The sequence below is a fragment of the Rhipicephalus sanguineus genome, chromosome 8, assembly GCF_013339695.2.
Source record: "Rhipicephalus sanguineus isolate Rsan-2018 chromosome 8, BIME_Rsan_1.4, whole genome shotgun sequence".
Lineage (NCBI taxonomy): Eukaryota > Metazoa > Arthropoda > Arachnida > Ixodida > Ixodidae > Rhipicephalus > Rhipicephalus sanguineus.
In genome coordinates, this window is record NC_051183.1 from 92,002,782 (window position 1) to 92,146,960 (window position 144,179).

The window sequence follows — 144,179 nt, forward strand, 5'->3', positions numbered from 1 at the left end:
CTTGTTTTGTTTTTTTTTTGTTTGTGTGCAAGTTACATGTAAAATAAAACTTTCCCTTTTGCATACATTTGTGTGCGCAACTTATTTTCGTTGCTTGTGTTGACCACTGGTATAGAAAGAGCGAGAACTTTAGATGAATTGAACATCCTGCGTAATAAATGTGTCCAAACTTATCTTTATTTCACTATGCATTGCTGCGTATGGCTACTTTTTATTCCACTACAATGTCAACGAACCACTTTCCAGGAGCGACGTAAGAAATATAATTTTTCCTTATTGCAGATGATTACAACTGAAGACAAAGTTAACATTAGTGTTTATATTAGTATCAATATGCATATATCATATTAGTATGATTATGTTGAATTAAAAAGCACGTGAAAACGTAGCGTGATAATTGCGGTTATGGCTTTATGGTGTTTTCAAGAGGCACATTGCGTTGCTTTAGGAAAATATTCTATGTCACGCACTTATAGAAAGCGCGGTTACTGCAATAAAAATTCACCTGCAAGTTGAGCACTCGTCTAGCGTTATTTCTCTTCTCTGCCAGTATGCTTTCGTAGTGATTTTAGCTGAGATAGATAGGGGGGTCTTTATTAGAAAAACGAATATTTTTGCCTGCGTCTACATAACCGCTGGCATGCTACTCTTCATGGGAAAGCGCAATGGGAATAAAAATTTCAGAAGAGAGGGAAAAATAATAGTAAAGAGAAAGATTCTAAACAAATATAAAATGCGCAGGTGAACCTGATGCAAATATTTACAACTAGGAAGTCGGGCAAGTTCAGGCCTTTCTACATGAAATATTCAAACATTAAAGCTTTCGCAGTGGTAATTAAATAGTTAAACTAAAAGTCGTCGTTATTTTGAAGTTAGCTCGTATCCAGCCTCTTCTTTTTTGTGTTTCTCCATGTGCCTGCATTGATTCAGTCATTTTCGTAGCAAACACATGGCTTTTGCTGAAGTATTCACTTTCTTATTGCGTATTCATTTTTCAAACGAAGCTTGCGGAAGCTGACTTATGAAGCTGGCGAGGTTCGCTAAAACCCTCCTCACCCACGATAAAACCCTCTCTTGGCTTCTTTTGACTGCTCTCTTTCGTCCGTGCTTTCACGCCCTGTCTCTTTAACATAAAAAACCCTCTTCGGCCACAGCTGGCTGGGAAGAGCAACGCGCCTGTTGTTGCGGATTGGCTGCTCATTCGAAACAGGCTAAGCAGGCATGTGTGCTGCGTGCTGCGTGGTTCCTTGCAAGCGGCGTAGTTTAGAGCTGCAACTTTCTCGCGAAGTATATAGCTTAATTAAGTAATACGCGCTCGTCGCTAGTCGTCACGTAGTGCCCACGACGCTAGGTTCTATTGAATATCGGAAGAAGCTCTGCACCTAGGTGCGGGTTCTTCTCATCTTCATCTCCTCGTCCATTGGCCCGTAATATCGATGGGCCGCCTTTAATTTCGTCTCTTTGAAGCTGTGGGAAGAAAAAAAACATCGAGTCATTTGTAGCGAATCTTATACCCGAGCCTATAGCAACTGCCAAGCAGTGATATGGACCAAAGCATCACGGCGCAGGAGCGAGCAAGTAGGTTTTCTTTATTCACTTTGAGGGCATCTGCGTAAAACAGCAAAACGCTAATACATAATATATAGAAAGTTACAAGCTGTCTAAACGGAGGCTCTGCAAATGAATCTACAACATTCTAATAGAAAATTTTCGCCTAGCTTTGTTGCTTCAAATGTTGGTCTCAAGCAACTAAGCACAACACAAAAAATATTTTGTGAGCAACATGCATTTGATCGCGTCGTCATTAGGTGCGTCGGTATACTTCTAAACTCTGGCTAAAATTAGCTGAGGCACCTAGCATATCAAATGATCGCTTTCTAGTGTTCATAATTTTACTACTTTAACCATAAATAGAGAAGCAGGAGCAATTCCGGAAGTACAGCGCATGCGCATAAATGTTTTGGGAGTGTAAATTATTGTGCAGCCGGTAAGTTCTGTTACCTAGAGCGAAGTCGCCTGCTACAGTATTATGACAATAACATATATAGAATTTTTTACGTTATTTATTTTCTACGTAAGTTTTCACTTCTACTGCCCGTGGGATCAAATTTACGGAAAGCTTGCACCAACTGCCTGCCTTCCGGTGCCATTGACGTTGTGCAAAATTGTCTGGAAATTAAAAAAATGAACTCGTATTTTCGAAGTGCCTACTAAATCAGAAACTATCTCTATCTTTATATCTAACCCATCCCTTCCCCCTGTGCAGGGTAGTATACCGGTCCTTCTAGACTGGTTAACATTCCTGCCTTTCCCCTCTCTCCTGTTTCTTCCGTCCTTCCTTCGTTTGCCATCCAGGCTCTCACGACGAGATGCAACTTCGCTGTGTCGCGTGTGGTTGGGCGTGGCATTTACGAATGCGTAATCGTGTCTCATTACAATGGCCAGCAGTTCGGCATGCAAAATGTGCGCCCGCGAGGAGACGCTTGAGCACATTCAATGTCACTGCCCATCATACAAGCCTCAACGACCTAGTATGGAAGCAAAACCTCGTCACGTGGTTTCAAGACCACTGAGAGAAAAGAAGAATTTGGGACCTTGGCCTACAGTCTCGCTTATACCCTCTTCTGCTTTTTGAGGACCACCGGACTTTACGAGCGCCTCTGAACTAACAGCGCGAGTTCGTGTTGTGTAGTTTCAAGCTAACTGTTCATCCATCTCTTTCTTAGTCTTCTTCTTTCTTCTTTACCCTTTCCTTTCTATTATTCCCTTTTCCCCCACCCCAAGTGTAGGGTAGCCAACCGAGCCAAAGCTTGGTTAACTTCCCTGCTTTTCCTCTTCGTTTCTGTCTCTCTGTCTTTGATTTCCTACTTAAGATATCTAAAAATTCGCAAATTCACCTGGTTGCGTTCCAGTATGATTTGCTTCATACATCCTTGGAATATCAGTCAAAGCATTGTTTTTGTCTGTACACGTGCCTCAAAACTCGGAAGATGTAACTTTTTCTGGTGTGCACCTCCGGCAGCTTCTGAGCTGCTAAGGAAGAATACAAAAGTAGCGGTTTTTGAGGCGTCTAAATAGGACGGGACAAAAAAAACACATAGAGAACAAATATCTCTTTGTTCTCCCTCTTTTTAGGGGCGTAGCTCCTCTTAGTCTAACCTTGTCACGTCTTCGTTGTCCGGCGTAAACGGATCTCCCGTATGATGCAACAGATGGCGCTGTCTCATAGAAGTACATACAAACTGTAGTTCAGGGACGATATTCTAGATGGCGCTGTACACAATCTGTGTCGTCATCACCATTTCTCGTCTCATTTCCTAGATGGCGTTGGTCCAATAGAATTGTGTGCAATATGGCGCTTGTGTGAATCGACACTAGATGGCACTGGAAGTGCCGCTGCTCTCCGATTGGCTCCTGCGCGGGCTGCGCGGGGATGCGCGGGGAGCGAGCGCCTCTCTCATTCTCCTGGATCGTCGCCGTACGTGTCGGATCGTTGGCGGAGCATGGACGATGCGCAGCGGCGGGCGCTCGCTTGGCGGCAGTGTTTCGCAGCACTCGCTTGACGGTGCGCGCCAAGGACGCCGCTGCGAAACAAGCTCAACGAGAAGCGAATCCCGAGACCATGAGGAGCTTCAGGAGCTGCGCCCAAGCTCTTCCTCATGCACCCGTGGATATGCTGTAATTTTTTTGCTTTTGTGTTCCGCCAAAATACGCACCGAAAAGAAACTATGCGTTTCGGTAAGCAACTAGCCCATTCGGCGTATTCTCTAGACTGCGACCACCGCGCCACGGTGGTCTAGTGGTTATGGCGCTCTACAGCTGACCCGAAGGTAGCGGGATCGAATCCCGGCCGCGGCGGCTGCATTTTCAATGGATGCGAAAATGTTTGAAGCCCCTGTACTTATATTTAGGTGCACGTTAAAGGACCCGAGGGGGTCGAAATTTCCGGAGCCTTCCACTACGGCGTCTCCCATGATCATGTCGTGGTTTTGGGACGTTCAACCCCGGATATTATTACTATTACTATCAAGATTGCGACCAGGAAATGGCTGCTCTAAACATAATATACGCGCCGCTACTCGTACTTATATACTCTCCACAATGCTCTCTTTGTCCATAGGTAGACAAGCGCTGTGTCAGGCTTCACTTACCGTTATTGTCTGGCGCAAAAATCGAAACCTTTTCCAAATGTTCAAAAACACTGGGCTTGTTAAAGGCAAGTTTCTACTTGCGGTCTTGTGACCACCTGAAACATACGAAGATTTCATGGTTGGTAGCTACTGCCGGGAACGGCGTACCTACACCTCAAAAAAAAAAAAAAAACGCAAACACATGCAGCAATCATTCTCTTTAAAGGGACCGACAACTGGCCAGAACGGGTGATCAGATCCTGGTGGAAATGAAAAGGCAGTGAATTATAGTGACAGATTCCAGAATACTTTTCGCGATCTGAGTAGGGTTTATATTTTTAAATCGCGTTTAAAAGTAACAAAAACCGGTATGTCGCGCCGCCTAGCGCGAGCGCCATGAACCAGACGTATGCAGTCTTAAGCACTTTGTTGTACGTAGTCTAATACTTTTACACGCACCAGAACGAGGGCTGAAAATTTGAATATGTATGTTATTGTCAATTCCCGTTTGTTTCTAAGGTAAAAGAAGTAAAGCATGAGATGCGGCGCTGCTTTCGTGGCTTCCAGTGAAACGGAGGCTGCGGCGCACGCGCGCGGCGTCCGGCGGCGTTTCCCGCGTAGCTCGACTCTCGTCGTATCGGACTTTTGAAGAGTAGCACGCGAGTTTGCGCTGCTGCTCGCAAAATGCCATCGACTTACTGTTCTGTGGAGGAGTGCTACCACTTCATGAACAGCACTGCTGGTGTATCCTACCACTTGTTTCGTTTTCGAAGGCTTAGCTTGGCTTGGCTTGACTAAAATGTGATAAAGCGACCTGTGTACCGCCAAAGTACTTCTATAAGAAGCCCCAGAAAAACGCTATAACTATTGTAAAATAATGTAATAGGCTAGAAAGCAGTAGTCGCGGCACCGCAGGCTTTGCAAACGTAACATTGCCTTTTCATACTTAGGGCATAACTTGTCACCACTGCTGGCGTATAATCGCTATCGCGCTCACCTCTCACTGTTTGCAGCATGTGATATTAAGACTGCATAATCGCTGCAGATCGAAAAACTCTGATTACAAATGTTTTACGGCGTTCTCCGCGTTACCACTCCGTGATTAGAAGCTCTGACCGGTAAGCTTCCCATTGCACTCAAGAAAACGGGTACCACAAAAGTTGGTTGTCGGTCCCTTTAATAGAAGCGGCTGGGTGGTACTCTGTGTAACGTGGTTGAAAGGTGGCAAAACTTCGTATCATGCTCACAAAAAAGGGTATTTTCATCCGTTAGCGTCGTACAAATGACCTATGACTGCTATGTTCCACCGTTATCTTTATTTTCAGTGGTTTCCTGTGTCGCATATGTGATGAGTAATACACTACGTGGCAGTAGGGATGCACGATCAAGATAAGCTAGAAGTTGTCTATTTCTCGCCTTCCTTTCTTTTCACTGAGAAGCCTTTAGACTGAATTATGGAAACATGCAGAAGATAAACCACCTCTTTGCTATGAACTACATGATTGTTCTGCAGCGGAATAACAAAGCGATTTTTACTGGATGAAACGGATATTCAAAAAGACAAGGGAAGGCGCGATGCTTCTAGCTGCTGTTCTATAAAAGATTGACGAATATACCCAATTTTCGCCGCAGAACGCAATTGTTAAATGTTTCCATGCCGAGACTAAAGACTTGGCATTGACGAGACGCGCTGCACTTTCAAACAGCGCTAAATGTTCGAACCCCTGGCATTTTTTATCATGGCTATATTATAAATGCCTAACAATAGAGTGCCCTCACGGTACTCTGTGAACTCGCGAAGGCGACATTGCGTGTATAGATATCGATGCGGAACACCCACCGCATCGTAGCCGCACTGGAGCTGAACAGGAAGGCGTTCTCTGGTCACTGGACATTTCTCTTCTTGTGTGCGTGTAATGCGTGTAACTTCTGCCTAAGCAGCACGCTACAGTATGATGCCGCATATTTGTGTTTCTTTATTGCCAACAAACATTTCGGATCTTAACTGCGGAACTAACCAGGTCCTACGAAATCTGCAATTAACTGAAGCAATAATTCGGCCTCATCGCAATGGAAGAGAAACGCTATAGGCCAGTGCGCCTAGGTGCAAGTTAAAGAACACCAGATGCTCAAAATTTCCAGAGCACTCCACTATCACTTCCGGCGTCTCTCACAATCATGCCACGGTTCCGGGACCGAAAAACCCAAAATCTATTATGCAGCGATGATAATGAGATGACGTTGTTAATTGTGGCGTTGGTGGTGGTATTAGTGATGCAAAACTATCGGTAAATTGACAATTGATAGCGTCGATACTATTTTTAACTATCGATACTCTAAAGAAACTATCGCGAGTACTACTATGGATAAACTGTCGACAGTATTATCCTTAGCGAAATCGGTAGTACCACGGGTAATATCGCAACCTATAATCTCAATAGTGCTGTGAATGATTATACTGTTCTTGGCCCGTGTTAGTGCCAAAATATTTGCGATACCTTAACATCAGCAATACTCAGATTGCTTAATGTATAAGCAATTTTTCGCGGGAAGAATTAAATTATGTCGGCTGCGAAAATAACAGAATGTACCGCAATATGTACACCGGTAAACTCATACTCAAAAGTAACGAGTTACACCCTACCATTAACAAACTTATTTATTTCACAGTTTTATTTTGAAATCCCACATTTTAATATAAAATTAAAGCACCACATGTAAAATTTCACCACATGTAATGGCTTTATTTCCGATAAAGTTGTACATGTGGTGCTACTTCTACTCCACCATATACCACGCACTCGGGGAACCAAGCCTCTCCAACAGTTAGTTAGCATGGTTGAATTTTACTATCTATAGTATACCATTTAATTTACGAACAATAGCGCTGTCGACAGTCTTTTTAACCACCGATTGCTCGATGGTGACTCAGCTATCGATAGTATCGATAGTACCATCTGTAGTTGTGCATCACTAGGTGGTATATCATGGCTCGTACCCAACACTACAGTATTATCCAGAAACTCAGTATCTGAACTTATGCACGCTGCACTCCTTTGTTTGGATCGCAACAACCCTATTGAAAATCGTGGGTTGGTGGATGCTCGAATTCTTGATGGACAAGGTGGAAACAATAGTGGATGTGGTGGAAACTGTGGTGGTCATAATGGCTGATGATGGCGAGAGTGGAAAAAATGGTGGCAGATGGTGGTGGTGGTGGCGAGCTTCTTTTGGTGTTAAGTGGAAAATGCTGGCTGATGGTGGTGAGAGTGGAAAAATGGTGGCAGATGGTGGTGGTGGTGGCGAGCTTTTTTTGGTGTTAAGTTGAAAATGCTGGCTGATGGTGGCGAGCAAAACGTGTTTCGGTGGATGGCTTGGTGAACAAGCTGGATGACGGTGGCATGATGGAAGTGCACGTGACATTATGTGAAATCACTGTCACTTCTAATGTTTTGCTGTTCAATGTGTAGAAAAATATGTTTACAGTTCAAAGAAGCCAACACCGATCATTAAGCTTTTCAGCACACTTTTTTTTTTATTCATGCGGCGTAACCGCCTCAAGATTTTTGGAGCACAGCAGCCGTGAATGTTTACATTTTACGCACGTACTTATCAGGGTTACATCACCGATGTGCTGCTCCATTGTGGTGTTTACAAGTCTAGAAGTGTCGTTGTGAACAGCGACAGTATCTGTGTTACATCGGCGCGCAGTTGCCGAGAAGTAAATGAGCCCTTCCAGCGGGTAGACCAGAAAACAGCCGCCGCTTGATACCGTCACGCTAGAAACGCAACTCTGGCAATTCTTGCACACTCACTTACCTCAGCGGCACTTTAAGGTAACAGTGAGAATGCGTGCGAAGCTAAAATGCACAGACTTTTACCTTCGACCTGCGTCGAGGTAAGCCCGACCAAGTATCACTTCCACCATCATATTCTACCACCATGATTGCCACCAAAGGTTAGACATAGCTTACCGACCGAGTCCGTCTACGTGTTATCGGCACTTCTGGGTTTCAGGATACACGATTCCGATGAGTACGAATGACTTTACAGCACAGCTGTGGCATCGGCTAACCTAAATGAAGCATTTTTTTCTTGCGTACGGTGTCCACACAAGAAGCGATCAGCATAGATGCGACGCGCTTCCAGCAAACGCCTCCGCTCACCAACCGCCGCCGGTCGCCCTCGCCGGCGCTTCTCCGACACGTATGCGAGAACATAGACTTGTCAATTCGAACGCCTTACTGAACCAATATGATGGCATATTTTTCCCGCGCACAGCACTTGCGTTTGGCCGAGCTGTTCTGCAGTTGTAGCTAATGATACAGCGTCAGATCAGCGCGCTGGCACGGCTGCGCTGTAGGTTGCGCGAAAAAAGCATCACAATACTCAACAACTGTACGCGCGTATTTATCGAATGAGATTTGAGTCGACATAAAGCCTCTGCACATGTCGCCCTTTGGAAAAAGCGAGAAACGGCAATTAAACTTAGCTGTAACATTCGGTTCACTATACCCGCTCCTCGGTCCACTTGACACTTTTTTTTTGGAGTTACGTTGTGAATTCTACAAGAAAGTTAGCGCTGTTGCCATTATCGACGTGCCATTCGTTACCGGCAGCAGTTTGTTCGCGTTTAATAACTATGCAAATTTTAGTAGGATGTGAAGATCGCGTCTGTGTCCAGTATGAGACATACAAAGCTGAAGCCAAACGGTGTATTCGTATGTTGACTAGTCATTTTGCAGAACCCAAAGCAACTGTCAGCGTGGCGTAGAGGTCCGACGGTCGCACGTTCGACTCCCGGTGGCGGCAGTTTTTTTTTTTTTTTGCATACGGCTTTTTTTTTCTTTTTTGTACTAATGCTTTCTACATCGCCTTCTATACAATTATTTATGTGTAACAGCTAATCACGATGGTCCCGACGCTGTAGAGCCGTTTTACGCTCCGCTATTCCCAGCATCCATCATACGCCAGCATCCAGCATACACCATGTGCTACCATCTTCCAGCACCATAATCCACCATAATGGTGGATGGTGGAATCCACCATCCCACATGGTGGATAAATTTTCAATAGGGAAGAAGTTCCCACAATCCCACTAAATAATGACAATGGTTTGAATGACCCGCCTACAAGAACTCTACGTTGGCGACGCTGATACCTCTTTTTTGCTACGTGACGTCAACAAGGCAGAAAAAGAGTGTTCCACACTCGCCGTCATGGCTACTGGCGGCGCTGACTGACGCTCCCACGTTTAAATGCACACATATACACTATAAAGTGGACGGGGGGATGGCCGCCGCGGTAGCTCAGTTGGTAGAGCATCGGACGCGTTATTCGAAGGTCGCAGGTTCGGTCCCTGCCCGCGGCAAGCTATCTTTTCGTCCACTTTTCTTTCTTCACAATTACCTTACATTTATTACTAAAAACATCCCCTATACTTTCCTTGGCATTATTGTCTGTTAGTTCTCATTAATATTGTGTATAACAAAGAAAACGAGCCCTTGAAATTAACACTTCTTTCCTTCATTCATAGCGAGGGTCTCGTTCTGGCAGACTTGATGCTTTCGGTTGTATGCGAGGGATTATTGGTCAGCTGCCAGCTCGTAATAAGTTCACGTGCTACGTGACGCCAACAAGGCAGAAAAAGAGTGTTCCACACTCGCCGTCATGGCTACTGGCGGCGCTGACTGACGCTCCCACGTTTAAATGCACACATATACACTATAAAGTGGACGGGGGGATGGCCGCCGCGGTAGCTCAGTTGGTAGAGCATCGGACGCGTTATTCGAAGGTCGCAGGTTCGGTCCCTGCCCGCGGCAAGCTATCTTTTCGTCCACTTTTCTTTCTTCACAATTACCTTACATTTATTACTAAAAACATCCCCTATACTTTCCTTGGCATTATTGTCTGTTAGTTCTCATTAATATTGTGTATAACAAAGAAAACGAGCCCTTGAAATTAACACTTCTTTCCTTCATTCATAGCGAGGGTCTCGTTCTGGCAGACTTGATGCTTTCGGTTGTATGCGAGGGATTATTGGTCAGCTGCCAGCTCGTAATAAGTTCACGTGCTACGTGACGCCAACAAGGCAGAAAAAGAGTGTTCCACACTCGCCGTCATGGCTACTGGCGGCGCTGACTGACGCTCCCACGTTTAAATGCACACATATACACTATAAAGTGGACGGGGGGATGGCCGCCGCGGTAGCTCAGTTGGTAGAGCATCGGACGCGTTATTCGAAGGTCGCAGGTTCGGTCCCTGCCCGCGGCAAGCTATCTTTTCGTCCACTTTTCTTTCTTCACAATTACCTTACATTTATTACTAAAAACATCCCCTATACTTTCCTTGGCATTATTGTCTGTTAGTTCTCATTAATATTGTGTATAACAAAGAAAACGAGCCCTTGAAATTAACACTTCTTTCCTTCATTCATAGCGAGGGTCTCGTTCTGGCAGACTTGATGCTTTCGGTTGTATGCGAGGGATTATTGGTCAGCTGCCAGCTCGTAATAAGTTCACGTGCTACGTGACGCCAACAAGGCAGAAAAAGAGTGTTCCACACTCGCCGTCATGGCTACTGGCGGCGCTGACTGACGCTCCCACGTTTAAATGCACACATATACACTATAAAGTGGACGGGGGGATGGCCGCCGCGGTAGCTCAGTTGGTAGAGCATCGGACGCGTTATTCGAAGGTCGCAGGTTCGGTCCCTGCCCGCGGCAAGCTATCTTTTCGTCCACTTTTCTTTCTTCACAATTACCTTACATTTATTACTAAAAACATCCCCTATACTTTCCTTGGCATTATTGTCTGTTAGTTCTCATTAATATTGTGTATAACAAAGAAAACGAGCCCTTGAAATTAACACTTCTTTCCTTTTTTACAGAAGAGTCACTTTTGATTAGCATTGCGTCACGTCCAGACAGTCGCGAATTTGAGTTAACCCGAATCTCCTACATGTTTGTTCTCTACGCCAGCATGTGCCGTTCAGAAGAAGCTAACCTGCCCGCATAGTTGTCAAACATGTGCTGTGGTCGACACTAACTTTCGTGTATATATGACAGCACACCAGGGCTACACCACTGAGTGCGTAGTGCAAGGAGCAATAGACCTCCTAATCTCGTATTTTGTTTCCCGGTACAAGCTGTAACTCAAGGTTCATTATGGCGCCGACACCATGCAGCTTAGGCTAATACTGTCATCAGTAATTGCAAGACCTATCCGATGAGACCATGACATATTTAAAACAAGAAAAGCATGAGGAACATTATCTATTGCTACAAACTGTAGTGTAATCATTACAACGTAAATTGAATGGTATTAAAGTGGACGAGATAGCACCCTCTAACTCAGTGGGAACCGAGCCCACAACCTTTGGCAGCTGTGGGTTCAGATGCCAAAGACGAAAACAGTGTTTTTTTCTGCACTTTCATTTCTTTCCATTTAGGTGATAATATTTAGCACAGCTTAAGACAAGATGCAATTTCCCCTGTGATTTGCTTGGCTTATTTGTCTGTTGGATTCATTGATTGTCTCTAACAAAAAAAAAATAAAACATGCCCTCGAACAAAACGCCTCCTTAAATATGAGGCGTACATTATAAGCAGCCCAGTTGTCAACATGATCATGAATGTCACATAGTCTCAAGCCCAGCATTAACTAATCATTGTCCACGAATGAAATTCATGATATATTTCATCTTTGTGGGCTACCATATATTATAGTCGTTGACATTAAGCTTTCAATCGAAGTACACTTCCACAACTCACCTGTCAAAAGGCTCAGAGCAGTACCCAAGAATATCGTCAGCATAGCGCCGAAAAATGATATCCGTAGAATGATACCAAGTACAGTGGGAACACGTTCGAGCTGCATTTGCAAAAATGCGTGGTGATCAATTACCGAATGTGATTCTGAAGATCTGCATACAAGAGTGCGTCAAAGGCAGATTGTTTCTGAAAGCGATGACGTCGCCTTATCATCATCATCATCAGCGTGTCTACGCCCACTGCAAGGCAAAGGCCTGTCCCATGTTCCGCCAATCAATCCGGTCCTGTGCTTTCTGCTGCCACGTTATACCGACAAACTTCCTAATCTCATCTACCCACCTAATTTTCTGTCTCCCCCTCACGCGTTTGCCATCACTTGGAATCCAGTCAGTTACCCTTAATGACCACCGGTTATCCTGCCGACGTGCTACGTGCCCGGCCCATATCCATTTCTTCTTCTTGATTTCAATTATGATATCCTTAACCCCCGTTTGTTCCCTGACCCACTCTGCTCTCTTCCTGTCTCTTACGGTTACACCTGTCATTTTCCTTTCCATTGCTCGCTGCGTCGTCCTCAATTTAAGTTGAACCCTCTTTGTAAGTCTCCAGGTTTCTGTTCCGTAGGTAAGTACCGGTAAGATGCAGCCGTTATATACCTTCCTCTTGAGGGATAGTGGTAGACTACTGTTCATGATTTGATAATGCTTGCGGAATGAGCCCCGTCCCATCCTTATTATTCTAGTTATTTCACTGTCATGGTTCGGATCCGCGGTTGCTACCTGTCCTAAGTTGACGTACACCTTTACAACGTCCAGTGTCTCTCCACCTATCGCAAAGCGCTGTTCTCTGCCAAGATTGTTCCACATTACTTTAGTTTTATGCATAATAATTTTCAGACCTATTCTTTTACTTTCCGTATCCAGTTCAGTAATCATGAGCTGTAATTCGTCTCCCGCGTTACTCATCAATGCAATGTCATCAGCGTATCTCAGGTTACTGAGATACTCTCCATTAACACTTATCTCTAATTCTTCCCAATCTTGGGCCCTGAAAACCTCCTGTAAACACGCGGTGAATAGCATTGGAGCAATCAGGTGATAGAGAAATGCGAGGAATACAACCAACCCCTATACATAACCTTCATAGATTAGGAGAAGGCATTTGATTCGGTGGAGACATCAGTAGTCACGCAGGCACTGCGGAATGAGGGCATCGACGAGGCCTGTATAAACATAATCGAAGAAATCTACAGCCACTATAGTCCTCCATAAAGAAAGCGACAGAATCCCAATAAGGAAGGCGTACGGCAGGGAGACACGATCTCTCCAACGCCATATCGTACGGCTCGGTTTAGGGCGGGCGTGACAACTTTCTTAAGTCGGCGGCGAAGAGCAGCACTCATAATGGACACATGCGCCCCAGTATCTATTAACGCGCTCACAGGAACATTGTCCACAGTAACGTCCAAAAGATTCCGGTTTGTTGATAACGTTAAACGAGGATTTCTTGCGGAGGTCGTCAATGCAGCTCCACCTCCAGAAGCTGCACTGCCTAGTTTTCCGGTCGGAGGCGCTGCGAATAGGTCGGAGAGGCAGCACGGCGAGATTGTGGGGGCGAGCGAGATTGACGGCAAGCAGGGGATGGTGAGCGGTCGTAGCGAGGTCTGGTCAGAGGTGCGGCAGGAGCAGAGAATGTGGTCGGCATAGAAGAAGCAAGCGCTGAGGACGACTGGTTGACAGAACTGGCCTGGTTTGGAGACCCATGGTGTGCCGGTGGAGCCCAGTGGTTGCGGCAATAGCGAGCGATATGACCAACGCGTCGGCAGTTAAAACAGATGGGCTTGTCGTCAAGGTACGCCATTCGGACGGGTTGCGTTGTCGAGAATAGGTGGAAGCAAGTCGAGGAGCGGACGGCCGACGATAAAAAGGCTCAGCAGAGTACACAGGTGGGGCAGGATTTAGGCCGAAGTTCGATAATTCTTGACGGACGACGGCTTGGATCAAGGAAACCGTTGTCGGGGAAGGGTCAGGCGTTGAGAATGGAATGACCACCGGTTGCGCTGCCTCAACTTCTCGACGAATGATGCGGGTGAGGTTGTCACATCGAGGGGCCTGGCGGAAGACGTCATCACAAGAGGAAGTAGGCGCTGTGTTCGGAAGGCGCGTGATGCTTTGAGGTACGCGGCGGGCTTTAGCCTGTTCTAGACGGCGGCATTCTTTAAGGATCGTGTCGATGCTCGCGATGTTGTTAAAAACCAGCAGATGGAAGGCGTCGTCGGCAATACCTTTCAGGACGTGATTAACTTTCTCGTCTTCCGACATGCGCTGGTCGGCCTTGCTACAAAGAGCGAGGACGTCAAGAATGTAGGAAACGTAGGACTCAGTCGAAGTCTGGGCACGCGTGGCGAGAGCCTGCTTTGCATCGAGCTGACGGCCAGATGAATCGCCGAAAAGATCGCGGATCTTCTCTTTGAAGAGATCCCAGCTCGTTATTTCTTCTTCGTGGGTTTCAGACCATGTCCGCGGAGTGCCGTCGAGGTAGAAAAGAACGTTAGCCAGCATGAGTGTGCGATCCCAGCGGTGCGTAGCACTGACGCGCTCGTACCGGTTCAGCCAGGCGTCAACGTCGGTAGTACCATCTCCGGAGAAAGTGCCTGGATCCCGGGGAGGCGAGCATGTGACGTAGGTTGTGGCTGGGGCTGAAGGGTCGGCGGTGATGAAGCTCCGGGAGGCGAAGTCGGTGAGGGGTCGCCGGTGTTGCGACCGCTGCGCGTTTCCATGGAGGTACGGGAATCGTCCACCTCCACCAATAATGTTACAGGTAGCTCGTTTAATAACTATTCACAATGCACAGCGCAGGGTGGACAAGATGGCGACAGTCCAGCAACAACCAGCAAGCGACGTCGTCTTCCTCTTTCATAGAGCCACGCTGTCTGGTATCAATATATTGTATATATTATATATGTTTGTGTGTGTGTCGATGTATGTATATATGTGAACTTCAAAGCAGCGTTCAATGCGAATAGCGTTTCGTTTTCCTTGTCCTCGTGACCTTCCTATCGGGAGAAATTTCGTTTACAAACTACGGAAATATTCTGAGCTTATTTCATTTATCGGACGCTTTCTTGCTCACTAATATCACACCTTTGTAGAAAGCTAGACTCTTGCACACACTGCCCGACGGTCTGCCTGACATTCTTTTTTTTTCAAACTAAATGCAAACCACTTAACATGCTCAAGAAAAAAATGACGAACCTGTTGTTCGGTGCAGCCCCACATACGTTCAACGCAAAAAACATATGTTTATTTGGAGAAGAACCATCACTTTGTATCTACATTGCTGCGTTTCCTTTCGCTAACTGTTCCTACCTAGCTCCACTGAAAAGGGCAATAAAGGACGTGGTCGTATCGATCTATCAGGGATCTCAAACACGCGGCCCGAGGCTCACACATGACTGTCTTTTCCCGTTTGTTTTATTTTCTTAATAAGTATGTTCATGAGCTCATAAGGCACGACTGGTGTAAAGCATTTTTTGTGAGGCACCTTCAGCGGCCCCCATGTGTTGATACATAACCGTGAAACGAAACCTTCTATTTTCGCATCGGAGTCCAGATTTCTGTCATTTTTGAGATATGTATCGGCATGTTGTTGGAACGCTAGCGCCAGATACCCTTCAAAAATAACCCATATATGAAATATGGAAAAGGTCTTCTTTCAAAGGCCCATGTTAGCTGATATTTTGTACTCCCTATACACACCTTCACTCTCATTTTCGTCACTGACCTCGCCCTTGCGGGATTAAGATTTTGTAGCAAAACAGCCATTTGGGCTAGTTGGTAACGGTTCGTATTTTAAAGCAAAAAGGCGCACTACGGGAACAAGGACATAAGAAGAGAGGAACCGACGACACAAAGCGCACACTCGCAACTGAAGGTTTATTGATAGAGTACACATAAATACGTTACAAAAAAAGGGCACGTGGTGCAATTTTCCTCGCCGAAACAAAACAAAACGAGATGGGTCTTCTTCGAACTTCCTTTTTGTATAGACGCATGCGCCTTCGTGATCTGTTAAGGGGATACCCACCTCGTTTTGTTTTGTTTCGGCGAGGAAAATTGCACCACGTGCCCTTTTTTTGTAACGTATTTATGTGTACTCTTTCAATAAACCTTCAGCTGCGAGTGTGCGCTTTGTGTCGTCGGTTCCTCACTTATGTCCTTGTTGCCATAGTGCGCCTTTTTGCTTTAAGTTAAGATTTTGTGACTGCGGCCCGTGCGCTGAGGGGAGCTTGAGGCCCCTGTGGTATATCGACACTAGCGCCCATATGAGCGTCGGGCGATTTCCGTTCTATAAGAAACCGCTGTTCAAGCAGGACGTGTGCACAGAAACTTTTCAAGAAGATGTACGGAAGAAACAAACCTTGCCACGCCTTCCAAGCCTACTGCAGTTGTTGAGTAATCATTCAAGCCACTGCTATTAGACTGCAGCGGGCATCGCACGACCGATTTGGGTAGGACTGGAAGAGAGGGTACATCAGAAAGTCTCCTGCCCACAGCATGGCACAGAAGGAATATACAGAGTAGCAATGTAGCACAGCCCGCGCCCTGGAACATAATGATGGATTGGTATTATTGCTCATACCTCCGTAGGCGTACCACAGATGTGCCGACCAAAAGAAATGATCTACTTTTGTTAACCTTCATCAAAAGTAACAATAAAAAAGAATCATACGAAATCAACTCATCATGATACCAAGGAAAGCTGAGGTGTCCTAATCTATAGCATCTAGTTAAGTTCAGTATTTATGGAGGCACGCAAAAATACAGTGGGCGACAAACAACGTGCGGTCAATGCTGACTGAGCCGACGTTCTTCGCGTTACACGTTTCAGGCTCCACAAGCTCAGTCATGGCGGTGGTCATTTCCTTATCCACTTTCATTGATTATATTGCGATACCAAATATATGGACACTCCAGATGCATTTTCGCCATCGCCGTCGGCGTCGCCATGATGTCCCGTATAAACTCCAAATCAATAACCTCACCCCTCTCATCGCATGTTCCACGTGCGAGTGAAAGCGCGCTTTCACTCGCGTGTCGGAGGAGGGCTGAGTGGGTCCGGCAGAATATACTTACTTTGACCGGGCGTGGTCGCCCGCAGATCCGTGCGCCGTATCTTTAAACAGGATGAGCAGACGTCGTCTACTTTTGCGCGTCTTGTGTTCTAATCGTAAGGCTTTCGTTGAGGCCCCAACAGCACGAATGTCGCTTCTCTCATTGTAGCGGCCGCCTTTTCTTTACGTCAACGTTTTATGAGTTGCACCTGGTCTTATGCTTTTAATAATATCTGGGGTTTAACGTCCCAAAACCAAGCTATGATTATGAGAGACGCACCTGGTCTTATGCTAAAGGTCTGGGGTGCTATCCTGACCTCGTATGACATTACAATTTGTTTTAATTGCATTCACTGCTTCGTTCTTACGGCGAACGAACTTTGTCTTTTATTATGCAAGTGTTAGACAGCGGCACTCCTATGGCTGTAAATATGGAACATTATTCTTATCTCAGGGCGTGTGACAAAAATAGTGTTCTGTTACAAGCCGGCAGCCGACCGAAAATCCTCGCATACAATTTAAAGAAATCAAACATGCCGAAATAGAAAAGTTCACATGCGCCAAAATGAAGCACGAAAAGACACCACGATGTACCACACATGCTCAAGTTCGCACATGTTCGCGCAAGTCACAAATGTTCCGAAGCACACAGGGACCCAGTAGTTGACGTTGGCTTTTTGTCAAATAAAAGGACATTGAAAATATTACCAACTTTCAGTTATACAACCTCTTGTAACAAGAGGAGCACAGGCCCGGTTAGTGTAAATTCACGATTCCAAAATATTTATAGAAGTATTCTACAGAAGCGTCCCCGTCCGCTATGCTTCAATTTACTGATTTAAATTTACGTAGACAGATGTCCTAATTCATAATACCACCTCTTCTTTTTACTGGGCTCGGACAAACACTGTGTGTACTCCACATTTATTTAAGACTTCATGATGATCTCCAAATTTGAAAAAAAGACATTTTTATTTAAAACATGTTCCGGTATTGGCTCCGGAGGGCGCCAATCCGCCTTCTTCATTTTCTAGTGCGGCCTTCTGCCGTTTTGGTAGGCGGGGGAAGCATTTGCCGGGTGACCAAAGGCAACCGGGATTACCAGAACAAAAGCTTTCGAGATAGGAAGGAATGCGGAGACCTAATTACAGCGTTTCGCGGCTTTCCCGCTAGGGGAAGTTCGCATGTGCCGTGGCACCTTGAAACAGAGCTGATTACAGCCGTACTGCCTTCATGAGTGATGCGAAGTCTCTTTCATTGAACTGTTCGAGGTTTCCTCCTTATCAGTTGATGCTCGAACACCTTCGTAGCCAACACGTGCTTCGTAGTTTCGTGCGTGCGTTGTTTCGCGCAGCATGATAACTTCTAAGACCGGCATGCTTGATGACATCAATTGAGTCTTTCGAGCTAACACGAATTCTTCTGTCAAAATAGCAGCCTCTTCGTTGTATTGTTCTCATAAATAGAGCGAAACCTTGATCAACGTTTTAAAAAAGAGCGTAACATTAAGCACACACCTTTGCGTTGACCCACGGCGACGAAATTGCGAGGAGAAGGAGCCCGAAAAATGGTCCAGACAGCGTAGAATAAAATGACATCAGGAACTTCAAAAAAAAGAAATAAAAAAGAAAAGGAGAACATCACCAAAGTATCACCAACACCACAAAAACTATTGTATTTAATCCGGAACAATACACAATTTCAAGTGATCACATGAAGTGATGTGAAATTGTCGATATATACGTCACCCTGACTCATCTACGTCAGTGCCTCCACCAAGGTGGTACAGCATTTACGGTGCTCGGCTGCTGACCCGAAGGTCGCAAGTTCGATCGCGGCTGCGGCGGTCGCATTTCGATGCAGGTGAAACGCTAGAGGCCCGTGTTTTGTGCAATGTCAGCACACATAAAGAATCCCACATGATCGAAATTTCCGGAGCCCTCCACTGCGGCGTGCCTCATGACGATATCGTGGTTTTGACACGTACAACCGCAGAAATGCTTGTTATTACGTTCGTGAGGGTAATAAAAATCACACCATTTCCCGCTAAAGGGGACCTGAGGCGATGCGAAGCAGCGTTTCGGCATGTAGAGCCCGCATTTCAGAGGGGGAGTGGAGAGGGGAGGGGAGAGAGGCAAAGGTGAGAGGGGAGGTGCAGCAGGGGAGGGGAGAGAGAAATGGGAGAGGGGTAGTGGAGAGTGGAGGGGAATTGGGAGAGGGAGAGAGAGGGAAAGTGGAGAGGGTATGTGCAGAGGGGGAGAAGGAAATGGGAGAGGGGATGAGAGAGAGGGAAAGTGGAGAGGGTGATGGGCGCGTGGAGAGGGCTTGCGCATGCGCAGTAAGGGTGGTCACGCCGCACACCACCACCACCGGATTGAACTCCGCTATAAGATGCTTCACATCTAAAAACAGGTACCTTGTGGAAGCGTGGACTTCATTATCTTCAATGTTCGCTGATATCTCATCGTTTCAAGTGTCATAACGTAGTGCATAACGAGCATATATCTATGGGCAGGAAATCGGGTAAGTTGTCTATGTCCAGCTGATATCAGTTGCGAACGGCCTCAGCGTTTTGGAGGAAGGAAATATCACTTTGTAGTTCAGCTAACGAAAAACCAAACGATGATATTCCAAACTCATAGGAACACCCTACCAAAACGTACCGTACGACAGTCTGTTAACTACTGATAATAATAGTTATTACTGCATCGCCACCATCAGCCTACTACGCCTGATGCATGCCAAGGGCCTTTCACATGCTTCACCAATTAACCAGGCCATGTGCTTGCTGCGTCCACGTTATCCCCGCTATCCTTCCCTTTTCTTGCAATCCAGTCTGCTATACTTAATCACCAGCGGTTATGTTGCCTATGCGCTACGAGCCCTGCCCATGCCTATTTCTTCTTGCTGATTTCGTATAATATTTCGTTTAACACGCCTTTGTTCCCTGACACACTCAGCTCTCTTGTCCCTTATGGCTACACCTATCATTCTTCTTTCCATGGCTCGCTGCGTCGTGCTCAATTTATTACTATATATACCCAGCTCTATGCATTACAGGACTTCATAAATAGTTCTGTACTTGCAAAAGCGTTCTAAAGCATTTGTTGGCACGGTAAAGCACTCCATGACATCTTTTAGTGAATGCACTTTACCAGAATCTGTTCTTTTTCGGAAAAAATTATTTGACTATATTGCAAACCAGTGCAGCGTTAACGGAACGCTTAGAACAATATCAACATTCTGCTTGACTAGGCTTTTACACCCTACGTGGCGGGCAGGAAAATGGCGGAGTGGGGGGGATGGATGTCAACAAAACTAGCAGCTGAAGTGATTAGAGTAATTACTACTCACTACTGGCCTACAACTTAAAATGGACGCGTTACCGATACAAACGATAACTGCAATATTGGCTAATTAAAATTATATCGTTAATGAGGTGAAAATATACTGCTTGTAAGTACGCAAGCCATTGGTCGGCAAACACACTCATGAGTCGACTCTCTCAGACTCAGCTCGAGCCGTGAGGCTGAGTCTGAGTGAGTCTGGATGAGCAATATGTTCGTGAGTTTATATATATATATATATATATATATATATATATATATATACCCAAGTCCAAGTCAAGTCACATATATTTCAACGCACTAGCGTTCATTCGACAGCTCAATGTCTATTGATAATAGGTGTCAATTACAGAAATGGTTGCCTGCACCTCTCCCCGCTATCTCTTTCAAGGAAAGTAATTTATAAAAATATATCGTGTGAGTCATTCCTTGCAAAAAATGCACTTGTGTGCAACCACTGAAAACTCGTATTTGAAGGTAGGAGATCAAAAGGTGTATAGTCTAACACCGATTATGTTGGATATTGGCGTTAAAGAGCATTGGCACCATGATCGAAAAAGCTGCTCACGAGTGGAGTCACTCAGATTAAGATCGAACCGTGAGTCTGAGAAAACCTGGGTGAGCAACATTTTGTTGGGTTTCAGTCCTATTGAGTCCGCATGAGAAAAATTGTAGTCAGTTTGGACCCGAGCGAGTGCGGTTGAGGAAAGTTTTGGTGAGTCGTAGTCCGAGAGAGCCCTAAGCGTAAAATATCTCTCTTGAGTGAGTTTGCGTGAGCTGCATTTTTTTACCGACATACGCGGACTACTACCCCTATTATTTTGCTCCTACAACTTTCCTAAAGATCTTTACTTTACAGCGAAGCTCGCTTAGTGTACCAAATGCCGTCGTCCTCGTAGTAGTACTAGTAGTAGTAGTAGCAGTAGTAGTAGTAGTAGTGGTAGCAGTAGTAGTAGTATCAGTAGTAGTAGTAGTAGTAGTAATAGTAGTGGTAGTAGTAGTAGTAGTAGTAGTAGTAGTAGTAGTAGTAGTAGTAGTAGTAGTAGTAGTAAAGGTAGTATTAGTACGACTAGTGTTTGTAGTCATAATGGTGGTAGTAGTAATTGTTTCAGTAGTTGTTGTAGTCGTAGTTGTAGTAGTATTAGGCGCCATGCAGGTCACTCGAACAGAGAGCTTGCTGCTTGGTTTTCCGACGGTGTTTGCTGCATGGGATTGGCTGATTTCTTTTTTTTAAACTTGGCCAGAGTTAGCTGGGACACTCTGTACATATACAGGCTTGTGTAGAGACAGCGTACTCAGGCATCTCATAGCCAGGTGCGGAGAACATTCGTACTTACCCCAGCTGCGGTGCCGATACAACGCACCGCTAGTGCGCCCAATGTCATAATGGTGCCGCTTGCGAAAGCTGCAACGAAGATTTCGCATCGGTATTTGAGAGGCGAAGACACTGCTTTCACGTCTCGGTTAACGCAAAAGCAGGGCGTGAAAATGTTATGGCGTAGTGACAGGGATGTAGCGCTGCTATGTTGCAACACGCGGGTTGTATTGCCGCATACGTAGGGCGGACGCTTTTTCATTCCAAAAAGACAGGGCGTGCAAGCACGGACACAAGAAAGAAGTCAGGACACCACAAACGCCAACTTACCAACTAGCTCAGCTCTCTGTTATTCTACGCTTTTTCATGGCACCAAGTGCAAGAACACTCGCGTGTTTAGTTTAGATCGTTCAAAAAGCTTCCCGTGGTGGAAATGACTGCACAGTCCCCCACGAGGGCGTGCTTGATAACAATATCGTGGAGCGGCCCACTGCGCGTCGTGTCGCGCACCTCAGGGTTTTTCAATAAAGTGCTGCATCTATCCATGGCATTGGCTGTAAATCCCCATAATATACTTCTTGAAACTATAGCGGGATATGTAAATTACTAATACCAAACGTGTATTCTACGTGCTGCACCTGAAATAATGCATCATGGTTTAACAGATGAAAGAAGAATAGTTGTTCACTTTCATAGTGATCATGACGAGTATTACAGAGAAATGTTACTTTGGTTAATCTTGGTTTCATAGTAACAAATTGTTCCGGAATTGGCTCGCTAAGTGCCTTCAGCAGAATATTTACTAAGAAGTTGCAAAAATGCTAAACAGGGGTTCGCGTTGGGCTCCGCAGAACAGTGCGATTTCCGAGGTTCCAAAATTGGTGGCCAATTATTGACGGCTTAAATATTACAATATTCCTCCGTTAAAAGTATGACTACTCAAGTTTCCTTAATAGGGCGTGGTTTAAGTATGTACCAACTGTCTAGTTGCCTGTGAACCCGCCACGATGCTCTAGTGGTTATAGCCCTACATTGCTAACCCGCAGGCCACCGGATTGAATCTCGGTCGTGGCGGCCGCATTCTCGGTGAAGGCGAAACTGATCGAGGCCCGTGTACTTAGATTTAGGCGCACGTTAAGAAACCTCAGGTGGTTGAAATTTCCGGAGCTCTCCACTACGGCGTCTCTCATAATCATATCATAGTTTCGGGACGCTACACCCCAAGAAATAGAATTTTTAGTTGCCTGTGTTTGGTAAAGAATTGGTGGTTAAAATTTCCACAAAAATGCGATGCAAGCGCTTGTGCTATACCAAAGGCTGTGCACACACGTAGTAGGCGCATTACTACGACGGCCTTCTTCTCACTTAACTTGACGTACGGTGTGACGACATCGATGTAAAATATGGCTGAGTGGGAGTTGACAATCGATGAAACAGTGCTAAAAAAGGAAGTGAAGAAAAAACAAATACTTAATTTAGTACAAAGTTATTCATGCAGTAAAATTACAGCATGGAGAAAAGAGGTCATTATAAGCTTTCTCGAGCACCCTGGGCATATTTCCAACACAACAATTCTTAAAATAAATGTGCCACAAACATTCTAACTTTTATTCTATCAGCCTACCTTTCTGAATCTGCAGGCTCACTAATTTGTTTTCTAAATATCCAACTGTGGCTGGCTCGAAAACAAATCAACTCAGTATGTACACAAGGTCATAAGGTATAACCCTTAAGTTAGTGCCAATTCAGACGCTGGCCTTGGAAACATGGCGTGCCGTACAAAAGCCGACGTGAATTAACTAAATATTAAATAGTAAGAGTTGAGGAAGCTTGGCACTTGTGGTACGAAGCCTGAAGGAAGTGCGGACCTGGGCGGCCTGCCTTGTTTCTCTGTATTTCTGTCTTTCTTTCTTCCTCTCTTTCTTTCTCTTATTCTTTGTTTCTATTTTCTTTTTCTGCCTATTTTTTCTGTTTATTTCTATTTTTTTCTTTTTCTCTCTTTCTTGCTCTTTCTACCGTTCTTTCTCTTCCTTCCCTCTTTCTTACTTCCCTCTTTCTTTCTCTCTCTGTATGTGCGCGTGCCAGTTCATAATGATGATAGTTTTCTGTTCACTCTACAAGGAATACCGGCCGGCTTAAACAGCTCTGCTATTAAAAGTCAGGCTTCCAACTGTAGTGATAGTTAGGATTTCAGTGGTAGTAATGGTGGTGGTTGTAGTAGTAGTAGCAGTAGTAATAGTATTAGTAGTACTAGTAGTATTAGCAGTGGTAGCAGTAGTAGTAGTACTAGTACTAGTAGTAGTTGTGGTAGTGGTAGTAGTAGTAGTAGCAATAGTTGTTCTTGTTGTGGTTGTATCAGTAGTAGTAGCAGTGGTAGAAGCAGCAGTACTTGCTGTTGTAGCGTAGTAGCGTAGTAGTGGTAGCAGTAGTAGTAGTACTAGTAGTAGTAGTTGTAGTAGTAGCAGTAGCAGTAGGAGTAGAAGTAGTAGAAGAAGCAGTAGTAGTACTAGTACTAGCGGCAGTAGTTGTAGTGTTAGTATTAGTAGTTGTAGCAGTAGTAGTGCAATTGGTTGCTGTTGTTTGGTTGTATCAGTAGTAATAGTAGTTGTTCTAGTAGCGGTGGTAGTAGTAGGAGTTGTTGCTGTTGTAGCTTAGTAGTGATAGCAGTAGTAGCAGCAGTAGCAGCAATAGTAGTAATAGTGGTAGGCGTAGTAGTCGCGGCGGCAGCTGTAGTTGTCATCATCATCAGCCTGACTGCTCCCTGCAGGCCAAAGGACTCTCCCACGTTCGCCAATCAACCCGATCTTGTGCATTCTGCTACCACGTTATCCCCGCAAAATTCTTGATCTCGTCATCGGTGGGGACTTTAACGCGGCACACCACATGTGGGGATATACGTGGTATATGAAGAAGGGCGAAGACCTGTGGAACCTAGCGGTAGACTTGGGGTTATGCCTGATTACAGATCCGGCATACCCCACGCGCTGCGGAACGTCCTCTTGCCGAGACACCACGCCCGACCTGACCTTCGTACACAATGCCTCAGAGGCTACGTGGGAAAACTCGGGCATGGACCTGGGTAGCGACCATTACATCGTACGGATAGGAATAGGTGCCCCGAGGGAGAAGACGAGAGTCTTCAAGTACACCGATTGGGACCTTTTCAGAAAGATCAGAGCGGAAAGGACGGATCACGACGAGATGGACGCGAGATCTTACAAGAGTTGGATTGAACAGCTCGGACAAGATCTCAAGAAAGCCACGAAGGAGATCACAGCGAACGAAGAAATAGAAAGCATGGACAGTAAACTAGCACACATGATAGAAGCCAAGCAATCCATCCTCAAAAGATGGAAAACGCAGAGGCTTAACAGAAGGCTAAGAAAGAAGATAGCGGAACTAAACATACAAATCGAAGAACACTCTAAAGCACTAGCAAGACAGCAGTGGGACGAGGTATGTAACATTGCAGAAGGTAAGATCAAACGCGGAGGTAGCTGGAATCTGTTGAGGCATCTTTTAAAAGATAGCGATACCAAATCCGGCAAACGCACGATGATCAGTAAATTGGTACACCAAGAAAGCAAAGATAAACCGCAGGATGAAATCATGAAACGATTGGCAGAGAAGTATTTGCCACTGGCACAAGACGGTGAAAGAGATGACGAAATAAAATACACGGGGGAACTGTGCAAGGAAATGGACAAAGACTTTACGAAGGGAGACGTGAGGTCGGCTTTGCACGACCTCTACAGTAAGTCAGCAGCAGGGCCAGACGGCATAACAAATAAACTTCTCAAGAACTTGGACGAGGAATCCCTTAATTTCCTGACAGATCATTTCAACGAACTGTGGAAGGAAGGGAAATACGCGGACGAGTGGAGGAAGGCCACCACGGTTCTAATACCCAAACCGGGTAAACCGCTGGGGCTCGACAACCTCCGTCCCATCTCTCTTACCTCGTGTCTAGGCAAAACGATGGAACACATGATTCTCAACAGACTCACGAGGCACTTGGAACAAAGCGACAAGTTGCCTTACAATATGATAGGATTCCGTCCTGGGTTGTCAACCCAGGATGCCATGCTTTTAATCAAGCATCAGGTCCTGCAGGTCAGCCCAAAGCACACGAGAGTGATCTTGGGGCTGGACGTCGAGAAAGCCTTTGATAGGGTGGCGCACAAAGCCATACTCGAAGCCTTGTCAGATATGGGACTCGGAGAAAGGCTCTTTAATGTGGTCAAATCCTTCCTGGGAGACAGAAAAGCCAGCCTCAAGCTGGGAGAACTGAGGTCGAAAGACGAACACGAACTGGGGAACAGAGGCACTCCGCAAGGAGCAGTGCTGTCTCCAGTGCTGTTCAATCTGGCCATGACCAGAGTTGCTAAGGAACTAGAAAGGATTGAGGGGGTGGGTTTCGCGATATACGCGGACGACGTAACCATCTGGAGTGCTCAAGGGAGCATGGGAGAAACCGAGACGAGAATGCAGGAATGCGTTCGAGTGGTCGAGGACACCCTAAGCGGAATGGGTCTGAGGTGTTCGGCTGCAAAGTCGGAGTTACTCATCTTAAAGCGAGGTAGGGGTAGAAGACCCAAACGGTACGACCCCGATAACGAATCCAAGATAACACTAACATGCCAAGACGGATCCGCAATAAGGCAAGTCGAGGAGCTCAAAATACTGGGCTATTACATTGACGACAAGGGTTGTAACTCTACTACCATACAGAAAATCTCGGAGAAAACGGCACAGGTCGTGAGACTTTTAAAGCGAATAACCAACAGACACAGAGGCATAGGAGAGGAAAGCGCGCTACGGCTGGTCCATGCCTTCGCCCTTCGCCACTTTAGATATGTGGGAGGTCTAGTAAACTGGACGGTCACGGACCGCAACAAGTTAAATGCTTTACTCAGAAAGCTAACGAAGTCCACCCTCGGGTTGCCCATTAGCACGCCGAACAAGAAACTAGCAGATCTAGGAGTCCATAACACCATGGAGGAGATTGCGGAGGCACAACAGGTAACGCAACTCGCTAGATTAAACAAGACGCGCGCGGGTAGGAAAATACTCGCTGCAATAGGACTAGACCCGAATAGAATGCGTGAGCTGGAGGAGGTCGAGGTGGAGCTTAATTGCGAGCAGAGAGATGCGATCAGAACCACCCCTCTCCCAAGGAACATGCATCCAGTACATAACGTAAACAGGAGAAAGGCGAGGGCGCAAGCCCTTCTTAAAGAAATTGAGAGCGTGGGAACACAGGCGGCGATTGTTGACGCGGCATGGGTCAGAGGTAGAAAAGCATACACGGCAGTAGTCGTAGAGATTAAAGGAGAGGTGCGGGACGCGATAGCCGTGCTCAGTAAGCAATCGTTTGTCGCAGAACAGGCCGCGATAGCCCTGGCGGTCAGGAGTAACAAATGGGCCCACGTATACAGCGACTCAAAAACGGCGGTGAAAAGCTTTGAGAAAGGCCTAGTAGCCAAATGCGTAAGAAAGATCTTAGGAGAAAGAGAAATTCCAGAAACAGCCATCAGATGGTTTCCTGCGCATATGGGACAAGTGGACGAAACCCGAGTGAACCTCAACGACGTCGCCAACGACCGGGCACGAGGACTGACATGCCGTGCCGGTCAAACTCGAGGTGACGTCTATGACCATTCGGGGGACACAAAAGATTCACTGCTGTCGTACAACGAAATTACAAAACACTACTACATGGAGCGTAGGCATTTTCCGTTGCCACACCAAAAATTAAATACACCACAGGCTGTCAGTCTGCGGTTACTGCAGACGGGTACCTATCCGACACCGTACAACGTAAATAAAATTTATCCGGAGCTGGAATTAAGGACAGTGTGCGATGCATGTAATGGCGTCATGGCAATCAGACACGTGATGGCGGGATGCCCCGCCTCTCTTGCCGATCCCGACCGGGAATGGGAGAAGTGGATGCGGCTCATCAAGAGCGACGACCTCGACGATCAACTAAGGGCTGTCCAGAAGGCCCACGACGCCGCCACCCGTCTCGGACTGGTGGTGCCGACGTGGACGCGGCCCGCCTCGGCCTAAAAAACCGAGCTTCAGGACTGTTTATAATAAAGTTATTCAATCAATCAATCAATCTGGCCACCTAACTTTCTGTCTCCCCCTCGCCTGCTTGCCTTCTCTTGGAATCCATTCAGTTACTCTTAATGACTAGCGGTAATCTTGCCTACGCGCTACATGCCCTCTCCATGTCCATTTTTTCTTCTTGATTTCGGCTAAGATGTCCTTAACACCCGTTTGTTCCCTCACCCACTCTGCTCTCTTCTTGTCTCTTAAGGTTACACCTATCATTTTCGTTTCCATTGCTCGCTGCGTCTTCCTCAATTTAAGTAGAACCAGCTTTGTAAGCCTCCAGGTCACTGCTGCGTGGGTGACTACTGGTAAGGTTGAGTGAAAGTGGTAAACTCCTCTCGGGTGATAGTGGTAAACTTCCTCTTGACTGAAAGTGGTAAACTGACATTAATGATTTGAGAGCGCTTGCCGAATGTGCTCCTACCCATCCTTGTCCTCCCAGTTACCTCAGTGTCGTGGTTCGGCGCCGCGGTTACTACCTGCCCTACGTAGACGTATTCCTTTACTAATTCCAGTGCATCGCTACCTATTGCACAACACCTTAGTTTTCTGCATATTAATTCTAAGACCTACCGTTCTGCTTTCCTTGTCCAGTTCAGTAATCATAAGTTAAAATTCGTCACCTGTGTTACTCATCAATGCAATCAACCAAACATAAGTATCTAGGGGGCCTTTTGTCACAGGACCGACGATGGGACGCTCATATTCACTTCATCACATCATCTGCGCTAAAAACTGTTATTTATAAAAAAGGCGAGTACAGCAAGCACCACCACTCACAAAGTTACTGGCCTGTATTACACTTATTCGACCCATCCTAGGTGTACGCAAGCACTGCCTGATTCCCGTATACAAAAAAACTAACCAGTTGTTATGCCAGGGCTCCGAACCCAAACTTCCTTGCTTCGGCAAGGCATTCAAGCTGGTAGAACGTCTGACGCACGTGGTGTCAACATCGATAGACTGTCTGATGCAACCAACGTCAACACTAGCGAGGTGCCTGATGCATACAGGTGCCCCCTAAAGCGGGAGTCTCATGTTACCCCCGGCAACTCATGCGATGCGTCTTACGCAACCGACGGCAATTTCTCACGCAACGTGCGGCAAGCCCTCTCATCCACGGATCTGATTCCAGCCAGCGACCAACGGTGGTTGCTCATTGGAGGCTTTGACCTACTGGCTGATGCAAGGAGTCGGCCAGGGCTATAAAAGAACCAAGCTGCGCGGAGAGGGGGACAGCGAACGAAGAAATCCCGGGTCGTCGTCGCACCTCAGTGCGAGCCCCATAAGCTGTCGGCCCCAGTGCCGAATATATAACGCCTCTGTTTATATGTATATAAATTTGCCTTAACTCACCGTCGCCATGTCCGCTCCATCTATCAGCTCTGCGCAGATGCAGCCGCAAGCTGAGACACCCGATACCCAACACAGCAAGCTCGAAGGTGTTCAACGAAAAGCGCTTAGGGTTATTTTTAACAAATTTAACAGAACAGATTCGCCTACAGAATTGCTTAACAAGGCTGGACTACTAACCATAAAAAACCGGGCGACATTGACAAGTTTAGAGCTAATGTACCAACTGTTACGCAGTCAGCTAAACATAGACAAGTCCCGCTACATAAAGCTATCCGCAGCTAGAACTACCAGCCATAAATACTCTCATACGCTTGCCCCTTACAGATTTCACACAGATGCTTTCAAATTCTCGTTCTTCCCACTTGCGATCAGAGAATGGGATAAGCTGCCCCCCTCCATTGCCAGTAGCATATCCGTAGTCACTTTCTCAAATCTAGTAGAAGGCGACTTGATAGCCTTGAAAACCTGATATGGTGTTACGTGATCTTGTTTCTTCTTATTTAAGTAAAGTGCCAATGTGTTTTACTTAGAAAAATGAGCTTGTATGTTTTCTTTTTTGTGTTAATTTCTTCTTATTATTATTTTTTCTTTTTCTATTGACTGTAGTAAATCACTGTCTTAGATTTTCCACCTGTTATAATCCCTCTGGGATTGACAGTATATATAAATAGAATAAATGGAAATGGCATCCGCGAATTGCAGGTTACTAAGGTATTCTCCATTAACTTTTCCTAATCTAGGACCCTACGAACCTCCTGTAATCACGTGGTGAATAGCATTGGGGAGATCGTGTCTCCCTGCCTTACACCCATCTTTATTGGGATTTTGTCGCTTTCTTTATGGAGGAATATGGTGGCTTTGGAGCCGCTGTACATTTCTTCCAATATGTTTATATATGGTTCGTTGACTCCTGTAGCTGTAGTAGTAATAATAGTAGCAGCTGTAGTAGTGGTAGTAGCAACAGCAGCAGCAGACGTAGCAGCATTATTAATAGTAACATGAATAGTAGCACTAGTACTACTACTACTACTGCTACTACTAGTAGTAGTAGTAGTAATAGTAGCAGACGAAGTAGAAAGTAGTCATAGCAGTGGCAGTAGTAGTAGTAGTAGTAGTAGTAGCAGCAGCAGTAGTATTAGTAGTTTCTGTTCTCGTAGAAACTGTTCGCGGTAACCCTGATCACTAAGCTGCCCGCAGTCTCACGCAAAACGTATCTCCCTACCCAGTCAGCTTATTTCTTCACGTGACATGATCTCAGTCAGGCCATATGCCAGATCCGTCTGTATATATGCAGCACTACAATGCAGGTTGGAAAAACTGAAACGTGTCTGTGTTTTCACTCATCCCAGCGGCACGTTCCTCCATATCTTACCTTGTCGATGCCCCAACAACTCCAGCCAAGAATAAGCCTCTCAGCATGGGCACGTCGGCGAGGTTTTTCATCATGTAGTATGGAACAATCTGAAGGCAGGTATGCACAGTCACTTAGAAAACGAACAGGTTGGAATCAAATCGACTAAACGTTGCGGCAGTACATATCGACACAAACGGCAGATCTTCCGTAATACAAAACGACAGCTGCGTAATCGTGCTTCTACAACGCTTTCAATTTCGACCAAGATGCTGCAAGAGTATTTCGAAGAATTCAAGCACAGAGCGAAGACGCTTTTAATTGAGAAGCATGTTTATGAACCAAAGGCACTTTGGGCGTTTCTCGTCAGGAAGGGACGAGAAACCGTTGAAGAGGCAACGTCGCTGGAGGCAGCGTTTTGAAAAGCGGACTTGTCTTCGTCGAGGAAGTTGTTACCCTGACGAAAACAAGTCCATTTGTCAGAACTATGGCTCCACCGACGTTCTTTCTTCACGGATTTCTCGTGACTGTAAGCCTCCATCTTCCCCTAATCTCCTCTCTTGTCTGGATGTAAGGATATTGCCACGCCCGCTTCTTCTTTTATTTTGATGTATACGGGTTTGACCCGCAAGGACGGTTAGCAACGCTCAACGCTAAACGCCCGCGCCGCAGTGTTCGGGAAGCTTCGCGATTGTAGTAGATTATTTTGTTAAGATTGCGCACACAACTCGAATAGTGAAGATTATTCCAACGCGAATAGTCAAGATTATTCCAGAGCTTGCACGGCCACCATTGATAAGGCTGGAAAGTTCAGTGCATGACGTATCAAAGACGGCTCGTCCCTGAGATCATCAGATTATCGACGGCCGACGCCGCTTTCCCTGTACAGTGTGTATCGCTGTAGTTTAACTTTCCGTTTCCCGGCCACAAGTTCGGTCAAATAAAGAGTTTCTCCTTGGACACGCCAACTGCTGCCTTCGTCCCCGTCACCACCCCCGTGACATCTGGTGGAGCTGCTTTGTCCATGTTCCTGACGCCCCCGCAGAACTGTGATTCATGTCCACGGCGTCAACAAGAAGACCCGAAAGACATCCCGGACCGGCGAGCTAGCCGCAGGCAGCTTAGACTACAACCCGAATTCGGATCAGAACCTGACATTACAAGAGCCAAGACGAGAAAGCAAGTGGCCACGATGACAGCATATGTGCACCCTACGCCACTCCTACTTCAGCAGCCCAGGGAGCCGTCGAAATTCCGTGGGTCATCGAGCGAGGACCCTGAAAGCTCGCTGGAAACATACTACCCGGTCGGCGTCTTCACCCATTGAAGCAATGAAGACAAGCTGCGGCATGTCTACTTCGACTTAGAAGACGCCGCTAGGACATGGTTCGAGAACCAACAGTCCACTCTAACATCATGGGACATTTTCCGAACCATGGGTGCTATGCAGGATGGCCTGAGCTTCTCGGGCACACGAGCTTGCTCCGAGCTTGCATTACGGTGGTCATGACAGGAAGGTAGTGCGGAACACGCGATAGCAGCGTTGATAAAAATGGCTACAAGAACGAGCATGGCGCCACATACGCATGTGCGACATTTGCGGCGGTTTTCGAAGGAACACCGCGTCCGAACGCGACAGCGCCGCCACTTAGTCAGCATTTTGACAGTGCAGCGACGTCAGCGTGATTGTCGCGCTATCTTTTTGCCAACTGATTATTGCGCCTCCCACGGGCGTGTTCGTGGGCGTTTGTCCGCTTTCGGAAAATTCTTTCATTCCACCTGCATCATGAAAATTTCCACTCTCGAAGGCAACTAGGGCGCACACGCAGCACTCTGGTGCAGCTCGCTTCGCTTCTGTGGAATATTACAGATAAATAAATGGACAACTTACTGCTATACTTACATTAGACATCTGAAGATTTTTCTGCAGTAGCGAATCGGTAGAAACAATGTCTCCCCAAACAAGTAAATAATAACATTTCTCGCCGCAAATCCCACCAGGGGCGCTTGCTTCATAGCTGTGAGTGGTACGTCGTGAGAGCGGTTAAATTGAGTGCGAGACATGGTAGCCACGTGCTGATATAACCTTTAGTTTTTCGTGCGTGTGTGCATAGTCTGTGCGATTAAGCTCATAGATGAATCGTGCCGCTCGCTGGCGTTGCGGCGTGAGCACTGCTCCTCGGCAAAAGGAAACGCGGTGGGCGGACCCGCCCCTCGCCGCGGGCGTCTGTCAATCAAATTGATTGACGCGCGAACTCGGGCACAACCTCGTTGATTATGAAACGGCCCCAGTTCAACTCGGGACTGTCATAGTGCCGGTGTGCCTGTCAAGTGCTTCATGCGGTGGACGCTACTCAGCAGCTTCTTTGCATATAAAATAATTTGGTCAGCTTGCAGTACTTGTGCAAGGCTGGGGCCATCGGAGGAGCTTGTGATCACCTAGCTTCTTCCAGCTTTTTACGTGGCTCATCTACTCAGTATGCTTGGTCTGCTTCGGAGTCATGACCGTGTCAGTTCGGCCTCAATATTGATGCTATTGATTAGGAAGGTCTTTACTAACATGATGTTGAATAGCCCTTTCTTAATTGTTAATGTTTTCATTACCACGACAATAATTACCTTGGTTTAATTCGCAAGGTCCTGAATAGGACAGAGGCAATTAGCATAATACTAATTAGCACGACCCTAATTAACACGACCTCGGTGAGTAAGGTCTTGATTATCTTGGTTTTAATTACACACTCCTAATTGGCGTCATGTTAATTATCATGAATTGTTAATGCTTTACTTGCCGCGCCATTAATTACTCAGGTTTAATTCGCAAGGTCCTGAATAGTACAGAGGTAGCTAGCATAATCCTAATGAGTACGATCCGAATTAGCACGCTCGTAATTAGCGTTCGTGTTAAGTGACATTAATTGACAATGCCTTATTTACCGCGGCAATAATTACTCAGGTTTAATTTGCAAGGTGCTGAATAGTACAGAGGTAATTAACATAATCCTAATTAGCACGATCCTGATTAACACGATCTCTGTGAGTAAGGGCTTGATTATCTTTGTTTTATATACACTATCCTAATTAGCGTCGTGTTAATTAACATGATCTTAATTACCTCGTTCTTAGCTTTACACGACTTCATTAGCATGGTCTTAGTAAGACGTGGCTTAGTTAGCTCGGCCTTAGCATGATTTGGCCTAATCAGTTTCGTCATAGCACGTCCTGACTTAGCTAGGTACACCACCCAGCCAATTAGCTAATCAGCCGGGCGCACGTGCTCTGGGAGCGAGCAGACGATGAAGAAGAGAACGACGAGGGCGCGCGCCGGCCGAGCAACGCGCTAGAATGTACAGGCCGACCATGGTGATTATACACGTGGCCTCGGCGATTAGCTCTAGCCGCGGTGTTGTAAGGCGCTCGGTCGGAACTAATCTCAGAGTCACAGTGCTGATTATTCTAAAGGATACTTAGTGCAGACATTAAACGCTTAAAAATGAATTCAAACGGCCCGCGCACACATAAAAAATATAGTTAGTAGAGCTTTCTGCCACTTTTCTTGCATGTGTGCACTTCTGCACTCAGTGGAACGACAAACAAATGAAAGAAGGTGCCTCTAGTTTGACGACACCACCCAACCTTCTCGACCACCCCTGACGTGACGCCGCGTTCCATCGTAACCAATGGAACGGAGCGCGCGCTGAGGGATGGATTTTACCGTCTCGTACTGTTAGCTCGTTCAAAAGGTTGTGTCGCCAGAGCTCGGAAAGATCCCGAGTTTCGCCAAACTCGGGCCATCCTGCATAGCACCCCATGTTCTTGAGCCCATTCACTAGCGTCTTCCGCAAAGATAGGGCCCAAGCTCTGCTTGAAACTCGCGTCCAGCTCCACAACGAAAACGACACGCTCTTCACGCAAGAAATTACCCGTATTTTCCGCCACGCAGACCCCAACATGCCTGAAGAGAAGAAGCTTCGTTTCCTCATGCGAGGTGTAAAGGCGGACTTATGAGGAATCCACCGAATACCGTCCAGGGATTTATCTCGGAGGCAACAATAATAGAGAAGACGCTGGAAATGCGAACCCGCTAGTACAACCGCCACTTGATCCAAGACAGCCCAGCGGTTCAATACGTCGGCTCCGACAATCTGCGCGAGACCATAAGGGCCGTAGTGCGCGAAGACCTTCGTCGAATGTTCCCGTCGTGGAAGCCTCAAGCTGCCTCGATCAGAGACATCGTCCGAGAGGAAATCCAGCAGTCGCTGGGCAACCCCAGTCAGCGCAGCCGCAGCTGCAAGCAATGACCTACGCTGCTGCACCCCGACGCAACGCCCCTGCTACTCGTCCACGTAAAGACGCCGCACCGCCGCAGCAGTTCCGCCTCCAGGCACCACCGCCACCACCACCGACATCATACCGCCCGTCAGCCGGCCAGATATACACGCCGAGGAAGACCGATGTCTGGCGCGCCCCCGACCACCGCCCACTGTGCTACCATTGCGGAGAAGCTGGCCGCACGTACCGCCGCTGCCATTACCGAAAGATGGGACTGCGTGGTTTCGCCATTGACGCGCCGCGTCCACAGTGGGGTGAACAACCACGCGACATCGCCGACTACCTCGCCGGAGCGTAGTGGACACCCTGATAACCTTCCCGTTCGCGTCGCCAGGCCGCTATGTCTCACCGCAGCGCCGCCAGTACACTGGTACACTCTGGGGCTGGTCTCCTAGCCCGTATCCGGAAAACCAAGGGCAGCAACCGTTGGAGGTGCGGTTGCCGTACGACGAAACGTCGAAGATCCTCCGCCGCAGACGACGCCGCGACGCAATCTAAAGAACACGCCGGAACACGAACAGAGCCCTGACTTCGAGATTTCGCGCCCCGAAGAAGACTTCACGACGCAACGTGGAAGCAGCGGAGCAAACCAACGTAGCCGTGATCCGACGCTGCGACCTAACCGGAATGAAGGCGACGGACTAGAGACATCAACGTAGTATTCGATGGCCACAACGTCACCGCTCTCGTCGACACTGGAGCCGACTATTCCGTCGTCAATGGGCCGTTCGCCACAAAACAGAAGAAAGTTAGAACTGCTTGGCAAGCCCGGAAATCAGGACCGCTGGAGGCCATCTAATAACGCCGGCTGGAGTCTGCACTGCAAGAGTCACCATCAGTAACCGGACTTATCTTGCGAGCTTTGTAATCTTACATCATTGCTCCAGGGATGTGATACTTGGGATGGCCTACTAAGTCACCATGGCGCTGTTATCGATCTCAAGTCTAAGTCAATAACTCTAACCTCAGAAAAGGCGCTTATGCCGCACACGATGTCAGGTAACCCTACATTGAACGTGACAGAAGAGCACGTCCCCATTCTGCCTCTCTTCAGTGTCATCATTTCCGTCAGCACTGAAAAAACCGCAGACCTTGAAGGTGTCATCGAGGGCGATCAGCACCTGCTTCTGAACCGTCAGATTTGCGTCGCAAGAGGCATAGCCCAGCTGCGTGATGGCCAAGAAAAGGTAGTGCTCACAAACTTCAGCCGGGATTATAGGCACCTCAATATCGGTACTACGGTCGCCTACATCGACGAGTTCCTGAACGCCAGCAATGCTTTCGACCTCTTTGATGCTACCGAACCTGCTTCGGTGGATCGAGGTCGCCAACCAGATTTCGACGTCAACCCCAGCCTCCCGAAACAAAAGCAACCCCAGCTTACTTTCCTCCTCCTGCATTTCAAGGGCTGTATCTCGTCGTCGTCAACAATTCGACAGACCCCAGTCGCGAAACATCGCATTACGACACAAAAAAGTGCTCGACCAATCCGCCAGAGCCCGTACCGAGTTTCGACGCGAGAACGCGAGGCCGTTAAGAAACAGGTCTACGAAGTGCTATGCAACGACATCATTCAGCCATCCAAGAGTCCGTGGGCGTCACCTGTGGGGTTAGTGAGGAAGAAGGATGGAACCCTACGTTTCTGCGTCGACAATCGTCGCCTGATCAAGGTCATGAAAAAGGACGTGTACCCTGTCCCATGAATAGGCGACTTCCCTAGATCGACTCCACAACGCGAAGACCTTTTCATCGATGGACCTCAAGACCGGCTACTGGCAAATAGAAGCCGACGCCTGAGACCGAGAAAAGACTGCCTTTATAACACCAGACGGCCTGTTCGAGTTCAAGGTCATGCCCCTTGGTCTTTTCTCGGCACCTGCGTCTCTTCAACGCGTTATGGATATAGTACTGCCTAGCTTGAAGTGGCCGAATTGTCTCGTATACTTGGATGGCGGCTTCCACGAACACCTCCGGCGCCTTGAAGGCGTACTTCAAGCAATCAAGACCTCCGGACTCACCTTGAAGCCTGAAAAGTCCTCATCGCGTAGGAGGAGCTCTTGTTTTTGGGTCACGTGATCAGCAGGGATGGTGTTCGCCCAGACCGGCGTAAAACAGCTGCCATCACTGCCTTCCCGCCACCTACCGACAAGAAGACCGTGCACTGATTTCTCGGCTTGTGCGCATACTACAGACGCTTCGCCAAGGATATTTCGCAAATAGCCGAGCCGCTAACGCACCTCTCTAGACTGACGTGCCATTCAAAAGGTAAACGGCACAAATTGAAGCATTTCAAGAAATGAAATGACGCCTTCAGATGCCTCCTATACAAGCACATTTCGATAAATACACCGATACTGAAATCCACACCGACGCAAGCAGCGTAGGACTCGGCGCCATCCTTGTGCAGAAGACTGACGGGCTGGAAAGTGTCATCATATTATGCTAGCCGGTCGCTATCAAAGGCATAAAGCGACTTGCACAACAGAAAAGGAGTGCCTGGTCACCATCTGGGACACATCGAACTTTCGCACCTACCTCTACGGCCGCCCCTTCAAAGTTTTGAGCGACCACCACGCCTTGTTTTGGCTAGTTAACGTGAAGGACCCTTCAAGTCTCTTGGCACGGTGGACCCTGCGACTTCAGGAATTCGACATTACCGTCGTTTACAAGTCTGGAAGAAAACACTCCGACTCTGACTGCCTGTCTCGCACCCCCGAAGACCTGCCGCCACAGGACGACCAGGAAGATGACTGTTTCTTGGGAACCATAACTGCCGACAACTTCGCTGAACGACAGCAAGAGGATCCAGAACTCCGGGACCTTGTGGAATACCTCGAGGGCAGGATCGCCGTTGTTTCAAGGGTATTGAAGTTAGGGCTGCCGTCGTTTTTCTCGCGAAACGGCGTTCTCCTGAAGAAGAACTTCTCGCCCCTTCGAACCAATTACCTTCTTATGGTGCTTTCAGCATTGAGAGCAGAAGTCCTCCAGGCCCTACACGATGACCCGACGGCTGGACGGCTCGGTGTTTCCCGCACGCTCGCAATAATACAGGAAAAGTACTACTGACCGCGCCTCGTCCTCGGTGTCACTCGCTACGTAAGGGCATGTCGAGAGTGCCAGCGACGCAAGAGACCACCGACAAGACCAGCAGGCTTTCTTCATCCGATCGAGCCACCTCTCTGACCATTCTAGCAAATCGGTATGGACCTACTGGGGCCGTTCCCTACGTCGTCGTGCGGAATTAAATGGATCGTCGTCGCTACCGACTACCTCACCCGCTACGCCAAACAAGGGCCTTACCTAGAGGCAGTGCCGCCGAGGTAGCAAACTTCTTCGTTGAAGGCATCGTCCTGCGTCATGGCGACCCGCACGTCCTCATCACCGACAGAAGTACGGCCTTTACTGCGGAGCTAACTGAGGCGATCTTGAGATACAGCGAGACAAGCCACCGCCTGACCACCTCCTACCACCATAAGACCAATGGCCTCACCGTGCGTCTAAACGAGACTATCGCCGACGTGCTGGCCATGTACGTCGACGTCGAGCAAAAGGCGTGGGGTGCCATCCTTCCGTAGGTGACCTTCGCATACAACACGGCAGTACAAGACACGACGCAGCTGTCGCCGTACAAGTTGGTCTACGGAAGGAGCCCGACAACGAAGCTCGACGCAATGCTGCCAGCTACCACCGACGAAGAAAATGTCGACGACGCCACTTATTTGCAACATGCCGAAGAAGCTCGACAGCTCGCCCGTCTGCGTATCAAGAACCAGCAGAGAATCGACAGCCGTCGCTAAAACCTTCGGCGACGCCACATGGAATACCACGCCGGTGACCATGTGTGCGTCTGGACACCAATACGCCGACGTGTACTCAGTGAAAAGCTTCTTCGGCGATACTTCGACCCATACAAGATGCTACGACGTCTCGGTGCAATGGACTACGATGTTGTACCGGACGGCATCACAAACTCTAAGCGCCACAGCGCACGACCTGAAGTCCTTCACGTCGTGCGCCTCAAGCCATTTTATGCGCGTTGAGGAACCTGAGGAATCTGCTTTTGCTAGCTCCATTGTTCTTTCGAGTTACATGCATATTTTATTACTACCATGTTCCGCTTTACGCATCGGGGCGATGTTTTTTTCAGAGGGGGCATTGCCACGCCCGCTTCTTGTTTTATTTTGATGTATTCGGGTTTCACCCGCAAGCACGGTTAGCAAGGCTCGACGCTAACCGTGCCACAGTGTTCGAGAAGCTTCGCTATTGTAGTAGATCACTTTGTTAAGATTGCGCACATGACACGAATAGTCAAGATTATACCAGAGCTGACATGACCATCAGTGATAAGGCTGGAAAGTTCGATGCATGATCTATAAAAGACGGCTCATCCCAGCGATGATCAGATTATCGATGGCCGACGCCGCTATCAGTGTACAGTGTGTGTCGCTGTAGTTTGACTTTCCGTTTCCCGGCCACAAGTTCGGCCAAATAAAGTGTTTCTTCTTGGGTACGCTGACTGCTGCCTTCGTCCCCGTCGCGACCCCCGTGACAATGTAGACGACGCGGCATGCATGTCGCGTATATCCCGATTTGAACGGCGCGACGTGATACACACGTCTCGAATGAATTTGTGATCGTTTCGGCTTGTTATACATCACAATCTGCATGGTATTACATCCGTGAATGTCAATAATGAACACATGTCATGACATGATTCGGGTAAATGACAAGAGGCGGCTGTGGTCGTTTCTTTGGCTAGTTCATCGGGATATGCATGACATGTGCCATATTTACTAGCCTAATACCAGCACAGCCTAATGTTGCTTAACGATTGGCTTGTCCTAGCGAGTCGACTACTGTCTTGTAATGCTTGTTATCCGCACTTCCAGCGATTTATTAAATTATACGTATAGTGCTCTTGCACCACTGCTTCAATACAATCATTCTTTCGCACCCTACGTTGACTCCTCTTCAAAACAAAATGACCAATGACACTTATGATGACGCTTCAAGGAGTGCTTCTTAAAGGAGCAAGGCCGACAAAGCGTACCTGAATCAATACAGTTTACCGTTTACAGAAGATATCTACATTTACTTTATTTGGGATTTGTGTGATAAAATCATCAAACACAAGAAATCACTTATAAGAAAAATACCACGCGATTTTTTTATGCCGATGGGCATCCTGACATCAGTTTCCTGTCCCGCTGCTCCATTCTGCCGGGTTGGAGTAGCAATCCAAGTTCGAGATTTGTTAGACAAAAGCCTGCAAGTTAAAGGGGTACTGACAAATTTTTGCCTCGCGTCTTTTTGCTGCAATATGTTGCTGGGGATCTATTAGTCATAACACGGCACATTGTGTGCAGCAGCGCATAAAACAACAGATAATTAATTACAGGCTGCGAATAACTATCCAGACCCGCGGTTGGTTTCAGAGAGCTCTAAAAACTAAAAGCCGCTGGGTGCAACTATCATACCAAGCGTGCGCAACGCTCGACCTGCGCAACGCTCGAACTGCGGCGTATTTCCGTGCGGTGCGACTCCCCTGCGCGCGTTCTCACGCTTGCTGCACGTGCTGCGCGATGTCATCATCGTCATAGTCCTCGTATTCGTCTTTGTTCTCAACTTTCAACGCGCGTGCCCCGGCAACAGACTCGCGAGCAGCGGCCCTAAAGTAGACCTCTGGCGCAACGGCAAGTGCGGCAAAAGCAAAATGGCGACTATGACGTCGTCATAGCTTGTACCGGCTGAAGCGTAGTGGCGTCGGGGAAGTAGGAGGTCACCCCGGGTCACTTTCAAGGGTGTCACTTCCGCAAGGTGCGACGTATAGCACCCCATCACGCACGCCAACTTCAAAATTGACATAAATTACCTTCCCAGCTATATATGATTTTGATAGTTTGCACATGATATACGCAAGTTCGCGGGAATCGATCCCGCAGGCTGTCTCGGCCGCAAAATTTTGTGTCAGCACCAGTTTAATTACAGACAATGTTTACAGTTAACCGCACCGACAGTCGTGAAGGCGTACATAGCCTCAGTGGGACCATTTTTGGGTTCTAAGTTCGCTTTGAGGAGCAGTATGCTATTTTTCATCAGGTAGTAATCACAAATGTGCAAATATTACCTGGTCATACCTTTTGACGGCGCCACGAAGAACAGGATCACAGTCTCTGAACCAATAAACTAGACACAGGCCAGTAAATACGATCATGGTAAAGAAAACCAGCACAAAAATAGGACCTAGAAAACCAATTCTGCAAAAGAAAAAAATGCATTTACAAGCAGTAATTGGGAGCAACCGGCGAAAAAACGTGTTCGACTCTGCAAGGCCCAAGCCTCTACGGTGAAGTATCTATTCAACTAAGTGTTAATTACCCAACCCATATTCATCGATCCTAATGCATTGAACAACCTAAAGAAACCAAGCGCACTCAATATTTTGTAAAATATAACAAAATATTGCGGAAACATCAAACATCATTGATAAAAATGTATTACATGCAAAACCCTGTTCCGTGAAAAATGCCAAGAATTTGATGTGCGTATCGCCCGGCAGTTAACGCAAATACTTCCCACGTCGACACCGCTTCAGGGGACCAAGATTTTTTACATGATAAGAACATTAACAGATTAATGGAGATGAAAACGATATGTAATGAAGATGGAATGGTGATAATGTCATGACAATGTATATTGGCTACTGAACAATCAATGGCATGGAGAAACTACGAGTGCGAGAAAGGATGGCAATTTCATGAATGTGAAATGATGACACTGCAATAACTGTGGCATGCGAACATAGATGGAATGACGGCAAGAATATAATAACAACGACAAGATCACAAAAGGATGATGAACCACAGGTAAATGCCATGATGTCACAATGTCAGCCTGACAGCAAAGCTCTAACACTGCTGGAATTGTGATAACGCCATGGTAACGACGGCGTAATACCAATGAGAGACCAGAGTTGTAATAATCACGATGGTATGATTTCTACCTATCGAACATACACAATGTCTTAAGGAGGATGTGACGGCAGCGGTTTCTGGATCATTATATGACGATGCTACAACGAAGACTTCGTAGCAACGGCGATTCAATGTCGGCGGCGTAACAACGAAGGCAGGACTGCAATTGAATGAATACAGACATTTTAATTAGCAAGTAATCATGAAGACGACGCAGAACGTGCACTACACAAGCTGTGACGGCGACTCTATGAGGACGCAATGAAGACAGCGAAATGACGACGGCTCGGCAATGACGGCTTAACAACAATGAGGTAACATCAGAATAACGATGGTTGAGTGAATATCGCACAATGGCAGCAACGAAGTAACAATGAAGAGGTGAGTGCAGGGGATTGACGACGATGACAAATAAATTACAGCGATGGCGTGACAACGCCCTCGCGGTAATTTCAATGGTAGAGAGAGACAAAAAAGATGGAGCAGCTTCGCACTAGCAGTTCGAAGACTAGGGAAGCGGCAGAGTTGGTATTGTTGCCATCCACCTTACCCTCACCTTACCCTCCACCTTACCCTTAAACGTGGGGAGGTGCGAAGCACCGGTATTTCCCATAGGGGCACGTCAATAGCGGTGAGAGGACAGCGTCTTCTCAGTACTACAGAGAGCATCGCATACAGCTCCAGCGCCCATCACAGACAGCGTCCATCGCAGAGACCGAGTTTCTAGCGAGCCAACGTGCTGTCTTGTTTGTCACTTGGAGAAGCGCATGTGGCGTTGTCTCTCGAAGGCGAGCGCGCATTCTCGTGAGCTTTTCCTGAGCGAACGCACCGTCTTATTTATCACATGCTCTATATTGTGACGGGCGGACTGGAGACACCGTGATGGGCTACGATGACAGGAGACGTCGATAGCCCGAGCGCAAAAGGTGCTTCGCACCTAAAAGACTTTTATTGTTAAACGGCTGAGTGACCCTCCTCGTTGGGTACAGTCTATTCTAGTACATTACAGGCTCCCCAAGCATCGCTTAGTGGCGCTGCTGCTCTTGACAGGCAGCGCCATCTCTGGCATAAAATTACAAACTGGGTGCAAGCAACGCGCGTTTTCCCTTCTCTCCAACGCGCTGCCGCTCGCTTCCGTGCACGTGCAGAGCTCTCGCGGTGTGCTTGTGGCGCCTCACAATGTACCGCTTGCAGTGCGGCTTCAAAAGGATCTTCAAGCTTAACTGGCACTTCCGTAAAGCGATCTTTATAAAAGGAGAAAGGCTCGTCAATCACGTTTACGGTGAAGAGCAGACGATCGACAACAACGGCGCCCCACTCTAGGCGAAATGCATTTCCCAAGTCGCGATTACACCGTGTAGGGCGTATACCTCGAGGTAAGTCTCATTCTGTCATAATTAAGACAAATAATGGTCCACATGCACTCCGATATGAAGCCGTACACGATATCCATGTTCTGTGGTGTGGACTACGAATCATATGATTGTTGTTTTGATATGGCACGCTTACATAGCAGCCGTGTACTTTCGTGAACAAGCGTTTGCGGCGTGCGAAAAAAAAAATAAGTTATACGGCCATGGCACTGCTTCCTGAGAAGGTTAGGGTTAAGTCCTCCGTGCCGCTGTAGAATCACCCGCCGATACATGCTTTGCAATGGGAAAGCATGTATTAAGTGTCAGTTATATTTAGCGGCTGAAATATATATCACCCCAGTAAAGTGACAAAAACAAAGCAAACCAGTAGAACGATGTCAAAGCTTGCTGAAAATGCATAGACGTCCGTTCCGGCGTGATAAAGCAACCTTCCCGACGCGTGAATTGCAGGCGCCGTACTTCTCACAATGTACCGAGTTCAGTTGAATTCAACCAACCCCGCAACGCTAAAGGTATAACGCGAGTGCGAACGTCCAACAACGACGGGTAGGTCTCACGAACACGGGGAATCAAAACGCAAAGTTGTTTCACCTACAACCGTAACTGGACTTTTACAATGTGAGAAGACAGCGAGTAATCATTACTGTAGTCGCTGCTTGCATGCGCCGCGTTACGTACCGATTCAGGTAGTCGAAACGAACGAAAGCGATGAACTGAGACAGCCAAAATAGGAGGCGAGACAGCGCTGTCAGCTATTCACGCTTGCCGCCTTGATTTCTCGTGCGACATGCCCGAGAACCGTTACAGTTTCACACGTGAATCGCGTGCCTTGGTGTTGTCTGCGCTGTTGTGGCAGGCCACGACGACGCAATACTTCGGACCTTGCTTGCGTTTCCGCGGTGCCGCTTCTGCCAACGCGGAAATGCAGCTTCGCACAGCAAGCCTCTCGGCTCAGCGTGCCAAGCTGTCGGCACGGCGCCCCAGTTTTCCGCACCGACTGTGCAACGCGCGCGCGCGTGCGTGTTCTCGCTGCCGACAACAGGTTGAGTCCGCTGCGCTTGCACCCAGTTGCGCCAGAGCTTCTCTCCAGAGCCGCAGCGCGGCGCTGTCGTCGTGCCGCAAATTTAAGCTTAGGTTCCCTATAGTGCAGACCTTAGTGCAGGGATATATTGGGTCGCACGACTTCACGTGCCCGTCGGGGCAGCCTATGCTGCTCCTTCGAATCTCAGCTGGTCAGCGCAGTCTCCCAGGAGGAACGTTAGGGTGAAGGAATGGGGAGGGGGGGTGATAGCCCGGTGGGTGTGGACATTCCCAGGTGCAGTGATACACTATGGGCTTCGCTCCACTGCAGGGGTAGTGTGAGGGATATTCTGCGAAGTGGAAGAGGTGAACGAGGGAAAGACGGGGAATGAAATAACTAGTTAATTCATTTTTTGCTGCGCAAGAGCAGCTGGGGCTTGCTGCGCCAGGGAATGAATTAATCTTCTGCTGCCGCCAACAGTCTCCTCTCAATTGAGTGGTCTGCGTGGTGGTGGGAAAAACATCCGGCTGTGTCTGTAATGTTGTAGCGTTTCAGCTTAGTTTATTGGGTTCGCTTGGTGCATCGTCTGGGTTGGACAGCTCTTGCGATGGCGCCCAGTTTGTGAGCTCTCGAGCTACCGCATTATTGCGTTCGTTACCACGGAGAGAGATATGCCCACGTGTCCAGGGGATACGCACCTTGTGTAACGATGTGCGGTGTAATAATGTCAGGATACGGTATGTGTAGGGGGTTACCATCCCTTTCGCTTTGTTCCTGCAGGCAATTTATGAATCAGTGAACACGGTGATCGGTCAGTCCGTTTCCGATATTCCTGAAGCGTGTATGATGGTAAGGCCGATCTCTCCCGCCGTGCCGTTGTCCACCGTGTCAAGCGTAGCCGAAACGCTTGTAGAGTCGGTATAGTCCCCTACGACCAGACACATGGCCCATTTTTGTGGATACCTGGCCGCGTCAGTGTATAGGGCTGTCATATTAGATATTCTGTCGCCTAAGACTCGCATTAAAGTTTGAACTCTTGCCCGCATCCGCCGTTTATGTCGGTCAGGGTGCATATTGCGGGGAATAGGAGCTACTTTAATCTTCTTTCGAATGTCAAGTGAAATATATTTCTGTTCTGTTTTAAATGTGGTTCACTCCAGTACTTAGTTTCGCGTAGCGACTATCGGATCTTTTCGACATCGTTTATATGCGATTTACTTCTTCATTTCATGAAGCCACGACGAAGTAAAGTTGACGAAGCAAAATTGATTATCAAAAGTGGAGAAGTGTTTGTAATTGCCCCTTTTTGTTACGAGCCATGTTGTACAAAGTGTGAGGTTCTATTACTGAGAGGGAACGCATACTAACATTTTTGCTTGCCGTAATGTCCTTGCAGCCATGAACCTCTGTACCACTATCTGGTCAAACCCCATCCGGACGAATGCATACGGCAGTGCTCCCGCAATTCCACTCCAGAAATTTTCGTCGTTTGTTATATCCAAGGACATTCTGTGCACAGGAACCATGAAATTTCAATACTATGCATGGCAAAATTCTCAATTTTTTTTAATTCTCATTACAGGCCTCGCATAAAGATTTACGTCGTTAGGTTGCGTTGGATAAAGATTTACGTTGAACTCTTGACTCCGGTTCCTGTATAGTTCAATGTTAACAAGCTAAGGACTGTACACCACAATTTATTTGATTCAGAATGCATTTTATTAGTCGCTTTCAGAATCTGTACAAAGAGAAGCACAAGCCCTGATTAGTTTAGTTCTGAAATTACTTTTTGTCACCATTGTTAGGATATTCTCACGCACAGATGTTATATATATTGTGGTAATTTATTTACTCATTTTTACTCAGCTTTGTAAAATATGGTGTGAAAACAAGGATCTTTTTTTTCTTCTGGAGTATGACAACAGACGTTTAAGGTTCGCAATGCCCGTATCGTGCGCCCAAATATATTCCTCACGTACTAGGTTCATTTAAACACGTTTACCCAGAGTTCATTGCGAACTTTTTAATTCGGTTTGTCGACTACAATGCACATAAGGCAGAAGGCGATGGTTCCTAAGAGTTGGTCTTATGAAATTAGCATCACAAAAGTAACTATTGACAGCATTAGTGTGCGTGAGACCGAACGGCTAAAGCTCGAATGACCACAACAACATAAAAGGTATTCTATTGTCTGTTCGGCACTAACTGCGGTGAGCGATCCTGCAAGTCTAAGATGTGCACCAAAGTCAGGAGCAACAGTTATCATACACGGGTTTAGGCCGAAGCGCATTTTTGCGGTGCTTGAGTGGTGTGCCAGCGTCACCTGTGCGCACTCGACATACGATTCGCCCGCCGCGCGTGAATGATAATCGTTGCCTTGTCATAGCGGTGAAGTAATTGAAGTGACGGGTCCACTCACTGTGGTCAGTTCCTTTTATATATATATGAATTCCCGCTACTCACCGGAACGAAAGGTCCGTGCCGCTCCCATCACTCAAGGGACGCAGTGGTGGAGTCACTCTGTTTGCATCACAGAGAACTTTTACAATGATGACGACGGGCGACAGAATCATCGCGATAGCTTGAGCACAGTCTGCCCACACAACTCCACGAAGACCTCCCTTCGGGGAAAAGACACGCAGAAAATGTAACCAGAGGAACTGTGCACAACAAAAGAGCTGGTGAACCACAACGCAGCTACCGAGACAAGGAATATAAGAAGAAGGTCCTCGTCTGGGTATTTGCACTGCGGTAGACGATGCATCACCAACTCGCCCAAATTTTCGCGTTAAAAAAAGAGCTACCGTCGCAACTACCTTCACCTTCGTTTCAGCAAGTGACGGAGCTTGAAACCACAAGCTGCGAACAGTAATGCTCTGAATATTATGCATCGTTTTTTGTCATTATTGTCTAGATCTACAGCCGTTGTGCACTATTGCTATTGTGCACTTGTCTAGCTCTACATACTATTTTGCGCACGCGTCAGAGCCGTTTCAATGTTGATGGAAGTTCATTGTTGGCTGTGTGGACCCCGTGCCAACTGTGACAAAATTATAATTAGAGGGGCATGCAGACCAATATACAAACCTGCGCTTCATGACGATGTCAATTATATGGACTCTCGAGAGTACTTATGCCGTCGCCGTCATGTTCCGTAGGAAGTCTAAATCGATAACATCACCCCTCCCGTCTTACGTGCTATGTGCGAATGAAAACGTGCGAAGGCTCCCAACGGGGGCGGCTCAAACAGAGATGAAATGCACCGGCCTGCTCCGTCGCGCGCACGCGCACGAGCGGGTGCAGGTGAGGGGGCTGCGTCGCTTGGGCAGGAACTGCGAAGTGAGTTCAAATTGGCCATGCCGCACGTGCTATTTCGACAGAGAGCAGTTACCAGTTATTCATGCATAACATTTGGCGAGCAGGGGATGGGATACGAACCCACGTGTACAAATGTTATGTATGCATAACTGATTTATTACCAGCTGACGTAGCTCGGTACAAGCGTTGCCCAAGTCAGAAGGGGGAAATAATAGTAAGTCAGACTCTAATGTCCGCTCACTCCAAGGGCGGCGCCGCGGGCGCTCATGGTTGCCGACCTTATTCACTGGTGAATACACAACATTCCTTCCCCTTTACGGAATGAAGTCCTGGTAACGCTCAGGGACTTATCTCTCACGTCGCGGGTACCTAGAATCTTCGGCTATTGGATGTTAGCTGCAAGATCTGTGCTACTGTGAACAGCTTCCAGGTACATCAGGACTATCGGGTCGATGGGTGGGACTGCTAGGTGGCCTTGATCTAGGTAAAGTGTCACACACACTTGGCAGTGGTGTGTCCTCGCCAGTGACATTGAGGTAATCACCATCGGCAGATTCCCAAAAAAAATCACTGTCAGCTCCACCGAGGTTTAGTAGGCTGGCCCGGTTGCCGGGCTGCTTTTGATATAAGCTACCGTCGGACACAAGAACTTCGTAAGAAAGGGGTTCGGTGACTGAAGCAATGGACCCGGGGACCCGCTTGGTGTCACCCTGATAGTTCCGTGCATACACAGCGTCGCCAGGATAGAATTACCGAACACGTCGAGAACCATCCATAAGGTAACGCTGATGTGATGATCGAACCATGTGAAAGTCTGGATGCAGGCGGTCAATGGCTGATCGCAGTCGTCTACCCATAGAAAGTACAGCGGGGCTCTTCCCTGTAGCTTTACTAGGCAAGATGTGCCGGCGCAGCAAGAAACGAGACAGCTTTGTGGGCCAAGCTCCCTCCGACAACTTCCACGGGGCCTTTTTCTTGTCTCCTGTACCGTTCTCTCTATCTGAACATTTGATGACGGGTGATAGGGCGCGACTGTAATGTGCCGAATCTGATTTCGGTTTGCAAACTCGGCAAACTCTTCTGACAGGAACGCAGTTTCATTGTCCGACACTAACACTTCGAGAATGTAAAAACGAGCAAACATCGCCCGAAGTTATTGAAGAACTGCTCTGGTCATCATTGATTCCATTAGGAAAACGTCCAGCCACATCGAGTGAGAATCCATTACTAGCAGAAACATTTTTTTCCTTGTAGGGACCGGCAAAGTCTATGTGCAAACGTGATCAAGCGTTCTTAGTGAACTCGCCTGGGTGCGCCAGTGCCTTACTGAGAACTTTGCGAGTTTCTTCGATTACTTGGCAAGCAGCTACCTTGCGCTCTGAACGATTGACCACATTCTCGGGGACGCTCAATGGCAGTATGCCATTGTGTACCTTGATGACATCGTCATCTTCTATCGAACGTTCGAGGAGCAACTACGCCACTCGGAGGATGTCCTCGAGAGGTTGCGTGCCTCCGGGTTGACCTTCAACACGAAGAAGGCTCAAATAGCTGAGGCGCGCATTTGAATATTGGGCTTTACCATCGAGAGCGGTCGCGTTCTGCCGTGCGAGGAGAAGGTACGAGCCATTATGGAGTACCCGACGCCGGCAAACATTCAGGACCTGAGGCACTTTTGGGCATGGTGAACTACTACCGACAGTTCATCCCAAACTGCGCGCACCTCCAAGCGCCCTTGACCGTACTGTTGAAAAAGTCGGCATGATGGAGGTGGGGGCCAGAGCAAGAGAGAGCCTTTAAGACACTATTCGAAGTTGTAGTGTCCAGAGCCGATCTGAAGCTGCCCGACCTCAACAGGGAGATCGTTGTCCAAGCGTGCGCGCGCGACCTGGGTCTCGGAGCGGTACTGCTTCAGGAGCACGACGGCGTCCTTCGGCCATTCGCCTCTGCGAGCCGGTCGCTTAACGCCGCCGAGCGCATCTACAGCGTGACTGAAAGGGAATGTCTCACTATAGTTTTTGCTCTCCGGAAGTTCGACTGCTACGTCGACGGTGTGCCATTCGTGGTGGAGACGGACCACATGGCACTCACCTGGCTTAAGCGCATGCGCGAGCCCTCGGGCCACCTCGCGCGCTGGGCGTTGACATTGCAGCGCTACAACTTTGTTGCGCGCTACCGGAAAGGGAGTTCGAACGCCGTGGCTGACGCCTTGTCGCGTGCCCCCGTTTTGGCGTCTGACACTTGTGTCCGCCACTCCCAAGAGCAGTCGCGCCAAGTAGACTCCGGGGTTTGTGGCTCAAATGGGTCGAAAGGCGCGAACACCAATCGCGAGGTTACTTTCGAGTCGACCGCCTCGGGTGAGGTCGCATACCTGGTAGATCAAGTCACGTCTGCCGGTATCGTCTTCAGCAGAGAAGAAATACTCAAAGCACAGCAGGACGATCCGTTTTGTCAGCAAATTGTTGACGGGCTCAAAGATTTGAACTCCCAAGAGGAGCGTGGTGGTCAAGCCGCCGGGCGCAAACGGACAGCTGGTATTGCTGTCGACGCCGCGTGCCGGGCAAAGACTGGTATTGCTGGAGGCATGTTGGGCTCGTATCTGCTTGGTACTGATGGCGTTGTCCTGCGCTATGTCCCATCTGAAGAAGCTCCCCAGGAGTCTTTCATGGTGGTGATACCCCGCAGTCTAAGAAAAACCACCCTCGGCTATTTCCACGACTCGCGGTTGGCCGAATATACGAGTGGCCTTGAGACTTTTCAAACAGTTGTGCCGCTCTGCTACCTGGCCTGGCGTGAAGCGTGAGCCCTGCACTACGCCCGCTCATGCCGCGTGTGCCAATGTGTGAAGCCTCGTGGGGGCAAGCCGCCCGGGCTCATGCAGCCGATCGACAGGCCAACCCGACTGAGCGAATCAACCGAAACCTCAAGCCCTTGCTGGCAGCCTTTGCGCAGCAACACAGGGATCGGGATGCCTGTATTAACGACGTAGCTTCTTGCGGTCCACGGTGAACCGTTCGACCGGGTAGACGCCCGCTTTTCTCAACTTCGGGAGAGAGCTGCCTAACCCCATTGATCGCGTTCTGCGAAGCGGAAGCGGGGCGTGCGCCACGAAAGCCGGCCCATCTGGCTACGCGGCGGAACTGCACTCACGGATGGACGCAGCCCTCGACCTGGCGCGTTCCAACCTGGCCAAAGCGCGAGCTGGACAGAAGGCTCAATACGACCGGTCGCATCGGCAAGTGCACTACGATGTCTGCTATCTCGTCCTCAGGCGCAATGATGTCTTGAGTGACGCCGCCAAAGGCATCTCTGCCTCCCTGTCGGCCAAGTGGTTGGGCCCATACCGAGTGCAGACCAAAGTGTCGCTTCTGGTGTACAAGCTGGCTGACTCCCAAGGGAGGCAAGTCGGCGGTCTAGTTAGCGTCTCCGACCTCAAACCTTTCGTGGCCCGCAGCAACGACTTGGGAGGGGGTAGGCGGTCACCGAACCGCAGGAAAACCGTGAGAAGGCTGGCCCCAGGTCACGCCACCAGTACAATCTGCGGAAACGCACTTAAGCAAAACTTCTCCCACTAACAACTAGCTGGAATTTACTCCATACCATGATAGTGAATGGAGAATAAGCGCGAAGGTGCGGTGACACACGTCTCGAAGTGTTAGAAGGCCCTCTTGGCCGAAAATATCCTCTGACGTGTTGTCCAAGCCATAACCTGGCAAGCGCCCCTTTTTCGGGCAGCACTGTCAGGCAGGCACCCCTTTTGGCAAGCCGGCTACGCCGGCGGCATTTCTGTCCACTCCTGCATGACCCTGTTGTCTTCCTGCACCTGGCTCTACCATGCCGCCAGCCTGTTGCTGAACCTTTGGCCTGCCGTTCCATGGTCCTCCCTTCTGTGGCCTGGTTCATGCCTTCTGGCCAGCAGCCTCCTCCACCGTGCCTAACAGAGCTGGCAGCTTCGGCGGCCGCCCTCGGCGGCTGGTCCGCCCACTCAAGCTTTGGCCCAGGTCCGAGCGTGGTCGCTCCGGCTTCCGTTCCTGGCTGCCTGCTGTCCGGGCCTGCCGTTCCTGTGAGGCCCCCATCCCAGCGACTTTCGGCGGTTGGCTGCCGCACGCAACTTGCAGCCCCGCCCTGTACGTTACCGGCATTACCGGCGTTACCAGACCGGCGAACTTCAAGCGGGCTGGCTGCCTGCTCTTGTGCAGTCTTCCACGTTCTTCCTGGGCTGCGGACCTTCTCCCTGCAGTGGGCTCTCCCTGGTGGTGCAACTTGTGGTGGGACGTTTGGTGTGACCACGGCCGACTTATGGACTCGTACCTTCTGGAAGACGACACCACCCTTTTGGACATTGCCCCGTTAGCCAGCCCCCTTGCGGCTAAGGTGACCTTGCCACTTGGCCTCGGACAGCCTCTTTCTTTCACAGGCTGGCCTCGGGTTTAGGAGGGGGGAGTGTGGGAATCGAGCGCGCCCTCCCCTTCGGCGCCTCGTTCCCCAGGTAACGAGTGTGCTGGCCCCGCGCGGCTCGAGCGCCGGGAACCACCGTTATTCGGCGACATGGCTGCCGTGGCTACGCCGCCAGGGCTTTTTGCTCGGTGCGAGCCATGCGTTGGTCTTCGCCGCACGAGCCTCGCATCTGGACAAGTCCGGATGCTCGCGCCACCACGCCAGCCTACGTCACAGCGTAACGCCTGTCCTCATTGGCCGCCAGTGAGAACCCCCTTCCCCATGACCTCGCTTCTGCTTGGCTCTGGCTCGCCGCGGCAGATGCTCTCAGGCCTGCACAAGAGGTTGAAGCGCTGCTCTGGCAGGTGACTTATCGTCTGTGTGCTCGACTGCTTCCCTTTGTGTGACAGTCGTAGAGCCATTGGCAAACGTACTCGTTCGGTCTTGCGGAGTTACCCTGACGGCCCGAAAACCCGTGATTGTCGCACTGTGCTGCATCTTGGGTTACTAAACCCGTGTTTGTTGACAACCTGCCTCGAGTGCCTTTTCTACACCGTGACGGAGAGTCGACGAATCCGGCCGTAGCGGCAGTGGAGAACGTCGCGTCCCTTCCCGGTCGCCTCGTAGAGTAAGCTTCGTGCAAAACTTATCTCCACACAATAAAGCAATAACCGGCTTCGCTGGGTGCAGGAGGCCTAGCAATGGCTTATGGTCTGTCAAGATTTCAAACTTCCAACCAAAAATATACTGGTGAAATTTCTGAACTCCGAATAACAAAACCAGACCCTCCCTATCTGTCTGCGCATAGTTGCACTCTATTTTTGATAAGGTCCTCGAGGCGAAGGCCACTGGTCTTTAAACGCCGTCTTCACCCACTTGGCTTAGTACCGCATCAAGCCCTACGGAGACGCATCGCAGGCCAGCCTTATGGGACATGTCACATCACACACTGTGCTAAGACAACTGATGATTCCAACAGGCTGTTGGCACTCTGGTATGCCTTCGCATCCGTCGCTGTCCAACTCTATGCCTTGTCCTAGTTCAGGAGGCGGTAAAGTGATTCCAGCACATGTGACGCTCCTTTCAAGGAACGACGATATATAAAAATTTGAGGCTCCCAAGAACGACTACAGGTCCTTCTTGTTATTCGGTTCTGGAGTTTGCTTGATGGCTTCCACTTTTTTACGCAAAGTACTTACTCCATCCTTGTTGACACGGTACCTCAGGTACGTCACTTCCTTGTCCCTCAATGCACACTTGTCGGCATTCAGACGAAGCCTTCGTCTTGGATACGCTGCAGCACTTTGCGCAGCCGGTCGTCATGCTCAGCCGTTGTTCTTCCACCAATGAAGATATCATCCAAGCAGCAACGAACCGCATTCTAGTCTTTTCAATAGGCTGTCCATATAACGCTGAAAGATGGCTACGGCCACTGTCACACCAAACTGCAATCGCGTCACCTTGAACCGGCCCTTGTGAATTGTCACGGTCTGCAGCATGGCGGTGTCTCCATCGATACAGAGTTGCTGATAAGCTTGATCCAAGTCCAGCTGAGAGAACACAGCTCATCCTCGCAGTTTTGCGAGCAGCTGCTCTGGAGTTCGAAGTAGATACGTCTCCCACTTGACGACGTAATTGAGTGTTCGCTTGTTGCCCGCACAAATAGCGTCGCCCAGTGAGAATCCTTAACGGGACCGTAAATGCCTTGCTCCACCAACTGTTCGATGGCTTCCTCCACCTTGGGCAGTAGCGCAAAAGGTGCTTGATGTGGCTTGTTAAACTTAGGCGTGGCGTGCTCCTCCACTACAATCAGCACCGGAGGACCCACGCTCTTGCCAAGCCGAGGCTTTAACACATCTGGATAGCCCTGCGGCAAAGTTTTCACGCTCGTCACCACGTTGCTCTGGTTGCGTGCAGCTGGTTGGACTTATCGACGGGGACTCTGCAAACTGGAGCTCCGCTCAGCTGGTGTAGCCCTAGTGTTATGTCCAGCGGTCGGAACCAGTCTCTCCCCAGGATGCTGTTTCCAGACCGTTTCGGGACGAGCACAGGTAGTTTGCCCTTTTTACTGTTGTACTTAACAGGAACTTCCACTTCACCCACGACGCGAACAGGCTGCTGCGTGTACGTTCGCACTCCCCAGGAACTTGGGCGGAGCGCCTTCTTCTAGATTCCCAGCTGGCTCAATGTCCTCAAGTTGACAGTGGAACAAACGGAGCCAGAGTCCACTTCCATCCATACCTGGCGTCCGTTCACAATCACGTTTTTCATAAAAGCTGGCAATCCACTAGCAATATGGTAAATCCCGTACGCTACTGATTGACCCGTGTTGCCTGGGCGCTTATTGCCACTATTTGCCGTATTCCTTGCCTCTCGCTTTTGACGGCCGGCACGAACAATGTGACTTTTCCTCTCGCTGAAATGACACACTGCAGAGCGAAACCCACAGCTCGTAGCGTCGTGGTCACCGTTGCCGCGGGAACACTGCCCAATTCTTGACTCCTTGGCACGCTCTTGTTTACCGCCCAGCTTGTCCCCCTTTGGTGCTTGATCCATCCGATGTAACTCGGACGCCGCTGGCAACGGCCCCCTGATGGTTCCCGTTTGCCGCGTCGCATACTCGGCAGCGACGGCCTTTTCGCAAACTTTCTTGAACTCTAACGCAGTCTCAGTCAGGAGACGCCGTTGCAGCCTTTTGTACAGACGATCGCAGAGCATGTCCTCCAGGGTGACGCCAGATTCGCAGTGCTCGGAGAGTCGGCACAAGTCCGCAACAAAATCCGCGATACTTTCACCGGGCTGCTGACAGCGTTTGTGAAATGTGAAACGCTGTAAATTACCGAAGGCCTTGGCGTGAAGTGGTGCGAGAGCTTGGAAACAATGCCCGCATACGGCACTCTGCCGGCGTCGCCGGCGAACACAACGTATGAAAGATGGCGTACGTAGCCGTACCACAAACGCCGCACAGCCCTGACGTTGCTGCTACTGTAGGCATTCGAGGTATGTAGGCCAGGCTGCCGCATTGTCAGGAGGAAACTCTTCCATATGGCCCAGCCGGCGAAAGAACATGTTTGAAACGTTGGGCTTAGCTTCCGAAGCGCTCTCGTTCGAAGTGCTGTCCGAAGCCATATCGCTTTGCGTACTGCCAGCGACGTTCACCCAAGATCACCTTCGTTGCCTTGTGCGGCGTCCAGCTGCTTGCATTTGCTTGGAGCCGCCGCCGCCACTACGTCGGTTCGTTAACTCGTCGCCAAATGCTATTTATGCATAACTGGTTTATTACTAGCTTACTTAGCTGGGTACAAGCCTTGCCCCAGCCAGAAGGAGGAGCGAATAGTGCGACAAACGATATCCACTCATTCCAAGGGCGGCGCCGCGGGCGCTCATGGTTGCCGACCTTATTCACTGGTGAACTCACAACAGGCTTGTTGTGGCGTCATCATGACGTCCCACATCACCGGAATTTGTGATGTCACCATGACGTAATTCTATGACACCATCGCTTCGTCAAAGGTGTGCCGATTATGGAGGTCGTGCAACACAGTAAGGTGCAGAAAGCTTTAAAATAGCGGTAAGGAGCATGCAGTCGACAAAGAACGACAAGACGATTTAATGCGTGTCTCTTACGCTGCGCCTCGTTATGCCTTGCACGAAGCCTGGTCCCCGACTGTATAACTTAACGCAATACACAGCGTGCATCATGCATTCGCCTTCGAGTGTCACATAGCGGGTGGCACGCTGCCGAACGTTTTTTTGCCGCCCTCAAATTGTGTTTTCTTTATGCTATGTGTTTGGTGATTCTAAGCGTGATTCGTAAGAAACATCTGCTATCGCAAAAGCGAGCCTAGTTGAAGCACGCATTAAGGCTGTAGTCGATAACATTGAAAGCATGCTCACCAGTGCAGTGTATATTGTGCCTGCCAGGCCGATCACAATGTTGGAGTATACAAGCGGTACAGGAAACACTGTAAAGTAATGATTGAAATCAGGGGAATAGATTCAGGTTTCCTTACTCCCATCCAACGGATGATGAAGTCAAAGAAAGCATAGGGACTGTTATCTGTAAAATATAATTGCAACGTACAGTTTACGAAATACAGGAAGTTGAAGATGGACGAACAAACAATTTGCAACAGGTGGGGACCGAATCCAATACATTCTCATTACACATGCGACGCCCTATCAACTTAGCCACGGCGGCGGTTCTCTACAGAGGCCAGCTGTAAAACATCACGTGCTACATGTCGTCATCTGGCACAAAAATATGTTCTACATTCGTCATCAAGGCTTGAGTGATGCTGGCTAACATCCCCAATGTTATACATACAGAAATGCCCAATAATGCCGACACGGAAACAACCCGTTCACTGTCTTGTGCCCTATATTGTGCCCCATTTTTTCCAGGACCAAGAAGTTTCAAAATTCGCCATTATCATTATGCATAATCGAATGGAATACTCTTCCACCTAACATCGCCGAAATAACAGATCTTTCCATATTTACCTCGATGCTTCAGGGCTATTTGCATAGTGAGTAACATGGCTGACCTGTGTCTGATCGCCCTCGTTTTGTGTGCTGTTTTTCCTCCCGGTACATATCAGTTTTTTTTTTCGATGTAATTTTCCTAAGTGTTTTTCGTCATTATTAAAAAAATTGTACTAATGAATATCTATTCGATTAATCTTGGTGAACGTATTTGACTTGATGATGTGATTCGATTTACTCACTGTTTTCTTTTTATTGTTTTCTTTTTGGTATTTTTTGTTCTGTTCATGTTGTCTGAAATGTATGTATTCACTTAAATCCCTCCCCCCTATTTAATGCCCAATTGGGCCTTCAGAGTAGTGAAATAAATAAATATGGGGTTCACTTGAAATTAAATGAAGGCGCACATTGGTGTACAGTGAGAACTCTTAAAGCAAGAGGATTATGACGCACTAAACAGTTTAGACTGTCGTGCGGATCATCGAAATATGACGAAACACATTAGTCTTTTTTTTTCAGTAGACCGAATATGACATGATTTCCACATCATTGCTCTATGCACAATAGGAGTGGTTAACACAACAACGATACAAGTTTCTATTGGTGATCCTTTTTAGTTTTACTAACTTGTCCATTTGACTTAAGGAAATGTACGTATGCCAACCGGCACACTGTGTCCTTCATCGCTGATCCACGTAAAATCAAGGCTCGAGCAGGAAGTCAATTCGCGTCAATATAAATGCGCTCCAATGAATGTGACAAAAATAAATCTAGATGTTAGACACAACACATGCAGACTGCAAACACGCCTTCTATAAATCTGGTGAATATAATTATTTGCTGTAAAATCTGTGTACCACTTCACAAAACTCTATCATATATCTAACACTCACGCACGTACTGTATACAGTCAATAAGCAAAGCCTAATTGGGGTGCGCACTTTTCCAACTTGTGCAACTCAGAAGAAGTAGTCTTCTAATATGCAACTGATTGGGCGACTGCAGGGAGCGTGAGCCATGTTCACTGTGGTCACGTAATCAAATGAGTGCATTTGTCGTAAAATAAATTGTTCTCAAACCATAAATATACAAAGCTACTTGTCAAATAATGCGCAGTGTACGTTGAAACGGCCCCATGCGTCTTTTTATACCAAGCCACTCGCTCTTCCAGTACTTACAGCCAGCCGGCAACTGGATTTGTATTTCATTTTAATCTCATAGTGCTTAAGTTTGTTATAATTCGTGGTTTTCTTTTGCTCTAAATGTGCTGTAATTCTGCAGATATTCCTGAAAGGCTGGGCAGAGGTTTTTGAGGAATGGGCCGAGAAAGCGTATAAAGGTTTCGCAGAATTTACTGAAGATTTGCCGACTAGGCCAGCCCTCAGAGACGTGTGTTTCCGGGACACTACATACAACCATTCGGGAATGCACCAGAAAACGAATTCGGGATTCGTGTAAATGAGTCATCGCATCTTAAGCATGAGAATAATGTACGCTTGTCCACGGCCGGTGCTAGATTCCTAGTTGCAGCATTGTATTTTGATCAACCAGCTTGGTGTATGTTTGTGGTGCAGGAGGCATTTCACTGATATTTTACTGCGAGGTTACCTGAAAATATGAGTGGATTTTGAGGAATAATGCAGCGTAATGCAGCGCTTTCTTTTCTTGGATGCTTACTGCTAATATTGGAATCCTCGTTCCCTTTCTTAAAGTGTTTGTACTTACATTTTTTTATGTTTATTTCTTCATTCTGGTCGAACTGCGCAGTGGGACGAGACACGAAGAGAAAGGCAAGACAAACTCTTCGTGTCCCTTCGTGCCTCGTCCCGCTACGCAGTTCGACCAGAATGAAGGCGTACCAACTCGCCCAACGCTCCACGCTTCTTACTTTTTTTATTTAATCGTACATACTGCAGCCTCAGTCAGGCTACCGCAGGAGTGGGACAAACATGCGAATATTTCTAAAAACGTTTGCGTGAATTCTTTCAATGTTAGCGAATGGATGTTCCCCGGAAACAAATTCCAGGTTTCAATTGTTACCGAGAAAAAGCTGCGCTTAAAGAAGGCAGTGCGGGTGAAAAAGGTTGATATATTTATGGCGTGGTAACTCCTCACTGATGGCGGTTTTCGGAAAGTCACATTCTTACCTAGACAATAGAGGAGGATGCCTTCCAGCAAATGTTTAACGTTTATTTTTATTATGCGAGCTGAACATATCAGTATTTCTATTCTTGTTGGCACTAATCATATATCTAATAGTTGCACCACCGCTTTGAACAAGATAATTCAGCATAACTTGATTGCCTCAAATAGCTTCTGTGTGTGCGTGAATAAAGCGCACTAGAAAACACCGACGTCCAACGTTCACGTGCACTTCAACGTGGCGATGGCAATAACTTATCCTGATGGCAACGTAAGCAACAAATCAAATCATTTCTTTGTACGGCGCATACATAGCCAATAACACGCACTTGTGGATACTGCGATAGCAGAGCTGAAGATTGCAACTGCACCGACGGTTTGCTGTAAAAAAGAAAATTAAGAAAACGTGTCAGTCTCTTGATAATGTGAAGACGAGCAGTGCAAATATTCAGAAATTCAGAACTTCTGGCTAGATTAAATAGCAGCTTCGAAGCCAGCTAAATTGTCTGTTTGCAAATGGTGATCTGTGATGACTTTAACCGGCCGCCAAGTGCAATCTTGGGTTTCTTTGCGAATATTGAAAGAGGCTATCATTCAATAGCTTCCGCGGTGGAGCATATAGGGGTAATTCCAGGCCAAGCATCGCAAGCTTGGCGCTTGACCATCTGCGATTTCCTTTAAAAATGAAGACTATCGATTTAAAGCCAGAAGTCCTGCCTCAAAATATGTGATTTTGGTCATTTTGAAACAACGCGGACGACCAAACACACAGTAGAAGACTGATCAGTGAGTGAGTATGAACTTATTGAGGTCATGAGGAGAAAGAAAGCGGTACCGAAGGCCCCGCCAATCAAGCCGGTGGCTCCACCCAGGTCGGGACCGGTAAACAGAGTCCTTAAGCGACGGCCCCGGCCCTCTAGGCCAGTCCTCATTAGACTCAGCACTAAGAAGCACAGAGCTCATCGTTCAGCTCAAGACTGACCAACACGACCGCTGGCTGGCAAATCAGTGCTTTATTCAAACAAAAATGAAAAAGAAGAGCAGTGTTTGTGTTCGGCAGGCTTCGGTGTGTTTCGTCTTTTGCGCTGTTTCAACATGAACCAATACAAATAATTCTCGTTCATTTTAAGCAAAAATTTGCATTAGGTGACTTCGCTGTTAACTTTGATTGTCTAGCTTTCTGTCATTTAGCATAGAGCATTGCACGGGCCGTAATAAATTGACCCACCCGAACGCGGCCCGGTGACTCAAAATGAGACGCAGGCCCGGCCCGAACCCGAGAAAATATTTCGCCTACCCCGCCCGGCCCGGCCCGACCACAGATCAGGCCCGACTGAGGCACGAGACAGTAATCTAGGTGGTGTTGCCCGAACGTGGAATCGACAGCAAGGTGTTTTAAGTAGCAAATGTCTACGCTTTGTTGGCGCATGTTTTGCTAATAATTATACTTTAACATACGGTAATTTCTTTTAAAAAGGGGCTCACGGTGCAAACAGTTGAGCGGACATACTGGATACAATGAATGTTTGCTCGGCAGTAGAATACTGTACTCATTGTATTTCAAATACACTGTGCATCATGAAGGGCGTTTCATAGAAGACATTGTAGCAAGGAAATTGATTTGCAGCACGAGTTCAGTTTCGATAGGGAGAGCAATAACAACAAAGGATGAATTGATAGATGGATAAACTTCATTATGGCCCATGGGAACGCGCTCTAGCATGCTGCGAGCCGCTCCGACATCGGAACAGAAAGACCAAGTCTCTCTGCTGCGTCGCGTGCCCGTTAGGACTGCCCATATACCTGTCCTTCTATCGCAGAGCTGGTAATAGCAGCCTCCCATTTGGACGGCGTGATGACTTCGCCGCCGCGTAACACGGAGCACCGCGAGAGCATGTGGTCTAGATTGGCTTCGCAGAGAACAATACGCTCACTTCACTGTGTTTTTATTGATAGCATGCTCTAACCACATAGCCAATCGTGCACCCTTCTCGATATGTAGCGCCTGTCTTCACCATTGTAGCACCTTGCCACAGCAAGAGAAACAGAGGGAAAAAACAAATTTATGACCGTTGTTGTAAATACACTAATCTAGGGAAAGGTATGGAACCGCGTGCACCACGTGTATGCGTATAAGCAGCCTAAAGGAAGAAAGAAACTATTTGTCATAGCATTATTTTTATATACCACACCACTGCTAGTATATAGAGTCTATACGTTTCCTATAACATAGTTTATTAGTTCACTTCTTCACTTGTTATTTTGTGAAAAATGAAAGTATCAAGAAATTCCTGCTTTAAGCACGCCATGCGCTGTTGCATCACATATCCTGCCACGCTAAGGCTTCTTGCACTGCTAGAGCTGGCCACAAAGGCGCACCACATCTACATTGCCAATTGCGAAGGCATCGGCAGTCGTAGTTCTTAACTTCCACCACTGGAGCAAATCTAGGATGTCTTTGTGGACCTATGCAGAATGACCATAGCTGTCCGGCTCATCCCTTCACTACCCTCGTTCCAGAACGCCATGCCACCCTTCAATGTAATCTATAAACCTCCTCTTTGAGGGCTTCTCCTTGCAGCTTTCAGCAGTGTATGTTATGGATGGTTTGCACCGTGCTCGTTTTTTTTTCATATTATAATGGCTTATGCCTTCCTAGCGATGTTGTACCGGTAGAACGTGGCTATTGGACTACGCGGTTAGGACTGGCAGGAGGTGGAAGAAACGATTTCGATATATTTTCAGGGTTGGTTCGAGTTTGGTAATAAAGGCGCGACTAAGCTTCCCGAAGCTTACTCATAGGATGCATATGGTTCGAGGTAAGGGGACATCACCCGGCGCGGAATCTGTCGGTGTCCTTTGTCAAGCAAGATATTTCGTCAAGCGAACACACTTCACCCCACGCCGTGTTTAATGGACCTCTTGTATTCGTGCACATTCCAACGCTGTTGCGGCAATATCATGTAGCTCTCGCACTATATAGCGCACTATATAGGGCCTGATGATGAAATGAACTTTATTTGGTCCTGGAGAACTCCGGTCAGACAACCCCCGAAGGGGGGTCCGCCGCAGTTGCTGGCCGCGCCCACGCCGGTACTGGAAGACCGTGGCCCTCCGCCCGTTCGCAGGCCTCCTGGACTGCCGACAGCTGGACTGAGAGCTCGTTGCATTTAAGAGCCCTCTCTCAGTCCTCTTCTGTGCTGAACTTTGCGCTAAGTAACGCCGGGCACTGCCAGAGCATATGAGCGAGTGTGCAATTATCCGCCCCACAGCTAGGACATCCTGGATTTATGCCTTCAGCAAAGTGGCTAAACGTGCTGCGAGACGGGAAGGAACCTGCCTGCAGCATCCGGAGAACCGACGAATGCGGCATCTCGCTAGTGGCCCTGCGCGCACATCTGTCTTCATCCCATTTTTTTTTCTTCATACGTATGTTCTTGAGATACACAGGCGTGACGAATCGAAAGCATATTTTTCGTGAGGCACCCCCTGCGGTCACCATGTGTCGATACATAAAGCCCCAACCGCATGCACGCGATTTTCGGGCGACGGCGACGAGCGACAGCGACAAACGGGCTCCGTCGCGATGTCGCGTCGCGACGGGAGCACCCACATGTTCGCGACGAAGTGTCATGGTTGCTAGATTTAAAACTATTGCGTGCACGCAGGTAAATTGCAAAAAAGAATTACAGAGTAGATGAATGGCAGCATGTCAAATTTATTATTGACTTGTGTGAGATAAGGAAGTCACAGCAGCATTACGGGATTTTCTTTTTTTTGCAACGTTTTGTTTAACTGCGACAGTAGTATCTGCTGTGACCTCGAGTGGGCGCACGGAAGCGCACGCTATTAATATTACACGCTATTTATCTACTACGCATCTACGACGTCTACGACGCTACGACGCACTTTAAACTGAGATTGCAGCAAGCTACCATCATTGCAGCAAGCTACCACCGAAACATCAAAACGAGCCGTCGATCAAAATTAACGACAAAATACGGCCGCTGCCTCGCTCTCCACGTGAGATGGGGTTGCAAGAAGGTAGGCTATAACTTGCATTCATTGAAGTACGCGCCGATTGGAAGCATCAAGAGCAAATTGCAACCGAAGCGAGGATCGGTGATGCTGCCATGTTGCCGGAAATCGTCACGCTCACTTCCGGGCGACAAGCGATTTTTTCTAGTTTTCCAGAAAGCTGCGACGCGACAAGCGACGGCGATGGATGGCCCTCCGCGACAGCAAATCATGTCGCTCGTCGCTGTCGCCCGAAAATCGCGTGCATGCGGTTGGGGCTTTAGCGTGATACAAAAGCTACATTTCAGAATCGGCGTCGATTTTAGTCATTATGGGTTATACGAAATGACTGCGTCCGTTTAATGGCGTCCGTTTAATGGCACGTCTGTTTAATGGCAATACTAAAGGCGAACTGTTGCGCCGGTCACGTGCACGTGCCCTCGTTACCCCTCGGTTTCCTCTTCTTCGATAGAGTCTGGCACGTTCCAAGTTGCTCCGTTCCGCACTATTTCACAACAATGGGTATCGATAAGTTGTTGGAATCCTGCCGCCAAATCCCCTTCAGAAATGATCCCGTATATGAGATATGGGAAAGCTCTTCTGTGAAATGACGGTAGTTTTAAAACCTGTTCCTCCCTCCCACGCTCCTACCTTCGTCATTGCCCCAGCCCTTGCGGGAGGAAATGTTCGTGAATGCGGCCCGTTAGCTAAGCTGAGTTTGAGACCCCTGGTATGGCGGAACAAGACTAAAGCTCAGACGTTAACAACGTCGGCGCACAAAGCAGGCTGTGCATGTCCATCTCGCGCCACATGACAACTGGAAGCCGTCACAGAAAAAGAATGTGCCTTTATAGGGATTCTATGTGTCAGGACTCCGTGCAGTCCTTTCGTTTTAGATGGGTGCTCTAACTTTCAACCACGTTTTCCCACTTTGAAGCTCTGTGATAGCTGTTGCGATGACATCTAATACGTATAATTTTATTATATTGCATTTATTACTGCGATTACAGAGTAATATTTGGGATATAAAATGACAACGAAAACAAATAAAGCATGGAATAGCGAGATGTTACATATAAGCATCTAGCTTATATACTTTTAGCTCGCCCGTTTCAGATAAATCAAGTAGCCCCATATGCAAGAAGCAAAAAAATTTCAGTACTTATCCCTCATCAAACTTCTTCAAATAGCTTGCCCCACATAAAAAAGCGTTTTTTCGAGATAAAATATGGGATATATATGTATGCACAGCGTATGCGGAACAAGGTACATTAAAGAGAAAAACTATTTTTCTATTATCACTAAATGACTCTTTTACCGTTCCAAAAGCACCACGCTCGCCGCGACAAGATTCTTGGTAAGAGTGAAAACTCGCAAGAAAATGCAGGTAATGACGCCAACTTGAAATTCACTCAGCAAACGCCGTGATGTCATAGATTTTGACAGCATCTACTGAGCACCTCGTAGCTTATAGTGGGTAGAAATGAAGTACATTGACCTCTGAGGGGGTCATAGACTTAACATACCAAGTTTCTCTAAAGTTCGTTGAACCAATGTCCCCAAAATACGACGACTACTGTTTGAAATCCGCGACGTCACGTGCGATCTCAGCGCGAAACTTAAAATGAAACTTTGGCCTTGATTTTCTTCTTTATTTATAAACTCATTCATGGTGAAATTAATAACGTTCGGGTTCTCACAGTACACTGTGTCTGTCTAAACCGATTCAGTGTTTCACTAGTGACCCTTTAAGAATGGAGCAAAGTCGAAGCCTGGCCCCACCCGAGCCCGCCACCTCAAACCCGGGCCCGGCCCTACGTCCGAAGATTCCGGCCTGAGTCCGGGCTCAGCCCGCCGTGAAAACTACTTAACCCGGCCCGACCCGGCCCACGGGCCGGGTCGGCACTGCACAGGCTCGAGCCTGTGCAGTTCTCTAATTTATTATAGCGACAGCGTACGCGTTATCATTTCTCATCACGGAAAAGCAGAACATGCGAGCTATTTTACTTACACTGAGGAAGAAGTAGACTACGCAGGCAGTGATGCCAACCGCGTTCCCGAACCGCATTCGCAGGTACTGCAGTTGACAGAAAAAAGCCATGGTCATTCGTAGACATAAACCGCATTCATGAGGGCATTTTCTCTCACCATATCCTAAGGGGCCCTAGAGGCGTATCAGATATTGCTGAATCGAAAGCATAGTAATCGAAGAAACTAATAAACGTTGGTAGTTATATCGAACAAGAACACCAGCTAGGCGCAAGAAACAATTTCATGATACTTTCACGATAAGCCAATAGTGACGCGGGTGAACGATGACAAAGTACGTAGTGAAGGAAGCACTCGAATTTTCTTTCTAAGGTGGCGTTTTCCACTTTTCTTGTTACAGCTTCTGCCATTTAGATTGATTCGAAGAGGACAATTACCTCAGAAGCCTTGTAAGGATTTATGAATGAATCTAAAAGGGCTACATGTAAATATATATATATATATATATATATATATATATATATATATATATATATATATATATATATATATATATATATATATATATATATATATGTATATATACGGTAGGGTAAAGTTCAATGGATCCGGTGGAAAATGCAGTAGTAAAAGAGGTCGACAAACTAATATTATCTGGGGTTTGACGTCTCAAAACTACGATATGATTATGAGATACACCGTAGTGGAGGGCTCCGGAAGTTTCGACCACCTGGGGTTCTATAACACTCACCTGAATCTATGTACACGGGCCTCAAACATTTTCGCCTCTACGAAAAATGCTCCCTCCGCGGCCGCGATTCGATCCCGGGACCTCCGGGACAGCAGTCTAGCGCCATAACCACTATACCACCGGGGGAGGTCGACAAACATGCGAAACACCAGTGTTGCTAACGTTTCGGCAGTAGGGCCTGCCTTCGCCAGAGTGAACCATGTTCACTCTGACGAAGGCAGGCCCCCCTGCCGAAACGTTAGTAACACTCGTGTTTCACACGTTTGTCGACCTGTTTTAACGCGATAGCGTTAGAGAACTCGTGTCGCAGAAATTCCGCCGTCGGCGTCGGCACCGTTGGTTGTGAGCGAAAAATTGTCCGTGACCGAAAAATCGAGAAGTAAATAAAATAAAGGATAAAAGTCTTCGGTCCCATTGAGGATCGAACCCAGGCCGTTCGCGTGGCAAGCACGTGTCCTACCACAAAGCCACGATGTTACTTGCAGTTGCCTAGGAGAAAAACACTACATAAATGCCATGTAGTGGAAGGAGTCTGCCAACGCATTTTGTTCGGCAGGTGTCACGACGAAAACGAGCCCATTCGGCGATTTGTAGGCGCACTTGGGAGGCCATCAAACTGCGTTGCAAAAGGCCGGGATAGTGCAGCCATCGCCGCTAAAAACACACACGAACTTTCAAACAAAAATGGACAACTATGTCCAGCTAGCGGAAAACATATCAACCAACGCCGGCTTGCGGAGGCGTTGATCAAGCAAACAGCAAACTCTAGATAATGTGCTGCCATCTGTGAGGCATTGTGAGACTCTTCATGGCCTCCGAGATGGCGAGCGCGCGGCGTATATCTTGGAGGTCATGCGACTCTTGCTATAGATAAAAAAACCTGTACCATTCGCGCGCGCGCGTGTGTCTGTGTGCGTGTGTGTGTAACAATGCACATTAATAAGTATCCACTTAGTGGTTGAAGTGCGCACTAGGGGCCGGATTTTGCTATCGCGTTCAACTCTTAAAGGGGCAGCTTAAGGGTCCCCCAATTTTTCCTACCGTATATATATATATATATGGCAGCTACCTGCTCCAGCCGATGTGGAGTATAGAGAGGAATGGCTTGCTGGACGAGTTGCTTCGGCATCAACGTAGAAATTAGCGCTAAAGGCCGAGACAAAGACAGTACGTGTGGGCCTTTCTTTGTCTCTTGCGCCGATTTATATGTATATTCTTTCGTGTATTTCTTCGTATGAACGTATATGTACACATCAAAAATTTGAAAATTTTACGTAGGATCGAACCCCCAAATCAGCCCCCTACGCGACTGGTACAAAAAAGTGAGTGTCAACTTATACCAAATAAATGTCACATTTTTGTTGCATTACAAAAATGCATATGAGAATAAAACCAGATTATACACGCATTTATTTAACCTGCAGTGCCACATACACTTTCACACTTTCGTGGAATAGCGCGCACTGGTGTCTGCCTGAGAAAATTATCGTGGTCAATTGTTTCTAGCATTTTAATCACGTACAAAATATACGGGCGTGTTGTTTGTCATAGTTATTTCAAAACTGCGACTCAACTTGCGCATCCGTAGCAACCGAGAACAAACAAGAGGGAGAAACAGGTCGGCTCGATATTTACCTCGAACACTGATGCCACTCGCATGTCGTAGAGCAGGGGAACGTAGACCAGTGAAACGGCGGCGGCCGCCAGCGGAATACCGGTCAGTGCCCAAATATGATTAAAGCCGTAAAGGTAGTAGTGCCCCACGAAGGTCACTACGCTGACGGCATTGGCCACAGACGCCAGCACGGACACTGCGAGCGCTGCTCCCGGCAGTGTGCAACCACCCAAGAAGGCCTCGAGAACGACTGATTAGGCACCTCCATCAGACGATGGAGCCTAAATACCAAGAAGAATGGTAGTCACGTGGTGCATAGCTTCTGTATACTTCCAGATAAAGATAGACAGAGATAGCTATTTAGTGACCAACAAAGAATTCCGTCAGTGTATATAAAGGCGCGTACATGCTACTCTCTATAGGGAAGGACAATGGGGACTGAAAGGACATAGCAACAGGACGGCAGGAAAATAAGCGAAAAACATGCGGGAAGTTTCCACTAAGCTGCGCAAAGCTTACAGTGAATTTGCTCGATCCTCTCCTCGTCGCGCTGCAACTGGTATCACAACGCCGGCGGCGATTAGGTCCAGCGTGCTTGGCCGAAGAAATGGCAGCCAAGAGAGGGCGACGGGTGGATCCGGAATACGCGCAAAGTTTGCCGCTCTTAAAGTGTTTAAATAGCTGTCCCTGAGCTAAGGTGTAAGAAATGCCGCGGTTGCCATGGCCACGGCTCGGCGGCGGCTGCTCATCGGCGCGGCCGCAGCTTGGCTATCTTTAGCACAGGTGGCGCGCAGCCGCGGCGGTTTCTATGGTAACAGCGTTGCATGAGTTTTTTATTAGTGGACGTCTTACTGCCAGCTTTAAAATTTCGCTGTTAGAAATCACACGGTCCTTCATGCATGTGCCGAAGACGACTAGAAGTAAAAAGCATTTTTTTTGTATTCTCACTCGATTGTATTGGTACTCCACACCCCCAAAAGTTATCTCCACGGTGGTCGTTTGAGCGCCTCCAGGATCGCCTCACCTCTGACCAAGCGACGATATTTCTTTAATTATACATGATTATATTAAGCAACTTCTAAAGCGACGAAGCCGGGAAAAAATTGCACTGAGAAATCTATACATCGGTTTGCAAAACGCCGGATTAGGCAGCTTCTAACTTTTTATCTATTAAGTATGAGTGTTTTCCTGCTTACTGCAGATGCCCGCGGACGACAAAAATTGCCACGTGTCATGCCCGCTTGTGCGTCATAACGGCAGTACTCCCGAACGATCCTCTCAGTGTTGTATCGATAGTGACTTTTCTGTTGTCCCTGCGCTATACCACAAGTAGACTTGCTATATCCTGGTCATGGGGGCACACGTTCAAAGATTAAGGATGGCGGAAGGGGAGGGGGGAGCGTCAGTACCTCCATACCGGATTCGCCAGTGCCTGCTTCAAACTTAGTAAGGCATTAAGCAACACAATGGATGACCTTAAAGCGAAATAGAAATAGAAATCATACTTCGAAGGCAGTGACTCAAGAAAAGGAGGCTATTTCAAGCCAAGCAACCTTACAAAAAGAACAAAAACAAAGGAGAGGTTCGAGCTGTTCGGATCGTGAGGCGTTTAGTTAAACGTACACATTGTGTCGATGGTCAGCGCCTTCCGAGACCAGTGCAGCGGCCACCAGCCGAACGACGTCTGCCTCTTTCACCCATTCTTCACGCTGATTGCACGGTCTTTCGGCAGCGCATTTATTTTGAGAGCTCTTTACAATATGAAATGCACTACATACGGGCGTAATGAAAATTCCGAGCACTGCGTAATGCATGATAGACGAGTCCTTTTGTATGCACTACTTACCGCAGCGCTTTTTCACGGCCGATTTCACAGTGCTTCTTCACGGCCTATTCCAGAGTATTTCGGCTGTTTAGATTGGAGAGATACGAAGGCCGGACTTTTCATTTCGTAATGAAAGGCAACAGCGTACAATGTTATCAGGAATCTGGATTATCCGAGTCTGCGCAGTCTATCATTTTGATAAAAACGACTCCGTGTTGTTAAGTGGAACGCACAAACGTGCATCATGTGGCGTTTTCCACGTCGAGCACTGCAATCCAAGTGGTGTTGCTACACAGGAATGCCACGTGAATGCAAATGATGTTAAATCGTGTGTTTGGGAGCCAGTGCACTGAGGCGATGTGAAGAATTTCTTAGCTACTGGGCTGCGTTTCTTTTCAGTAACAGTACGGAAACAAAATTTTCTATATTATGTTCCATGTTTGACGCCTTCTCGGCGTTAATATCCCCTTTGACAACTTAACTTTTGCTTCTTGATTTCTAAGTTTTTATCGTGTAATTTCACACGGAAGTGTTTCCTATACAGGCAAATACTAATGTTTCGTAATAATCTGTTTTGTTTCTGGTTTCTCAAGTGCTTGTTGAAAAACTTTTACTCGTAGTTTCTCGTACATCGAAGAATTCCTTTTTTTATTTAGGTCTCCGCTTACTGAATTGCAGTCCGGTTTGCACGAAATTCCGGTTAAGGTCCGCGACAGCAAGGTCTGCCTGCGGTCACGCTGTGTAAACAAAAATCTCACACCCGCCTCCGCACCCCCCCCCCCTTTTCCCTTTTATTTTGCAGATTATGTGGAAAGACACAGCGAAAGCAAACGCAGCTGGGTCATTCCACGCCAGACGTCCCCGTCATTTTGGCGACAACCTCAAATGTACTCGAAAAAAAATCGTGCTGATTTCTTGCACTTTTCATTGTATTACTAGGATATTTTTGGCTGGAAGAAAATTTTTGATCACGTCGGGTGCCTTCCATGTTTCCCAAATTATCGTCTGAGTGTTGTTTGTCGCAAAATTATTCTGAGAGTGTTGTTACTTGGTTGAATACCAAATTTGGTTTAGATACTAAGCAAAGGCGTTTGTCTAAGGTGTTTGAAGGTCAATAATATTACTGAAATTTTTCACTCATATACACCTCCAGTAAACTTGCCAAAATATATTATGTTTGAATTTTTTCGAGGGGCAGTTGCCGATTAAGTTCATAATAATTGTTAAGGTTTAAGGTCCAAAACCACGGTATGATTATGAGAGACGCCGTAGTGGAGGGCTCCGGAAATATTGACCACCTGGGGTTCTTTAACATCCACCTAAAATCTAAGTACACCGGTCTAAAGAATTTTCGCCTCCATCGAAAATGCGGCCGCCGCGGGTGGGGATTCGATCCCGCGACCTTGGGGTCAGCAGTAGAGCACCTTATCTAATAGACCACTACGGCGGGTTGCAGATCAAGTTAACCACAGCTCTACAAGCACTGATAAATATTCTCGAGGAGCGCACTGTAGAGATATGTGAGAGAAAGTGCTGGCCAAGCACTACCGCATCCGTAGCTCGCTCCACAAAAGCATAAAATTACACTTAACCTCCAGAACCAACTCCCTCCAAACGTACTGGCTGAGCTCACTACTTATGGATATCATAATCCCGGTATATTAGTTCACCTGGAATGGACGGCAAGTCACTCTTCTTCCTTGGGCAACTCCCGGACCCACGCTGAGGCCTCAACACCCTGGTGTTCCCATACCTCCCAGGGTTGGCCTGACATTTATCTGCCGACAGTGGACCGCGCAGAACGCCATAAGGAACGAAGGGCCCGCCTGAAATCCCTCCGAATAGCCCGAAGAGAGCTCCCTAGACCGCCCGAGGCTTTTTCGAGAAAAGAAACCGCGGTCTTAAGGCAAGCACAAACATACTCTTTACCGAATGACTTCACACTACATAAAATACAACAAGCCCCGAATACACCTCATTGCCAAGTGTGCGGTTCCATACCGACTCTATCCCACACATACTGGCACTGCCCCAGAGCCAACACGCCACAACGCCATTCACTCTGCTCTAACATACATACATGGGAGGCCTGGGTTGCGAATCTGGTCGAAACCACCTCCTCGTGGGCAACTCTCCTTAACCACATACTAACCATCTTAGGGGAGGTCAGTACAGCCTCACCCTAGAGCCCAGACCCGGACTTGGGTTTCGAAAATAAAAGTTTTTTCTCTCTCTCTCTCTCTTGGCTTGGTGTTGACACAGGAATATCAGCTTGTTTACGGGCTCTACGTTTCAATTAGTTCAACTCAGAAACTGCTTCACTCGCTCTATGAGATGACGTATACTTAATCGATGTAGTTTATGGGACAATGAACAAAAATTTTATTCGGTCACCAATTGTATATGTATTTACAATAACAAAATGTAAGCTTTCCGTCCGTTAAAAGGCGCTTGGTTAACAAGAAAAAATCAGATACAAAGTACACCGCGCCATCTTAGCCGTCCAATGACGGTACAAGGTCGGTGTGACGCCGCAGCATTAGATGAAGTTTGTCAGCGTCTATTTAACGCTATAACGGTAAAGATTTGAGTACAGTGTAGAGCAGACACACATAATGTGGATTACAGTGTCTCACAACTACGAGACTGTTGGTGCGGCTGATTTCTCCGCATGCTATTTGTTACATTCCAAGTCAGATAAAGTATAGGAAATAAGTTATGCACACCGAGTATGACAATTATTGAACGAGCCCTCGACACTTCCTTTATCTTTGAGAGTGAGGAAACTGTATTGCAAAAAAAAAACGCTGCGTGAGCCTTATTCACAGGCTATTTCTTAATCATTTCTAACGCCTATATATTGCCTTAAAGAGACATTAAAGAGAAAAATATTTTGCTCGCATTAGCAAATTACGTTTTCACAATACGAATGCCACACCCCGCTTGTCGTGAAAAGACGCATCCTAGGCGAGAAAACCAACAAAAAAGAAAAAATGCGGTTGGCGACCCCACAATAAATTTCCCGCACCAATCGCCGCGACGTCACAGATCTTGATAACGTCTACCAGTAGCTACGTATTTTCTAAGGGTAAAAATGAAGTACCTTGTCCTCTGAGGAAGCCAAAGAATTGACATACCCAGTTTCAGAAAATTTGGTTGAGCCAATAGCCAAAATACCAGAAAAAGAAACACCCTGAAATTCGTGACGTCACCCACAGAGATTTCGGCACGTAATTTAAAAAGGAATCTTTGAACTTCATTTTCTCTAGTATTATAAACCTGTGATGGCGAAATTAACGACTCCAGAGTATTCAGAGTGTAATTTAGAAGTGATAAACTAGTTCATTACTTTACTTTAGTGTACCTTGGAGTGCATAGCATTTCACTGCGTTCACCCAGAAATGATGTCCAATTGCCACTCAAAACTCAGACGTACCTGACGACATGTGCGACTGAAGGAGAAGTAGAGGCCAACGATGTATCCGGCAGCCGTGAGGACACTGAAGACCACGATGTCTCCAGCGTCGAGGTTGTCCATGGTAGATGCGTTGCCTTCTGCTGATTCAGTCATAGCTATTCGTATTTCATGTAAAATACAATTAAGTCACCAGTATCTTGAAAGGCATACGGACTAGTCCTCCACTGCCACGCCCGCTCAATGTCAGATTGCATTTTTCGAAACTGTCAGTGGAGATCTACTGAATAATTTCTTTTTCAGGCTAAAGAGGCAGCGCACAAACGAATGAAACAGCGCTGGAAAACCAGATCAGAGAACTGATCAGACCTCCCAACTTTCACGTCAGAACCAGCCGTGAAAGAGTTGCCAGGTAGTGAGCATACAATTGTGAGCTTAGAGCGAACTTAAGCCATGCAGAGTTCGGTGCAAAAACGACGTACTCGGAGTGGTAGACTTCTGAAATAACACTGCCCTGACTCTACGACGGTGGCATACTACCCAGCTGCGAAAGCGTTGCCTGAATTCACTACACGGAACCATCGCCCGGTATTCGTCGGGAACGTGTCACCTGTCACATCCCACTCTAGTGAACAATATAGGCGCGTACACGTGGTTAAACAACGGACTCAAATTGCCACAGCGTTAAGCGCAGCTGTGGAGTCTGAAAGTAGGGCGGAATGCGCACTGCCTGCGCACCGGTTATTTTGTATCAAAGGCGAATCTGACAGAAACATGACAGCTGTTTTTAACGCGACAGCGTTAAAGAGTTCGTCTTGGAAAAAATTCCGGGGTTGGCATCGGCTTCGTTGTTTGTGAGCGAAAAATCAGCGTTGTCCGCGAGAGAAAAATCGAGAAAGATCCAAATGAAATAAATAATAAAAATATTTTTTCCGGTGAGAATCGAACGTCGGCGTTCTGCGACGCAAGCAGGTTAAAGCATGTAATAGTGCGTGGCACAAGCGTCGAATCGGGCCAGACGTCCGACAATGTGAATTCCGCAACGAATGGGTGTTTTAAAGGCCCACCCATTAAAAAGCGCTCAGACATACTTAATCGTTATCAGCAGCTCGTCATCTACAAAGTCAGCAGCTGCGTAGGTTGGCGTGCTGCCGGACACGTAGTGGGCCCTTCGCTGATTCTCCAAAGGAAGAAGTATGCCGTAGTGGGCACTTCGCAACTGTATTAGCAGTACGCATTCTAGGATAGTTTGAAACGACAATATTAGGTGTACAGGCATCCGTTTCCTTGAGGGATGGTTGAGGCATCCACTGTTAACCGAAGCAGGCTAGCAGTTAAGAAGACCGCATGGGACCCGATTACGCTATCGCGTTGTAGTCTTGAAGCTGACGCTGAAGCGTCCTCCTGTGCCTCCAAATGTCTTAATTTTGTCGCTCCATGTAACCCTGTGGCGTCCAAGGTCGCACTTACCATAACTTCCGATATTCTAACCGACCATCTATTATGTGTCCTTCTCACCACGCGGGATGTGTCCAGGTCCATTTGTTTGTTCTGTGATGCGCCATGCTGTCTTCCATATCCCGTAGTGTTACCTTCATATAGTTTTTCGGTGGTCCTTAACTTCTGATCGAGCTTTTGTACTTTATTGTTGTTCTTGTTATTCTCCAACTTTTTGCCCCTTATGTTAGCACTGCGCAAATAGAATGGTTCAACAGTCGTCCAGTGGCAAAAACGCATGTGCCACACAAAGTGGGCAAACCCCACTTCACACCACTGGTCCAACAAAAATGAACACACACCAGTTAGGATGTTGCCCGAAACGCAAGGCGCAAGCAGCGAGGCAGCAGAGACGACTCATGTCGTGCGGAAAGACGCATGCTGCTCAAATGGAAAACTTTAAAGGAGCGTACGCCAAATTCATGAAGAAATTACTGAAAAGACGTTTCGCATTTAGATGCAGGGTGTGTCGTTGGCTGCGGTTCGGAAGTGTGTCACACCTCTCTGTCGAGAGCTAAGCAGCTTCGCTGTTCATACATCTTCACCGAGTGGAATGATTTCTGTTTTTTTTTTATTTGGACATCGTGGAATACCTAACAGCGCAACAAGGTTAGAATGTTGACAGTAAGAATAGAAAGGCGCAGCGCTGAACTAACAACTGAGTTTCGTTTTGAAAAATAAAGAACAGATAGAGATAACAATGGGTGCTTCTGTCACGTCTCATTTGGCAGCCCATTGAAGATCATGTGGTTGTGTGCTTTACCTTAAGTAAACCATTATAAAATGAGGACACATTGATCAGCCCACGCGTGAAATAGCCAAAGCCTTTCTTATAACATTCAGAAAAAGTTGTATGAGTCATTTATCAATCACTCTACTCAATGAAGAGTACAGTTATCTTAGACAAGACATGACTCATGTTCTTTAACAAACATGCGCAGAGTTTTGGTGACTCGTTGTTATCTATATGTGTTCCTTCTTCTTCGAAAGTAAATGTGGATGTGAGTTCAGTGCTCTGTCCTTTTCTTCTTACTGTCGGTATTCTTACCTCGTTGCGCTGTTAGTTGTTACAGCGAAAGCTGTTATCAGATCCCAACAAAGGCCGCTTTTGGCACCGCAGTTGTCCGCCGCCGCCGTTGTCCGTAACAGCTATCGCGCAAAATAAGAAAAAAAAAACGAAATAAATTTTCTAGGATGAAACGGGGTTCGAGCCTGGGCCCTCTGCGTTGGAGCCCAGTATTCTCCCTCAGAGCCATGCCGGTGCTTCGAACTGCCTTGCAAAAAGACCCTATACAGGCTTCATGTCGGGAGAGAACCACATTAACATGCGTAATGTAGCCTCGTAGAAGAGTAAAATAAGAGCCAGCCGTCACACAACGCGAATTTTGTAACCAGGCGTCACACAATGCGAATTGCGCAACGAGTGGGTTGCTGAATAATTCCAAGCCATTACAAAGTGATCTGCCATAATTCTTCATCGTCATCAGTACCAACAAAGTGCACATAATGCCTTACAGGTGTTTAGCGGGTACCACGGTTCCCCGCAGAGTGAAGAAAAATCGCATAGTGGCTGCTTCCCTACTTCACAAAAATTATATATAGAGAGAGTCAGAAATGTTTTAATGAAAAGCTGGAGATGTTTGCCTGGCTATTCGCCTGACATGCTACTCCAGGTGCTCCAGGTTGATGATTATGATATATACACTGATAACCACACATACATGCATAGACTACACTGTTTACAAAGTTTCGGTCAGGCTTGTGGCCCGCAAGAAAGTCAGCAGCGCTTTCGTTGCAAAAAATATGATTTATAGCGTAGTGGATTCCTCGCAAGTGGACTTTTATTGCTTGCCAAGGAAGCCCGCAAGGCACCCATGATCCATTTCCTAAGGGTCTCAATGAAGTTCTTGCCCTCTCTTCCTCTCTCTTTCTCACGTTAACGTATGTTATGTAGAGTGGTGAGAGACTGAAATAAAAACCCGGCGTAAAACAATGCGAATTACGTAACAAGTGGGTCGTTCAAAGCTTCCAACCCATTACAAAGGGCTCAGCCATAATTCTTCATCGTCATCAGCCGTCGCGTCAACCAAAAGTGCACATAATGCCTTACAGGTGGTATCTCGATTCTCCTCTGAATGAAAAATAATGGCGTAGTGGGTGCTTGCCCGCTTCACAAAAATTATGATTTTTGGCGTATTGGCTACGTTGCTAGTGTACTTGTATCTAGCCCCCACGAGAGTTTATAACTGGCTCTCGAAATTCCGCTCTTGCTCATTTGTCCGTGAATGTGTGGCGCTTTTCGCGTAGATCTTTAGTTTTTTCAGCGATGAACATTCACCATCTAGCCCAACTCGCGATTCTGATTTCCTGTAGACTCTAAGAAAAAAAGAAAGAGTCCTTTGACTCTTTTACGCGACTTTTTTTCTGTGTTCCGACTCGCCGCTTATATGACTCTCTTTAAAGAGACACGTTAACTCTCTTTGGAGATCATTATACTCTCTTAGGAGAGTCATGGGACCCAAAAGGGAGTTAACGTGTCTCTTTAAAGAGAGTCATATACGTGGCAAGTCAGCATTCACCGAAAGAGTAACCCATCCCGTACATACTCGTGATGGCCGCAGATTTTTTTGTTTTTTACCTCCGCGAGATTTTCCTTGAAACTCGCGGATGCGGCTATTACACGGACAAGGAGCCACAACACTTATTTTTCTTTTCCTAAATATTTTCGGCAGTACATGCCTTTATTGAACTGCAGCACTCGCTTGTACTCGGAGAAGACAAAAGAAAGCAAAAAAACCAAAATAACATGCCGTTTTTATTAATGGCACATCGCTGTATGACGGTCAAGGGGAAAGGTTTTTTTCGCGTCATGAAGCGCCAGATGCATTTATTGCTAGCTGCAAACGCTCTAACCGAAATGCTTTTCTCTCTGGAGATGTCGAGCGCTTTCGCATGCACCATCTCTGTCGAAATTGCGGTGCCGGCTACCGGGCTGCCTTGTTGAAAAAAAGACGCCACGTCCGAAACGAACACTCTTTTTAATGGAGCAGGATGAATAAAATTGGCCGCCGTCCCTCCTTGCAAGCGTGAATATCCAGCGAAGCTGTATCAAACACCACACATTCTGAAGGGGGGGGGGCATGTATGTGTTAAATGCGAAGCATTTTTTAGCGAATCTAGGCAACCTTTTATATATATATATATATATATATATATATATATATATATATATATATATATATATGTATATATATATATATATATATATATATATATATATATATATATATATATATATATACACACACATATATATATATATATATATATATATATATATATATACATATATATATATATATATATCTTCGTTCGTACGGTACGAAGATAAGACGGGCATAGCCCGCCGCCTCGCCCGCCTCCCGCGGCCCTCCTCCTGCCTCTCCTCCCGCTGTTCTTTCCCTCCCTCGTTTTGTCACTATTGCTTCCTTCGGTAGTTCTCTCTTCCTTTTTTTTTTGAAAGTATCGTCTGGCCCCCATACTGGGTGGGCGCCCTTGTGCAGCGGGTTCGGCAATGGCCGTTTCATTTCACTTACATTCTTTGAAGAAGGCTGGTCCTCCAGGCGAAACTGTCAGGGTAAAATAAATACTTGTTTTGTTTCTGATATTGCAGTACGAAGTTTCTCACAGTATATGTATATTGTGAGGACCATGAGCGGAAGCGTAGCTTGGGCCCTCGTGCTTGACCAGCACGAGGAAGAGAAAGACGAGGCAGAATAGAACAGCCGGCCTATTGAACAGGCGTTGTGTCTATGTCTCTTGTTTCTCGGCATCACAATGGCGCAGCCGTCGAACACGGTGCCTTAAGGGAGAAACTTCCTGTGCTCGTCTGTTTTCCGCTTTGCGGAGCCGCCAGTCAAGGAACGCCGTCCACGCTTTCTAGGGCATGGAAACCGCAAGCCTGCCGCCGCAGGAACCACAGTACGGCGGGGACGGCGTCCAAGCTTCCTCGACACCCGCTTACCTGCCGCCGCTACAAGCACCGTCCGGGGAAGGCGTCCAGGCCTCCTCGGCGACACGACGGTATTGTACCGGTGATTGCATTCATCGTGTTTACCACGCTTCCCTGATTGAAGACATCGCCACGCTGATTGCTGCGACGAAAACATATTCCGCGGCCGCAGCCAATGGTTCTCCAGGCGGCTCACCCGACGATGCTACGAGGATCATCCGCGCAGCCACGCGCTTGTCCGAACAGCTTCACAGCTTGGCGCCTTCAAACTGTGGGTTCTCAACCGCCGCCGTGAGTACCGGAGGGCCCGTATTCTCCACGGCCATCTCCCCTGGCACCTCGGGATCCTCGCTCAACCTTCCCACGGACGTCATGCGGCGACATCCTTGCTTGCCCAGGAATTAGACCATTTCGCCGCCAGAGCCTCCAGATCGTTGCAGTCCACACTACCATCAGCGGTTGCATCGGAACTACCGGAGTTCCGAGGATTCCAGGATAATGCCGTTCTGTGGATCAAAGCAGTAATCATCGGAAATGGCTGGTGGCCATAGACCGCCTTCGCGATGCTGCCAAGGCATGGCATGGCTACGAAGGCGTCAAACAACAATCCTGGACTGAATGGTGCGCCAGGTTGACACGTATTTCGCCCGCTTTCACATACCTGTAGCCCCTCCCCTACCGACTCACTGTGTACCACTCATGGCAGCTGTGAGACGCACAACCTCGATGGTGCATCTCGGGCCCCTACTACCCTGCCCTTCCTCGGTGACCGAGATCAAGAGCTCCATCACGATGGTGTAGCTGTGTCCTGCACCAACATCTCCGCTCCTGAACCCCGGCCCGATGGTACAGCTGTGTCCTGCAGCTCCTTCACAGGAAGCTTCGCGGAACGCTCCGCGCCAGACACCGACACAGGCCGCCAGCTGCACTTGGTTGTCGAGAACTCAAACTCATTGTCGCGACCCACCTCACGACCTTCCTTTCTCGTGACCAAGCCTGCCTCCAAGCCACAGAAGTCGATCACGCGAGCGCCAGGCTTATCTTCACCTTGGCACGTGGACAAGCCGGCTCCTCCGTTTTCCAACACACTAACCGTTCCCAAGCTGGACGAGCCCATGCCAGCAATCGATATTAATGTGCTCTCAGACCCACCGGAGCTCAGTACGCAAAGTTCATCGCAGTCATTGGCCGAGTGCGCATATGGTCACCTTGCCCTCAGTAAGATCCAAGCTGCTGGTACAAGAGGCCGGCCAGTACAGCCTAAGTGCGCCGATGGCGTGACTGATGAATTCCGCAGCGATGCTGTCACATCAATGACTCCGCAGTCGGCGTTTCTAGCATATCGCAGACGCGCACGGGAAAGCGCTTGCATGGACGTTCACATCCCGTTCAAGGATGTCTCTCGGATGAAGGACGGAGAGACCACAACGCCTACAGACATCAATGACATGCCACTTCGATCCAAGTGTCGCTCTCTTACGACCAAAGAACACGAAGTTCTGTGGCACGCACAGTATCCACATGTGTGTGGTACTAAAGTAGTGAGAATTGATGACGCGGCAGTGCGGAAGCTTGTCCCGAGGTTGCGAAAAAAGTGCCAACTGCTCGCGTCGTCTTCCGCCGCTCACCACGTTAGGCCACAGCGCGACCGAGGCCTTCTGCGACCCCCCCCCGACACAGCCAGCATCGCCCCCCAGAATGTTCGGCAACTCTGCAAGAAAAGTCGTGGCGTAAGCAAAACCAACCACCGCGGCACAGCCAATGCCGACCGCCAGACGTCATCCGCCAAGCACAAAGGCAAGCCCAGCGGCGTTGTATCGACCGACCACGGCGACACAGTCAACGTCAGCCACCAGGGACGCTGTCGGCGGCTTCGTTCATTCGCAGTCATGGCCGAGTGTGAGGACCATGAGCGGAAGCGTAGCTTGGGCCCTCGTGCTTGACCAGCACGAGGAAGAGAAAGACGAGGCAGAATAGAACAGCCGGCCTATTGAACAGGCGTTGTGTCTATGTCTCTTGTTTCTCGGCATCACAATATATATATATATATATATATATATATATATATATATATATATATATATATATATATATATATATATATATATATATATATACATGTGTGTGTGTGTGTCTGTGTGTGTGTGTGTGTGTGCGTGTGCTATAGAATAATCGTTAAGAGAGGTATTTGCGATGATCACAGTGCAATGAAGCGAACTGTCTCTAGAACTGGACAAATGCTTGTGAATGCTATACAAGTGCATACTATATTATTCCGAATGTATTTTGATGACAATGGCGGACGAGGACCACTGATTTTGAATTCCATGAGCTGCTTGGAATGCGTGAATGCGTGTTTCGAGCATTTATTCAACGTGTCATTCCAATCAAGCAATAAATGAAAATATTTTTGGAAAGAATTTTCAGAAATAACTCAGGATGTGAAGGCTTAAACATATGTGAGCTCAAAATAAGTAACATTAGTTGACTCACTGGATTCAGAACCTCAGGCGCGACAATGCTACATTTTATTTTCACTTGCTACGACTTGCCTAATCATGCAGGCAAAATACATGCGTCTTTGCGATTACAGCAGACTTGTGATGCACAACTAAAAGAATGAAAATTGGGTGGCAAACTAAAGAGACCAAGTGAACCATTACTGATTCGCGAGCAGGTAGCTTCACGCTCACGTGCCTCGTGAAACATGCTGTGCCAAGACGCTCTGTCGAACAGGGTGGTGACCCGTGATTTTAGGAGGCGTTGCCCGTGGTGTTCGGTGTCTCAGTGAATTGCATTCAGCGGTACGACGATACCTGTTTTCTTCTCTTTGCTGACACCCCGTCAACCAAACATTCGCGATTAAATCATTATTCGGAAAATTGCAGAGTATAATATCCCCGCACAAAGCACTACTGCCAAAGAATTCAACTCCAGCACTTGTCAAATGGGTGCCGCAGTGCCACTGTCGGACTGCCGAGAGGAGGCCGGGCCCCTCCTTAAAAATGGAGGGGCGCCGCCCGCCCGCCCGGCCCCTCCTGACTTTAAGCACTGCTCACGCTCCCAGCGCCGGACGTCATCATTAATTCAAGCCCAAACTAACTTTTCCGTCACCAGACTCTGCGTGGCTTAATCCCTGGGTGAGAAAACCCGTACAGAGATTAAAACACGTGACGACGGAGGTTGGAAGGCACAAACGGGCGCGCTTTGCCTGTACTTTTGTCAAAGCAAATTTTTTCTTGGTATCCGGTATCCTGCAGCCACTGCAGCTTCAGGGCCGTATAGTAGCAGTCAACAGGTTCTTTAGCTCGACGTCTTCTCGTTAAACTGATGCCAATGTTGAGAAATCAACTTGCTGCGTGGGCGCAATGGAAGTTTGTCGTGAAGTCATGGATATGAGACCCCGAGTACCAAACTGGCGTTCTGACCCGGTTAAGCGCCAGGTAGTCGCTACATGGCAGCTAGTCTACCGGTGTCTCATATTGGGACCATGTGAAGGGGAGATGCCCAGGCGCTAGACGAGGACCTGATCAGTCCCAACATGTGGTCATATTCTTGCCGGGTGATTTTAAACTTCTCCGGGGACAAGCGGCGGGGCCGCGCGTGCACATGTGGTCCGCTGGTGGAGATGTAATGGCACACCTCGTGCTTGCCAGTTCGGGAAATTCGCGCAGAATGCGGGTGAAACGTTCGTAGCCGGCTGCCCCGAGCAGCGTAGGACTATGAGGAGAGTGTTCTCGGGGTTTGCCTTGCACAGTCGCTTTCGACACGTTATCATCGAGGCGTCTGTTGCGCACGTCCACGAGGAGGCCGAAGTGCCGAAGGAAGTCTGCACCCAGAATGGGAAATTTCACCTCAGCCACGATTAAAATCCGTCTAAATGTTCTTTCCAAGCTTGGGCTGAGCGTTAGCGAGCGCTGTCCGTTGGGGGCCATAGTGTTGTTGTTGACTGCCCGAAGAGGGATTGCTCTGGGGACACGACGCTCGCCCGCCACTGGCGGCGCCACGCTCACCTCAGCACTTGTGTCTACGAGGAACGGCAGGCCGCGGTCACGGTCGGTTCGGCATAACACCCATTGGCGGACGCTCTGGTATTGCCGGAATACATGTCGCCCTCACTATAGGCTGCAGTCGCTTCCCGCGTAGTGGCAGGGAGTATGTATTTGCGGGTTGCGTTGCCGTGCTTCCGGTGATACCAGCAAGTCCTCTGTTGAGGCTGCTCTGCAGTAAGCTGCTGTTCCTCCGCACGTGTGCCGCTCCACTGCATGGCCGATATTGTGTCGGCGAGATAGTAGATATGCTCCCGACGGGAGCACATTTTCCATCTCTCCCACGTACAACGCTTAATCGAGAATGAGGCCGACGTTTGAGGCGTTTGCATTGAAATGCTAATTTCTTGAGCACGTATTACCTAACACTCCACTCACCCAGCCAACTCGTCCAGGAGTTTCAGTTTCATTCGAGATTTCGTGTCTATGAGTTGCTATACAGCAACCTAAAGGTAGCGTACAGTTCGTGGTTAAACTCGACTGTTGGCACTTTCGTAATGCACTATGTCATCGCACAGAATTTTACTAATGTTTAAGACGCGTTTGTCACTTCATAGTATAATACGTTCCTTGTTCGCAGTCCTACCGTTTCTGCTTATCTGCATCGCTAAATCTGTATTCGTATTCACCGTATAGCGTCTATTCACGTGAATACAGTCCGGCAATTAAGTTTTTCTTGCACGTGGAAGTGCCGAACTAAATGCATGCGTCTATGTATGTGAAAGGGGGACTCTTGCCTCAGTAAGATTTGGGAGGGAGGGGGGAGTATATCTTTCTGTTGTTGTCGTTGTGCGTGACGTCATTAAATAAAAGTTGCACGGCAAGCTTGTTGGTTATTCATTGCATCCAAAGCATAGCGCATCTAAGACGGGACAAAGCGAACGACATTTATGAATGAATGAATCAATCAAATAACTTTTTCACAAAAATGTTCACCAAATTTCAATTTTTCACCAAGAACAGAAACATTTACGGTGAAGAAAACGTGGCCGGCAAAAAAATCTCTCCAGTGACAGCTAGACGACCCCAGCCACCCATCGCCCACACACACAGCGCTAACTCTCAACAACACAGTTTATTCACAGGATCAGCAGTACATATACCCTACATCAGGTGTGTAACAGGACACGTACTCAAAGTAAACAGTCATACATCTAATAACCGTCTTCACGGAGCTCTCCAAAATTCTATTTCAAGAAATGATTTATTCTTTCTTATTTCTTTAGTGCCTCACTTACACTTTGAAACTGTCTTCCGAACATTTTTTGCGCCTAAGCATCAGATAGCAAACAAAACGTCTCTGTGACTCTAAATACCCAGAGCATATCATGACCTGAGTTGCGGAAAGCATGCTTTAGCGGCTCTGCTCAAACGAAGGCACGCAAGCGTGCCCAGCGCCGGAAATGCAGAGTAACGGTGATCCCGCGCATTAACGTTGTTTCACAAAACTTGAAGTAAATAGCACGGCGTTGTAAAATACATGTTGTATTCTCGGCGCCGAACAAGCTGAGCAGTCTGTGCCAAAAGCCCATACCAGAACGCGAGGAAAAAGGTGTGTGCGATATGAATCTCCGAAACTGGCTTCTAGCGTGCAACACAGGTATCATGTACGGGACTCAATGAACGTGTGGTGAATGACACGTGTGACAAACCGGTAGATGCATCAACGAGAGGCTAAATGAGCACAGGAACATAGTTGGCAAGGCGAAACCTGATGGGTTCATTGCAATTCTGTGCAAGGAGTGTGCATGCCGAGCTCACTTTAATCAAAAAAGTATTCTTGGAAGGAAGAGTAACGAAATGACGAGGCTAATAGTCGAAGCGCGATTCATTTCCAAGCTTGGTAACACATGCATCTGTAAACCATCAGTCTCATTATAAGGTAAAGAAATGGAATATTCCATAGTTACGTGAAGATGTGGCTTAGATCAATGATTGTTTCTTTCGAGCACGTGTCCTGTTACGATGCTCGTCTGACGGTCAGACGTGATAACAGCAACCAGAAAAGGCAGTGATGCCAATCACGGGCACAGAACGAGGGGGACGGGTACGCCGTTCCGTCCCATAGAACGGATGCAGAACGGTATCCGGACGGCTAAGATTGGATAGAAACGTAAGCGCTCGGGCCGGAGAATCGAATTAGTCTGCCTTCTGTCTGGCTTACTCGAATCCCGCGCCGACAGTTTGCGAAAATCGCAACCATAGTACTCCCACTGAGCGTCTCGTGAGACTGCGACACCACCTAGCGTCTAATCAAGTGATTAACACAAATAAATTCTTAAAGTCATTGTACTTTTCAATTTCAAGCTTTGTAAAACAATGCCCTATAATACTGAGATTCGCTTATGACAATTCTATATTACTTCATGCGTAGGATACATTTCGGAATTCCCCATCACACGATCAAGAACTGGCGTGTTATTCCGGGGCGCTTGCCCGTCGCCTATTGGTTATTTCCTCCCTCTCGCCGTTCCCCCTGCTCCCCCTCTTTCCGTTCTATAACAGAACATGTATAAGATAGTTACCCAGAGCAACCTCGAGATGACAGGGCGCTTATGCCGCTCCTGCGACGCGGTGTGGCGCAGCCAGCTGCCGCGATACATGAGCGAGGGTATCATGTGACCTCGGAGATCCGCAAGGCCCAGTGTTGCTCGCACGCTATTGACCTTGCCCATCGAGCTAGGCTGGGTGGTTATCGTAAACCTGACGAACAAGACAATCTGGTTTTGGGGCGAAGCACGTTAGGGTATCGGCTTCTCGGTGGTGCACCGTCGTCTACTGTCCGCGCGTGCATCGTCTTGAGCCATTTGCTTGCTTGCATCGTCGTGTCCTCTCCATTTGCTTGAGCGCCAGAGAGGACGCCAACAACTCAGCGCTCGCCGTCTGGCGAGTAAGAGCGAAAGGCGCTCGTTGAACATGGAAACGCTCTTTTCGCAATCAACGCTCAACTACCAGCTCGCGAGGAACGAGTACGCGCCCTTGCCTGCAAGAGACAACGCCTACGCTTGTAGTGTCTGCTAGCATGTTTCTTGAAAAAAAAATTGGCCGCGTATCTGCGTGCTTCGCTGCAAATGTCGTGTAAAGACGATAGAAGAGGCGCTGTGTGAGATATGGACGCCATCTGGCAATACGTCGGGAAACATGAGTGCTGTGTTGCGTGCTGGTAGTCCCGGCGCAGCAGCAGGCGAAGACCGGCGGTGACCAACGCGACCGGCGGGGACGCCAGCCAGCCCGAAAACTCGGTTTGGCGCGAAGCGCTGAAGCAGAGAAACGTCCGCACTCAACGAGTACTCTCCACACACTCTTTTATTTACACGTCGCCTGGGTAAAACAGGAACGCCAGAGCGGCGCCAACAACCGGCAGCCTGAAGGCCGCCCACAACGCTGCTTTTTCATTTTTTAAATATTTTTTTTCACCTTCTTGACCTTCTCAAAACTAAAGTTTTTCAACACCAACCCATGGCATTCGTAGAGTGCAATACAGAACCGAAACCGAAACACAACAATGAGCTCGTGCGAAGGGCACGGAGGAAGGCAAATTTCAGCGCAGTCGCATTTTCAGCTTTGTTGAAACAGCGCTCACTAGACGACGACGAAGTAAAAGAAGGCACAGGACAGGCAGCGCCTGTCCTGTGCCTTCTTTTACTTCGTCGTCGTCTAGTGAGCGCTGTTTCAACAAAGATGAACGCATACCAACTCGCTCAAGCTTCCATTCTTATGCATTTTCAGCGCAGCTTAAGAAACTAGGGTCCTTAAAATTACGTATGTATGCTTTTTCTATTAAAGGAACACGCCACCTAATACTTACCTAGTGATGTTGCACCTCAGATATGCATGATATTTACTTTTTGATCGACAACGTTCACAAGTATGAACAGCCGAACCAGTTCAAAACGGCTGGCCCTTGGGCAAGTGGTTCAACTTTGGCCGAGCGGCTGAATCGAGGGACGTGCCGACAAACAGAAAGACAGACAGACAGAAAGACAGACCAAAATTTCTGCGTTTAAGTTCCCCAAGAAAGACTATCGTCTTTAAAAAACCACGGCGCGCGCTACCCAACCGTTCACCGGCCACCCCGTATATATAGGTGTGGGATGACGTGAGGCGTTCACTTTCCCACATATTTTATTGCTGCGTGCTCTCCGATGTACAGCCACAGCCGCTGTCGTTCTTGCGGGCGTCTTCTTCTCACGCGCTAGGTTCGAACGTGCGGAGCAGCTGAAGCGCAACTTCGTCGTCTTCTCTCGCGTTGACGGCTCGCCATAGGGCCCCCCCTCTAGCGAGGTAGCCAGTGCGCGAAGGAGCGATCCTTATGAGTAGCTGGTAGTTGCTACTGTTGCGAAGCGCGTTCGTCTGGTGTTGGAGGATGGCTTGTCGTCTGCGAGGACGGCGTCGGTGTCGAGGAAGGCCGGCTTAATGCGGTCAATGGAGACACTGTCCTCGCGTCCATTAATCAGCAGGACAAAACGCTTGGGGCAACGCTTGATGACTCTAAAGGGTCCGTCGTAAGGCGGTTGTAGTGGTGGTCTGATAGCGTCGTGCCGTACGAAGACGTGTGTGCAATCCCGCAGAGCACGACTGACGAAACTTGGGCGTGAGTGTTCACGTGGTGGGATAGGAGACACGTCTTTCATGGCGTTCCTGAGGCGACTGGTATAATCAGCAACGTCCATTGGTGGTACCGGAGACACGTCGAAAAACTGGCCAGGAAGCCTTAAGGTCGTGCCAAAAACGAGCTCAGCTGAGGAGCAAGAAGCGTCCGTGCGTATCGTGCTGCGAAGGGCGAGGAGGACGAGTGGCAGTCACTCCGTCCAGGGTATCAATGATCGTGTGTCCATGAGCGAGGCTTTGAGTTGGCGGTGAAACCGCTCAACCATGCCATTCGATGCCGTTCGATGTCCGGGTCACCACTTGTGGGATGACGTGAGGCGTTCACTTGCCCACATATTTTATTGCTGCGTGCTCTCCGATATACAGCCACAGCCGCTGTCGTTCTTGCGGGCGTCTTCTTCTCACGCGCTAGGTTCGAACGTGCGGAGCAGCTGAAGCGCAACTTCGTCGTCTTCTCTCGCGTTGACGGCTCGCCATAGGCATTGGATCTTGACCTGCAATGTAGTTCCGCTGGGAGATTTCTCTTGTGCGTAGTTAAACAATAAAGATTCGCAGCGTGCACGTTAACTAAAAGCGGACTGCGGCTCTCTGTGTTGTTGGGTAACAGGTGTCTCAGCTTGCGACTGCTTCTGCGCAGAGCTGATAGACGGAGCGATCAAGGCGACGGTGAGTTAAGGCAAATTTATATACATATATACAGAGGCTTTACATATTCGGCGCTGGGGCCGACAGCTTATTGGGCTCGCACAGCGGTGCGACGACGACCCGCGATTTCTTCGTTCGGTGTCTCGCTGTCTCTCCGCGCAGCTTGGTTCTTTTATAGCCCTGGCCGACCCCTTGCATCAGCCAGTAGTGCGAAGCCTCCAATCAGGAACCGCCGTTGGTCGCTGGCTCGAACCGGATCCGCGGGGAGGAGGGCTTGCCGCACGTAGCGGGAGAGATTTCCGTCGGTTGCGTCAGGCGCAGCGCCGGAGTTGTCGGGGATTGCGTAAGGCTCCCGCCTCGTTGCATCAGCTGGTGTTGACGCTGGTTGCGTCAGCCTCATCGCCGGAGTTGCCGGGGATTGCGTAAGACTCCCGCTTCGTTGCATCAGCTGGTGTTGACGCTGGTCGCGTCAGCCTCATCGCCGGAGTTGCCGGGGATTGCGTAAGACTCCCGCTTCGTTGCATCAGCGGGTGTTGACGCTGGTTGCGTCAGACGTTTTACCAGCTTGAATTCCTTGTCGAAGCAAGGAAGTTTGGGTTGGGAGCCCTGGCATAACAGCACCCCCGCCGCCAGACAATGCGCCGGAAAGACGAGCTGCTTCCACGTGGCTCGGATGCCGGACGCGCTCGTTCGCCAGGTCCATCCAGGTTCACCTCCAGGGCCATGGGGACATTTGGCTCCACGCTTCGTTCCGTGAACAGATCCCAGTCGCCAGGCCGGATCCCGGCTCCAGTGGCTTGTCGCCAAGATGTGTCGACTTGCTTTGCTCGTCTCTTCTGATGATCTTTCGTATCAGCACTTGTTGATCGTTCTGCAACTTGTCAAGAACGGTCCGACAACAGACAACACACGACACAAGCAAGTGCCCTCGGTCACCCGACAGAACACCAGACATAAATAGAATAATATATTCCTAACTACGTTTCTGACGAAATTTTGTTCCCTCTATATCAAGAGGCACATGTGAGACACCAAAACTCTTAAAAACAGAACTCAAAATATTACACGTGTAACAAACGCAATGAAACAGAATTCAAAATAATCTTGGCTCCTTGAGATCACTCAGGACGGAAGCGCTCAGCTGAGGCCGCAATGAGGACAAAATGTTGCCCCAATTTGCCAGCGAAAAACCGAAAGGATAGCCGAAGACGGCACTCATAAGAACGCGCGACTCAGTGCGTCTGCGTTCGCGTTTAGCTTTCCTTTCTTGTAACGAACGTTCAAGTTGTGCTGTTGGAGTATCATGCTCCACCTTAATAACCGGCCGCTTTTGGACGACATGTTATTCAACCAGGTTAGAGGACAGTGGTCCGTTTCGACCACAAACTTGGAACCGGAGACGTAACAGGCCAGCTTTTGAACGGCCCACACGAGGCAGGCACATTCCTTTTCAGAGGTACTATATGCCTCTTCCCTGCAGCTCAGTTTTCGGCTTAAATACAAAACTGGTCTTTCGTGACCAGTGTCATCTTCCTGGCACAATATAGCTCCCATTCCGCGATCACTCGCGTCGCACTGAATGATAAAGCCCTTGGAAAAGTCAGGCGCCATGAGAACGGGTTTTTCGCTTAAGGCTTGTTTAAGCTTGCAAAACGCATTCTCTTTCTCCGAGTCCCATGTCACTTTAACTGGCTCCGACTTTCGAAGTGCGTCAGTTAGAGGGCTGGTAATGGTAGAGTAGTTTTGCACATAATGCTGATAGTATCCCGCTAGTCCTAAGAAAGCCCTTATCTCAGACTTGGCGGTTGGTCGTGGATAGTTCACGACGGCGGCTACCTTGATCTCTGAAGGTCGACGCCGGCCACGCCCCACAACGTGTCCCAGGTAAGACACCTCGCCGCATCCTAGGTGACATTTAGCAGGTTTCGCTGTAAGACCCGCTTCTTTCAACTTGTTCAGCACGACTCGTAAATGTTCGACGTGTTCTTCCCAGGTGTTCGAGGAGATGGCGAGATCGTCGAGATACGGCAGTGCGAACTCGGACAGGCCATTAAGAACGCGGTCCATTAGACCCGAAAAGCAATAAGGCGCATTTTTCAGTCCAACACTCAGCATAAGGGGACGATACGTTCCGAATGGAGAAACGAACGCGGCGTAGCGGCTAGCACGCTCGGTAAGAGGGACCTGCCAATAACCTCGCACGAGGTCTAGCGTGGAAATGTAGTTTGACTTTGACACTGTTTCCACCCTTTCCTCTAGATTTGGTATCGGATAGGTCTGGTCTCGAGCTATGGCGTTAAGGCGCCGATAATTGATGCATGGCCTAGGATCCTTTCCCGGCACTTGAACCAATATTAGAGGAGATGTATAGTCACTCTCACCCGGTACTATGACTCCCAACTCAAGCATTCTATCGATTTCCTCTTTCATGATCTGCTTCTGCACAGGGGAACATCGATATGGCTTACTACGGATTGGTTCCTCATATGCCAGCTCGATGTCGTGCTTAATAACCGTCGTTTTTCCGGGACGGCTGGAAAACACGTCTTTAAACTCAGAAACAATCCTCCTCAAGTCCTCCTTCTGGACTTGCCTTAACCTTGGCTCCAGGTTCAACTGTTCCAACGTCACCTCTGAACCCCTTTCGCTTACATCGCTAGAAGTCAGAATTTCTGCTCCTTCCTCCTCTGAAGCATTCAACAGCAGATTTACGACCGCCTGACGTTGAACGTACGGTTTCATCAAGTTGCTGTGATAAATTCTGTTAGACCGCTTTCCTAATTTCACTTCGTAGTTGGTATCGGAAAACTTCGATATTACTTTAGCGGGCCCCTCCCAATGAACCTCAAGCTTGTTTTTCTTGGAAGGCCGCAGCAACATTACCTGACTTCCCACTTCGAAGGTACGTTTTTTTGCTGATTTGTCGTAGTATTCTTTCGACAATACTTGCGCTGCCTTCATGTGGCTCTCCACAAGATCTTTTGTTTTTCCGAGCCTCTGAAGGAGGTCGAGAACATAAGCAACTACATTCGGGTCCTCATCATATCCCTCCCAGGATTCGCGTAGCATTCGCAAAGGTGTTCTTAAGCTCCGGCCATATACAAGCTCTGCGGGGCTAAAGCCAGTGCTCTCATGAGGAGCAGACCTCAAAGCAAACATAGCGGGAGGAATACATGCTTCCCAGTCGCATTTGTGCTCATAACAAAGAGCTCTCAGTATACGTTTCAGAACTGAATGCATACGCTCTACCGGATTAGATTGTGGGTGATGGATCGAACTGTGCACCACCTTGATTCCACATTTATCCAAAAAGGTAGAGGTAAGGCAACTGGTGAAGACGTTGTCATTGTCACACTGAATTTCAAAAGGAAATCCGACACGCGCGAATATCGAGAGCAGAGCGTCCACGACGTGAGGAGAATTGAGCTCCCTAAGAGGTACCGCTTCTGGAAATTTTGTTGCCACACAGAGGGCAATCAGTATGTATCGACAACCTTGCCTTGACTCCGGCAAAGGCCCAACAATGTCGATAACTAGGCGCCGAAAAGGTTCTGTTATAACTGGCACAAGCTTCATGGGCGCCTTCCACTTGTCCGTGGATTTCCCCACCCTCTGACAAGTGTCGCAAGAGCGCACAAAGTCTTCGGTATCTTTCCAGCATTTCGGCCAGTAAAACTCAAGGGAAATCCTAGCCTTGGTCTTCTTCAAGCCGAGATGCCCTGCCCACGCGTTTTCGTGCGCAAGTTCCAATAGCTAGCGACGATACTTTTGCGATATCAGGAGTTGCTCATACCTGCGACCTTGTACATCTGTGTAGCTACGATACAATAGCCCAGATTTCTCATAAGAAGAAACATTCTTTTTCTTTACTCCCAATTTTACGCTTTCCATTAGCGCTTTTATCGAGATGTCTTCACGCTGCTCTCGAATGAGCGTCGCTCGATCAACCCTCGACAGCTCACACCAACTTTCAGCTACAGGCTTGAGCGTATTGCCCGCCTCGCCCAACGGCGCCACTTCGGTTTCTCCGCCGACGGAGACGACGCTACCCGCTACAGCTGCAGGTGGCTCGAGTAACCCACCCCGAGAGTTTTCTGTCCGAGGCTCGCTCGACTCGCTGCCAAGGTCACGCAGCTCGGCCACTTTTGCCGGTGGTGGCGTACTACATGGAACGAGATCAAGTTCCTGTGAAAGCTTCCGCGCTTGCGATCGCGTGAGGGCCATGTACGCAACGCTGGGAAAGAACGATTTACCCTGCTCTTTGAGAAGCTGCTCCGAGTTGTTCGAAAAAAGATAAGGAAAACAATCTGGGAGAGCGGCAGACACAGCCGCTTCGGTGTGAAGCTTACCGAAAGAGCCTTCAATGATCACCGTAGCGATCGGTAAGCAAGTGCTCTGCTCCTCGGCGACCTGCCTGATCCATGCGCATTCTCCTGTCAAGTCGTTCGGAGACACTAATGAAGGATGGACAACGTCCATAGTTGCAGCTGAGTCTCGAAGTGCTCGACACGTTTTCCCATTGACGCTAATCTCCTGAATATACGGTTCTAACAACCGCATGTTCTTTTCTGATTCACGGATCGTTGCGAAAGCAACCTTTTGTTTACAATTTACCGCGATGTGCCCTTCTTTTTTGCAATTGTAACAGATTAGCGGCTTCCGTGACTCAAACGCCCGTGTAGTCTCAGTGCGCTCTTTGGGAAGCTCACTCGACTTCTGCGCTTCCGTTTGCCCTTCCCTCACAGTCTCTTTCGTAAAAGATGGGTCTTTTCTGAAATTACGGTGCGGAGCAGGTTTCCAGTCATCAGGTTTTTTTGAAAAGCCCTCTTTTCTCTCAGCTTTTTCAACACGCACGGCCCTACTGTGCAAGTTTCTACGAGTGTAGTACTCTTCAGCTAACTCTGCTGCCTTGTTTAGCTGTACTTCTCCAAGCTTATTCTGCAGCCAAAGCTTGACATCATCTTCGATACAGCGGTAGAATTGCTCCAATGCTATGCACTCTACCACTTTATCGCGATCGTCATCGACATCTTCGCCCTTGAGCCATTCAATTAAATCGGCTTTAAGACGAAACGCGAAGTCAACGTGTGACTCATTCCCCCTTTTTGCATACCGGAACCTTTGCCGGAAAGCCTCGGGTGACAATTTATATCTTCTCAACAGGGCCTCCTTAACCTCGTCATAGCTCTCAAACGCCTCCCTCGACAAGCACGTTATCACGTCGGATACTTCCCCGGGGAGAAGAGCTAACAGGTTCTGTGCCCAAAGAGACCGCTCGATGCCATTCGTATCGCAGACGTGTTCGAACTTCACGAGATACTTCGCCATGCCCTCGCCCACTACGAACGGTGGCAGTTGGTCCCGAATTCTATGTCCACTAGCCTGAACCGTCGCAGAAGCTACGCTAGGCGCTTGCGAACACTGACGGAGTGCCAATTCTATTCTTTTCGTCTCGAGGCGCTCTTCGCGTTCCTCGCGCTCGCGGCGTTCTTGCCTTTCGGTTTCCTCGCGCTCACGGAGTTCTCGTCTCTCGGCCTCCTCGCGCTCGCGGCGTCTCAAGGATCGCTTGCTTTCGCTTCGCACGGCCCAGAGTAAGGCCCAGTTCTTCACAAATTTCGATGAGTTCCTTCACTTTAAGGTTCTCCATCGTTCACACTAGCCTCTTGCTATTTGCCCTCGTTAGAATCTACTTGCCGTATCCCCTATAAGTCTACTAGAAAGACACGGAAGCAATTCTCAACCTGCCGTGTTTACGCCCTCCGCATTAACTTTGGTTTCAAAGCGCTCCGACTTGGCTCGAAACAATCAAAGCTCACTCCAATGCTTCACACAACCTTCCCTAAACTACGATAACCTGTGCTAGAGAAGTCTGGTGAACTGAAGGGAAAACATCAGGCACTCACCGCATCGAGGTAGCTGACGCCGGCCGATCCCGCAGCTGCCATCCACTGTTGGGTAACAGGTGTCTCAGCTTGCGACTGCTTCTGCGCAGAGCTGATAGACGGAGCGATCAAGGCGACGGTGAGTTAAGGCAAATTTATATACATATATACAGAGGCTTTACATATTCGGCGCTAGGGCCGACAGCTTATTGGGCTCGCACAGCGGTGCGACGACGACCCGCGATTTCTTCGTTCGGTGTCTCGCTGTCTCTCCGCGCAGCTTGGTTCTTTTATAGCCCTGGCCGACCCCTTGCATCAGCCAGTAGTGCGAAGCCTCCAATCAGGAACCGCCGTTGGTCGCTGGCTCGAACCGGATCCGCGGGGAGGAGGGCTTGCCGCACGTAGCGGGAGAGATTTCCGTCGGTTGCGTCAGGCGCAGCGCCGGAGTTGCCGGGGATTGCGTAAGGCTCCCGCCTCGTTGCATCAGCTGGTGTTGACGCTGGTTGCGTCAGCCTCATCGCCGGAGTTGCCGGGGATTGCGTAAGACTCCCGCTTCGTTGCATCAGCGGGTGTTGACGCTGGTTGCGTCAGACGTTTTACCAGCTTGAATTCCTTGTCGAAGCAAGGAAGTTTGAGTTGGGAGCCCTGGCATAACAGTGTCTAATCCCTCTTTTGTCTCTCATTGCCCATTAGCAGTGGTTTTTCTGTGGGAAACACCGGCGCACACTGCATCTTTCGCCCCTCCACATATTTCACGTTAGTGGAACTGAAACACCGTCCCCTGCATGCTTTTGTGCAAGGAATTACCGCAGGTTGAAGCATACCTGCTATCGAAGCATGAGCCAACAAAACGTATATTGTTGCTGTTTAAAAGGTGTTGATGTCGATTTCTTGCACGGGCAGCACCACCGAAATTTTCATTGTCCTCGTACCTCCTGCCTTTGCAAGAGAGCAGGAGATTACAGGATCTTCATGCAAGGTGGAGTTCCGCAAACGATGGAGAAGGAGCAGTCACAGTTGAAGAGACCGCGGAACTGGAAGAGACGGTCTGTGAGCCCCTCCTCGATGTGCCAAATTCTCGGATCGACATCGGCTCAACAGTAAGGAATCATACAAGTGGAACGACTTGCTGTTAGAGTTAAACCTTACTGAGGTGAGGAGATTCAGGACCGGCAGCGTCGATTACGTTAAGACATTCTTAGACCCGGGGTAGCAGGAAGACGAAGCGATAACGCACCTTTCGCCTCATGGAAGGCAGCTCGATTCGTCAGCACTTTCACTAACAGAGCCCTAGTTTACAATTTCTACGACACGTCAAAAAAAACAAACAGTCAAGCACGAGAAATCAGGCAAGTGCTACATGCACGTCTACTCGTTCATAGGAGACTTGGTGTTCGCCGCGGACCAGGTGTTTCTATCCGCAGTGCGCCTGGACGTGGAACGCATCGTCCTCGCAACCTGACACGCAATCGCGGCTCGCTTCGCAGCGAGGACGACAGCGAACAGAACGATTAGCTGAGTGGTGTTCGAGTGGTTCTCTCTAAAAACCGTCATAGGCATCTTGGAGCAAGCAGCACCTAAGGCCAGCATTCCAGTCAACGTGCTCCTTCCCGATATGAATGAATCCTTCGCGAGAAAGTGGCACGCGGCCTGGAAATACTCATATTCGGGCAGGAGAGAACGCATTGCGCATACGCTGAGGAACTCCGCGAGAGGCTTTCAACTGTACAAATTTCAGGGCGGCGAATTCGTCCTCGTTCCGTAAGTCCTCTCCTTTCCGCTTTTATACCTGCAGCTCGTGGACGCCGTCAAGTTTGGCGCATTCGGTGGAGTCGTGCCCGCGGCATCGGCCCAAGTGGCTCGCCATTTTGTTAACGGTCAACTTCGGAGTTCGTCAAGAAACACCTGATGCACACCAACAAATCCGACATGCAAGATATGTTTGCTACGCTAGAAGATGTTGCAGCTTTGAGTATTCTGGTGGACCTGCACGAAGTTCACAGTTCCCGATACGCCATTGCTTGTGTCAGTGCCTTTACGGCGGAACAACTGCTATTCGTGACGTGCCGCTTCGCGAATTGTCATGGATACGCGTATCCTCCTTCAGGCACGTGCAGTGCGGCTCTTCTGCTCGTGCCGGCTTTTAGCTCGGCTTTCGGATGTGCCTTGGTAGAATCATTGAACACGGTGAAGCAGTGTGTTGTCCTTTAGCTCCAGTGCTTGTTTAGTGCTGAGGATGACAGAGAAACTTGTGCCGTAACTCCGAAAATGTCACAATGTGTATCGTGTCGTTATATGTTTACATTTCGGTATAATCTCGGCTTGCTCTAGTGTTTGAGAACTTTCTGGAACATGTACATCCCACTTTTGATGTAAGTCATTTGTTTCTCATAGAAGTCGTTTTAACATCCCACTTGATAAATCACCTGCCGACTAATCTAATAAATGACTTGAAAGTCCAAGTGACGCCACTTTTTAGCTATTCCAATAAATATATGTTGCACATTAATTTTGAGACTGCACCACTACACAAGGCGTTTGTTGCGAAGTTTCGTTGAGCAGAGCTTTCAGAAGCGTGAAATTAGTAACGATCCATGCTGTCACCAGAAATGTGGTAGAATTGAATCTCGATATAACAAAACTCAATTCAACGAAATTCTCAAAGTAGCGCAATATTTCCATTTCCCAATCTATGCGCCATGGGGGACATGTATCTTGCCGTGATTTAACGAAGTCATTTTACGGTTGAGTCCTAATTGAACGGAGCCCTCGTGCAACGCATGTACATAGAAACTTTCCTGACAGGCAGATGAAAATGAAAACTTTATGCGGGACAAATGGCTATTAGCATGCGCCTTTTAATGCAGAGTTTTGCTGATGGGCTTCAGTTATTAGAACAAAACGTACCGTGGGCCCTCTGTCGTGTGCATATGAAACACGCAGCGGCAGCGCTCCTCTTTTCTTAGCCGGAGCGCCTCGCAAGCTTCAGAGTGCCTCACGCTATGACGTCACGGGTCTCTTTGAGTGGGAAAGCGCCAACCAAGTAAGCTTACGAACAGCGTTCTCCGAGCCCAATTTCTTCGATAACATGGTTGTTTCATCTGATTATGCATAGGCCGGCTTGGCGAGCATAGCTGGTGGTTTGGTGTGGTGCATAAGTTGTGGTTTGCTATTCATTATGAGTCGTGCACCTCGAAAAATAAACGATTTGTGCCTTGCTGTCAAGACAAAAAACAACGGACGTAATGAGCGGAGAAAAGAATGCGGCTTTTGGTGAAAGCTACGGGATTTCATGGAGCTCGCTCTCTACAGTTTTGAAATTCAAAGACAGCATCATGAGTGCCTTCAGCGCAAGTGTCTCAGGCCAACAAAGAAAAGAAAGGTAAAGGAAGCAGGTTACTTCGACGCAGAAGGAGCCTTGTACTCCTGGCCCTCAATATGCTTGCAGAAAACATGCCGTTGAACGGGTCCATTCTTCAGCAAAAGGTCCCTATATTTGTTGATTCCTGGGCGCACCGACCTCATAACGTGCGTAAATGGAACCGTGCGCTTCGGCTATCAGGCCCTACGCTCCATATACACAAACCGACAGCGGGATCTGCTCGTAGCGCTGTTATCTGCGGTGTTTATTAGAGATTTTTCTGATCATGTTGTCAGCAGTGTGCTATACGACAGGAGTGTTGTCACCTACATTTGTAGTGCTGAAACATACGAACCTCAAGCTGACAAAACTCGCGATTTAACGACGTTTTCGGCTGCAAATTAGTCTTCGTTATATCCAGGTTCGACTGTACACAGATGCATGTATGTTGGTAGCGTAAAACATGCACTGGATTTCGTCCGTTTTTTAACTTAACTTGTGGCAGTCGTGCTGTGCGTGGAAGTTTCTTTTTCCTTATGAAACGAACCAGGTGGACACCTGTCTTCTAGAATGGTATCCCTAAAGTTTTCGCTTCAAAGGTATTTCTCGTGCACAGTTGTAGTTTCCCTGTTGCTTTTTCTACTTACCTACTGTTATTCTATGTCATTGACGATGTAGGCTGTTCACTGGACCGTGTTCTCCAGACATGAGCGTAAAATCCTTGCCATCGAATATGCACAAAAATATTTGCGCGAAACTTCAAAGGGACAGCAAAAAAAAGGCACATGAACAGATCCCTCAAGTTTTTCTTGTAAGTTTTGCGCAATTATTGGCCTGCATATAATGAACCAACTAGCCCCTCAAGACGTCCTCATGTTCCTTTCGATTGTTTTCGAACGACATCAAATTTCATTTAACGTTGAGCGAAAACAAGCTGCTAATCTCTTCTGGAGTACTATCTATCTATCTATCTATCTATCTATCTATCTATCTATCTATCTATCTATCTATCTATCTATCTATCTATCTATCTATCTATCTATCTATCTATCTATCTATCTATCTATCTATCTGAAATTAATCAGAAGTTCCCCACTACGGCGCCCCTCATAATCCTGTCTTGTTGTGTTTTCACGTAAAACATCAGAGATTCTTATGCCAATTGAGAAATCAAAGTGCCGAGGGTGACGCAATGTTCTGGACGTGCTTATGAAAATGGAACTGGGTAGTTTGGTGGCATGCCCTCTGATGTAACAATTTCAGGATCTTTCCAGGTATTACACGAATAACTACTGATATACAAATACAAATAAATATCCCCGCATACGGCCTTAACCACACGATGATAGTAATTCCAGACCGCAACAGCAAATTAAAAGGAACTATTGTAGGACGCGGAAGACCTGCGAGCAGCGCACTCTAAGTCAGAAAAGAGCCAGATATCCTTTACCTCTCATGCCGAGTACGTTCCCACTACCCCTCCCCCCCCCCACCCCCGCGTTCCTCTTTTCTCGCCATCTAATATAATAATAATAATAATATCTGGGGTTTAACGTCCCAAAACCACGATATGATTATGAGAGACGCCGTAGTGGAGGGCTCCGGAAATTTTGACCACCTGGGGTTCTTTAACGTGCACCTAAATCTAAGTACACGGGCCTCAGACATTTTCGCCTCCATCGAAAATGCAGCCGCCGCGGCCGGGATTCGATCCCGCTACCTTCGGGTCAGCAGTCGAGCGCCATAACCACTAGACCACCGTGGCGGGGCTTTTCTCGCCATCTCTCCTCTAGATCGCGTACATGTGAAAGTTGCACTCCCAGTCATCCTCTTTGCCGACAACAAAACGGAAAGTCGGGCTAGTAGGCCTTGAATCATAACGTATGGAATTGCAGCACACGGAATACAGGACGAAACACTTCAGGAAGCACACACGGACAGCGCTCTCCGTGTGTGCTTCTTCAAGTGTTTCGTCCTGTATTCTGCGCTGTGCAATTCCATACACTATCAATCTTCTTTGTCACTCCTCTCTAAAAAATCTACGGGCCATTCCACACGTTGAAGGTGGTGACCAGCGGAGCTGATGGGCGCCAAATCTCCTCTGTGAGTTGTCCAAGGGAAGCGAAAGCGCAGAGCTTGATTGTACACTGCGGTCTTTTCGAGAACGCCGTTTTCGAGTGGCATCGGCGTTGCGTCTACGTTCTAGCGTTCGTCGGCATCTTGAGCGGCCCCGCAAAGCGCGCATGGCGAAGCTCATATCTTGCATGAACGAAATAGGGGGCGTTTTCGCAAATTTGGAATTTTTCTTATTTGTTCAATTCTCCGCGTCGACAGTCCTTAGAATAATAATATCTGGAGTTTAACGTCCCAAAACCACGATATGATTATGAGAGACGCCGTAGTGGAGGGCTCCGGAAATTTCAACCACGTGGGGTTCTTTAACGTGCACCTAAATCTAAGTACACGGGCCTCCAACATTTTTGTCTCCATCGAAAATGCAGCCGCCGCTGCCGGGATTCAATACCGCGACCTTCGGGTGAGCAATCTAGCGCCATTACCACTAGACCACCGTGGCGGGGCGCGTCGACAGTCCTATGCTGTCCTGCAAACGACTGTTGTTCCACAAGCAATACTCTACCGCGTAGCAACTGTCAACAGCCGCGACAGGCGTGCCACCGTAGCGGCGAATGGCGAGGCGGCAACCGCTCTTGTTTTCGGTCTATGCGCTCGGTCTGCGCACGCAGCGATCTGCTGAAAACTAGTGTGCAACAGCTACGCAGGAAAAAAAAATTCGGGAGATCCCACTCGTTGTGGGAATCGGTTTCATGCGACGCAGTCAGCGGGTGCTTCTATGCTGTATTTTATGGCTTTGAGCCAAGCGTCACGAGGTGTATCGACGTGTTTTTGTAAGTGTAGTAGCTGTATGCGCACCGTGGGCTTACCAGGCACGTCAACAACGCTGGCGTTTAAAGGGTAATTTATGGGGCGACATAACGTCAGCCTTCACGTTAGAGTACAGGCGTCAGTATTATCGAAACTAAGTGAACTTTATGGTGCAATCGTGTGAATAGCATGCGTGACTTTTGTTAATGTATTCCACAGGGGTCGAGCAATGCTTTAATAATGCTTGCTGAACCATAGGGATAAAAATGTAACGTTTCTTAGACTGCTATAAATGCGGAGCCAACACTGGAACCACAGACGTTAATCTGCTGTGACACCTGTATGGTAGGAGTACATATGTAGTGGTTATTGTTTTCTTGTAAAATTAGATAGCCAGTAGCACAAACACAATCGACGTTGCACAGACATTATGTCTGCGAAGGCTGTTTTTTCAAACCACTTTATAGACCTGGCGTGGCTCTGTGGTGGAATACCTGACAGCCACGCAGAATGCTGGGGTTCGATTCCTCCTGGGATTCCGTTTTTATTCTTTACATTCGTCGGGTAAATGCTGCGGATGTCGGTTTTTCTTAACGCTCTCGAATTTAAATTACGAGCGTCTTTTTTTGCCGTTCCTGAGTAGATATAAACTGTCAAACACTTGTGGCGCATACGCGTACACCGCGGCCCGTGGTAAACGGGTATGTGCCACACCTGTCTGCAGGAAAGGGTTCGACGACGTACTCGACAAGATTTTCACGTTATTCACGTCACGACCCGACAGTCATATTTGTCAAATCCTCTTACCCTCCCTTGCCACTGTTGGTCTACACCAAGTTAAGGAGGCGATCATGAGAGCACACAGACGTAGGCGGCTAGATAGATAGATAGATAGATAGATAGATAGATAGATAGATAGATAGATAGATAGATAGATAGATAGATAGATAGATAGATAGATAGATAGATAGATAGATAGATAGATAGATAGATAGATAGATAGATAGATAGATAGATAGATAGATAGATAGATAGATAGATAGATAGATAGATAGATAGATAGATAGATAGATAGATAGATAGATAGATAGATAGATAGATAGATAGATAGATAGATAGATAGATAGATAGATAGATAGATAGATAGATAGATAGATAGATAGATAGATAGATAGATAGATAGATAGATAGATAGATAGATAGATAGATAGATAGATAGGTACGTAGAGAGAAACGCTCAAAGTGACAAAGGCTCGCCAAGAAATGCTTGGCATTTAAAAAACTGGACTGCGGGAACATTAACCGCATCATGATTTAAGTAGCGCACTGACGGACGAGGACAGAGAAAAAGAAGGTGCACAACACGGGCGCTAACTCGCAACTGATTTTATTCGGAAGAACATGCTAATATAAAGGTGAAGAACAACACAAAAAAAGGAACAGAAAACATATAAACTTTGTAACCATCTGCAGGTTCCGCTTAGGTATTGAAATTCCGCGTCACTTTAACCGCATTTTAGGTAGGAGCCATTCGAATATCCTCACTAATGTTATTTATTTATTTATTTATTTATTTATTTATTTATTTATTTATTTATTTATTTATTTATTTAGTTCTTTACCTATTTATTTATTTTAAGGTACCTTACATTGCGCTATGGAGCATTGAACAGCAGTTCAGTCGAAATATCTAGTTTCCGAACACAAGTGCACCCCATCAGTGACTAATTAAAGAAACTGCACACGCGATTTAAGAAACAGCTCTATACACACAATCGTATCATAGGCGTTACGTAAATCAAATTCCGGGCGTGAAATCATCAGGGCTGCATGGCGACGATAGCTGCAAAGGCAGCAACAATTAATTTGCAACTGAATATCTCGAGCTCTTTCCAACTCGGAAACGAGCGAGTGAGGGCACGTTCCATAGACTCTTTTAATAATAGGTTTCAGTGTCGCAATATTGTGCTGTTAGCTTTTACCTTCTGTATGTTTAACTTAAAGAACAGTCCTACGGTATACATACACTCATGAAACGGTTGAGTTGGGGCATTCGGCGCTTTATAAGCTTCTTAATTTTACGTGTAACCTATAACGTGTATCCATCCGTCGGCTCCCTTCTTGATCTTGGACGAAAATAAGAAGATATTCTTTTAACAGCCCAACATGGCGGCGCCCATGTGTGGGAAACAGAATCGTCAATAGCACCCAAAGGCTGCGTGTAGGCTGCGAAGAGCAATGCGCCTGTGGCGGATTGCCTGATCTTTCTGGATTGCCTTTACTTTTCTTTGTGCTTGAATAAAGCTTTTAGTTGTCAGTCAGCGCTCGTGTTGTGCAGTCTCTTCTTTGTGTCTCGTTTTTTGCGCTGTTCAGTATGATCTTTCTAAACAGGATGAGTTGGCACGCGTGCTGTGTAGTTCTGTACAAGCGGCGTGGTTTATTTCGAGCTGCAACTTGCTTGCAAATTATGGAGCTAAATTAAGTAATGTACGCTCGTCGCTATTTGTCATCACAGCGCCCACGACGCTAGATTGCCTTGCAGATCGGAAGGAGCTCCGCGCCGACGTGCGAGTTTTTCTCATCTTCATCTTGTCGTCCATTGGCCTGCAATATCGATGGGCCTTCTTTAAATTCGTCTCCTTGAAGCTGTGGGAAGAGACAAAGGTCTAGTCATTCCTAGCATTTCTTATAGCCAAGCCTGTAAGCAATCGTCAAGTAATGATAGGGACCAGAGCATCACGGTGCAGGAGCGAGCAAGTCAAGTGCTTTTTTTTTTCGCGGGTATTTGCATAAAGCAGCAAAACACAAATACATATTAGATAGAATATTAGAAACTGTCTAATTGAAGGCTTTGCAAACCGTTCTGTAACTTTCTAACTGAAAATTTTCGCCAAGCGTTGTTACTTCAGAAGTTGGTCTGAGGCAGGTAAGCCGAACACAAAAAATATTGTGTCAGCAACATGTATTTGATCACGTCGTCATATAGTGCGTTGGTGTAATTTTCAACTTTTGCTAAAATGAGCTGAGGCACCTTGCATAATGAAATGACCACTTCCTAGTGTTCATTATTTTAGTGATAAAACTAGAAATAGAGCTGCAGGAACATTTCCGAAAGAACTGCGCATGCGCACAAGCCATTTGGGAGTGGAAATTATTGTTGTGCTGCCAGTAAATTCTGACTCCTGGAGCGAAATCGCCGGCTGTAGTATTATGACAATAACATATATGGAATTTTTGGTGCGGTAATAATTACGTTCTACGTAAACTTTCGCGTCTTAAAGGGACACTAAAGGCAAATAACTATTTATCTCACAATGAAAGCTCAATGTATGACAACGTCTAAAACGGCAATATCATCAACAGGAGCGCCCTACTTACCGAGAAATTAAGCTAAACGTATCTAGAGTCACTGTATGTGCTACCTTTAGGTAGCAGAGTTGCGCATCTGTCTTCCAACGCCGCTAGCAACCATGCATTGCGGAGAAGCTGCCGCTTAGGCCAATTTGTTTATTTCTCGACGCCGCCGCTGCAGCGAACTGAATTAACACTAGCCATCGACAGCCAATGTTTATCGCCCGTCTTCGACACGCCGGACAGGTTAATCGGCGACACGGTAGGCATGTCGCCTGCAAAAACGAAGTGCGACTTCATCGCATAGCTGTGGTTGCTAGCCGGACCTATGCGCAACTCTGCTACCTAAAGGTAGCATATACAGTGACTGTAAACGTATCGTACGACGAGCGCCACGAGCGGCACATTTTGGAAATGATCCCGATGACGTGAGAGAGTTCGACTACCATTAATCATTCGTAATCACACTAGCTGCAATAAAAAAAACCTTCCGTGCATCAAGAGACGTAATAAAATGCTGCATGTGCGTTTGTGTTTGATTCATGGAAAAAAGAACGTCTTTGGCGTTGCCTTGGGGAACGGCGCGCGTGATTCAAAGGTTCCGTGTTCACCAAACTGCGCTTCGCCCGGCCCCCTGCTTTGCTCTCGCGGTCGCGTCTCTGTGGTAGTTTCGGTATCGCGTACTGCCGCGTGTGTTTCGCGCGCTCGTGCCCGAATGGCGCACGCCGCCAGTGCACGCAGCAGCGCAGTAAAGGCGGGCAACGTTGGGCACGGCAGCAGTGACGTGAGAAACACCGCTTTCAGGCGGGTGATTTGAAGTGTGCTAACGCGATGCGGACTACTAAAACGTTATTTTATTTCAAAATAGGCACTTCTTTTGCACAAAAGTAACACTACGAGGTTTCTGGACCGTTATTTCAACAATCAACCTGGTCTTAATATTTGCCTTTAGTGTCCCTTTAATGGCCGCGGGATGAAATTTACTGAGATTTTCCACCAACTGTCGGCCTTTCAGTGCCGTTGACGTTCTGCGAAATTGTCTCGAAATCAAAAATGAACTGGTATTTTCGAAGTGGCTACTTAATAAGAAACTGAAAGCCTCCGATTTCAAACTCAATATTTTCGAAAATTCGCAAATTCATGTCGATTCTTTCCAGTATGGTTTAATTCACACGTTTTGCAATACCCGCCAAACCATTTATTTTGTCTGCAAACATGCCTGAAAACGCGGAAGATATAAATGTTTCTGGGATGCACTTTTGACAGTTTCTGAGCTGCTACCAAAGAATACAAGAATAAAGGTCTTTCAGGTGTGTAATAGGATGGAACAAAGAAACAACACAGATAACAAATACCTCTTTGTTTTCGCTTTTTTATCTGTATTTACTTTTGTGTTCCACCGTAATAGGCACCGGAAAGAAACCGTACTTTCCAGTAGTCATCCAGCCCTTTTAGCTTATTCTCAAGATTGCGACTAAGAAATTGCTGCTCCAAACATAAGATGCGCTCCGCTACACGTACTTATACGTCCACTAGTCAGTGCTCTCATTGTATTTCGGTAGAGAAGCGTCGTACCAGGTTTCACTTACCGTCATTGTCCGGCGCAAAAATTTAAACCTTTTCCAGATGTTCAAGAACACTGGGCTTGTCAAAGGCACATTTCTCCTTGCGGTCTTGTGACCACCTGAAACATACAACGATTTGGTGGTTGGTTGCTGCTTCCGCGAACGGCGTACTTACATCTCAAAAAATAGTGCAAACGCGTGCAGCAATCATTCTTCTTAATATTAGCGGTTGGGTTGTACTTTGTATAACGTTCGTCAATGTTCACAAAACGTTGTCTCATGTTCGCAAAAGAAGACTACTGCCATCCATTGGTGTTCTTACGAATTTCCTCTGACTTCTCTGTGTCGCCGTTTCCCTTAATTTAGGTGGTTTGTGGTGTCGTATGTCATATCAGTAATACACTGAGTGGCAGTAGGGATCACCAGATAAGTTGGAAGTTATCTACTTCCCGTCTTCCATTCTTTTCTCTGAGAAGCCTTTATACTGAAGTGTGGAAACATGCGAAGATAAATCAACTCTTTGTTGTGAACTACATTTTTCTTCTCCAGTGGCATGTTATGGCGATTTTCACTGGATGAAACAAAATTCAAGAAGCTTAGGAAGGGAGCGATGCTTGAAGCTGTCATTCTATAAAAAAATGACGGGAATAGCAGTTTTTGGTCACAGAATGCAATTTAACAACCAATGGGGCTATTGTTAACAGTTCGCGAGCCGAAATTAAGAACCTGGCTATGACGAGACGTGCTTCACTTTCGAACACCTGCTAATGTTCGAGCCCCTGACATTTTTTTTTTCATTTCTGTGAGTATTATATCTGCCCAACAATAGAATCCACTCAGGTTACTCTGTGTACCCGGGAAGGTGACAGTGCCTGTATGGATACGCAAAACTCTCCGAAGCGTGGCCGCACTAGAGATGACGAGACAGACGTTGCGATTCCGGTCACTGGGCAGTCGTCATCCCGTGTAGGTGTAATCATATTTCAGACTTTTGCCTAAGCCCCGCCACGGTTGTCTATTGGTTACAGCGCTCGACCACTGACCCGAAGGTCGCGGGATCGAATCTCGGCGGCTGAATTTTCGATGGAGGCGAAAATGTTTGAGGCCCGTGTACGTAGGTTTTGGTGTACGATAAAGAACCCCAGGTGGTCGAAATTTCCGGAGCCGTCCGCTACGGCGTCTCTCATAATTACATCATGGTTTTGGGGCGTTAAACCCAAGATAATATTCCTTTTGCTTGAGCAGCTGAGCAGCACGCTACAGTACGATGCCGCATAACTGCTTTTATTTATTGCCCTTAAACCTTTGGCATCTCAACGTGGCACTAATAATGTCATACGAAATCTGCAAACAAAAGCGATTCTACGGCCGCATTTCGAAGGAGGTGAAATGCTAGAGGCCCGACCAATTAGATTTAGTAGCACGTTAAAAAATACCAGATGGCCAAAATTTCTGCGGCCCTCCACTACACGGCGTCCCTCGTAATCATGTCGCGATTTTGGGACGTTAAGCCGACACAATTATTAAGCAGCGATTATGATGATTACAATGTGCATTGTGGTGTTCGTGGTGGTATTACTGATGCGAAACTATCAGTAAATTGACTATTGATAGCGTCGATAGTATTTATTAAGCTATCGATAGTGTAAAGAAACCATCGATAGTACTACTATCGATAGTATTATCGATAGCGCAATCGATAGAACCATCGGTAGTATTGCTACCAATAATTTTATAATGGTGCTGTGAATGAATACGCTGTTGTTGGCCGGTGATAGCGCCAAATCATTTGCGATACTTTACTATCAGCAATACTGAGTTCGCTGGATTTTTAAGCGTTTTTTCGTCGAAAGAAATGCATTATTTTCGCTTGGAAATTACCGGAATACACCGCAATATGTATATCAATAAACTTATATTCAAAAGTAACAAGTATTAGCAATGCCCATAGACTGTCGCGCCGCCAAACGGAATTCAGGAGCGTCCTCTCGAGGAGGGTTAGTAGACGACAAAATGGCACCACTATTTAGTCGCTCCCTTGTTCGGCTGGGCTAGCCTCAGTGTTAACGCGTTGGCAAGAAAAGAACACTACGACTTTGCATGTTCCCTGCATCAGGGAACAAACCGGACCCTCCGTGACGCGAGAAATCTGATTCGTTCTTGCGAGACGCGAAGTTTCCGTGAAAACACGTGGTAACTCGCGCTTTCAATGCTAGCCCACAGTGTACACATACTATCAGCTTCGCGAGGCTTTCTGTAGTCTCGTAGGTTAGTTACATATTAGGGGCGAAGCTCCTTAAGGCGGCACCCGTTCGTCCCTCGTAGTCGTAGTGCGTAACCAGTCTTACGCTTTGACCTCCAAGGTGTGCCGGTGGGAGATTTTTCCTGTGCGTTGTTGAACAATACAAAATTCGCAGCGGTAGCTAAAAGCCGACTTCTTCTGTCTCTCATTCCCATTAGCAGCCATTCTTTACCTCCAAGGTAGTGCCTGGTGAGATTTCTCCTGTGCGTGATTAAACAATAAAAATTTTGTTCAAAACGCCGTTGATTGATGAAATAAACCAACGAAAGACGCCAGATGTTTTGTAAAAGCAAAACGGAAGAACGCCAGATGTTTCTAAAGCAAAACGAAAAGACGCCAGCTGCTTAACGAAAGACGCCAGATGTTTTCTAAAGCAATGGTTTTCTAAACAATGAAAATTCACAGCGTACATGTAAAATTAAAGTGAGCTGCAAGTCGTCATAACTCATCGAACCTTTAGTATAAACGCGCCCGATCTCACGTCGGTGGTGATGTACTGGGCAGAATTCACGGAAGATTCACGGTTTACCGATGAACCTCCGCAGCTTCGCCCACTCATCATCATTCACTCCGTGGATATGCTGTGATTTTTTATCGTCTGACATATTCAGTTGAAGCTCACCCTGCTTTACTTGCATATAGCATTGGTCAGCGTTTCTTGTAGTGCATGCATCCCATAACACTGTACGCGGGAGGTCGCGCGTGCTCGCGATGTGCTCTTGTGTAACTGAGCGATCTCAAGTTGGCGATACATTAAAATAGGGCCTCTATCATTTGTCAGCAAAGCGCGGTTACGAATCGTGCGAGCGACGTTTCAATCATTCGAGGACGCGTCTGCTCGACGCCTTTCGTGGAGCGAACGCTTTCCACGCCGTTCTTCGCCAGTGTGTTGGTTTCATAGTCAGCGCTGCGCCGCTTGTTTTTGTACGTTTGTTGATAGGTGGCAGCACACTGCAAGCGGTTCGCGTGCTGACCGGTCTGAGAGCAAAATGTTCTCCGCAAACGTGGTGACGCGAAGTGGTCGAAGTCGTTCGGCGGAGGAAATTCTTCAGATTGCTTTCAGCAGTGATGTTGAAAGAAACCATCTTGACGACGAGGATTTTTCGCTGGACGTAGAAGACTGGGAAAGCACCGAGAGTGACAGCGACGATCAGCTGCTAACTCACGAGGAACGAGTTGGACTTCACGTCCCCTCGTGCGTTAATGTTCTTTCACACTCGTAAGTCACTTTGATTGTATTTAATGTGTAATATCCTTGAGCGAGATCAAAACAAAAGCAAAGTTCCTCCTGTGCGTTGCATGTATAACAGTTATTGTGGATTTTATGGAGCGCCGCATGCCGCCAACACGCTCGAGCTCGACAAGCGAAGCGAGATGGTTAGAGCGATGGAACGTGCAGTCACGGCCACAATCCACGCCTCTCGGCTAACTTCTTCGACGTTGTGAAAAGCATACGTGTGCATTCTTTCCGATATTCATGTTTCGATCGTGCTGATCGAACCTGCAACATGCGAGTGAAGTGAATTGCACACGGCTATAGTCACGGCATGGCTGTGACACAAGCGTTAGTGAATGGGATGTTAAATACTTGTGTTCCGTTCAAGACGTAACTCCGCGTTCCTAACTGCGCAAGTAATAACGACGGCGTATTATGCTTGCAAACCATCACCACGCGCAGCAGCGATGGCGCTGCTCGCTGGCGGCCTACTTACTACTGCGGCAAAGCCGTCAGGCAGGCTCGTTACGTACTACCTCGGAGTGCCGTTCAGCTCATGCGTCAATTCTAGTTCATGCAGTTTTATGTAGCACGCACAGGATTTCGCAAAGCATCGTTATGCACGGTAACGGAGCTGAAATATAACCTTTAACACCGCAGCAAATAATTACGTGGCGAGTACGTAACACTTTCCATGGTTTGGAAAAGTATTTTAGTCTCATATCCATTTCAGCGCAGCTCATGACTTCATCCGGTGAAAGTGGCACGGGCCGTACGTCCGCACGTCCTATCTGTTCCTATGCTAACAAACGGGTTGACCCTCCTCCTGGCGCCATCTTGAAAAGCACGGCGCGCCACCTATAGTTCGTGGGCATTGTGAATACACCTTACAATTAACCAACTTTGGTATTGATATTTTTATTTTGAAATAAAAAAAATACAATATAAATTTGAAGCAGTACAGTTTCACCACATGTAACGACTTTGTTTCCGATAAAGCTGCACAGTTCAACTTAATTCTCTTGCGTCAGCCAAGCATTGTGGTGAAGGGGCAAGAGCATGTCAACATTCTTGCCATTAGCATGGTACTCCTGCTCCACCATATTACACGCACTCGGGGATTCAAGCCTGTGCTACAATTAGGTTGCGTTGTTGATTTTTATTGCGATAGCAATTTTATGGAGACTCTCGGCTGATTTTGGCCGTCGCCGTCATGTCCAGGATAGTTACATGGATGTATATTTATCAAAAAGGCCCCAAGAAAAATAAAGCAGAAGAGAAGACTTCCGAAGCGCCCCACCGGAATTTCCAACCATCAAACCCTCGCTCCCCAGCCCGCTGCATTAGACAACTCCACCATGCCCCATGCATGCGCCGATGAAAAAACGGCGAGCTATTTATATACACCATTTACCACTGGTGGTAAGCAAATCTCGGAGGAGCTTGAGCGTATTCTCTCTCACGCAACGCTCCTATATTTCTTTAAACTTGAAAACTTTCTTTGAGACGCGCACGACAAAGTGGCCCTTTTCTGTACCCACTCGTGACGTGGAAGGAAAAAAAAAACAAAGAACACCGGGCACACCTTACATCGGAAGCCCCCGTGTGGGAAACACAGGGGCTCACTCCACGCGCCGCAGTATAAACGAAAAAGAAATATCTAAGAGCATCTGATTCTCCATTGTCAACACTTGCAGCGCGTTCCTCAAGCACAAAGACGTAACAACTGCGACAGTTGTTAGTTCACGCTAGCCCTGTGCATGCCTGTGCGTTCTTTTCGGGCGTCCTTCTTTGTGCTTCAGCGGCGCGCTGCAAGCATCGAGCTGCTTCTCGTTATTCATGGAACATTCCAATTTCTTGCTGTCGCATTCATTGCTTCGCCCATGCGGCGAAACTGTGACTTTTTTTACTATCCATAATACTATATAATTTACTATCAATAGCACTATCGATAGTTTTTTTTTTACCATCGATAGTTCGATAGTGACTCCGTTATCGATGGCATCGCTATTTTTATCGATAGTTCTACATCACTAGATGGTGTGGCATGACTCGTACAGAATACTAGAGTATTGTCCAGAAATTCAGCATCCGAAGTTATGCACGCTGCACTCCTTTGTTTGCATCGCTACAAGAAGTTCCCAAGATCCCACTAAATATTGACAACGGCTTGGAAGACTCGCCTTCAAGAACTTTACGTTGAGGACAAAGATGATAACTTTGTTTATAGAAGCGTCAATTGTGATAAGCACTGCGCCACGTTTAGTCAATTCCGCATATGAGTTAACGCTATAGGCCATGCTGTCAAACGTGATATTGTGGTCGACACTGGCTTTTCTGTATATGTGACTGCACACCAGGGCTACGCCATTGAGTGCGTAGTGCAAGGAGAAATAGACCTCGTAATCTCGTATTTTGTTTAGCGGCACCAGCTTAGGGTAATGCTATAATTGAACTACAGTATATTCGAGGCTTAACCAATGACACCAACATATAATTAAGCCAAGGAAAGCATGAGGGACTATATTTGTTCTTATAAACTGTAGTGGAATAATATCCAAAAGTGGAGTGCATTAACGTGGACGAGAAAGCACCCTTTCACTCGGTGGGAACCGAGCCCATAACCTTCGAAGGCTGTTGGTTTAGATCCCACAGACGGAAAGCGTCCTTTTTCGAGCACTTTCATTTATTTGCAATTAGGTAGCAATATTTACCACAACTTAAGACAAGAAAAAATTCCCCCTATGCTTTGCTTGGTTTATTTTTTTGCTGAAATCATTGGTCTCTAACAAAAAAATTACACCATCTCCCGCTAAAGGGAATCATGTGTGGATGCGAAGCAGCGGGGAGATGGTTCGCTTGAGCGGGAGATGGTGCAGATTTTTTTAGGAGCTCGCTCGCCAGCTGCTTAAGCCGGGGCGAAGTCCCGTGCTGTAAGCTGCATCTATCCATTCAACGCGCCGTGGAATACGAAGAGGAACGCTACGCGCGTCGTGTCTTCCCTCTAGCCTGGCTGTTAAATCTCACAGGGCGAGCGGGGAACGCGGTTTACAGGCGCGTGAGAGGGGGGGAGCCTAGGAGAGTAGAGAGAGGGGGAGAGGACGCTGACACTGGTGGCGGCGTTGACACTGGCGCTCATCGCGGCGTTGCGCAGCAGAGAATGAGGCGCGCCAGAGGGGGGGAGCGTAGGAGGGCGCTCATCGCAGCGTTTCGCAGAAGAGAATGAGGCGCTAAAGGGGGGCAGCATAGGAGAGGAGAGAGAGGGGGAGGGGACGCGCATACGCAGTGGGGGTGTGGTCGCAGCGGGAACGAAGGACAAACCCCCGCCTTAAGCTGCTTCGCATCTAAAAACGAGCCCCTCGGACAATACGCCTCCTTATATATGAGGCGTGCTTAATAAGAGGCGCAAATGTCAACGTGAACATGAATGTGATAGCGTTTCAAACCCAGCATTAACTAATCATTGTGCGCGAATCATATTGATAAAATATATTCACCTTTGTGGGTTACCATATTATATGTTTGTTAATATTAGTCTTTCAATCGAAGTACACGTCCACAACTCACCTGTCAAAAGGCTCAGAGCAGTTCCCAAGAATATCATCAGCAGAGCGCCGAAAAATGATATCCAGTAGAATGATACCAAGTACAGCGGGAACACGTTGGAGCTGCATTTACAAAAGTTCGTGATGATCAGTTACTCAATGCGAGCTTGAAGACCTGCATAAAAGAGTGCGTCAAAGGCAGATTTGTTTCTGAAAGCGATGGCGGCACCATATAAAGATGAACTTTAAAGTAGCATTCAATGCGAATAGTGTTTCGTTTTCCTTTTCCTCGTGACCTTCATGTCGGAAGAAATCTCGTTTAAAAAGACGGAAATATTCTGAAATTATTTCTTTTATCGAACGCGTTCTTGGTAACTAATATTATCTCTTTGTGGAAAGCGCCCGGAAAGCACACACTGCCCGACCGTCTGCCTGACATTTTCTTCCAGCCGAATGCAAACCACTGCACATGCTAAACAAAAAAATAACAGGGCTGTTATTCCGTATAGCCTCGTATTAGTTAACGCAAATCACTTAGCTTTATTTGAAGGAGATCCACCACTTTGTATCTGTACTGCTGCGTTCTCTTTCGCTTACTCTTCTTACCTAGTTTGACTGAAAAGGCAGTCCAGTACGTTGTCGCATCGATATATCAAGGGTCTCAGACACGTGGCCCTCGGACCTCTCACTAGCGGCCCGCGGGCAACACATGATGGTCTTCGTCCCTTTTGTCTTATTTTAATAATGACTACGTTCATGAGCTAAGCAGGCACGACTGGTCTAGCATTTTTTTCGTGAGGCACCATTTGCGGTCACCATGCATTTATACATAACTCTGCAACAAAAACTAATATGTTAGAATCGGCGCCCAGAATTTAGTCATTTTTAAGACATGTATCGACATGTCGGAATCCTGGCGTTAAATTTCCTTCAGAAATAACCCATACATGAAATATGGGAAAGGTATTTTTTCGAATACCATGTTAGCTGACATTTTTTGCAACCCCCCACACCGCTCCTATTTTCGTCACTGTTCTGGTCCTTGAGGGAGTAAAGTTGTGTGACTGCGGCCCGTTAGCTGAGATGAGCTTGAGACCCCCGCAATGTACCAACACCAGCGCCCATATATGCGCCGTGGGATTTCCGTTTTATAGGGAACCGCTGTTCAAGCACGACGTGTGCAGGGAGATTTTTCAAGAAGATGTACGCGAGAAACAAACCTTGCCATCTCTTCCAAGCCTGCAGTAGCTGTACGGTAATCATTCAAGCCACTGCTATTAGACTGCAGCGGGCATCGATCGACCGATTTGGGTAGGACTGGAGGAGAGGGCACATCAGAAAGTCTCCTTCCCACAGCATGCCACAGAAGGAAGATACAGATTAGTAAGGTAGCACTGCTCGCGCCCTGAAAAATGATGCAGGATCGGTATTAATGTCCACGTTTCCGTAGGCGTGCCACAGAAATGCCGACCAAAAGAAATGATCTCCTGTTCTGAATCTTCATCAAAAGTAACAATAAAAAAGAATCATACAAAGTCAACTCATAATGATATCAAGGAATGCTTAGGTGTCGTAATCTCTAGCACATAATTAATTTCAGTTATTAAGGAAGCACGCAAAAATACAATGGGCGACGCCAGTGTGGAATGAGCCGACAATCTTCGCGTTAAACTTTCCAGGTTCTACCAGCTCAGTTACCGCTGTGGTCATTTCCTTGTCCACTTTCATTCACTATATTGCGATACCACATATATACCCCAGATGCGTTTTCACCATCGCCTCCGCGTCGCCATGCTGTCCCGTATAAAATCTAAATGGATAACCTCACCCCTCTCATCCTATGTTCCACGTGCGAGTGAAAACGCGCGCTTTCACTCGCACGTGGAACACTGCCTACGAACACAGCTCAAGCAGAGACGAAACGAGCTGGCCGTCTCCGTCGCGCTAAATCTGCATAAATATCGGAGCCGAAGGAGGGCTGTTTGGGTCCGACGGGACACAGGTACTTTGACCGGGCGTGGCCGCCCGCGGTCCTGCGCGCCGTATCTTTCAGTGGAATGAGCAGACGTCTTCTACCGTTGCATTTGTTGTGTTCGAACCGCAAGATTTGCGTTGAGGCCATCGACAGCACGAAGGCCCCTTCTCTCATTTTAACGGCCGCGTTTTCTTTACGCCAGCGTTTTATTTGGGTTACATCTGGTCTTATTCTAAAGGACCGAGCTGCTGGCCTGACTTCGTGCAACATTCCAATATGTTGAAGCGGCGAAACTGACTTTTTCTTTGGGCTTTTTCCTGCAACTGTTAGGCAGCGGCTCTCGTATGGCGGTGAATATGGAACATTATTTTAAATGCGAATGCATTTCTTTGTCGGGGTATGTCGGGTGTCTGTCGGTGTCAGCGCGCCGGCAGATGTTATCTCTCCGCTCTCACTCCCTCTCCCATAGCAACAGCTGCGGGCGCGCGCGCTTATGCTCGCCCCTAGCAACCGGAGCATGTGGTGCGGGCGGAGCAGCGGAGAGTGCGTGGAGAGGAGGAGCGGGCTCTGGCGTGGGAGGGCGCTCGCATCGCGGGAGCTCGGCGGAGCTCCCGCGTGTGTGGAGAGAGTGTAGGAGAGGGTAGGCGCAGTGCTTCGCCGCTCCTTTTCGCGCCGTTCGCTCTCTCTCCTCCCTGCACCCCACTCTCCCGTCCGCTCGCTCGCACGTATATATAAATGGAGTGAAGCGATTACTACGACGTGTACTCTCGGCGCAAGAAATGCATTCGCATTTCCTCACGATTGCCTTCGGGGTGGTGGGGGCATCTTTTATCACATGGCGTGCGGCAAAAGTAGTGTTCTGTTACGAGCCTACGTCTGTTACGAGCCCGCAAGGGAAAGCTCGCATGAGCCGTGACACCTTGAAAAAACGCAGGCCTGCGCTGAAACCGCTGCGCAGTCACAGAGAAAGCTGGAAGTGCGGCGTTTCTAGAACCTATTGCAACCTCTCTTGGGGCTACTAATACAAGTACACTAGCAAGGTGCCCACTACGCCATAAATCACAGTTATTGTGAAGCTGGGAAGCACCTGCTAAGCCAATATTCGTTATTCTACGGAGAAGCGAGGCACCAGCAACACGTCTGTAAGGCATTATGTGCACATTGTTGAAGTGACAACTGATGACGATGAAGCAAAAAGTCAGTCACGCGGCTCGTGATGGACGCGCTGCAACTAGCGTGCGTCCATCACTACCCGGCAGCTACTACGTACGTAGGGACTTCACGTACGTAGCGACTTCACGTGCGCAAACGTGAAAAGTACACGTACGTTACGTGCACGACATCTGAAACGCTTTTAGCTACACGTATGCGACGCGCGGTGAGAGCTACCACGTAGCACCATCTGTTAGGAATCATGAATACTGCGGTAGCTTGTTCGAGCTCCCGCGCGAGCAGACAGCGGAAGGGCAAGGTTCTCCTTGCGCAAATACTAGAAGAAGCGAGAGAGCAGGCCGACGCCTTTAAGTGCGCCCGTCGCGCTCCTAGCGCCATCTCGCTGGTATTGAAGAAACGCTTGTAAGCGCCTGCCGTCTCGGAGGACTGCAAACGGTAAAGGGTGTGTATACAACGCTCGCCGTTAGCTACCTGAGGCATCTGCGCTTTGTGGAGTAGTGCTTAGCGCACCGCGCTGCAAAGTGAGAGGTCGCTGGTTCGATTCCGCGATTCGGAAGCATTTTTCTGATTAATTTTTCTTTGGGCATATTGATGTATGTATACATACTTATACATATACGCAGCATGACGGCGGCGACGGCAAAAACCAGCCGAGACTGTCCATATAATTGCTATCGCAATAATTATGGCTCAGTGCTTTGTAATGGGTTGGGAGCTTTTAACGGCCCACTAGTTATGTAATTTGCATTAACCTCTCCCGCCATGCTGTATAACATACGAGAGACAGGGGTGGGGGGCGAAGAACTTTATTGAGACCCCAAGGATATGGATCATGCGCTTATGGGCTTCCTTGGCAACCAATACAAGTGCACTTGCGAGGAACCCCCTACGCTATAAATCATCGTAATTTTTGAGAAGTAGGGAAGCAGGTACTATGCCATTTTTCGTCATACTACAAGAAGCCGTGGTACCTGCTAAACGCATGTAAGGCATTATGCGCGCTTTGTTGATGCTGCGCCTAATGACGATGAAGATTTATGGCGGAGCCCTTTGTAATGGGTTGCAAGAATTCAACAACCTACTCCTTGCGCAATTCGCATTGTGCGACGCTTGGTGCTTATTTTACTCTTCTATTACGCTATATTGCATATGTTAATGTGGTTCTGTCTCGACATGAAGCCTGTATAGGACCTTTTTGCACAGCAGTTTGAAGCACCGGCATGGCTCAGAGGTTGAATACTGGGCTCCCATGCAGAGGGCCCAGGATCGAACCTCGTTCCATCCTGAATTTTTTTCTTATTTGTTTTTTTTAAATCTTATTTCGCGCAGTAGTGGTTACGGACACCGGCGGCGGCGGACAAAAACGGCGCCAAAAACGGCCGCTGAAATGATCTCACAACAGGTTTCGCTGTAAAAGAACAGATTACAGCAGTACTGCCTTCATAAGTACTGCCTTCATAACTGCTTTTATTGAACTGTAAAATGTTTCCTTCACATCTGTTGATGCCCGCACACCTTCGTAGTCAATACGTGCATCGTAGTTTCGCTCGGCCGTTGTTTTGCGCGGCAGGATAATTTCGAAGCCCGGCAAGTTTGATTGCAGCACTCAAATCTTTCGTGCTAACGAACCCTTCTGTTAAAATATCAGCCTCATCGTTATATTGTTCTAGTAAATAGAGGATAAACCTTGACCAACGTTTTACAAGAGGAGCATAAGATTAAGCACTCACCTTTGCGTTTACCCACGGTGACGAAATTGCGAGGAAAAGGAGCCCAAAAAATGGTCCAGACAGGGAAGATTGCCATGACATCAAGAGCTTCAAAAAACGACAGAAATAAAAATGAAAGGCAGAACATCACCAAAGTATTACCACATGTACGTTTGTGTGCTAATTCAGAATACATAAATAGAGATGAAGATATAATTTTGACGAGATGATAAATCGTGGATATATTAGTCATCCTGACACATCTTCGTCGGGGCCTCCACCAAGGTGGTACCGCGTTTACAGCGCTCGGCTTCTGACCCTAAGGTTGCGGTTTCGATCCCGGCCGCCGCGGTTGCATTTCGATGGGGGCGTAATGCTAGAGGCCTGCGTATAGTGCAATATCAGTACACGTAAAGGACACCACATGGTCTAAATTTCCGGAGCCCTCCACTACGGCGTCGGCCATAATCATATTGTGGTTTTCACACGTACAACCAAATCAAGTATTATTATTACGTTTGTCAGGCTGATAATGACGTGTACCTTGTGGAAGCGTGGACTTCAGCCACCTTTCACTGTTCGACGATTTCTTATCATTTCACTTGCTATAACACAGAGCATAACAACCATATACCTATGGGCAGGAAATTGGGTGACTTGGCTATGTCCAAGTGATGTCATTTGCGAAAGTCCTCGCCGATTTAAATGAAGGAAAGACCACTTTCAATTCACCTAACACAAAACCAGCAATGCTACTGCAAATCCATAGGAGAACCCTACCGAAACGTTCTGTACGACAGTCTATTAACCACTGATAATAATCGTTATTACTCTATCATCATCATCAACTTGACCGCACCCAATTCATGGCAAGCGCCTCTGAGATGTTTCGCTAATTAACCCGGTCCTGTGTTTTTGCAACCACGTTATCCCCCGAACTTCTTATGGCTAGGGGTGGCATTTACGAAATCCTATTCCTTTCGAATTGGAATGGCCGACAACGCTCTTTGCGATGCCTGTCCTTGCGAGGAGACGCTACACCACATCCTGTGCGACTGTCCGGCTTATAATGTTCAGTGACGGTCACTGGCGTGAGTTCTAGCGCACCTTGACAGTAGACAAATGTCTCTTGAAACAATTTTTGCATGTCGTCAATAGAACACATCGCATCTGAAGGCGACGAAGGCACTGCTGAAATTTTTAAGAGAGACGAACTTGGACAAGCGGCTGTGAGAGAAATGTCGCGTACCACGCAAGAGTGACCGACTGAGACTGACTCTGTGTGTGCTGCATCGTGTGCTGTCTTTCTCTCTCTTTCCTCTCCATCTTTAAATCCCCCCACCCTGTTCCCATGTGTAGGATAGCAAACCGGTTTTCCTAAACTGGTTAACCTCCCTGCCTTTCCTTCTCTACCATTTCACTCTCTTAATCTCCTCTGCCCAGATAACTTCCTGCATCTCCCTCGCACGCTTGCTTTCTCTTCGAATCTAGTCTGTTACTCTTAATGACCGGCTGTTATGCTGCCTTAGCGCTACATGCGCTGCCCATATGCCGCGTAGGTAAGTGCCGGTAAGTCGCAACTGTTACGTATCTTTCCCTTGAGAGGTACTCTTGTTTATGAAGAGTAGTTCAAACAAATATTCATGATTTTAGAATGCGCTACGCCCCATTCTTATTCGTCTAGTTACTTCAGTCTCATGGTTCGCATCTGCGGTCACTATCTGTCCAAAGTAGACGTATTCCTTTACCACTTCCAGTGTCTCGTTACCAATCGCAAAGCTCTGTTGTCTTCCGAGACTGTAGAACATTGCTTTAGTTTTCTCCTTCATTACTGCTCAAATAAATTATATTCTTTGATGCAGTTTATTGATGTCATTATATACCAAAAATATTTTTCCGTACACATCTACGGCATTATGCATTATACGTCTTGATAAATTGTGCTGTACTTGAAACAGCATTGTATAGGTTTCGTTGTCACGGTCAAGCACTCCATGACATCCTTTCGCCAATGGACCTTTCCATATTGTGCTCTTTTGGAGAAATAAATTATTAGACTGTGTTGCAAGCAATGCGGCGTCAACATAGCGGCTCAGAACAAAATCAATTTTCTGCTCGACAAGGCTCCCCGCTTCAGGTAGGAAAATGGGTGAGGAGGAGGGGGGTGCGCGGAGGTCAACAGAGCTCACAGCTGAAGGCGTATTTACAGGAATTACTACTGACTACTGGCCAACAACTTAAAATTTACACGATGCCTATACACGCGTTAATTAGAATGTTGGGAAATTAAAGTTCTATCATTATTACTCAGTGGTGAAAATAAAGACTACTAGCTAAGCGGCTTCGCGAGCCAGCGGGCCCAGCGGACAAGCGTAGACGCACACTGCGCATGCGCGACAAGCTCGGAGAGCCAGCGTCTTTACGGAACGCGCAGCACCCGCGATCGCATCCCCAGCAGACCAGCGGTCTCGCGAGTCAAGATGGCGGCCGCCAGCACGAACAGCAGCGGCGTGTCTGCGTAGGCTTCAGACGCGGCGTTCGCTCGCCTGCACGAATAAAAGCCTCGAAGCTTTTTCACCGCTGAAGATGGTCTCTGCATCATGAGAGAAATTTCAGCAACAATGTGGACTGCAAGAGGTTTGAGGGGGATGACTGCAATCGGGATCCTGAATTGACTGTTCGGTACCGAGCTGGCGCTTCTTGGTCTAAATGACCGCGTGGACCTCGCAATTACACACAGAAGGCAGCAAGGCTTAAGGATCCTAAACAAGAGAGTATTATTTTTCCTTCTTGTATGCATAGACCACGTTGTAAAGTGTTATACAATATTACGTAACATATATATAATATATAATATATAATATATAATACATAATATATAATATATATAATATTATATAACATTATATAATCACGTGTGATTGTTTATGTTCATGGTCATTCTTTGAGGTGGACCGTTCGATAAGACGTTCGGTATAGCGTCACCAGGGCATAAACGACGCCTTTCAGAAGAACGCGGCTTGTTGTAAGACGCCTGCTGTTGCCTCTTAAGATCGCGAACGTAAGAGCAATGTGCTGAAAAAATGAGCGAATACTGCAGGACCTAACGGATTACGCAAGGTCCGTGAACAACGTTCTGAAATCTTCAAGTGCAGCCAGTACCGTGCGGGGCAGACGCCAGCAACGACTTCCCGGGACCAGTGATACAATAAACACAACAAATGAACAACGCGTACTATCCAACATTCTTCTACTGGCGGTTACAGCTGGCGCTAAAAAGAAAATGAGTGCGTTTGATGGCTGCGACTTAGCCTCAGTATTTTACGGGGGATCTTTTTTCTAACGCGTAGTCGTCAACCATATGTTCTAGCAGGGGTAACATCAAATCTTTTTATCAAAACGGAGATCTTTTTTTTTCTTTGTAGCCCAACGAAAACAAGCTACGTTCAGATTCTAACTCCAACTTTCTTCGTCAGGTGGCAGAGCGAAGCATCTACTCAACCGACGGTCGGTCTGTAGGCGTGCGCTCGCTTCTAGCGCGTGCCTCTAGACCGGTCGTGCTCAACCGATAGTAGATTCAACTTTGTTCAACATATGGCGAAAAGCGCACTTCGCGCGACTGAGCGGAAGAACACTGTCTTACTTTCGTGTTGCGCTCCGCTGACCGCTCCACTCGCCCGCTCGAACCGCTGGCTCCTAAACTGCTTAGCTATTAGTCTCTAAAATAATGGCTGTAAGTACCCATGGCTACTTCTAACATCTTGCTGGTAAAACTTTCCTAGAGTTCTCGGGTTTTTATTTATTTGTCCATGGATTTGTCCACCCTGCGCCGTCGTCGTCGTCGTTGTAGTAGCAGTAGTAGCAGTAGTAGTAGTAGTAGTAGTAGTAGTAGTAGTAGTAGTAGTAGTAGTAGTAGCAGTAGCAGTAGTAGTAGTAGTAGTAGTAGTAGTAGTAGTAGTAGTAGTAGTAGTAGTAGTAGTAGTAGTAATACTAGTAGTAGCAGTCGTAGTAGCAGCAGTGGTAGTAGTAGTAGTAGTAGAAATCAAGAAGAAATGGATATGGGCCAGGCACATAGCACGTCGGCAGGATAACCGGTGGTCATTAAGGGTAACTGACTGGATTCCAAGAGATGGCAAGCGCGTGAGGGGGAGACAGAAAATTAGGTGGGTAGATGAGATTAAAAAGTTTGCAGGTATTACGTGGCAGCAGAAAGCACAGGACCGGGTTGATTGGCGGAACATGGGAGAGGCCTTTGCCCTGCAGTGGGCGTAGACAGGCTGATGATGATGATGAATTCACGTGAAAGAAGGGGGTAGTGAATAAATAAATAGACCGAAATGAATATGACGATGATGACGGTAAAGATTATTATGCTCGATCATATGCACCCGCGCGCGTGTAGCCTCACGGTTTTACGGTTTTTACTGCATGGAACTGGCTCATTTTTTAAACACTTGACTACAGTTAGCTGGGACACCCTGTACCTATACAGGCAGTGTGCAGACGACGTACTCAGGCATCTCATAACCATGTTTCTAGAACATTCGTACTTACCCGTGCTGCGGTGCCGATATAAGGCACGGATATTGCGCCCAGTGTCATAATGGTGCCGCTTGCGAAAGCTGCAACGAGGATTTCGTATTGGTATATGAGAGGTGAAAACGCTGCTTTCACGTCTAGGTTATGGCAAAAGCAGATCGTGAAAATGTGATGCAAAAGCCGCCGTGCTAGCATAGCGAGAGGACTGTTGCGCTTCTATGTTCGAGCACGCGGGTTCGGTTCCCGAACATGTACACCGGCCACAATGTCAACGGGACCAAGTGCAAAAACACTCCCGTATTTAGTTTATGAAGTTGAAAACATTCATATGGTAGAAATTACTACTCAGTCCCCTACAAGGGCGTACCTCGTAATAATATCCTGGCGCGTCCGGCCGCGCGCTGAGTCGCGCACCTCAGGATTTTTCAGTAAAGTTTTGCATGCATCCATTCACTTGCTGTGTGAAACACCATAACATACTTTATGAAATCATAACGTTATATGTAAATTACTCAACGTAAACCTATAGACTCTATGCTGCACCTGAAATAATACAACATGGTTCAAAAGATGAAAGAATAGTTGCTCTCTGTCGTGGTGACAATGAAGAAATATAGCAGAGAAATGTTACTTTGGTTAGTCGTGTTTTCACAGTAAGGAATTATTCAGCAATAGAGTGGCTTAACTTGCTGAAAGGTGTCGAAAAATGAAAAACAAGGGTTCGTGTTGCGTTCTGCATTATATTGCCACAACTGATGTTTTAAAATCGGCTGACAAAAGTTGACGGCTTAATTATTACACTATATCTCAGATAATGTATAATTGCTGAACTTTCCCTGATAGAAGAACTTGGTTTAAATATGTACTGGCTGTTCTAGTTGTCAGTGTAGGGTAACGAAAATGGTTGTCGAAATTTCTGCCAAAATACGTCGCAAGGGCATATCCATTACCAAAGGCTGTGCACAAACCTAGTAGGTGCATTACTACGATGGCCTTCTTCTCACTTAACTTTACGTACGGTGTGACGACATCAATGTAAAATATTGCTGCGTGGGAGTTGACAATCGATGAAACAGTGCTGCAAAGAGAAGTGAAGGAAAAATATTGATTTATTACTCAGTTGTTCATGCAGTAAGTTTATAGCTTGGCGAATAGACGGCGTCATAAGCATTCTAGAACACATTGGCATATTTCTAACAGAGAAATCCTGAAAATAAATGTGCCACAGACATTTTAACTTCTATTCCCTAAGGCTACGTTTCTGATTTTGCATGCTCACATTTTTTTCGAAAATTGCCACTGCAGCTGCCTTGAAAACAAATAAACTCAATATGTACAAAAGATCATAAGGCATAAGCCTTAAACGAGCACTGACACAAAAATTTGCACTGCTCCTCTCTAAGTGAAGAAGTGAATGCTGGGGGAGCGTAATGCACGTCCTGTCGCTGTGTTTCTCTTGTCCTTATGTTTGCTCGCTTAGGTCTGACGGCGGGATTCGCTCTTCGTCGGCACTGCCGTTCTCGGCGACCCCACTCAGCGGCGGCATCCGTGGCCGGAAAGACCCTCCGCCAGCGAGCGCCTTCCTATTGGCTGCTGCGTGGGGTGCCTCTAGCGCCGAAACCCTCAGAAACTTTCGATGACGTGATGATGGCGTCCTCTCGGACTAGCGGCGAAGCTTGGTGGCTCTTTCGTTTGGAACTGCGTGACCACGGATGGACGCCGTTCGCCTTCGGTGTATAAGTGCATTGCACTTAATAATTTACCATACTGTTTTTCTGTCGCAATAGGAGCTAACGACCCGCTTATCACGGCTGGAAAACCCGTTTGCCCGAGTACGCGACATTTGATTATTTGGAGACGGTTTTATAGCGCTCAGTCGCAGTTTCGGTTTCAGATGGCCGAGTGAGGCGGCACTCCGAGTGGTTTTACTGTAAACATAGCTGGCTGTGTGAGCACATAAAACCTCGTGCACATGAGCACCTCTACCCTCTAATATGCTGTAAATACGCGTGACTCCCCCCCCCTCGCCCCCCAAATGCATTGGCGAGGCATTTCTACTCCCGTGCAAGCCCACAAAGGAGGTTGCTAGGAGAGAGTGTGGGTAGGGATCATTACAGCAAACACAAGCTAAGGAATAAGTAGGAGGCTGACGGTTGCTTACGTTAAAACCAAGTTGATGACGATGTTGTGATGTGGCGCGTGTTGCGTGCAGCTGCGCGACACGCACTTTAGAATTGATTTTCAATATGTTCTAAGCTACATTACCGTTGTTATCTTGTAGACGATGATGTGTGTGTCAACACAAATCGACCCCGCAAGTAATCTCGCCTTCAAAATTTTGTGTCAGCACTCCTTTAAATAAGTGCCTCTTCAGACGCTGGCAGTGAAAACACGGCGTGACGTACAAACGCCCCCGTAGCTTCAATAAAAATCAAATAATAAAAAACTAAGGCAGCTTCGCGCTAGGGGTTCCAAGCCTGAAGGAATTGCGGTGCTGGGCGACCTGCCCTGTTTTTCTGTATTTTTCCCTGGCTTTCATACTCTGCTTCTTTCTCTTTCTCTCTGTTTCTTACTATCTGCTTCTCTTTCTCGCTCTTTCTATCTTTCTATCTCTTTCTTCTCTTTCTTCTTCTATCTCTCTATTGCTGGCATCCTCTTTTTCTCTGTCTCCTTCTCTCTCTATTCATTTATCTCTCTTTTTTCGATTTCCTCTGTTTCTTCCTCCCATTTCTTCTCTCTCTTCTTTGTGTCTATTTTGATATCTTTCTGTCTCTGCCTATTTGTTTCTCTGTTTTTCATCGCTTTCTTTCTCCCCATCTCTCTCTTTCTCTCCCTGTATTCGTTCTCTCGCCCATCAGAGTTATTGCACCCCACGGCAGTAGTTGCAGTAGCGATAGCAGCAGCAGTAGTTGTAGTAGCAGCAGCAGCAGTAGTAGTAGTAGTAGTAGTAGTAGTAGTAGTAGTAGTAGTAGTAGTAGTAGTAGTAGTAGTAGTAGTAGTAATAGTAATAGTAGTAGCAGTAGCAGCAGCAGTAGTTGTAGTAGTAGTAGTAGTAGGAGTAGTAGTAGTAATAGTAGTTGTGGTGGTTGTAGCTGTAGTAGTACTAGTTGTTGTAGTAACAGTGCTAGGAGGAGTTGCTGTTGTAGCGTAGTAGTGGTAGCAGTATAGTAGCAGTAGCAGCAGTGTTAGAAGCGGTAGTCGTAGTAGCAGTGGGGGTGGTAGGCGTAGTAGTAGCAGCAGCTGTAGTAGTTGCAGTAGCAGCAGCAGTAGTTGTAGCAGCAGCGGCAGTAGTTGTAGTAGTAGTAGTAGTAGTAGTAGTAGTAGTAGTAGTAGTAGTAGTAGTAGTAGTAGTAGTAGTAGTAGTAGTAGTTGCTGTCGTAGAAGCTGCTCGCATTAAGTCTAATCACTAGACTGCACGCAGTATGTCGCGAATCGTATCTTCCTACCCACTCAGACTATGTCTTTGTTCACGGTGCATGATCTCAGACAGGATGAACGTGCAAATGAGCACTAGGATGCACACTGGACACACTAAAATGTCACTATATGTTCACTCATCCCAGTAGAACACTTCTGCATATCTTACCTTGTTGACGCCCCAACAACTCCAGCCAAGAATAAGCCTCTGAGCATGGGCATGTCAGCGAGGTTTTTCATCATATAGTACGGAACAATCTGAAGGCAGGTAAGCATAGTCACTAAGAAAACGAACAAGTTGGAATCAATTTGACTAAACGTTGTGGTAGTGCATATAGACGCAAACCGTACATCACCCTAATGCAAAGCGAAAGGTGCCAAACCGTGCTTCTTTAAGGCGTTCAATTTCTGTACAGGTATTTTGAAGAATGTATTCGCAGAGGAAAGACGTTTCGAAGGAGAATCATGTTTACTCAATCAAAAAGCACTATGAGCGTTTCTATCTCGCTTCCTACGGCGTGATGCCGTCATAGCCGTTTGATTACCTCTGTCAGTATCTGGGCATGTAACGGAATAAGAACAGCGTGTTATGAATTTATATCGCTAAGTTGAATGACTTCTCAGGACGTGATGAGAAATCGTTCAACAGGAAATGTCGCTGGAGCCAGCGTTTCGAGACGTGGACTCCTCTTCGTCAAGTAAGTTGCTTTCTTGCTACACTTGTCGAAACGATGGCTCCAGTGATATTCCATGTTCAAAATTTCTCATGACTGTAAGACTCCACTTTACCCGTAGCTTCTGTCTTGTCTGGATGCTAGGGTATGGACTACGTAACATGCATGTTGTTAATATGAACAGTGCGACGCAGCGCATAAGTCTTGAAAGCCATCGTGACAGTTTCGGCTTGTTATCCATCACAATCTGCATGGCATCACATCATTGGTTGTCAGTGATGAATGACATGTCATAATATTATTGTTGTACAAGATGCCCCTCTGGTAGTTTCTTCAGCTAGGTCATCAAAATATGTATAACATGTGCCGTATTCACTCCCCTAATAACAACACTGCCTAATGTTGCCTATAGCTTTTGGCTGGTGTTGACTAAATGGTCGCATGTGCTCGCGAGTTTGCTACTGTCTTGAAATGCTTGTTATCTGCACTTATAGGAAAGTATCAAACTATACGTATAATGCTACTGCACCACTGCTTCAGCGCAATAATTTCTTCGCATGGTATGCTATCTCCCCTTAAAGAAAATTACCAATGACACTCGTTAAGACGCTTAAAGGAGTGCTTAAACGAGCAAGGCCGGCAAAGCGTACTTGAATACCTACAGTTTACCGTATACGGAAGTTATCTACATTTGGTTTATTTGCGAATTGTGTCATAATGAATAAAACACAAAATAATCACGTATAAGAAAAGTATCGCTCGATTTTCTGATACAGAAGGGCACCCCGATAAAACAGTGTTCTGTCACGCGGCTTCATTCTGCCGGGTATGAGTAGGTGCGCAGCACTCCAGTAACTTTTAGATTTGGAAGTGTCTAGCGTTACGTCTAGACGTAACCGTAGCAGCCGTTGCAGTTACGACTGGACGTAAGAATAACAAGTCTTAAAAGTTACGTCCAGCGTGACGATACAAATAGAGCCCGTTAGACCAACCGAATCGATTGGCCTCAGTGGCGCAGTGGCTAGCGTGTCGTGCTCGGAACTGCGAGGGCGTTGGTTCGAGCCTCGCTGCTGGTGAAATTTCATTTTTTTTTGTCTCAGGTGTTGCTGAAGTCTGTCGCCAGAGAAGCGCGACGCGGCTCGTGGGTTACGTGCGCCTACGCCTGTCCCGAAGGGGCAGGCGCGCGGGCTAAACAGCGCGTGGCCGCGACGGCGGCCAGTAGCGCGTGACCGTGACCCTGCCAACCGGCCATTGAGCGATAGCGAAATGGCCGCACTCGCGAAGCGAGGGCGAAGCCACGATTCGTTTTCCGCGCCCGAAGGGCGCAGAGGGCCTTCACTGAGCAACAGGAGAATAATGTACTCACGTCTGTGGAAAACCACATCCGAACTAAAGTCCCTAGATTTTTCCCTGCTCTTCAACAGGGAAAAATCTAGGGACTTTAAACTGGACGTAACGATAGCGGTGACTACAGTTACGTCTGGACGTAACCCTAGCAACAGCGTTTAGATTTCTTTGACAAAAACCCGCATGGTAATTACAAAGCACTTATACCGCTAACCGTACCGACATTCGTACATGCGTACATAGCCTCAATGTGACGATTTTTGAATTTCAAATTCAGTGTGAGGTACAGTGTGGTATTTTTCGTCAGATTGTAATCACGAATGTGCAAATATTACCTGGTCATAACTTTTGATGGCGCCACGAAGAACGGGATCACAGTCTCTGAACCAATACGTTATAGACAGGCCAGTCAATGCGCACAAGGTAAAGAAAACCAGCACAAAAATAGGACCTAGAAAACCAATTCTGCAAAAGAAAAAATGCATTTACAAGCAGTAATTGGGAGCAACCGGCGAAAAACGTGTTTCAACTCTGCAAGGGCGAAGTCTCTATGGTGAAGTCTTTATTGAACTGAGTGTTAGTTAAAACGATTTGGATTACCCAACACGTATTCATCGATCGTAATGCATTAAAAACCCCAAAGAAACCAAGCAATCTAAATATTTCGTAGAATGCAACCAAGCATTGTGAAAGCATCAAGCATCGTTGATAAATGTTTAGGACATGCCTTGATCAGTGAAAAATACGAAGAATTTGATGTGCGCATCCCCCGACCGTTAACGCAAATTCTTCCCACGCTGACAGCGCCAAGGGACCCACATCTTTGACATGTGAACAGCATTAATAGATTAATGAAGATGGAAACAATATTTAATGAAGATGGAATGTCGACAATGCCATGACATTCAGAAAGAACTACTGTAGAATCAATATCCTGGAGAAACTACGAGTGCAAGAAGGACCAGGGGCGTAGGCCGAATTTTTTTTCGGAGGGGGCACCTCCTTGATTTGAAGTAGGGTCCCGGCAGGCAGACGTGACCGAGTGTCATTTTCTGCTCTCTATGCCATGGCGAAAAAAAATTTGGGGGGCGGGGGGAGGGTCCTGGTGTGCCCCCCCCCCCCAACCCATTGCTACACCACTGGAAAAACTGTCTGATGGGAATAGCATAACTGTGAAATCATGACACCACACTAGCTGCGGCATGAGGAAATGGATGGACTGACAGCGACATTCTAAACAACTACAAGATCCCAGTAGGTTGATGACCCGCAGTTGAAGGTCACGTTGTCGCAAACACAGTCTCACAACAAAGGTATAACACTGCTGGAAATGTGACAACGGCACGGTACCGACCGCATAACAACGACTCCAAAGTTCTAATTATCACCATGGTATGATTTCTGCATGTGGAACATGTACAATGTCTTGACGCCGATCTGGTGACATCGGCTTGTGGACCATTATAGGACGATGCTGGAACAAAGACTTCGCAGCAACGGCGACTCGGTCACTGCGCCGTCATAACGAAGGTAGCACTGCAATGCAATGAACACACCGATTCGTTAATTATTGCGGCTGAATGAAGACGAGGTCGAAGGTCCGCTACACACGCTATGATGACAACTCTGTGATGACGCAATGAAGACAATGTAATGACGAGGGCTCGGCGATGACGTCTTAACAATAATGACGTAACCTCAAGATATCGATGGTTGAGTGAAGATTGCACAATGGCAGCAACCAAGTAAGAATGAAGATACGAGTGCAGTGAACTGGCGACGATGACGACGAAATTACAAGGATGGCATGACAACGGTGTATTGACGTTGGAGCACACAGCCTTGCTTACGTGTGCTGCCTGGCCCCACTTGCGCCCTCCTCCGACACTGCATTCGGTGCTAGTTTGCATCTATATCCGGGGATAGTGGATTGTGCGATACAGAAGACAGCTTGCAGCGAGAAACTTAAAACTCGGTGGAAGATGCAAAGGTAGCTTTATTTTATATTGTTACTACGAGGACTGAGTGGAAAAAATGCCACGACCTCCCCGAAGGGAATCGTGAGGAAATGCGAATTCATTTCTTGCGCCGAGAGTACACGGCGTAGTAATCGCTTCACTCCATGAATATATACGTGCGAGCGAGCGGACGGGAGAGTGGGGCGCAGGGAGGAGAGAGAGCGAACGGCGAGAGAAGGAGCGGCGAAGCACTGCACCTACCCTCTCCTACACTCTCCCCACACACGCGGGAGCTCCACCGAGCTCCCGCGATGCGAACGCCCTCACGCGCCAGAGCGCGCTCCTCCTCTCCACTACTCTCCGCTACTCCGCCCGCACCAGCTGCTCCGGTTGCTAGGGGCGAGGATAAGCGTGCGCGCCCGCAGCTGTTGCTATGGGAGAGGGAGTGAGAGCGGAGAGATAACACCTGCCGGCGCGCGGACACCGACAGCCGCCTGACGTGCCCCGACTAAAAAATGCACTGGCATTTAAAGCTTTATTGCTAGAAGGTTGAGTAACCTTACTCGCAGGGTGGAGCCCTTGGTTCAGGGCCCCATTGGCTCGCGCCTCTCCACGTGCCCGCCCGATCAGCCGACGCTGCTCCTGTGGCATTAAGCTGGCCAGCGCAGTGTCCCAGGAGGAATTGGAGTGTGAAGGAATGGGGGGGGGGGGGCTGGAGTGGCCCGCTGGGCATGGATATTCCCAGATGTAGTGATGCCCGGTGCGCTTCGCTCTACAGTAGGGGCAGTGTGAGAGATGTTGTGTGGAGTGCAAGAGGTGAAGGACGAAAAGACAGGGGAATCAATTAGTTAGTTAATTCGGTTTTTACAGCGAAAGCTGTTATGAGATCACAACAAGAGCCGCTTTTGGCGCCCTAGTTGTCCGCCGCCGCCGCCGCTGTCCGTAACCACTATCGCACGAAATAAGAAAAATATCCAGGATGGAACGAGGTTCTAACCTGGGTCCTCTGGCGTGGGAGCCCAGTATTCTACCTCAGAGTCATGTCGGTGCTTGAAACTGCTTTGCGAAAAGACCCTACACAGGCTTCATGCCGCGAAGGAACCACATAAACATATGTATTGTAGTGTGGTGTAAGAGTAAAAAAAACAACCAGGAGTCACACAACGCGAATTCTGTAACCAGGCGTCACACAACGCGAATTGCGCAACGAGTGAGTTGTGTAATGCTGTTGAAAGTTGAATACCATTACCAGGGGTTCTCCCACAATTCTTCATCGTCATCAGCCACAGCATCAACAAAGTGCACATAATGCCTTACAGGTGTTTAGCGGGTTCCACGGTGCTCCGCAGAATGAAGAAAAATGGCATAGTGGTTGCTTCCCTAGTTCACAACAATTATGGTGATTAATAGCTTAGTGGGTTTCTCGCAACTGCACTTCTATTGGTTGCAAAGGAAGCCCATAAGGCTCCCATGATTCATGTCCTGGGGGTCTCAATAAATATAATTCCCTCTCTCTCTTTCTCCCGTTAACGTATGGTATAAAGCATGGTGGGGGAGTGAAATACCTACAGGGCGTCACACAATGCGTATTACGTAACTAGTGGGTCGTTTAAAGCTTCCAACCCATTACAGAGGGCTCAGGCATTATTCTTCATCGTCATCAACCATCGCATCAACAAAGTGCACATAATGCCTTATAGATGGTACCTCGCTTCTCCGCAGAATGACGAATAATGTCGTGGTGGGTGCTTTCCAACTTCACAAAAATTATGATTTGTGGCGTAGTGGATACGTTGCTAGTGTACTTGTATTAGTAGCCACAAAAGAGTTTATAACGGGCTCTATAAATTCCGCCCCTTCAACTTTCGCCGTCACTGTGCTGCGCTTTCCACGCAGGCCTGGCGCTTTTTATGGCGCAAAAGCAGCTGAGGCTATGCTGCGCCAGGGAATGAATTTGTCTGCAGCCAGGGCTGGGCAAAGATACTTTGAAATTGTATCGCGATACGATACAAGATACTCAGGCAAGAAGTATTTGAGATACAGATACAAGATACTGCAACACTGATTGTATCCGATACGATACATTCAAATTGTACCTTAAGATACTCCGATACATTCTCAAATTTGTTAATATATATCTCTATAATGTAGCATTAAACGCCTAAGCACATAAATTTTCACTTCAAAATTTATTACCTGCGACCAATTGTGTTTAATTTGAATGAAAAGCTTTGTACTTCTTGTTCAAGGTATATCTGTTTCATCCGAAACAACTTATTGACGTTGTTTTAGCTACTTAACATGACAGCTCTTTACACATTTCGCTGATAGCGATTCTTGCTTGTAGCTTTTGTAATTGATGGGAGCTAGTCGCTGCTCTGCTTGCTGACCAGCAAGCGGGTTGTCAACTAAACATATGAACTTCGATGAGAAGCCTCCGCAGAATGGTGCAAATACTGCTGTCGAGTTCTACCTTGCCGGTAAACATATTACGGTTTTCGCAATAACGGATCACCGGACAGGTGTACATCACCAAGAACATGTGCAGCCCAGAAACATTTCAGACGTATTGAACAGTTGCGCAAAGTGCTGCAGGACACTGCGGCTATTCACACTTTTGTCCCTTATAGATCCGATTGCCTGGTGAGAGCAACAGTAAAAGAATTCAGGGAAGCCTAAACAACGAAAGCGAATATATGCAAGTAAAACAAAAGGCGGTTCCATATCAAACATAGCGAATAAGTATAGAAGCACGATAGAGGAGGCACCCCCAAGAGCTAACAATATTTGTTGCGTTTTACGTCGAAAAACCACGATATGTTTATGAAAGACGCTGTGTGCAGGGCTCCAGAAATTTTGAGTACCTGGGGTTCTAAAACCTACATATAAGCACACTGGCCCTACTATTTTGCCTCCATCGAAATCCGGCTGCCGCGACTTTCGGGTCAGCAGTCAAGCGCCATAAGCACTGGACCACTGCGGCGGGCAACCCCTAATAGCTACGACAATCAAATTCAGTGCCTATGTAAAATGGCGCAAAACGACTGTTTGGGACGCTCATGACAAAAACGGAGCATTCGCTATAACAGTGGTTCTCCAATATCTTTGCGAACGTATTAAGACGGCGCCTAATAATTTGCGTTACTATAATGCAAAGTGAATTTTGCTATTTTACTCAGCAGTAATCAGAATTATCATTACTATATACTCCAGGCGCGCCCGGATTATTATATATTTGTTCTCAACATCGCCTTTACATAACAGTAAATTCAAGTGGAATATGAGTATGTACACTTGCATTCCACTTGAAGAAGAACAGTAGCAGAAATGACGCAGACAGTTAAAAGTAAGAATAAAGCAGGGAACTTACCTTGGCAGCGCGTTAAATTAAGCAGACAAAACGAATGTAGAGGCATAGCCAATGTGTGGGATGGAAACGAAGGACAGAAAAAAAGGAACTGCTGACAATCAAATTATAATTTTTAAATTCTTTGAATAAAAGAAAAACAGACGTACGCCAAGATAGCGTCTGTTAGGTTAATGCTTATTCCGTTAAATCCTTGCATAAAATGCAAACTTACATCCACGAGATCTTTCAAATCGCTGATGTGTGAAAGCCACGACAGGCAAAGCAGCCCGCCATTCTTGCATTCTTCAGACTGCGTAACGAAGCACCACACGAGAAGAACTTCGATAATGACTTTACAGCAGCATCAGCATGTGTGCGAAAGACGCCGCACGCGTTGTAGTACGCGGCACAGGAGAGTGGGTAAGTGCCAAGTGTCATGGCACTAACAAAACTAAAAAAAATGATTAAACAAAATTCGGCTGGGCGCAGACGTTCGCGCGCTTGTCTGTCGAGACGACGCGAGCGCCACCTCGTAACTCTGCTCAACCAATATACAGGGACGCTCAGAGCTTATCGCCTACCTCGCTGGAAAACTGTTGCAGAAAGATAAAATAATGTCGCTGCCTTTAGTTTTATTCTGGTGACCTAGTGACAGCAGTATCAGCTTGAGAAGCGGAGCTCAGCCAACGTTTCTTTTTTTGCTTCGCACGGTGGTGGTGCGATCGCAGTATCTTGTATCTTAAGATACACGATACATTCTTCAATGTATCGGAAATACAGATGCAGATACTTGTTTTGCGGGACGTATCGCGATACTGTTACAAGATACCCAGACAGTATCTAAGATAGTATCGAAGATACATGTATCTTCGATACTGCCCAGCACTGTCTGCAACTGCCGCCACGCAATAGTTTTCTCAATGTTCAGTGATCTGTGTGTTTGTTGGAAGTATATCCTGCTCTGCCTCAAATGTAGCGTTTCAGTGTTTAATGGTTTTGCTGGTGCGTCCTCTGGGTTGCACAGCTCTTCCGATGGCGCCCGATTTGTGAGCGCTCGAGCAACCACACTTGAGCGTTCATCACCACAGAGAGAGGCATGTCCCGGTGTTCAGACAGTACGCACCTTGTGTAACATTGTGGTGTGTAATAATGTAAGGATGCGGTGTGTGTAGGATGTTACTACCCCTTTCGCTATGTTCCTGCAGGCGGTTTGTGAGTCAGTGAACACGGTAATTGGTCCGTCCGGGGCCAATGTTCTTGAAGCGTGTATGATAGTTAGGGCTATAGCAACCTCTTCTGAAATGCCGCTACCCACAGTATTAGCGTAGCCGAAACCCTTACAGAGACGGTATTGTCCACTACGCCCAGACACGTGGCTCGTTTCTTTGTATACCTGCCCACCTCAGCGTATAAGACTGTTGCGTTAGATGTGCCATCGCCTAGGGCTCGCATTGAAGCTCGAACGCTTGCCCGTCTTTATGTCATTCTGGGTGCATAGTCCGGTGAATAGGGGCTACTTGAATTTTCTTTCGAATGTCGAGTGAAATATTTTTGTGTTCTCTTTTAAATGTGGTTTATTCCAGATCTTTTTTTTTTCGCGTAGTTGCTCTCAGATCTTTCCGACATCGTCTACATTTCACGAAGCTACAATGCAGTAAAGGTGACTAATCACAATCGCTTATCAAAAGGGGAGAAGTGTTTGAAATTCTCCCTTTTTTGTTACACGCCATGTTGTACAAAGTTTGATGCTCTTTCAATGAGTAGGAAAGCATACGAACACTTTCGCTTGCTGCAATGTCCTGGCAGCCATGAACCTCTGTACTACCATCTGGTCGAACCCCGTTTTGACGAAGCCAAACGGCAGGGCTCCCGCCATTCCACTCCAGAAGCTTTCGTCGTTCGTTATATCGAACGACATCCTGTGCGCGGGATCCAAAAAAAATGTTGATAGAAAAATCCTTGTAGATTTCTAATGCTCATTGCAGGCGTTGCGTAAAGATTTGCGTAATTATGTTACGTTCGATAAAGATTTATGTTGAGCTGCTAACTTCGATGTATATATAGTTCAATTTAAACAACTTAAATACTACACACAATTCAGTTGATTGACAATGTATTTCATTAGTCGCTCTTGCATAATCTGTACGAAAGGAACCACAAGCCCTCATTAATTTAGTTCTAACATTATTTCTTGTAGCAATGCATGTTAAAATATTCGCACCCACAGATGTTATGTACATTATATGTCCATCTTATTTAAGACTTTTAGTAGTGGTAATTGAATTACTGCTTTTTGCTCAGGCGCCTAAAATGTGACGCGAAAACCATGATCTTTTTCTTTCTTCTGATGTATGACAAAATATTTACGGTGCGCAATACCCAAATCATATACTCAAATATATTCTTAACGCAATAGATTCTTTTGAATACGTGTCCCCAGAATTTATTACAAACTTTATAATTAAATTTGTCAACTACAATATACATGAGAGAAGCTAGTGGTTCCTAAGAGTTTGTATTAGGAAATTAACATGGCATAAACAATAGCATTACTGTGCGTCAGACTTAACGGCTAAATAAGTTTTTTAGATGTAGCTGGAACGAGCACAAGTATATAAAAGGAATCTTATTATCTGTTTCGCAGTCACTATGGCCAGGGTTCCTGCAAGTCTAACATGCGCACCAACGTGACGGAGGAACAATCATCATAAACGGGCTTAGGGGCCGAAGCGCATTTTTGCAGTGCTTGAGTGGTCTGCCAGTGTCACCTCTGCGCACGCAGCATACAGATCGTCCGCAGCACGTGCATGATAATTGTTGCCTTGTCATAATAATGAAGTTGTTGGAGTGAAGGGTCTTTTCACTTTAGTCAGTTCCTTTTTCATATAAATTCCCGTGGCTCACCGGAACGCAAAGTCCGTGCCGTTCCCATCACTCAAGGGACGCAGTGGTGGAGTCACTCTGTTTGCATCACAGAGAACTTTTGCAATGATGACGACGGGCGACAGAATCATCACGATAGCTTGAGCACAGTCTGCCCACACAACTCCACGAAGACCTCCCTTTGGGGAAAAGACACGCAGAAAATATAAACAAAGGAACTGTGCGCAACAAAAGAGCTGGTGAACCAAAGCGCAACTACCGACACAAGGAATATAATAAGGGGGACGAACAAGGCGCTGTTCGTCCTGCTTCTTAGTGTGCTCATTTCGCTAGTTGCGCTGTGGTTCCCCACGCATCAACAACTCGCCCAAAATTTTAGGTTAAAAAAAAGAACTGCCGTCGCGACTACCATCAGCTTCGTTTAAGTAAATAACGGAGTCTGTAACAACAAGCTGCGGACAACAGTAATGCTATGAATAATATGTATTCTTTCAGCCGTGCTTTTTTAAATCTAGGTACAGCCATGTGATAAGGTATTGTGCACATACGTTTGAACAGCTTGAGAGTTGGTGGAAGTTTATTGTTTGCTACGTTGCCGCGGGGCCAATTGTGCCAAAATGTTAATTACAGGGGGATGCCGCGCCATTTACAAAGTTGCGTCTCATTGCGATAGCAGTTATATGATACTCGAGGCGCGTTTTTGCATCCGCCGTCATGTTCCGTAGGAAGTCCAAATCGATAACATCGCCCCGCGCGTCTACGAACTATGTGCGAGTGAAAGCGTGTGAAAGCTGCCGATGCGCACGGCTCAAACGGAGATGACACGCGCCGGCCAGCTCCGTTGCGCACTGGCGCATGAACGGGTGCAGGTGAGGGGGCTGCGTCGCTCGGGCAGAAACTGCGACTTCAGATGAAACTGGCGAAGGCGCGCGAGCGGGCCCACGCGTTATCTCCACTGAGAGCAGTGGACGGCTCACACCTTTGTACGTGCTGTGCTCTCACCGCTTACTTCGCTACAAAGCGATAGACAGCATGTACAAAGGTATGAGCCGTCCACTGGTCCCCGTCGAGATGCCTTTCTTAGCTACGGAGCGACAGACAGCACGAAAACCGCTTCGCTTGTTGAAACAGCCGCTTTCACTTACACCGGCGTTTGTAGAGTTATGCCGAATTGGACCCTAAACGAGCTTGCTGCAAAGCATAACTTCGTATAACATCAAAATTTGCTGCTATCGAAATCATTGCCTTGCGCTTGCTGAGTCCTTCCGATGAAACATTTGACATCGCAAAAGCGAGCCTAGTTGCTTTAAGGACTGCACTTGTGAACCACGGTTTCAAGGGATAAAGATTCTGGGCAGAAGCCAAGATCAAACAGCTCGAGAGCTATTAGAAGCTTACTTTATTACAAAGAAAAATGATGACTGTGTCAGTGACACCTCTATCAAATTATTTCAATCGGAAATGTCTTTCTTGGACAGGTGGCTGCCCCACTAGACTGATGAGCGGACGTAACTGTGTCTGTGCATGTCAAAACTCGCTATATATTGCTACGTCTTTCACTGAATAAAATGAGTTGAAAGTTTACCGCCCGTGTCGTCGTACCTCCCTCTGTACTCGTCTTTTTTGTGCGGTCAAAATATCAAACAGACCCTAGTTGAAACGCGAACATTAAGGCAGTAGTCGATAACATTCGAAGAGTGCTCACCAGTGCAGTGTATATTGTGCCTGCAAGACCAATTACAACGTTGGAGTATACAAGCGGCACGGGAAACACTGAAACAAAAAGAATGAAATCAGGGGAATGGACCCAGATTTTCATTCTTTGTAAGACACATCCACATCTAACGAATAATGACGCCAAGTGAAGCATAGGACTGTTATTTGTGTCATTTACTTGAAGTGTCGAAATTACGAAATAAAGGGTGTTGAAGGTGGACGAACAAGCAACTTCCCGCAGGTGCGGACCGAACCCAGAACTATATCATTACACGTGCGATGCTGTGTCAACTCATCCACGGCGGTGGTTATCTAGAGCTGCCAGCTCGTAAAGACCAAGTGCTACAGGACGTCATCTGACAAAGAAAAATTTCCACGTTCGTCGACAACGCTATGATTGACGCTGGCTAACAATCCCGTTGTTAAAGATACATAAATACCCAATAAAGCCGACAGGGAAACAAGCCGTCCAATTTCTTGCGCGTTAGACTGGGTACACTTGAAATGAAAGCGACACTAAAGGGAAGCAGTAAATCAGTTTAAACTCATAAATTATGCTCCGAAAACTGTTAACTATCAACCATCATACGATAATTATTAGCACAGAAAATCAAGGTCGAAGTGTCGCACCGAAATCTTCGCACCTGACGTCATGGATTCAAAACGTCTTATTCGTATTTCGGCCATAGTGGCCCAACGAAATTTTCTGAAACTTGATAGAATAAGTCTCTGATCTTCTCAGAGGCCGCTGTAATTCATTTTTACTGATCAGGAACTCCGCAGGCCCTAGTAGACGCCGCCAAAATTTACGACGTCACGGCAAATAATGCGAAAACTTCAATGTGGCGTCGCCACCCGCATTTTCTTTTAGTGCGTTTTCTCGCTTACCAAGCGTCTTCTCGCAGTAAGGGTTGTGTTCTTGGTATCGTGAAAAGGTCATTTACAAATGCGAAAAAAATTGTTCCTCTTTTTAGTATCTTTTTTTAAATGAAGGTGCGCATTGATGTACAGCGATAACTCTGACAGCAAGAGGCATATTACGGACTGAACAGTTTAGGCTCTCGTGCGGATTATCCAAAGATGAGGAAACACATGAGTATTTTTTTTTTCAGTATACCCAATATGACATGATTTCAACAACGTAATTGCACTATGTACAATAGGAGCGGTTGACACAACAGCGATCGAAGATTGTATTTCTAATCCCAGTTACTTTTACTAACTTGTCGATTTGACTTATCGAAATAGACATAAGCCAACCGGCACACTTGTCCTACATCGCTGATCCATGCGAAAACCAGGCGCGTGCAAGAAGTCCGTTCGTGTCAGAATAAATGTGCTCGAATGGAGGTGACAATACAAAAACTAGATGTTGACACAAAACATGGCGACTGCAAGCACGCCTTCTGCTGAATCTCTCACATAGAATTATTTGCTGTAAAATCTGTGTATCAGTTCACAATACTCCGTGTCATATATCTAACGCTCACGCACGTACTGCATAGAGTCAATACACAATATCCAAAAGAAGGCAGACATTTCTATGTTTTGCCAACTGGAAGAAGTAGTCTTCTACTATGCAACTAGATTGGGCGACTTTAGTTAGCATGAACCGTGTTCAGGGTGTTCATGCAATCAAATGACAGCAGTTTTGGCCTGAAACAAACCGTTCACAGACCATAAACGTACGAAGCTACATGCTAAGGCCATGTGCAGTGCTCGTTCAACGTCCCCATGCGTTTATTTTATATGTTAGTACATATCTATACTTCCCGTTGCGTATATATACATACATATATATATATATATATATATATATATATATATATATATATATATATATATATATATATATATATATATATATATATATATATATATATGTATATATATACATATATATATATATATGTATGTATATATATATATATATATATATATATATATATATATGTATATATATATACATATATATATATATATATGTGTATATATATATACATATATATAGACAAAATGTTCGCTCGCCCCTTGCTTACCGCCAGCCGGTGATGGAAGTTACATTTTTTTTTTAGTTCATAGCGCTCAAGTTGGTTGGAATTCGTGCTTTTTGTTTGCTCCAACTGTGCTGTCTTCTGCAAAAATTCTGCAAAAGCTGGGCAGAGGTTTTCAAGGCAAGTGTCGAGGAAGAGTTTGAAATTTTCGCAGAGCTTGCTCACAATTTGCTGATATATTACGCAAAAGGTAGACAGAGTTTTCTGACAAGTTGTGCTTCACCAGCGCCTCCTCTATTTTTCAGTGCCTGGGCGAACGCTCTCCTCGGGCCGTCGAGCACGCGCTCCGCGTCCGCTCGCCGCTGCCGCGTGGTGGCGCTGTGCAAGTAGACTACGGGAAGCTGGCGCTGATCGGCCGCGCGTATCACGAAGCTCGCGAATTCGTGTATGTATGGGAGTTTAATTGCATTTGTGCTTCTTGCAGGCTTTCGCAGGGTACAGGGGGATGAAAAGAAACGCGAACGTAGCGGCGCGCTGTTTTCATCGCGCTCTAACCGCGGTGGCAATAAAAAGATGCTACATGGTCTTTTATTGTGTCATGGATGACGTCGTGTTCTCATCAATAATCGAGGCTATAACCACTTAAAAATAGATACGAAACAGCAAAGAAACCAGATGCCGCATGTTCGCGTGTCGTTCCATCCCCGCTGTAAGTATTCCGCAGGCAGACTGTCAGGCCGTGCTGCCAGTTCGATACTTGCACTCGAGTTTGATATCGCGTTTCTTTTTCTATTTCACTCTATTGCAACCGCCCCAATGACTTAGTATGCCATACTGTTGTGTTACACTCTGCAATTGGAACTGAAAAAAATCACGATTGTCTTTTTTATTTCCCTTTATTGATAAAGAAAAAAAATCTCACAGGGTCCCTTATGCATTCATCTAAGACGATTGAAAGGTGAAAGCCATCTTCTTATTTTCTTCCAGTCAATGTATTGAACATTCCCTGCCTCCCTCTGAGACATTTCTGCGCCTAACATGGTGTTCTTACAGCCTCAAGGATCGGAAGCAGTGCAAGCTTTCTGGACATCAGCGGAGGCATGCACTGCCTCCGTGATCGGCCCATTTTGACCAAGCGAAGATGTGATATGACGACGTCACGTTATGTGACGTCACGACGATGTCACGGGGAATTTTGTGATCTGTGACGTCATATGATGACGTCATCACGCAATTATTTTTTGCATCACTCGTGCTGACGCCGCCGACGGTCAATTTTCGCGTTTGATGAGGCATCTAAGGCTTTCGCCTTAATACACTGTTCGGCTGTCGTTCCATGAAATTTCAGCTGCCGCTGGCGTTCGGTAGAGGTGGCTTGCAGTAATTAGGCGGGATAATTGGTCTCCTAATACATCTTCAAACTGCACTAGAATATGCAGCCGTCGTCTACGACGCGAAGATTTCATAGAATATAAGAAGCGGCGGCTTAAGACGGGTGCAGTAGCGTCACTCTTTGCAGACCAGCCTTCACGTTTGCAGCCCAAGGTAACAACTGAACCAAGCATGGCAAGTATCCTTAAACGTGACCGTGTGGCGTCCGAACAGTCAATGAATGCATGTAGTACCAGTAGCAGCGCTGCCTCGCGATCGCTGCCATGTGCATGCAGCGCTGACATTAGATCCCGAAGCTGAAGAATTGGAGCCCATGAACACTACATGTGCTACCGGCGAAACAATCTACAATCATTATGTACATTGTCACTGGAAGCAGCTTAGTGACATTTCATGCTATTTAGTGCATGAACTCATGGCTTGCGTATAGTGTGCTACACCAGTAGACGGTAGCACGCATCGGGGAACATTAAGCGCCCAAGCTTTCAGTATTAGCTCTTGCCAAATGCTGCTTTCGAAAATCGACTTTCAGACAGTCAATAACCGACTCTCAGTCAAGCGAACGTAACGGTGACAAAACAATTTTTCGCGCATCACTGGCATGCGCTATCTGGAAAGGGGGTAGCAGACGACGCGCGAGCGTCTCGATCAAATAGCCGCGAAAGACACGTGCCTTCGAAGTGGGCTGGTTTCCAGAACAAGTGCTTCATGATTCCAGTTTACAAGTTTTCATTATACTTTAAACAACGCGAATACAGCCGAAAACTGAAACATATAGCAGCTTCGAATGCAGCCACGGCATTCGTTTCCGCGAGCGACGACGCGACGGCGGGTCTACTACGGCGGCGGCGCCCGGCGGCTAAAAGCCGCACTAACGCCGACGGTCGGCTTCCATTGCGCTCCGCTCCTTCGCCCAGGCACAGAAAAATAGAGGAGGCGCTGGCTTCACATAACAGGAAGCGTAATAACGTAGTTGCTTCTGTTGCTATACATAGGCGCGTGATGTAACGGGCGAATGTATAAATTGAAAGCAGCCGACTAGGCCTGCCCTTATAACCGTGTGCTTCCGGGACACTACATGCAAACATTAGGGATTGCACTCGAAAACGAATTCGGGATTCGAGTAAATGACTCATCGCATCTTAAGCATGCGAACAATGTGCACTTGTCAGCGGCCTGTGCTAGATTTCCAGTGGCATCCTTGTATTTTTGTGTACGTTTGTAGTTCAGGAGGCATTTCACTGATATTTTACTACAAGATTGCTTGCAAACCTCAGTGGACTTTTGGACAATAATGTGGTGTAACGCAACATGCACTGTCTTTTCTCTGGTGCTTATTGCTGATTTTGGAATTCTTGTTCATTCCTTGAGGTAGTAAGCAATCATGTGTTTTTTTTTTATTTTATTTATTTCTACATAATGCTTCCTCGATGAGGTTATCTCAATAGTGAGATAAAGAAACATATGAACATTTATAGATAAGCTTGCGTGAATTCTTTCAGTGCGAGCGAATGGATGTTTTCCGGCAATGAATTCCATATTTCACATGTTGCCGAGAAAAAGCTGCATTTAAGGGAATCAGTGCGGCCGAAAAAGTTCGAGCTTTTTAGGGCGTGGTGAATCCTCCTCGATGACGGTTTGTAGAAAGTCAGATATTTATCCAGACAAGAGAGATGACGATGCCTTCCAGGATATCTTTAACATCTAATTTTATTACGCGGGCTGTACGTTGCCAGTATTTCGTACTAGCTATATATTTATTAGTATCTCCTCCTGTTAGAGCAACATAATTAAGCATGATGTGACTCTATCAGATAGCTTCTCCCTGTGGGTGCTAGAAACGGTACTAGAAAACACGGACTTCCGACATTCATGTACACTTGCACGTGGCGATGTCAAGGACAAAACAGAGGAGTTGTAAAATTTGTCTCAGTGATAGTAAGCAACCAACCAAAACATTTCACCCATTATTACTGCATTAGTTCGGCTCATACATAGCGAATAATACGCACTTGTGGATACTGCGATAGCGGAGCTGAAGATTCCAACTGCACCGACGGTTTGCTGAAAAAACGAAAAACAAGAAAACGTATCAGTTTCTTGAAACTGTGATGACGTGTTCTAATAATATTCAGAAATACATAACTTCTGGTTGGGTTGCCCCGCCACGGTGGTGTAGCGGTTATGGCGCTCGACTGCTGACCCGAAGGTCGCGGGATCGAATCCCGGCCGCGGCGGCTGCACTTTCCATGGAGGCCAAAATGTTTGTGGATCGTGTACTTAGATTTAGGTGCATGTTAAAGAACCCCAAACGGTCGATATTTCAGTAGCCCTCCACTACGGCGTCCCTCATAATATAATCGTGGTTTTGGGACGTTAAACCCCAGATATTATTATAACTTCTGGTTAGATTAAAAAGTAGCATTGAAGCCAGCTAAATTGTTAGTGAGCAAATGGCAATCTTTGTCGACTAGAACCGGCCGTATAGTGCAAGCTTGCGTTTCTTTGTTAACATTGAAAGACACTATCATTCAAAAGCTTCCGTGGTGGAGCATATGTGGGTAATTCCACGCCAACTGTCCCAACCTTGGCGCTCGACCATCTGCGATTTGCTTGAACAAAAAAAGAATGAGCGCTATCGATCTAAAGCCAGAAGTCCTCCCCCAAAATATTTTTCGGAAAAAAAAAGTTTCAGTACAGCAAGCCGCATGTGAATTTTTTTCGTAAATCTCGAAACCATGGCTCACAAAACGCGTTCTCAGAAAATCCGTTCATCCTAAATTAGGTTACGACAACGTTTTTCCTGGCGTTTTCCGCGTTTCCATTCCGTGATTAGACACTCTGACCAGCAAGAGAGCGATTCGTTGGGCAAGTTGTCTGTGTTTCTTCCTGGTCCTTCGTCCTTTTTTTGCGCTGTTAGTAACATTATTGACCAGCAAGGTTTCTGTTGCACTAAAGAAAACAGGTGCCATGAAAATTGCAACAAAAGGGAGACTTGGGCCAGTCGCTGTTTTTTCCTGGACATGACACATATCCCATATAGACTGGCCGAGTAGTGGGTGAACTTATCCAACATTGTCTGTAGTTAATCATTCGTAGACGCAATAGTTCATAATTATTTTGAAGTAGCAGTTATGGGTAATGAAATATTTAAAGTAGTAAGAATTTAGCTAGATATTCTTTTAATCTGGCTGATGAATTCCTCAATGGCGAAGAAAATATCCCTGTGGCTGTATCCCAGAGTAGTGCCCCCCCCCCCCCAAAAAAAAAAAGAATAACCGGTCCTGATACTTCCAGGTCTAGCTTGCGAAGAAGTGGTTCTATTATTCTTTTCCACAATTTCGTGTACCGGCCTCATGATAGAAAGAGATGACCGTTCATTTTGAAACAACGCAAAACACGAAACATACAGAAGAAGACTGACCAACACGAGCGCTGAATGACAACTCAGTGCTTTATTCAAACAAATAAATCAAGAAGGCCAGCGCTCGTGTTTATCAGTCTTCTGTGTGTTTCGACTTTTGCACTGTTTCAAAGTGAACCAGAAAAATTGATTGTCGGTCACTTTAAGCAAAAAGTTAGTGTCTAGGTGACTTCGTCGTTAACACTCTCTTTACCTAGCTTTCTGGCGATTGAGATAGCCAGATTGACGCGTAGTCATTGTTAGTCGCGGAAAGCAGAACATGCGAGTTCTTTACTTACACTAAGAAAGAAGTAGGCTATGCAAGCAGTGATGCCAACCACGTTGCCGAACCGCATTCGCAGGTACTGTTTCGGTAGAAAAGAATGGTATTCATTGACACATACCGCATTCGTGAGTTCATTTTCACTCGCCATATCCGGAGCGGCCCTAGCTAAAGGCATATCATATAATGCTGAATACAAAACGGAGTAATCGAAGTAATAGACATGGGTAGCTATACTGATCAAAAGCACCAGCTTAACGCAAGAAACAACGTCACAATACATTCACGATAAGCCAACAGAGACATTGTTGAACGAAGATACAGTACGTAGGGAAGAAAAACGTCACAGTTTCACCCCACGGGCGAAACAATGAATGCGATACCAAGAAATTGGAATGTCACAAGAAGAACGACAAGCAGCTCGATACTTGCAGCGAACTATTTGTTTGTTTGTTTGTTTGTTTGTTTGTTTGTTTGTTTGTTTGTTTGTTTGTTTGTTTGTTTGTTTGTTTGTTTGTTTGTCTGGTTTGTTTGTTTGTTTGTTTGCTTGTTTGTTTGCTTGTTTGTTTCTTTGTTCTGGCACATACCCACTATGGGGGAGTGGCCAAGACTGCGTGTCGACAATGGAGAATGAGGCGCTCTAAGATCTTACTTTTTCTCTTAAACTGCGGCGCTTAGAATGACTCCAATGCATCTCCTGCCCCACGGGGGCGTCTGACACAAGGTGTGCCCGGTGTTCTTTTTTTACTTTCGCATCACGAGTGGGTACAGAAAAGGGCCACTTTGTCCTGAGAGTCTCAAGGGCAGTTTTCAAATGGAAAGAAAATGTAAGAGCGTTGCGTGATAGAAAATAAGCTCAATCTCCTCCGAGATCTGCGTACCACCAGCGGTAAATGGTGAGCGTAAATAGCTCGCCGTGATTTCGGCGGCGCATATATATATATATATATATATATTCTCAAGCCATCATCATGGCATTGCACATAACTACCAGATATTCAACGCCACCACATTTCGGCTTTTCTTCGTGTTACTTCATTGCTGAGTACTCCAGTCATGCAACACTAGCGCAACGAAAATTTGCGACTCCACATAAGCTGTGCTTCCTATATAGATAAAAAAGTGCTGCAACCTGACTAAATTTATAGGACAAGAACAATTCGTAGGACCAGAGCTGGGAAAAAAATGATTCCACTTGACTAAGCTACACAGCTGGGTTGTAGCCAGAAATTTTTTTTCCGGGTAGAGGGG

At 47.2% G+C, this 144,179-nt stretch overlaps 1 protein-coding gene across 3 annotated transcripts; it reads right to left on the bottom strand.

Annotated features, from left to right (window-relative positions):
* Positions 1-597: 597 nt before the first annotated feature.
* LOC119402898 (uncharacterized) lies at positions 598-112,404 on the bottom strand. 3 transcript variants are annotated; one of them, XR_005185986.2, is made up of 5 exons: positions 17,037-17,119; positions 16,321-16,505; positions 11,902-12,001; positions 4,152-4,246; positions 598-1,467 (listed from the first exon to the last, which is right to left on the bottom strand). XR_005185986.2 is itself a non-coding variant. In XM_049418547.1 (4 exons), the coding sequence occupies exons 1-4, from the start codon at positions 112,342-112,344 to the stop codon at positions 1,348-1,350; spliced, it is 324 nt and encodes a 107-aa protein (XP_049274504.1). In that variant the 5' UTR covers positions 112,345-112,404; the 3' UTR covers positions 598-1,347. The 3 variants fall into 3 exon arrangements, 1 of the variants encoding a protein (XP_049274504.1); XR_005185987.2 differs by lacking the exon at positions 16,321-16,505 and having other exon boundaries at positions 17,037-17,109; XM_049418547.1 differs by lacking the exons at positions 11,902-12,001; positions 16,321-16,505; positions 17,037-17,119 and adding exons at positions 111,139-111,239; positions 112,337-112,404.
* Between the last annotated feature and the right edge of the window lie 31,775 nt (positions 112,405-144,179).

What these genes read in the sequence shown, in the direction of transcription:
- LOC119402898 (XM_049418547.1), bottom strand. An exon ending in TGCTCTGAGCCTTTTGACAG is followed by an intron (nt 4,247 to 111,138) that starts GTGAGTTGTGGA and finishes CGTATGTTTCAG; the next exon opens with GTGGTCACAAGACCGCAAGT. An exon ending in TTTTGCGCCAGACAATAACG is followed by an intron (nt 1,468 to 4,151) that starts GTAAGTGAAGCC and finishes TTCTTCCCACAG; the next exon opens with CTTCAAAGAGACGAAATTAA.